This window comes from Scyliorhinus torazame, chromosome 18 (genome assembly GCF_047496885.1).
Source record: "Scyliorhinus torazame isolate Kashiwa2021f chromosome 18, sScyTor2.1, whole genome shotgun sequence".
NCBI lineage: Eukaryota > Metazoa > Chordata > Chondrichthyes > Carcharhiniformes > Scyliorhinidae > Scyliorhinus > Scyliorhinus torazame.
In genome coordinates, this window is record NC_092724.1 from 49,870,542 (window position 1) to 50,014,720 (window position 144,179).

Consider the following 144,179-nt stretch of genomic DNA (forward strand, 5'->3'; position numbering starts at 1 on the left):
TTTTTTTCCAATTAAGGGGCAATTTAGCGTGGCCACTCCACCTAACCTGCACATCTTTAGTTTGTAGGGGTGAAACCAACGCAGACATGAAGAGAATGTGCAAACTCCAAACGGACAGTGACCCAGGGCCGGGTTTCAAACCCGGGTCCTCTGCACTGTAGGCTGCAGTGCTAACCACTGAGCCACATGCCACGCGTGAGGGCATACAATGAGGCTTGGGAGAGGGAGGAACTCCCTCCTACACTATCGCAGTCATCCATCTCCCTGTTTCTGAAAAAAGATAAGGATCCGGAGCAGTGTGAATTGTACCGTCGAATATCGTTGTTAAATGTGGAAGCTAAGTTGTGGGTGAAAATGTTGGCTTTGTGAATTGAGGACTGTGTCCCGGGGGTGATAGGCGAGGACCAAATGGGGTTTGTGAAAGGGTGTTGGCTTTGTGAATTGAGGACTGTGTCCCGGGGGTGATAGGCGAGGACCAAATGGGGTTTGTGAAAGGGAGACAGCTGTCGGCAAATGTAAGGAGATTGCTTAATGTGATTATGATGCCCCCAGAGGGGCAGGAAGTGGAAGTGGCAGTGGCGATGGACGCGGAGAAGGCTTTTGACCGAGTGGAGTGGAAGTATCTGCGGGAGGTGCTGGGGGCGGTTCAGGTTCGGGCAGGAGTTTGTGGACTGTGTCCAGTTGCTTTATAGGGTGCCGGTCGTAAGTGTGCGGACGAACTGGGTGAGCTTTGGATATTTCGGGCTGCACCATAGGACGAAGCAGGGATGCGCGCACTCCCCTTTGCTTTTTGCCCTGGCTATACAGTAATTGGCAATGGCGCTTAACGTGTTGAGGGACTGGAGAGGGTTTATGCGGGGGGGGGGGGGGGGGGCAGTGAGCACAGGGTTTCGCTGTACACGGACGACCTGTTGTTATATATATCGGACCTATTGGGGGGCATTGGCAGCATTATGGTGGAAGACTTTGATCGGTTCTCTGGGTACACGTTTTACGTGGGGAAGAGCGATGTGTTCCCGATTGCGACCAGGAGCAAGGAGAGGAGGTTGGGGGAGCTGCCGTTCAAGGTGGTGGGGGCGTGCTTTAGATACTTGGGCATTCAGGTGGCACGTGGTTGGGCACAGCTACATAAGTTAAATTTGACTCAGCTGGAGGAGCAAATGAAGGGGGGTTTGAAGAGGTGGGATGTGCTGCTACTGTCATTGGCGGGACAGGTGCAGAGAATGAAGATGACGGTGCTGCCAAGGTTCCTGTTCATATTTCAGAACCTCTGGATCTTTGTCCCAGTCATTCTTTAAGGTTAATGCACTGATCTCGGGGTTTGTATGGGCGGGAGCAAGGAGGGGGTGGGGTTGGTGTTGCCAATTATAATGAATTACTACTGGGCGGCAAATATCGTTATGGTCAAGAAATGGATAGTGGGGGATGGGGTGGATGGAGCAGTCAAAAGCGGGGAGTGGGTAAGTGACCTGGTGAAATACCTGAGGTTGGAGAAGGTGAAGTTCATCTTGAGGGGGGTCAGTCAATGGGTTCGTTCGGTGGTGGAAGCCATTCATTGACTTCCTTAAAGAGGATTGAAGTGTCAGCAGAGGAGGAGGGGGGCTTCACAACGCCTGGGTCCCAGGTTCGATTCTGGCTTGGGGCACTGTATTTGTGGAGTCTGCACATTCTCCCCGTGTCTGCATGGGTTTCCTCTGGTGCTCTGGTTTCCTCCCAAAAGACGTGCTGTTACGTAATTTGGACATTCTGAATTCTCCCTCTGTGAACTCGAACAGGCGCCGGAATGTGGCAACGAGGGGCTTTTCACAGTAACTTCATTGCAGTGTTAACGTAAGCCTACTTGTGACAATAAAGATTATTATTATTCAGAGGGTTAAAATGGGGAAGGGAGGATGGGAGGAGGGGGTAAGGCAGTGGGGGGAGAGGGTTTTTTATTTATTTATTTATTTTATTCATTCATGGGATGTTGGCGTCGCTTGCTAGCCAGCATTTATTGCCCATCCCTAATTGCCCTTGAGGGGGCAGTTAAGAGTCAACCATATTGTATAATTTCACTTCTGCTTCATTTGTTCTGTTTGTTGTTTGTTTATGCACATGCCTGAATAAAAAAAAAAGATATAGGTTGGCAGAATGAGAGGATTTCTGAAGATTTGAAGCCATACCACATTATGAAAGACGAGCTAAGCTGGCATCATCCTATGGGGCGCAAGATTAATTGTCCCTGTGCAGGGCAGGAATTGCTCCTTGCAGAGAATCATTGTGCCCATCCGTGAGTGTAAAAAATGACGATCCTTTCCAGAAGCTATGTTTGGTGGCCCGGCAATAATGTTGATATTGAAAGATTAGTGAAACACTGGGCTCAGTGCCAGTTACAACAGAAGTTACCTGCTGTAGTCCCTTTGCACCCTTGGGAATGGCCAAATGCGAGTCCACATAGATTATGTAAGACAATTCTTTGGCAAGATGTTTCTACTATTGGTAGATGCCCACTCCAGATGGCTGGAAGTATTTGAGATGAGTTCCACAACAGCAGTTGCCACAGTCGAGAAGCTTCCCCAGTGCTTTAAGCTCCATGGCTTACCTGAAGTACCTGTGACAGATAACACAGCTTTTACAAGCACCGAATTTCAAAGTTTTGTGTCTTCCAATGGGATGAAGAATGTTAGAACTATACCGTGCCATCCGTTATCTAATGGACTCGCTGAGCGAACAGTCCAGACTTTAGCTCTGTTCCTCGTAGCGCACAGGACCATCCCTCATCAACCACAGATATATCTCCAGCAGAACCATTGATGGGTTGACATTTAAGGACCAGGCTAAAACTGGTACTCCCCAATTTAGAGGGGCAGGTAGAGGCAAGACAGTGCATCCAAAAGAGGAACCATGATTCAACTAAAGATTCAAGATCGTTTGAAATAGATGACCCGGTCTAAGTGAGAAATTTCAGGAGTGGCTCAAGCTGCGTTCCAGGAATCGTTGTGGCTAAGTCAAGACTGTTAGCTTATGAAGTAAGTGTACAGGACAGGATTGTGAGAAAACATGTGGCCCATCTGCATGGGAGGGAGTCGTTTCAAGAGCAAATGATTCATTGTTGGCATCTGGAGGTATTGTCGGCTGTCGAGAAGTGAAATTTCCAATCAACCTGTGACAGGAAAAAGCATTGTTCCGACTGAAACAGAGGAGGTTGAAGCCTCAGGGCGCGATTCTCCGGAAAAATTTCTAAGTGTGGTAGCGAGCAGGAATTGCCGCGAGCTCCCCGGCGCTTGGCCCATGAGGCCGGCAATGCAATTCAATGTTAATTGGTCCATTAAACGAGCTTCATGGGCTTCTCACTGCAAATGAAGGCCCGCCAGCTGATTCGCCGGGACCACACTCGCCAGCCCCTGCTAACAAGGTCGAGCAACACTTAGATTACACTTGCTCATCCAACCCCAGCTAGCTAACAACAATGGCGCCGAGGAGACCAGCCCCAAGATTGGGGGACGCTGACCTGGGGAGGCTGCTGGATGTGGTGGAGGCCAGAAGGGATGTCCTGTTCCTCCGTGGGTCCCTGACGGTGAGCCACAAGACAGCCAGTGCTGCCTGGGATGAGGTGGCGGCAGCCGTAAGTTCCAATAGTATGATCAAGAGGACTGGCCAGCAGCGAAGGAAGAAGGTCAACGACCTACACTGGGCAGCACAAGTGAGTAGACACCAAACTGCACCCCCCACAAGACCCCCATGGGAGCATCCAGCCCCTAACTCTCCAAGCGCCACCAGCCCTCGCTTCCCTCTCACCCTCTCTACCCCTCCTTCACACCCCTCCCCATTCACTGTGAACCATGGGTGTGCCTAACGATGCCCTCTCCGTGTCTCCTCAGGAAAAGCTCTCCCACAATCGGCGGGAGAGGGTCCAGACCAGCAGAGGGGTGCCAGACATAAGAGTCCACAACTCCTTCAAGGAGCGGGCCCTCGAAACGACTGATGTGGCCGAGGACAGATCAGTCAGCCATGCGAAGACTGGCGGACGCTGCAGATGTGAGCAGCCACTGGGCTCCACCAGGAGGAACTGTCAAACATGAGTTGTTATTGCCTTACTGACTGACCCATCCTTCCCACTGCCCACATGTCCACACTCCCGCAAGTGCTCCAGCCGATGGTGCCAGCCCATCCCGGGCAGCACCCTCTCCTGACTCCAAGGAGAACACCTCTAAGGAGAGCTCCGAGGATGCCACCATGGTCGTGGCACAGCTGTCATCCCCACCCCCACCAGAGCAGATACACACACCTTGGTGGAAAACGTTAGTGGTCAGGCTTCTGGGGCACAATCTGGTGGGCACCACACTGCTGATTATGTACATCAGGCGGAGGCAGGAACCCCCAGGCGAGACAGCAGTCAGAGGCCTTCTGGATCCCAGAATCCAGCTGGGCCACAGCCTGATACTGAGCTTTTGGAAGTGGGTACCCGGAGCTGATGGAGACAATAGGGAGCAGCCGGACGTTCAGAAGCAGATGTCAGCGTGCTCTAGCAGATCTATAGCAGCTTAGAGGAGTCCCAGAGGCTATGTGCGCAGGAGATGGTGCCAGCAATGAGAGGAACCGAGGCCAACATTGCTAGAGTGGCAACCGCCTGGTGCACAACATCGGCATCGTGAGTGATGGTGTCCAAGGTGTTGCGCAGTCGGTGATGGCTATGGCTGAGGGTCTCGGCAGAATGTCCGCCTCAATGGGGGACGTCGGCCAGCACCAAGCTCATCTTGATGATGTTCTGTGGGACATGTCCTGCTCTTAAATGGGCATTACCGAGGCACTGCAGATCATCTCCCAATGACTGAGGAGCATCGGCGAGCATGTCGACACTATGGTACAGACATTGGGGAAACACCAGGGCTGGAACAGTCAGATGATGCAGGGGCAGCCATGGCTCGAACCAGCTGCCCCTCCGTCCCAAGGTGGACCCCATGGCCTTAAGGGCACCGATCAGGAGGAGGGGGCGCTGAGTGCCGGGCTGGACCGTCGCATGGATTGGCGACGGTGGGCACCAGCTCCCCGGGTTCTACCCCTCTGGGGTCTCGAAGTCAGCACAGGACAATGCGGCACAGCTGTGTATGTGCCGCCAAAAAGTGAGCCGGGCCCTTGGGCCACAGAGGATACCCACCAGGGGGATCGAAGGCAATGGGATGAGGTAAGCAGCTTGTTGCCTCCACCTCTGATGTGCATCCTGGGGAACCACCTAGACGTAGTGATAGAACTAGTTTGGCCAAGCACATTGAGGATCACTGAGGGCAGCGGGGTAGTGGTGAGGGGTTGGGGGTACGTAGGGGGTGGGAGGTGATGGATGGGAGGGGGGGGGGGCGCAGCTCCTTTGGTAGTAAACTATTGTACAGCACATTAAACACGTTTTTGCACAACCATTATGATGCCTCTGTCACTTTCTTCCACAATGTGGGCTGACCTCTGGACTCTTTGCCCATCTCTCCAGGCATCCCCAACCGCTCCCCTCCAACTCCCTCCCAATGGCACTCACCCACCCTCCGGCCGTTGACATGTCCCCGAAGCTGTGTCCCATTCCCTGGGTGTTTGGATGTTGCATGTGTGGTGTTACTTCCCGCAGTGTTCAAGCACAGTGTCCAGCCATCAGGGTGTGATTGGGATGCTAAGCAATGACTCCCACATGCTACATGGCCCGCCATCCACGGGAATCCACTTGGCATGTGTCAAATGCTCACTTAACCACGATTATCAATTCCCTATTTGCAATAGCCTTCAGCTGCGCAGCCAGAGGCCTCAGCAGTCGGTAGGGGTTATGGGTGATCGATGGAGCGGACGGGCAGGGACAAGGGTTGCATCCAGAATGGGTATACATGATCCAGGGTTGGCATGGTGATGCTGCGAGCGATTGGTCTCTGGTTGACCCCCACGTCTTCCCCCACTCCCCCATGGTGGCCCATCCCTGCGGAAGGTCCCCTAACCCCAGCCAAGGGTCCCCCACCCCTCCACCGAGCACCGGGGTGGCACGCCCAGCGCCCCCGGGCTCTGCCTGTGAGCCAAGGTGGCTACTCACCTTCCCAGCTCCCCGCAGAAGCCCTTCCGCCAGGTTCACGTTTTTCAAAAGGAGTACCAATCAGCGCCAGCGTGAGCACTTGCTGGGGAGGCAGCAGAATGATGGGAGGCCATTGGATACAGGGTTGCTCTCGCTGATTTTATGGAAATGGGGCTTAAGTGGTGATAATTGGTTTTTCGCCACGCTACAGCGAGATCCTGATTTTGCCTATGGGAGCGGGACTGTTTTCACCTGGCGCAGATCTCGGTTTTGGCCTCTCCCGCTATTCACCGGCCTCGTTACGCCTGAGCGGGAGCGCAACAAGGCCGGAGAATCCGGCCCTCAGTTCCAGAAGAGAGATCTGGTGCGACAGTGTATACAGAGAGTGCCTCAATGGAAGCACCCCAGTCCGGGGAGTTGCACCACTCTACAAGGAAGTGGAAGCCCCCAGTGAGACTGTTTTATTGATGCACTGATTAAAAATATTAATTATTGTAAATTATGGGAAGCTGTATAAGTTAACTATTATTCGGTGTATTGAGGAACTTATGAGAGAAGGGATGTAGTAGCTGGCTCCTTTAAAGGGCAATCCTCTGAAGGGTCATGTGACCCATTCGCCCAATTGCCAGTTAGTGCCCAGAATCACCAAGCAGAAAATGAACATTTGTTCAGTTTGATCCAGGCTGCACTACTTTGTACATAGCATGTTGTGGAAATAAATGTTTGTTGTTTATACCTGACCGCTGAAACCATCTTACAACAATTAGTAACTCAGCATTATCTTCTATCATGAATACTGATGTTTGTTATTCCCTGCATCTGTGTTATCACCCTTTCTGGAGATGGGTACCATGGAATCCTATTTCCGAAGCTAGTTTCCCCAAGCACTTTTTCACAGAAAGTTTATATCCGGCTCTCTCCATTATTCCCTTTTGAATCCAGTTCTAGTCTATCTATTATACCGATGTGTGATTCAGTTAGTCTTGTTCACTCATCTTTGAAAATTCATTCATTATACACAACATTCCACAACAAGCACCCTCTCTCCTAATTATAATTCTTTATGTTGCACCTCTTTTAACTTTACTTCTCTCTTGGGTCCCATTTCAATTTTTCCTCTCTCTAGTTAGTTGGTCTCAGCTGCCACTTGGAGAGTTCAGCAGGCTGAATCTCTCCCATGGTGAAATGCTACATCGTTTTTCACACTTCATTAAACTTTATCTTCAAGCACAGACAACTCCTTAGGTATTATTTTGCCCACTTTTATTCTGTTGTTGACTTATTATTCTTTCGCGTTAGTGCTTATTGATGCTGCTAGATTGCCTTTGAAGATCTGAAAAGACCTCTCAAGAATCAAACTCATCAGCCACTATGAGTGGGTATTATATTTTATTGTGTTACTGAGTTATCTTATTACTTGTGACCTCGGGGTCTCTGATTGAGTTGCTTGAAATGGGTAAGTGTTCAATTTCACAGTGCTAACATGTTTCATTTTGATATGCACAAAAGATCTATTAAAAAAAGAGTGCAAATGAGAATGCTTCAACACGCTTCATTATATATTATGGACAGTAGAGCACTAAGGATTTAACATTGTGACTTGACCACTGCTGTGGCCATTGAAATACCTTTTATGATATTGTAGCAGCACAGAATTGCAAAGCAATGTGCAACCAACTGAGCAAAAATTAAGCTGATACTTTAATATATGACTGAGGCCATGGGCAATGACGTGTTGTAACCTGTGTCATTTTTTACTGAAATTAAACCAGAAATTTCAGAAACACACACTGGCCTGGAATCTCTGCTTTGAGCAAACTGATTTCAAATTTGCAGGGATTTTGAGACGTTTTCTTTTATTTCTCAAGTTTCTACTCAAACCCATTTTCATTTTGAATGGCAAGCTTGATAACTTGGTGTAGTTTGAGAGTTAAAAATAGGTTTATCACAATAAACAATCACAGTGTCTAGTCCACCACCTATGAGTAACCAGACTTTAAATAATTGAAAATTACTACAGAAAAATGCAGAACCACTTAATTGTTAGTTGATTAGCAAATGAAAATAACTTATTGTGGTGATATGTTCGTGAATAGTATTGTACATAGTTAGCAATGCGACCTCCAACAGTTGATGGCATCAGACCTTGATCACGTGATGTAGGACACTCGCCAGTTAGTAGTAGGATAATAGGACAGTCGCACTTAGAGGAATTCAAGTAACTTTGGCTGTACATAAATCTGTTGGTTATCTTTCCACGTGATTGACAATAAATCATAATTTTAGTTAAACACATATACGTTCTGTGTTAATAGTTAAAAAGAAAAAGGGCATCTTACGTGTACTTGGGATGATCAACTTTGTCGGCAAATTTATTCCTAACCTGGCCTCCAAAGAGTCCCATCCTTGTCAATGGTGGCACCACAGAACACAACATGGTACTAGGAGTGCAGAACACTTAAAGGTAACAACAGAAGAGATGAAGTGAAGTAGGCTGAAGAAGGAAGAAAGAAGAAATTTCTCCGCCAACCTGGTGAACTACAGCTATTTGCGACTCAACAACAAACGATGGTGAAGTTTGAGATGGAGATTTAAAGGCACCTCACGACCTTCAAGTCTCAGGTAATGTAGATGAAAACTGGCGAGTTTTCAAACGACAGTTTTGGCTCTATGTCTTAGCCCTTGGCCTCCAGGCGCAACCTGATGAGAGGCGCATTGCGTTGCTGCTCACAGTAGCAGGTCCTCAAGCAATCAAAATCTACAATACCTTCACTTTTGATAGCAAAGAGGAAAGCAGGAGCTACGATGAGGTGATAAATTATTTCGATAGGCACTGCTATCCGAAAAAAACCCGTAATATTTAAAAGATACCTATTTCGTCCACGTACCAAAAAAGTCGAATCATAGGGCAGCACGGTAGCATTGTGGATAGCACAATTGCTTCACAGCTCCAGGGTCCCAGGTTCGATTCCGGCTTGGGTCACTGTCTGTGCGGAGTCTGCACATCCTCCCCGTGTGTGCGTGGGTTTTCTCTGGGTGCTCCGGTTTCCTCCCACAGTCCAAAGATGTGCAGGTTAGGTGGTTTGGCCATGATAAATTGCCCTTAGTGTCCAAAATTGCCCTTAGTGTTGGGTGGGGTTACTGGGTTATGGGGATAGGGTGGAGGTGTGGACCTTGGGTAGGGTGCTCTTTCCAAGAGCCGGTGCAGACTCGATGGGCCAAATGGCCTCCTTCTGCATTGTAAATTCTATGATAATTTGACAGTTTTGCGACAGATTTGATGTTGAAGGCCCAGTCTTACAATTTTGATCATCTGCAGTCAACGATGATCCATGACCAAATAGTCTTTGGCACATCAAATGATAGACTCCGTGAGAGATTGTTGCGGGAAGACAACCGCACATTAGAAAATGCTTTCAAAATCTCCCAGGCTAGTGAGTTGGCTGCATAGCAGATCAGTAGGCTCAGCTTAAAAAATGTTAGCGCCAATCTCGAAGAAGACGCAGGCGCCATAAGCACTGTGACGCAGTCAAAAAAGAAATGTGCTCTCAGTGTGGGTGGCCATTTTAAAGCACTGTGACGCAGTCAAAAAAAAAAATCTTATGCGTACTTGGGGTGATCAACTTTGTCGGCAAATTTATTCCTAACCTGGCCTCCAAAGAGTCCCACCTGTGAGACTCGATAAAGAAGGATGTGGGCTGGATTCTCCGCTTTTGAGGCAATGTCTGGAGGAAGTGTCTAGTTTTATGATGAAAAAGTTGGTGGCGCCCCCACACTGATGCTCCGCCCGATGGGGGGCTAGCAGCTGCGCCACGTAAAACCCCCGGTGTTCCCAAGAGAAACGGCCAGAGAATTTCTGGGTCTGCGGCTGCGCATGCGCACGGTGACGACCTGCAGCGGTTGCGCCATACAATATTGCGCTGGCTAAGCGTGGACCCGGCCTGCCAGATAGTGTCCCCCCTGCAACCCCCCCGCCGAAGCTCCCTCCCCCCCCCCCCCCCCCCCCGGCCAGTGGAACGGCTCCCCCCCACCCCCCGACTGGACACAGTCCGCAGCCACCACGCGAGGTTGATGAAAACTCAGACCATGCGTGTCCCACGATGTCGGGAAGTCAGCCCATCGGGGGCGGAGTATCAGGGGAGGGCCTTCAGGTGACGTCCTGAGGCCGTCCCAGCGGTGTGCGGCGTAGTCACCGATGATGTGGTTTTGGAGGGGGCGCCACCCCGATTTTGGTGTCAAAAGGGATTCTCTGCCTGATCACCGATTATGATTTCTGGTCACTCATGCACCTTTTGCCATCAAACACCACACAATTAGGGTAAGGAAGGATCGGAAAAATCCACCTCGAGCGGGAGCCACCAAATGTATGACTACTCACTCCATGGCCGCCACTGGGAGTCCGTGAGATGCTTTTTAAACAAGCACAGAAGATTGTGGAAACTTGATTCTTACTGAATGCAATTTGCACTTAGAATTCTGTGATATTTTGGGCTGGCTACACTGATTTCCAACAAATTGCACTGGGAAAACCAGCTTGACAAAAAGAATCTTTAGGCAAGGAGATATATAGGGCAAGGAGATATATAGGAGAGGGTTGACGTAGATGGTATGGCTGATTTATATATGGATTTTCCAAAGGCGTTTGACGAAATACTACACAGCAGACTTGTAATCAAAATTACAGCCCACTGATAACAGGGACAATGGCAGTGTGTACACAAAATTTGCGAAGGGACAGAAAGTAGAGTGGGTAAGTATACAGTTGTGTTCCCCAGGGGTAAGTATGGGAATCAATCCTCTTTTTAATATATGTTAATGACCTGAGACTTGATATAGATCTGTCATGACACCGGTGTGCCGTTGTGCGGTCAATTCCAGCTCCACTTGACCCGGAGTCACAGAACAGGTGAAATTTGATTTTGTATTAATACCCATGGCTTTGGTTGAGTTAAATTGACCAGTCACCAGGTTTGTGAAATTTAAACACAAGTAACCTTTTATTATTCATAGTAATTATCGGGCAGCACGGTGGAGCAGTGGTTAGCACTGCTGCCTCACGGCGCCGAGGTCCCAGGTTCAATCCCTGCCCTTGGTCACTGTGCGTGTGGAGTTTGCACATTCTCCCCGTGTCTGCATGAGTCTCAACCCAAAACACAAAGGTAGCACTGTTGCTTCACAGCGCCAGGGACTTGGGTTCAATTCCGGCTTGGGTCACTGTCTGTGCGGAGTCTGCACGTTCTCCCCGTGTCTGTGTGGGGTTCCTTCGGGTGCTCCGTTTCCTCCCACAAGTCCCGAAAGACGTGCTTGTTAGGTGAACTGGACATTCTGAATTCTCCCTGTGTGCCCGAACAGGTACCGGAGTGTGGCGATTAGGTGATTTCCACAGTAACTTCATTGCAATGTTAATATAAGCCTACTTGCGACACTAATAAAGATTATTATGTGCAGCGTAGGTGGATTGTAAGTAAACTGCCCCTTAATTGGAAAAAATAAATAGTAATTATAATTAAATGGGCAAAAAATCCAACTATCTATCTATTATCAGATTCCCAACCAACCCCCTTCTACCTCTCCCCACTCTCTACACCCACACACTGAACACAGAAGGGAAAGAGTGGTGGAAAGGGATGAGAAATAATAATAAAATAAAAGGATAAGGATCTTTGATGCATGGAGGTCTTCCAGTTTGTTTCTTTTTTTAGGTTAGGGCTGCAGTTGCAAATTTTCTTCCCGCCTGCTTGTAATGATCTTAACGCTTGTAATGATCTTAACAGCAGACTCACAGAGACAATAGGCAACCGTCAACAGAGTGGGAAAAAACACACCTCCTCTTCCTTCGAGGGTCTAGAGGCTCTGGCAGGTTCTCTCTAAAAAAAACAGCAGGAACCAATTGCTGACTGTTGTCAGGCAGACGCTGACCCTGGCCAACCCATTGGTTGCCAGTTAACAAATTGAAACGATTCCTTCCAGTCTGCTGGGCGCCAAAAGGTCTGATCCTCCCTTCCCAAATACAAAACTTGAGAACACAGTGTTCCAGTAGGCAAGCTGTTTGAGACTTTGAGTCCTCTACTTCCTTTGCTTGACTGAAAGGTATACATCAATTATCGATCCACAGACCAAAAAGAAAAAGATAAAATTTTTAAAAGGAAACAAAGTAAATAACAGGAAGGACTCTTACAGAGGGGATACCTTCAAAGTTTTCAGATGGAACAAAACTCAGAAGTGCAGGAAAGGAGGATGGTAACAGACTTCAGAAGGACATAACTGGTGACATGGGCTGAGAATAGTTGATGCATTTGAACACAGATAAGTGCAAAAAGTGATTTATTTTAACATGAAAAAAGAGGGGAGTCAATATGAACAAAAGATTACAATTTTAAAGGGAAGCAGCAACAGAGATCTGGGGTTGAATGTACGTAAATCGTTGAAGGTGGCAGGAGAAGTTGACAAGGTTGTTCAAAAAACATCTGGGATCCTTGGATTTATTAATAGAAGAATAGAGAATAAAAACTAGAAAGTTATGCTGAACCTTTATAAACAACTGGTTTGGTCTCAGCTGGCATATTGTTTTCAATGCTGGGCTCCACATTTTTAGGAGGATTTCAAAGCCTTACTGGTGGTGTGTTACAGTTCACTCAGGGAGCCCGAGTTGCTGCTGCAGTCTGGAACTATGGATAGCAATGGGGAGAGGCTCCAACATTCATTCCATCACATGCCTGGCCAAGAATTGTTACCCCTCTTACTACCTGCCATTGGCATATGTTGGGGGGATATTCAGATTGATACTCAACCTGTTTGGCTAATTTTCCGAGGCCATCAAGTCCTGGGGTGGGACTTGATTCACAGCATCTGGCTCAGAGGCAGGAGAGATACCCACTGTACCACCAAGATCTCCAGGGCTTAGAGGGGGTGCAAAATTTACTAGAATGGTACCAGGGGTGTGGGACTTCAGATATGTGAAGAGTTTTGAGACGCTAATGTTCTTTCTCGAAGTTTAAGAGGAAATTTGACAGAGGTTTTCAAAATCATAAACAGATGTGTCTGATGTGTTGGGTAAGCTGGGTCTGCGAGGACTGCGTTTACTGTAAGAGAGAGAGACAGGCTTCCAACACTTGAGGAAATGCAACTCTATTTTATTAAACTCTTAACTACTAAACATGCTTGAACTATGGGTTGACACTATGCTGACTTGACTGGAGACCTGAGGCTAACCTGACCAGACTATCTTACTGCCACATGGTGGATGTTCTAGTTGTTGCTCACAGGCTCTGACTGTCTCAGAGGCTGCATCTCAAGAGAGCGGGAAATCTAGTGTCCCCTGGTTATATAGTGGCTGTGGCCTGTCTGGTGATTGGCTGCTGTGTTCTGTATGTTCATTGGTCATCCTTTGTGTCACTCACTGTCTGTCTGTGCACCATCATATACTTGTGTGTATATTATGACATCGCCCCCTTTCAAAAAATGTGTGTATGTGTCAATAAATAGTGGTTGTGTGCATGAGCCTGACTATGTACAAAGTATGTGAGCGTATTTACATGAGTAGGAGCTGAACTATATACAAAATACGTGAACGTATTTACATGGGAAGGTGTCTAGTGCAGATAGAGTGCATACAACAAATTAGCAAGAAACAATATGTACAGATATGTAAACGAAGCACAAGGCACATTCAGTCTATAAGTTCAGTCTCTGTGGCGGGCGACGAATTCTGGTTGACCGCCTCAAGGGTGGGTCAGGGGCCGCCTGCAATGGAACGGGCGGAGCTGCGTCCAACGTAGATGATGGCAAAAGAAACGTCAGATCGGTGACTTCTTGGAAGGGTGTGTCCTGAGGAATCAGCAGGCGAGGCGGGACATCACGTTCAGGTGGCGGGCGTGGATGCAGCCGCAGTGCCCGCCTATTACAGCGAAGAAAAGAGCCATCATGCATGCGAACGAGAAATGATCTGGGGGCCACTTGCTTGACCACCACAGCTGTGGCAGACCAGCCACCGTCAGGTAGCTGAACATGAACTCGGTCAGTAGGGACCAGAGCAGGGAGATCTGTGGCGTGGGCATCATACGCCGACTTGCATTGGGCCCAAGACAGTTGCATTCTTTGCAGGACCGGAAAATTGTCAAGGTCCGGGACATGGATAGCTGGCACCATCGTCCGTAGTGTGCGGTTCATTAGCAGCTGTGCTGGGGACAGGCCAGCAGACAAAGGAGTTGCCCTGTAAGCTAGCAGTGCCAGGTGAAAATCTGAACCCGAATCAGAAGCTTCTACAACAGTCGTTTTACAATGTGTACCCCCTTTTCTGCTTTCCCATTTGACTGGGGGTAGTGGGGGCTTGAAGTGACGTGCGTGAAATTGTGCCGTCGGGCAAAATCCGTCCACTCCTGACTGAAGAAACACGGGCCATTATCTGTGATGACCGTAAGTGGAATGCCATGACGGGCAAAGGTCTCTTTGCACGCCCTGATGACTGTTGCTGATGTGAGGTCATGCAGTCTGACCACCTCGGGGTAATTTGAAAAATAGTCCACGAGGAGGACGTAGTCCCGGTCTTTTGCGTGGAAGAGACCAATGCCAACCTTGGTCCATGGGGACGACACCAGTTCATTCGGCTGCAAAGTCTCTTTCGGCTGAGCCGGCTGGAACCATTGGCACATTGGGGCAATTTAGGACAGTGTTGGCGATGTCGTCATTGATGCCAGGCCAATATACTGCCTCTCGGGCTCGCCGGCGACACTTTTCCACCCCCAGGTGACCCTTGTGGAGTTGGCCGAGGACGCGCTCTCGCATACTTTGTGGTATTACTATCCTGTCCAGTTTCATTAGGTATGCCATTGACCACTGCCAGGTCGTCTTTTATATTGTAGAACTGTGGGCACTGGCCTTTCTGCCAACCATCTGTGAGATGGCGTATGACCCGTTGGAGTAAAGGATCCCTGGCCGTCTCTTGACGAATCTGCACGACCCTTTCGTCAGTAGCCGGAAAGTTGGATGCGCAGAACTCAACATGGGCGTCGATCAGTCAGACGAAGTCCGACTGCTCGCACGGCGTGGTGATAGAGCGAGAGAGTGCATCGGCCACAATGAGCTCGTTGCCCGGGGTGTAGACCAGGTTGAAATCATAGCGTCGGATTTTGAGGAGGATACGCAATAGGCGTGGCGTCATATCGTTGAAGTCCTTCTGTATGATGTGAACCAGTGGCCTATGGTCCGTTTCGACCGTAAACTTGGGGAGTCTATACATGTAATCATGGAATTTGTCAATCCCCGTGAGGAGGCCCAGGCACTCTTTCACAATTTGAGCATATCGCTGCTCAGTAGGGGTCATGGCTCTAGATGCATATGTGACTGGGGCCCAGGAGGAGGATTCGTCGCGTTGGAGGAGTACTGCCCCAATGCCAGCCTGGCACGCATCGGTGGAGATCTTCGTCTCCTTGGCAGGGTCGAAAAATGCCAGGACCGGAGCCTTGGTGAGTTTCGCCCTGAGCTCACGCCACTCTCGCTCATGAGCGGGGAGCTACTTGAAGTCAGTGGTTTTTTTTTTACAAGATTGTGGAGAGCTGTGGTGTGAGATGCGAGGTTGGGGATAAACTTCCCAAGGAAGTTGACCATCCCTAGGAAGCGGAGGACCGCCTTTGTCCTCCGGTGTCTTCATTGCATTGATCGCCGACACCTTATCTGCGTCTGGCTGCATACCGAACTGCGAAATATGGTCGCCGAGGAAGTTTATTTCTGCTTGACCGAATGAGCACTTGGTTCTGTTGAGTCGGAGGCCATGCTTGTGGATCCTATGGAACACCCGCTTGAGGCGATCGATGTGTTCCTGAGGAGTTATGGACCAGACAATGATGTCATCGACATACACTCATACCTCCTCGATGCCCTCCGTCATTTGCTCCATTATTCGGTGGAACACCTCCGAGGCGGAGATGATGCCAAAGGGCATCCATCCGGTTGTAACAGTAACGACCAAATGGGGTGTTAAAAGTACAGAGCTTTCGGCTGGATGCGTCTAGCTGTATCTGCCAAAACCCCTTGGAGGCATCCAGCTTCGTAAATAACTTGGCGTGAGCCATTTCGCTAGTGAGATCTTCTCGCTTAGGGATGGGGTAGTGTTCCCTCATGATGTTACGATTCAAATCTTTGGGGTCGATACAAATGCGAAGTTCCCCTGACGGTTTTTTGACACAAACCATGGAGCTAACCCAGTCCGTGGGTTCCGTGACCTTAGAAATAAGGCCCTGGTCCTGGAGGTCTTGCAGCTGCTGCTTGAGGCAGTCCTTAAGGGACCCGACGCGGTGCATGAACCACGGGTGTGGCATTCAGTTTCAGAAGTATCTTGTATGTGTCGGGGAGTGTGGCCACACCCTAGAAGACGCTGTGGTATCGTGCTATGATGTCATCGAATTGGGTTTGAAAGTTGGCATCTGGCGAGGCTGATGCCTCAGCGGGAGACATGGAGTGAGCCCGCTGCACAAGATTCAGGATTTTGCAGGCCTGAGCACCGAGCAAGGAAGCTTTGTTGGACGCTACTATTTCGAAATGCAGGGTGGCTCTTGAGGAACGATGAGAAACCACAAGCTGGCATGCGCCACTGGCAGCAATGGCACTGCCATTGTAGTCGATGAGCTGGCAGGCCAATGGAAGAATGCTCGGCTTGACGTGGATGGTATCCAGGTCAGACTTCGAAATGAGTTTCGCTGAAGCGCCAGTGTCCAGCCTGAAGCGTATGCGAGATTCGTTGACCGTAAAGGTGGCACACCACTCGTCGTCCGGATCACAGGGAGTGGGTTAGCCCTTTTTTTGGAAAGCATCGTATGCTTGGTGATGGTGCCCACCTGGAATGGGGATGTGAGATCCTCGGTGTCGGGATCTGGAACCATTCGGAGTCGGAGTCTGCTGCGACTGAGATCGCTGTGTGGTGGGCAGTTGAGCAGATCTGCACAGGGCTGCGTAGTGGCCAAGCTTGCCACACTGGAAACAGCGTCTAGATTTCGCGGGACATTGCCGCTTTAAGTGGGCGGAGCCATAGTTGTTGCACGTCATGACGCCGACGTCAGGACGTTCCGTGCACCACCGCGCATGCGCAGTGCGGTCGAAAGATGTGCGCACATGCGCAGTTCGATCCTCGGCCTCGTCGTCCCCTCGGTCATTGTGCGCATGCGCAGGAGCCCGGGAAAAGCGCGCAAAATGGCTGCCCTCATCCAGACTCAGGCCCTGGAGCTGTTTTACGCCCTGCACCCGCTCCACATCGTTGGGGGCCTTGCCGTGCCGTCTCTGCCGCCTTTGATATGGGAGTACCGGTCATTAGCGTGCTCATGTAGGACGCAGCTTTCGATGGCGATTGTGAGGGTGAGCTGCTTAACTTTGAGGAGTTGCTGGCGAAGGGGATCGGAATGGACCCCGAAAACCATCTGGTCGCGGATCATGGAGTCAGAAGTGGAACCGTAGTTGCAGAATTGCGCGAGGATATGGAGATGGGTTAAGAAGGAATGAAAAGGTTCATCCTTACCCTGAAGCCTCTGCTGGAACACATAGCGTTCAAAGCACACGTTGACTTCGATGCCACAGTGGCTGTCGATCTTCAGCAGGACTGTTTTGAACTTTGTCTTGTCCTCACCTTCAGCAACGCTGAGGGAGTTAAAAATGTGGATAGCGTGATCCCCGACTGTAGAGAGGAAAAGCCAATCTTTCTGCTATCCGATGCGGCCTCGAGGTCGATGGCTTCAAGATACAGCTGAAACTTCTGCTTAAAAATCTTCCAGTTCACACCAAGGTTGCCGGCGATGCGGAGCGGCGGGGGAGAGCGGACGCTGTCCATGTGACCAGATGGCTGATCGCTGGTCAAAGGCAGACTGTCTCAAGGTTGGTCCGTCAAACTCAAACATAACTCACTGGTACCATGATGTGTTGGGTAAGCTGGGTCTGCGAGGTCTGCGTTTACTGTAGCAGCGAGAGAGACAGGCTTCCAACACTTGAGGAAATGCAACTCTATTTTATTGAACTCTTAACTGCTAAACATGCTTGAACTGTGGGTTGACACTATGCTGAGTTGACTGGAGACATGAGGCTAACCTGACCAGACTATCTTACTGCCACATGGTGGATGTTCTAGTTGTTGCTCACAGGTTCTGATTGTCTCAGAGGCTGCATCCCAAGAGAGCGGGAAAACTAGTGCCCCCTGGTTATATAGTGGCCGTGTCCTGTCTGGTGATTGGCTGCTGTGTTCTGTATGTTCATTGGTCATCCTTTGTGTCACTCACTGTCTGTCTGTGCACCATCATATAATTGTGTGTATATTAAGACAGTGTCCAGTGGCAGAAGTGTTGGTAACCAGAGGATATGGATTTAAGGCAATACACAAAAGAACCAGAAATAACAACAGAATAGTTTTTTACATAGCATGATGCTGTGATCTGATACACGACCTGAAAGGCTGACTGAAACAGATTCATAGAAAATAGAAGCAGTAGGAGACCATTCGGCCCTTTGAGTCTGCTCTGCCATTCATTATGATCATGGCTGATCATCGAGATCAAAACCCTGATCCCACCTTCACCCCATATCCCTTGATCCCTTCAGCCCCAAGAGTTATATCTAATTTCTTCTTGAAATTACACGTTTTAATCTCAACTACTTTTTGTGGTAGTGAATTCCTCAGATTCACCACTCTCTGGGTGAAGAGATTTCTCCTCACCTCAGTCTTAAAAGCTTATCCTCAAACTATAACCCCTAGTTCTGGATGCCCCGTCATAATATCCACGCATTTGTATAATGAAGTGCAGGCAGGCAGTGATTGACACACAGGATGACCAGTAAGCGCACAGCACAGTAAAGCCAATCACCAGACAGGACACCACCACTATAAAGCCAGAGGGCACTAGGTTTCCCGCTCTCTCTGGACAGTCAGAGTCCACGAGCTAGCACAGTGCAAACACCATGCGGTAGCTAGTAAGTCTGGTCAGGCTAGAACAAGGTCTCCAGTCAGTTCAGTATAGTGTCGACCCACAATTAAATATGTATGTTAGTTCTATCGTTCAATAAAACCGTGTTGGATCTTCTACAGTGTTAGAGGTCTGTTTCTCGCATCGCTGCATCAAGTGCAGTCCACACCGAACCGACCTGCCAATACATCAGCCCGCACTATCGGGAGCATTCTTTCTGAATCTAACCTGTCTAATCCTGTTAGAATTTTAAAAGTAGATCCCCCCCCACACTCTTCGAAACTCCAATGAATTTATAATCCTAACCGATTTAGTCTCTCCTCATATGACAGACTCGCCATCCAAAGAATCAGCCTGGTAAATCTTCACTGCGGGGGCTTCCGGTGACGGCGGGCGGGAGGCGGCCGCACAATGGAGGGCTCCCGTTCGGGAACGGCATTTTCGGGGATTTAAGCCCGGTCCCAGGGTCCACGGAGGCGGCAGAAGCAGGGAGAAGGCACGGAGGAGGCACAGTGAAGAAACAGGAGGGGAAAAAACCCCAAAGAAAAATGTCGAGGGTGGGCAAAGAAACGGCCGGAAAAAAAACCGCTGAAGGTCCATCGGGGAGTGGAAAGGTCACCGCGGGGTCACCAAGGAAAATGGAGGCTGGAGCACCAGGGAAGGCCGCACTGCTTACGGCTGAAGAAATAACTAAGGTGATGGCTGCGGAATTTGAAAAGCAGTTGGCGCAGATTGCGAAATGCATGGAGACGGTGAGGAAGGAGATGAGGAAGGTTTTGAGTGTGCTGGTGGAGGACGCGGTTTCCCCGGTGAGGACGGAGGTGGCGAGCGCAGTGGCGGAGGTGCGAGAGCAAGGGGAGGCGCTGAAGGAAGTGGAAGAGACGTTAATGCAGCACGATGATCAACTTGCCTCGATGGGGAAAGAGATGCGGAAGGTGATGGACACTAACAAGGATCTGCGAGGAAAAATGGAAGACCTGGAAAATAGATCCAGGTGACAGGATTTGAGGATTGTGGGGCTGCCCGAAGGAGTTGAAGGACCAAAGCCGACTGAGTATTTTGCCGCGATGCTGGCAAAACTATTGGGGGAGGGGGAGGATCCCTCCCGATATGAACTGGATTGGGCTCATCGGTCGTGGAGGCCTGTACCAAAGGTGAGTGAGCCGCCAAGGGCAGTGACTCTGTGCTTCCGTAGGTACAGTGTGAAGGAGAAGGTCCTGAGCTGAGCCAAGCAGAAGCGGGTGGTGCAGTGGGCTGGAGCTGGTATACGTGTATACCAGGACTTTACGGTGGACCATAAGACCATAAAACATAGGAGCGGAAGTAAGGCCATTCGGCCCATCGAGTCCACTCCACCATTCAATCATGGCTGATTTCAACTCCATTTACCCACTCTCTCTCCATAGCCCTTAATTCATCGAGAAATCAAGAATTTATCAACTTCTGTCTTAAAGACACTCAATGTCCCGGCCTCCACCGCCCTCTGTGGCAATGAATTCCACAGACCCACCACTCTGAGCTGGCAAGGAGGCGGGTTGCCTTCAACCGGGTGAAGAGGGCACTGTACATTAGCAAGGTGCGGTGCGGCATTGTATATCCAGCGAAGCTGAGGGTGACTTACAAGCTCAGGGACTTTTATTTTGGAACGGTGGAAGCAGCGGAGGAGTTTGCGAAAGCAGAAGGACTGTGGCAGAACTGACAAATTGAGGAATGGCCATGTGCCGATGTAACCTCATGACTGTATTTTCTTCTTTTTTGTATCACAGCGCGCAGGTGTAGAGACTAAAGGAGCCAATGTGGTATATATTTGGACAAGGGAAGGGACGGGACTTTCACTCGAAATGAGGGTTCTTTGGGGTGTAGGTGGATATGCGGGGTTTGTGTGCTAAAAGGGGATCTTTGGGCTTTCCTAGGGCTGGGCAAGTGGGAAAGGGACCCGGGCGGGGGCCTACACGCTGGCCGGTTTAAGCCGGCCAGTGAACGGGAGTGACGTGGGGGGAGGGGCTGCTGCCATCGGAGCCTGGCAGAACAGGGTCCGAGTGGTCTAGCCGGGGTGGAAAGTTGGGGGGAAGGAACCGAGGTTGGGAGGAGGAGGTTTACAAGAGGCAGTGGACGGGAGGAGCTGGAGACCTAGGGTGGGGGGGGGGGGGGGGAGGGGGGGGGGGGAGCTGTGTAAGATTAAGGGTGACTACGGGTAATCCCTGATTCCTTTTTGTCATTTGTTTATGTAAACATGCGGGTTGAGGTTTGGGGGTTGGTAGGTAGATGGGATCGTTGTTATTATGGGGACTGACATATCTTGCTGATTATTGTTTATTGTTGATGGATGTAAATGTGGGAGAAAATGTGAAAAAGGAGAATAAAAAAAAAATCTTCACTGCACTCCCTCCATAGCAAGAACATCCTTCCTTAGATAATTCAATAGAAACTTTCCAAATGGTTTTGAATAAATACTTCAGGGTAAAACAGTTACGGGGCTATGGGGAGAGAGCCAGCGAGTAGGACTCATTGAATAGTGCTCTTAAAGAGCTGACACAGGAACAATGAGCTAAATGGCCTCTTTCTCTGCAATATCATTGTAATTGCAAGTCAGTTGGTAACCAGAACAAGACCACCAGTTAGCTTCAGGCCTTTGCAGGGGCGAGAGGACAAGATTGGTCACGGGTAGCAATATGTAATTTAGAAACATCATAGAATTTACAGTGCAGAAGGAGGCCATTCAGCCCATCAAATCTGCATCAGCTTAGAAAGAGCACCCTACTTAAGCCCACAACTCCACCCTATCTCCGTAACCCAGTAACCCCACCTAACCTTTTTGGACATTAAGGGCAATTTAGCATGGCCAGTCCACCTAACTTGTGCACCTTTGGACTGTGGGAGGAAAGCGGAGCACCCGGAGGAAACCCACGCAAACACGGGGAGAACGTGCAGACTCCACACAGACAGTGACCTGAGGCCGGAATTGAACCTGGATCCCTGGAGCTGTGAAGCAATAATGATAACCACTGTGCTACCGTGCCACCCTCAAATTTAATTTGATAAATTTCCTTCATTTCTTTAAATTAGTCATGTTAGTTTGCTAAATCAATTGGTTGCGTCCCCCTATAAAGGACGCGTTTGTTTTTAGGTTTTTGCTAGTGTCACACGGGAGGGTTTAAACTAGTAGGGCAGGGGGGTGGGCACGGGAGCAATAGGTCAGAAGGTGAGAGCATTGAGGGAGAACTAGGGAATAGGGACAGTGTGGCTCTGAGGCAGAGCAGACGGGGAGAAGTTGCTGAACACAGCGGGTCTGGTGGCCTGAAGTGCATATGTTTTAATGCAAGGAGCATTACGGGTAAGGCAGATGAACTTAGAGCTTGGATTAGTACTTGGAATTATGATGTTGTTGCCATTACAGAGACCTGGTTGAGGGAAGGGCAGGATTGGCAGCTAAACGTTCCAGGATTTAGATGTTTCAGGCGGGATAGAGGGGGATGTAAAAGGGGAGGTGGAGTTGCGCTACTTGTTCGGGAGAATATCACAGCTGTACTGCGAGAGGACACCTCAGAGGGCAGTGAGGCTATATGGGTAGAGATCAGGAATAAGAAGGGTGCAGTCACAATGTTGGGGGTATACTACAGGCCTCCCAACAGCCAGCGGGAGATAGAGGAGCAGATAGGTAGACAGATTTTGGAAAAGAGTAAAAACAACAGGGTTGTGGTGATGGGAGACTTCAACTTCCCCAATATTGACTGGGACTCACTTAGTGCCAGGGGCTTAGACGGGGCGGAGTTTGTAAGGAGCATCCAGGAGGGCTTCTTAAAACAATATGTAGACAGTCCAACTAGGGAAGGGGCGGTACTGGACCTGGTATTGGGGAATGAGCCCGGCCAGGTGGTAGATGTTTCAGTAGGGGAGCATTTAGGTAACAGTGACCACAATTCAGTAAGTTTTAAAGTACTGGTGGACAAGGATAAGAGTGGTCCGAGGATGAATGTGCTAAATTGGGGGAAGGCTAATTATAACAATATTAGGCGGGAACTGAAGAACATAGATTGGGGGCAGATGTTTGAGGGCAAATCAACATCTGACATGTGGGAGGCTTTCAAGTGGCAGTTGAAAGGAATACAGGACCGGCATGTTCCTGTGAGGAAGAAAGATAAATACGGAAATTTTCGGGAACCTTGGATGACGAGTGATATTGTAGGCCTTGTCAAAAAGAAAAAGGAGGCATTTGTCAGGGCTAAAAGGCTGGGAACAGACGAAGCCTGCGTGGAATATAAGGAAAGTAGGAAGGAACTTAAGCAAGGAGTCAGGAGGGCTAGAAGGGGTCACGAAAAGTCATTGGCAAATAGGGTTAAGGAAAATCCCAAGGCTTTTTACACGTACATAAAAAGCAAGAGGGTAGCCAGGGAAAGTGTTGGCCCACTGAAGGATAGGCAAGGGAATCTATGTGTGGAGCCAGAGGAAATGGGCGAGGTACTAAATGAATACTTTGCATCAGTATTCACCAAAGAGAAGGAATTGGTAGATGTTGAGTCTGGAGAAGGGGGTGTAGATAGCCTGGGTCACATTGTGATCCAAAAAGACGAAGTGTTGGGTGTCTTAAAAAATATTAAGGTAGATAAGTCCCCAGGGCCTGATGGGATCTACCCCAGAATACTGAAGGAGGCTGGAGAGGAAATTGCTGAGGCCTTGACAGAAATCTTTGGATCCTCGCTGTCTTCAGGGGATGTCCCGGAGGACTGGAGAATAGCCAATGTTGTTCCTCTGTTTAAGAAGGGTAGCAAGGATAATCCCGGGAACTACAGGCCGGTGAGCCTTACTTCAGTGGTAGGGAAATTACTGGAGAGAATTCTTCGAGACAGGATCTACTCCCATTTGGAAGCAAATGGATGTATTAGTGAGAGGCAGCAGGTTTTGTGAAGGGGAGGTCGTGTCTCACTAACTTGATAGAGTTTTTCGAGGAGGTCACTAAGATGATTGATGCAGGTAGGGCAGTAGATGTTGTCTATATGGACTTCAGTAAGGCCTTTGACAAGGTCCCTCATGGTAGACTAGTACAAAAGGTGAAGTCACACGGGATCTGGGGTGAGCTGGCAAGGTGGATACAGAATTGGCTAGGCCATAGAAGGCAGAGAGTAGAAATGGAGGGATGCTTTTCTAATTGGAGGGCTGTGACCAGTGGTGTTCCACAGGGATCAGTGCTGGGACCTTTGCTCTTTGTTGTATATATAAATGATTTGGATGAAAATGTAACTGGTCTGATTAGTAAGTTTGCAGACGACACAAAGGTTGGTGGAATTGCGGATAGCGATGAGGACTGTCGGAGGATACAGCAGGATTTAGATTGTCTGGAGACTTGGGCGGAGAGATGGCAGATGGAGTTTAATCCGAACAAATGTGAGGTAATGCATTTTGGAAGGTCTAATGCAGGTAGGGAATATACAGTGAATGGTAGAACCCTCAAGAGTATTGAAAGTCAAAGAGATCTAGGAGTACAGGTCCACAGGTCATTGAAAGGGGCAACACAGGTGGAGAAGGTAGTCAAGAAGGCATACGGCATGCTTGCCTTCATTGGCCGGGGCATTGAGTATAAGAATTGGCAAGTCATGTTACAGCTGTATAGAACCTTAGTTAGGCCACACTTGGAGTATAGTGTTCAATTCTGGTCGCCACACTACCAGAAGGATGTGGAGGCTTTAGAGAGGGTGCAGAAGAGATTTACCAGAATGTTGCCTGGTATGGAGGGCATTAGCTATGAGGAGCGATTGAATAAACTCGGTTTGTTCTCACTGGAACGAAGGAGGTTGAGGGGAGAACTGATAGAGGTATACAAAATTATGAGGGGCATAGACAGAGTGGATAGTCAGAGGCTTTTCCCCAGGGTAGAGGGGTCAATTACTAGGGGGCATAGGTTTAAGGTGAGAGCGGCAAGGTTTAGAGTAGATGTACGAGGCAAGTTTTTTTACGCAGAGGGTAGTGGGTGCCTGGAACTCGCTACCGGAGGAGGTAGTGGAAGCAGGGACGATAGGGACATTTAAGGAGCATCTTGACAAATATATGAATAGGATGGGAATAGAAGGATACGGACCCAGGAAGTGTAGAAGATTGTAGTTTAGTCGGGCAGCATGGTCGGCACGGGCTTGGAGGGCCGAAGGGCCTGTTCCTGTGCTGTACATTTCTTTGTTTGTTCTTTGTTTGTTTTCTGTTTTACTGGGGCAAACATTTACCGGAACTGAAGAAAATCATCCATCTAGAAAAAAGAGAAATTGTCATTTCAGGCCGAACCTTTCGTTAGAATGGAGGTCGAATGATTAAACCCTGTCTAAACCTACTAGCTTACATCTTAAACATTCTCTTCGTGTTTTTCATTCGTAGACGCTGAGTGGTCAGCTCAGCACCCATTCCTTGCTTTGCTTTTTAGGATTTTCGTTTGTTTTTGCTTAAGCTTTGCTCTTTCGACCAATTTTTTATATTTTAATTACTTACAGTTTATTTTTTTAAAATCTCACTGCCACTGATTGGAGATGGAATTGCTTAAGGTTTCCAACACTACAGCAAGGCCACACTGACGGACCTTTCCTGGTCTCCCTGCATGAGGGAGCTGGGCTTGTTACCCCGGCAACGGCGTCGGTACAGCAGCGAAAAGGTTCACTTCCGGTCCGGCAGTTGGTTTCCGGTCCCGGAGTGAGAGAGGGCCTTTGATAATGTGACACCTGGAGCTCAGCAGGGGCCTTGGAGGAAGGAGGGAGGGAAAAGATGAAGAAATTATTTAACGACCTAAAGCGGGATATAAAGTTTAAAACTGCGGGGCCGGGTCATGCCCTGACCGAGGAGACCAGGTGAGAGGGTGATTGTGGGGACCTGGCGAGGAAGTTGGGGGGTGGTGGCAGGAGCAGGAGGCCGAGGCCGAGGGGAGCCACAGGTGGGAGCTTTGATTCCAGTTAAACTGGCTTCCCCCTCCCTCTGGAATCAGCCTTTCTCAATCTGATCAGTCGCTCTACTCTCCTTAGCCCAATAACAACCCCGGGCTGTCAGTCTGCACTGCACCCTCGCCGTAATGTGGGCGTAACGCGAGGCTGTGTGATCTTTGCCTACTTCTCAACCCACTGGAGCCACAGAGAGAAAATATCTTGAAATCACATTTGCGCCTCAGCCCTCTCTCTCTCTCTCTATGCTGATACTTGTTAGGCTGTGGTTACTGTTTGCTCTCTGGTGCTGGGTTCTTGTTATCGGCTGTTTAGGACGGCCTGGTGAAGGTTGAGGTTTTCCAGAAAGAGTGTTGAGGGAAGACCTCTCTCTTTCACCCCGCCCCCCCCCGGTTTAACCCATGCCTGACAAAATGTTGGCATGTGGAGCATGAATATTTTTCCACTTTTAAAAAAAAAATATTTTCCCACTTAAAAAAAAAAGTATCCACAAACCTTGCCAAAGCTTTAATATTTGACCAAGCTTTTTTCAATGCTTCCAGTTTTGGTGTGGTGCTAACTACTCTTGTGAAGTGCCTTGACATGGTTTACAAGTTAAAGGTGTTTTGTCAATGCGAGTTGTTTATAGTGTTTTCTCAGTGACGGCAGCCAATTGTACCAGGATTTCTTTATTCCTGTTCTCCAATCCCCTTGAAATAAAGCCATGATGTGGAGATGCTGACGTTAGACTGGGGTGGGCACAGTAAGAAATCTTACAACACCAGGTTAAAGTTCAATAGGTTTGTTTTGAATCACTAGCTTTCGGAGCGCAGTTCCTTCCTTGGGTGAAATCACCAGATTCACCTGGTGTTGTCAGACTTCTTACTTGAAATAAAGACCATCATACAATTTTGTCTGTCCAATTGCTTGCTGCACCTGCATTCCTTGTATGAGCAGAACCAAGTTTCTTTGAAAATCAATACTTACAAGTTTCTCACCTTTTTAAAATATATTCTGCTTTTCTATTCTTATGACCAAAGTGAATAACTTCACACTTCCCAACATGATACTCCATCTGCCATCTTGTTGCCCAATCATTTAACCTGTCTATATCTCTTTGCAACCTCTGTCTTCCCCACAGCTTGCCTTACCAGTCAGCTTTGTATCATCAGAAAACTTGTATACATTATACGCTATTTCTTCATGCTCTGTTTATTTGCGCATTCTGTTTTTTGTCTGTTAACTAATCCCCCCAAGCTCCATGAGCACTTATCTTGCCTTATCTTACCTTTTGTGCAGCACATGAATACATACCCATAGGAAATCCAGATGTACTAAATCCACCTGTTCTCCTTTATTATCCTACTCCAATAACTCCAAATTTGTCAAAAAGGATTTCCATAATTGCCGGTGGCGGCCATGGAGTGAGTGGTCGCATATTTGGTGGCTCCTGCTTGAGGTGGATTTTTTTCAATTCTCCCCACCCGATTCATATGGTGTTTGATGGCAAGGGGTGCATGAATGCCCATGGAATGTAATAGTTCTCTGCTGGGACTGGTATATGGTTCATTGAACGAGGAGTGCCAGGAGGAAGAGACAGCAATTGGAGCAGGAAGATTTTCAAGAAAGTGCTGCCCGTTCAGTGGTTGATGGGGAAGCTGGTGGAATTCCTGAATGGATTTCAGCAGCAGAGGAAGGAGGACTCCGAGGACTTGGTCAAGGTGGTGGAACCGCATAGGGTGGCGATCAAATGGGTGGAACAGAGGGAGGAGGCTCAGGGCCTGGTGATCCAAAAGGTGGAGTTGATGATTGTGGAGCATGAGGATAAGTTGACCTCGCTGGAGGGAAAGATGGGGGATGGTGTTGAGCAGCCAGAAAAGGCTGAGGGAGAAGCTGGAGGACCTAGAGAATCGCTCCAGGAGCTCCTTCCTCAGGTGAATTCACCTGAGGTAGGAGCTGTGCTCCGAAAGCTAGTGATTCTAGCTCAATCTGTGGATTGTGAGGATGCCGAAAGCATTGAAGGTGTAGACGCTGTATGGCGAGCACGCTGGAGAAATTGATGGGGGAGGGGCCTTTGATCGGCCCCTCGAGGTGGATCGAGCACTGAGGAGGAGGCCGCAGGTGGGAGAGCTACCGAGGGCAATGGTGGTGAGGCTGCATCGGTCCTTGGATAAGGAGAAAATCCTGAGGCAGAATAAGAAGTGTTTCTGGGAGGTGAGTGAGCTGTGGATTTACCAGGACCTGGGTACAGAGCTGACCAAGTGGAGGGCCAGTTTTAACCAGATAAAGACTGCCCTCTACAAGAAGGGGGTGAAGTTTGAATTTTTTACCCTGGCTGTTTGTCGGTGACGCACCAAAAGCAAGAATTTTATTTTGTTTCGCCGGAGGAGGCGATGGTCTTTGAGAGGCCATGAACTGGGAGGACATTGTACTTTGGAGAGGAGTTCTGAGTAAATTGTGGGGCACATTGAATGTATTGGGGCAGGGTATGACAGCGGAGCAGTGATGGCGAGTGTGCCTTCTCTTTTCTTTGTTTGCTGGTGGTGGAAGAGATGGGGAAGCGGTGGATTGGCAGGATGAGGGATCTCAGGGGCCTTGGGTGGGGGCCACCATGCTAGCTGGCTGGGCTAATTAACGGGAGTGAAGTGGGGGGTTGTCAGGAGGGTGTGGTGGAGGGGAGAATGGGCTTGTTATTTGTTTGGGTGTTGGGGAGGATTGCTGACATGGGTATGGTTGGGGTGGTGCAGCTGGGAAGGGAAAGATGGTGGTGGACATCTTGGGGCGGGCTTGGGAGAGTGCGGGACATGGCCCCAGGAGAGCTGGCTAAAAAAGGAGTATGGCTGATCGGGGCAGAGCCTCTCCGACCAGGCTGGTTACTCAGAATGTACAAGAGTTGAGTGGGCCGGTTAAGCGGTTGTGTATTTTCGCGCACTTGAGGAGTTTGAGGACGGACATTGTCTTTTTGCAGGAGACGCACCTAAAAGTGGGAGAACAGACGAGGCTGAGGAAGGGATGGGTGGGGCAGGTGTTCCTCTTGGTGTTGGACATGAAGGCGAGGGTGGGGTGGCAGTGCTGATTAATAAGGAAGTGGCATTTGAGGTGGGGAGCACTGCGGCTGATCTGAGAGGTAGATATGTGATGGTCAGTGGGAAGCTGGAGGGGATGCTGGTTGTCCTGGTGAATGTTTATGCCCCAAATTGGGATGACGTGGACTTTGAGGCAGATGTTAGGGAACGTCCTGGATCTGGGCATGCCCCGGCTGATAATGTGGAGCGATTTTTAACACAGTTCTGCATCTGAGGATGGTCTGGTCGAGTCCTAAGTCATCGCTGGTGACTAGGGAGCTGAAGGGGCTCCTGGATTGTATGGGCGGGGGGACTCCACAACAGCGCCTTTACTTCCTCAGGAAGCATTGATTTCTTCAAGGTGAATTTGGGGATGGTGTGGGATGCTGAGGGGAGATGGGCGAGGTGGGGGGCGAAGTTAGTAAGGCGGGGGATGTTTTGGGGTATTGGGATTGGGCGATAGAGGGGCCTGTATTTTCTGTTCATGTTGATGTTTGGCCTTCTGAGATTTTCCCTGCCCTATCCCAACAACCTCTTAAACCTATTCTATACATCCCTGGACACGAAGGAGCAATTTAGCATAGCCAATCCACCTTACCTGCACATGTTTGGACTGTGGGCTGAAACCGGAGTACCCGGAGGGAACCGATGCAGACACGGGGAGAATGTACAAACTCCACACAGACCGTCGCCCAAGGCCGGAATTGAACCTGGGTCCCTGTCGCTGTGAGGCAGCAGTGCTAACCACTGTGCTGCCATGCCACCCGTATTGTCTGCTAAAACTCGCTTACATTTAGTTCACTAACATAACCACAGAGTAGTGGAAAGCCTTTTTTTTTTAGATGTACCACTGTTCTTTTGAAGGTCCAACAAGATTTGAGAATTTGGTGAAAAGGTTTGATTTTCTGGCAAAAAGAGTGAATAAATGAAAAAACATATTGAATTAAAATGTTATTAATTGATCCAAAATGGCATTTAATTAGTGGGATCCAAAATGGCATTTAATTAGTGGGATACAGATATAGATTTGTGCTTGATTGCTTAAATATCATTTTTTATGGCTCATTAAATAATAATGGGCTGTGATATGAACAGTCACAACATGTATGAAGTATGTAATTACTGGAAAATATTCTTCTGTCACAGGACTGTGTTAACAGTACTTTTAATCAGAATTGTGCTTCGTATTTGAATTAAAGTTGCCATAATCCCCGAGAACCATAGGCTGATCTCCCCTTTTGAAAGAGAGCCGAGTAGTGATGATTTAACCAGGTCACCACACCTCAACGGAAATAGTTCAGAAGGTGGAGCCTTCATGGATAACCTCAGCCAGTATAGGAAATGAAAATCGCTTATTGTCACAAGTAGGCTTCAAATGAAGTTACTGTGAAAAGCCCCTAGTCGCCACATTCCGGCGCCTGTTCGGGGAGGCTGTTACGGGAATCGAACCATGCTGCGGGCCTGCCTGGGTCTGCTTTCACAGCCAGCGATTTAGCCCTGTGCTAAACATTGAACCCACGTTGTTAGCAATGCTCTGCATTGTGAACAAGCCTTCCAAACAACAAGCTTACTGCCCCCCCCCCCCCCCATTCCCCCCTCTTGAATACATTCTATGTAACTATGTAATATGTCCTTGTTAAGGTGGTAAGCTGGAGATTTCTGCTGTAGTTTTATTATGCTGAAGAATGTGAAATATTTAAAAAAACTAAGTTAGTGGGGACTGGTTACTTGGGCAGTAATGAAATCCTAGTTCGTTTTTCCTGAAACCACTCCTCCCTATTCCCTTTTTAAGATCCTACTTAAAAGAGACCTCTTTTTAAACATATTTTTTTAGAGTACCCAACTCTTTTTTTCACAATTAAGGGGCAATTTCGTGTTGCCAATCCACCGACCCTGCACCTCTTTTTTGGTTGTGCGAGTGAGACCAACGCACACATCGGGAAAATGTGCAAACTCCACACGGACAGTGACCCGGGGCTGGGATCGAACCAGGTCCTCTGCGCTGTGAGGTAGCAGGGCTAACCACTGCACCACTGTGCTGCCCTAAAGCGACCTCGTTAACCAAGCTTTTTGTCACCCTTCCTAATATCTCCTTTGGCACAGTATCAATTTTTGTTTGAAAATGCTTTTGTGGGACTTCCGGTAGCGGCTATGAAGGAGTAAGTCGCCCATTTGGTGGCTCCCGCTCTGGTCGTACTTTTGGACCTTTTCCCCTGATTTTCTAATGGACTTGAATTGTAAAACGGATGTTAGTGGCAATTCTCTACTGAATTCCCACTTCGGTGCGTGGAGAAAAGGACTAGAAGTGTTCGTAAGTGCAGAAACAAAAAGATAGAGAAGACGTGGGCTGTAGTTACAAGAGGAAACAGCATGGCGGAGGGTTGGACCTCTGGCTTGTCGACCCAGCAGTCTATGGAGCAGCTGATGCAAGTCATTCAGGAAGGCTTTGCTACGCAGAAACGGGGCTGCTTGGACCCGATAAAAGAGTCGATTGAGCGGTTGAAGCTTAGACTAGACGCCCAGGATCGGGCGATCCAGAAGGTGGAGAAGGCGCTGGCTGAGCAGGAGGAGCATCAGACTGTGGTGGAGCTGGAGGTGGGGATGCTGAGGGACCAGCAGAAGAAGCTTCTGGAGAAGGTGGAGGACTGAGTGAATAGGTCCCGCCGGCAGAAACTAAGAATAGTCGGGCTCCCGGAGGGGTCTGAAGGAACAGACGCTGGGGCATACATCGCAGACATGTTTGAGAAGCTGCTGGGGGAGGGGGCATTCGCCCGGCCCTTGGAGGTGGATAGGGCTCACAGCGCACTCGCGAGGAAGCCGCGAATGGGATACTCCCCGAGGGCAATGGTGGTGAGATTCCACAGGTTCTCGGATAAGGAGCTTATTCTACAGTGGGCCAAGCAGACACGGAGCTGTAAGTGGGACAATAGCATCCTGCGGGTTTACCAAGACCTGAGTGTGGAGGTGGCCACGAGGCGAGCAGGCTTCAACCAGATCAGGGCGATCCTTTTCAAGAAAAAGGTGAAGTTTGGACTGTTGTACCCAGCCCGTCTCTGGGTCACGCGTGAGGATATGCACTTCTACTTCGAGTCGCCTGAGGACGCGTTGGACTTTGCGAAAAAGAAAGGGCTGGTGATGGATTGAGAACTTTTGAACTTGGCTGCAACGTTCATGTTTTTGTTTTTTCTTTTGTTTCTCTCTTTTCGTAAAAAGTTTCTCATTTGCGTTTTATGGAAGGTGTTTGTGATGCCGTTTGCATTGATTTGGAACCAACTGTAGAGCTGAGTGAGTTAAGGTTTTCATTTGCACTATTGGGGGATGGGGGGGATGCTTGTTTTGATCTTGGTGTGTTTCTGTTGGGCAACTGTGTGGGGATTGTTTGATGTTGGAGTTTGTATGAGCGGGGGGGAGTGGGAGGGAACAACAGGTGTATGAGCGGGGGGGGAGTGGGAGGGAACAACAGGTGGGAGACTATCTGGTGCCGGGGATGGGGGCCACCAAGCTAGCTGGGTGAGCTAGCTCTCGCAAGCGCAGTGGGGGGTGTGCATATATTTGGTTTAGGAAAGGGGTTGGGTTACAGGATATTGTTGCGGGGGGGGGGGGGTGAATGTTCTGCTGACGAGGGAGGGACTTGGGCTAAGGGACAGAGAGGAGGTTGGGGGCGGGGGCTGCCTGGGGATGGACCGGTGGAGGTGCGGAACACGGGATGGAGGTGGGCCTAAAAACCGGGATGGCTGATCCGGGTGGGGGGGGGGGTGCAATGAGCCCCCTAACTAGGCTGATCACCTGGAATGTTCGAGGGTTAAATGGGCTGGTCAAAAGGACACGTGTGTTCGCGCATCTTAGGGGATTGAAGGCGGACGCAGTAATGTTGCAGGAGACGCACCTTAAGGTAACGGACCAGGTCAGACTGAGGAAAGGCTGGGTCAGCCAGGTGTTTCACTCGGGACAAGATTCAAAGACGAGAGGGGTCGCAATCCTGATCAATCAATGGGTGGTGTTTGAGGCGGGAAGAATAGTCTCGGACGTGGGAGGTCGGTACATTATGGGTCAGGGAAGCTAGAGGGGGTGCAGATGGTATTAGTTAATATATATGCGCCAAACTGGGACGATGTGGAGTTTATTAGGAGGATGCTGGGAAAGATACCGGACCTGGACTCACACAGGTTGGTCATGGAAGGGGACTTCAATACAGTTATGGACCCTGGCTTAGATCGGTCAAGCTCGAAAACAGACCGGGTGCCAGCAATGACAAAGGAACTAAGAGGGTTCATGGAGCTAATGAGGGGGTGTGGGGGGTAGGGTGGGGTGGGGGTGCGTGGATGGATCCATGGAGATTTGGGCAGCCAAGGGCGAAGGAGTTCTCCTTCTACTCGCACGTGCATAAAGTGTACTCCCGGATTGATTTCTTTATTTTGAGCAGGGCCTTTCTGGCTGTGGTAGTGGACACGGGGTATTCGGCGATTGCAATCTTAGACCATGCACCACACTGGGTTGACCTGCAGGTTAACAAAGACGTTAACCAGCGCCCGCATTGGAGGGTTAATGTGGGACTTCTGGCGGATGAAGGGGCGTGTGTGTGTGTGAGCGGTTGAGGAAATGCATTCAGAGCTACCTGCAGGTCAATGACACGGGGGGAATTTCAGCACCGGTGGTTTGGGAAGCACTGAAGGCGGTGGTCAGGGGAGCTGATCTCGATCCGGGCTCATAGGGAGAAGGGTGACAGGGCAGAGACGGACCGACTGGGAAAGGAGATATTACAGATTGATAGGAGGTATGCGGAGACCCCAGAGGCAGGGCTTTTAAGGGAACGGCGGAGGTTACAGGTGGCATTTAGCTTGCTGACCACAGGGAGGGCGGTGGAGCACCTGAGAAAGGCGAGGGGGGCGATTTACGAACATGGAGAGAAGGCCAGCAGAATGCTTGCACAGCAGCTTAGGAAGAGGGAGGGAGATAGGGAAAGTAAAGGACGGTGAAGGGAACGTGGTTGGTGATTCGGTAGGGTTGAATAAGGCATTTAGGGATTTCTACAGCAGGCTGTACAGGTTGGAACCCCCTACGGGGCCGGAGGGGATGAGGCACTTCTTGGAGGGGCTGAATTTCCCAACGGTGGATGGGGAGCGGGTAGGAAGGCTGGGAGCCCCAATTGGGCTGGAAGAGACAGTGGAGGGCTTGAAGGCCTTGCAGGCAGGTAAGGCCCTGGGTCCGGATGGGTACCCAGTGGAGTTTTATAAAAAGTTCTCTGTGATATTGGGGCTAGTGTTGAGGATGTTCAATGAGGCAAGGGAAAGATGGGTGCAGACCCCGACGATGTCACAGGCAACAATTCCGCTGATTCTTAAGCGGGACAAGAACCCGGAGATGTGTGGGTCCTACAGGCCGATCTCCCTGTTGAATGTAGATGCCAAGTTGCTGGCCAAAATCTTGTCCTCCAGGAGCGAGGATTGTGTTCCGGACGTTATTGGGGAGGACCAGACGGGGTTTGTTAGGGGCAGGCAGCTGGTGGCCAATGTAAGAAGGCTGTTAAATGTGATCATGATGCCCCCGGAAGGTAGGGAGGTGGAGGTAGTGATCGCAATGGATGCAGAAAAGGCTTTTGATCGGGTAGAATGGGATTATCTGTGGGAGGTACTGGGACGGTTCGGATTTGGGCGGGGCTTTTGTTGACTGGGTCAGGTTATTGTATCAGGCTCCTGTGGCAAGTGTATGGACAAACAGGACAACTTCGGACTATTTTAGACTGCAACGGGGGACGAGACAGGGATACCCTTTCTCCCCACTGTTGTTTGCACTGGCTATAGAGCCGTTGGCAATTGCTCCGAGAGCCTCGAAGCTCTGGAGGGGACTGGTCCGGGGGGGTGGGGTTGGAGCACAGGGTTTCGCTCTACGCGGATGATCTGCTTCTGTACGTTTTGGACCCGGTAGAGGGGATGGAAGAAATCATGAAGATTCTAGGGGAATTTGGCCGGTTTTTGGGGTAAAAGCTAAATATGGAAAAGAGTGAGATGTTTGTGGTTTAGGCGAGGGGACAGGAGGGGCGACTGGGAGAGCTGCCGTTTAGGTCAGTAGGGGGAAGTTTTAGGTACCTGGGCATCCAAGTGGCACGGGACTGGGACTGGCTGCATAAATTGAATCTGGCCCGGCTAGTGGACCAAATGAAGAACGATATTCGGAGATGGGACACGCTTCCGTTGTCTCTGGCCAGCAGGGTGCAAACGGTGAAAATGACGGTCCTCCCTGTTATGGGTCCGGGTTTACAGAACCCCAAAGTGTTGCATGGAGTTCAACCGACCCACAACTTTTAATTGATTGTGGTGTGGGAAGCACACGGTGTACTCTCCAGGTGTGATACAGCAATTATGGACAAATGGTTTTTAAAACAAAACAATGTTTATTCTATGAATTCAAGTTAACCTTTTAAAAACAAACATTGAATATCTTAACACCCATTACTTCAAAGATATCCCCAAAAGACTACAACACTAAATAATCCTTCAAACTGCTCCTTTAAACATCCAAAAGACTTCTAACCTTCAAAAACAGATATCAGGTTACATTCAATATATTTATACTATTTGGATTTGTAGACATCAACAGACTAGCTCTGTGGTTCTTTCTGCAGCTCTCAGCAAAACACACAGACACTCCCAGCTGCCTTCTCAAACTGAAACTCAGAAAAGCAGAAGTGAGCTCAGCTCCCCCCACCCTCTGACATCACTTCAGTAATATGATCAGCTCCTTTTCTTAAAGGTACGTTGCTTAAACATCCATATCTTAAAGGTACTCTCACATGACCCCTCCCCTCTAGAAAAAAAATAAACCATCAACTTCAAGATGGTTTCATTTTTCACTTTTGCACCATCAATGAAGAAATGCACACAGTAAAAATACTTTACCGGTTCAAAAAAACAACACACGCAAACAGGTTTAATAATATAGTCCATTTTTTTTTTTTCTTTCTTTCTTCCTCTAATCGAAATCCTTTTCGATTGACAGTCTCTTTGAATAAGAAAGTCTCTGCACGATCCATCCATTCCTCTACGCCTCGGCATTCCTCTTTAAAGTTAGGTACTTCAGTTCAATCTGATCAGAGTCCCTTGCAAATCTCCAATACAGGAGCATCGGTTACCACCGATTTCAGGCAGTCAAATCCATGTTGAAATTCCGCTGTCCATTGAAATTTTTTTAAACGTTTCTTCAGCAAGTCTATCAGTGGAGCAATCACGCTACAAAACTCTTGCACAAATGTTCGATCAAATCCACTCATGCCAAGAAATCAAATTATTTCCCGTCGTGCCGAGGGTAACGGAAACTCCCCAATAACTTTCGTTTTCACATCCCGTGGGACCAATTGACCCTGTCCGATTGTATGGCCAAGGAAAGTGACTTGGGCTTTTCCAAATTCACTTTTGGCTAGGTTTATCACCAAACCTGCCTCCTGAAGACGATCGAATAACTCCATAAGATGTTTTTTAAAAAATATATATATTTATTCAAATTTTCAACAAACCCCCCCCCCCCAAACAAGAAGAAAAAAAACCAAAAACACAACCATCAGAAATTATACATTGGATTTCCCCCATATACATTAACCCCCCATATAACATTTAAAAGCACAAATAGGGAAAAAACCCACCTTCACCCAAACGCCACCCCAAAAGAACCCCACCCCCTCCCCTAGGCCGCTGCTGCTGATGACCTTTTCCTCACGCCCCGCGAGATAGTCTAGGAACGGTTGCCACCGCCTGGAGAACCCTTGCACAGATCCTCGCAAGGCAAACTTTATCCTCTCCAGCTTGATGAACCCTGCCATGTCATTGATTCAAGCTTCCACACTAGGGGGCTTCGCATCTTTCTATAGGAGCAAAATCCTCCGCCGGGCTACCAGGGACGCAAAGGCCAGAATACCGGCCTCTTTCGCCTCCTGTACTCCCGGCTCGTCTGATACCCCAAATAATGCCAATCCCCAGCTCGGCTTGACCCGGGCGTTCACCACCTTAGACATAGTCCTACCAAAACCCATCCAGTGCCGGGCACGACTAGAACATATGGACGTGATTTGCTGGGCTCCCCGAGCACCTCCCACATCTGTCCTCCACCCCAAAGAACCTACTCAACCTCGCCCCTGTCATATGTGCCCTGTGAGTAACTTTAAACTGTATTAGGCTGAGCCTGGCGCAAGAGGAGGAAGAATTAACCCTACTCAGGGCATCAGCCCACAGACCCTCATCTATCTCCTCCCCAAGCTCCTCCTCCCACTTGCCCTTTAACTCCTCCACCGAGGCCTCCTCCTCTTCCTGCAGCTCCTGGTAAATCGCCAAAACCTTGCCTTCTCCAACCCATATACCCGAAATCACCCTGTCCTAAATCCTACGTGCTGGAAGCAGCGGGAATTCCCTCACCTACCGCCTCAAAAATGCCCTCGCTTGCATGTACCTGAAAGCGTTTCCCGGGGGTAGCCCAAACTTCTCCTCCAGCGCCCCTAGGCTCGCAAACATCCCATCGATAAACAGGTCCCCCATTCTTCTCATCCCTGCCCGATGCCAGCTCCGGAACCCCCCATCCATCCTTCCCAGGACGAACCGATGGTTCTCCCGAATCGGGGACCAAACCGAGGCTCCCATCTCGCCCCTGTGTCGCCTCCACTTCCCCCAGATCTTCAGTGTCGCCGCCACCACCGGACTCGTCGTGTACCTTGTCGGCGAGAGCGGCAGCGATGCTGTCACCAGCACCCTCAGGCTCATGCCCACACAGGACGCCATCTCTAGCCTCTTCCACGCCATCCCCTCTCCCTCCATTACCCACTTACGGATCATCGCCACGTTGGCTGCCCAATAATTGCCACATAGCGGCAGCGCCAGCCCCCCTGTCCCTGCTACGCTCCAGAAACACCATCTTCACCCTCGGGGTCTTATTCGCCCGCACAAATCCCATGATGCTCCTGTTTACCCGTTTGAAAAAGGCCTTGGGGATCAAAATGGGAAGGCACTGGAACACAAAGAGAAACCTCGGAAGGACCGTCATTTTGATCGACTGCACCCTACCCGCTAGAGAGAGTGGCAGCATATCCCATCTTTTAAAATCCTCCTCCATCTGCTCCACCAACCGCGTCAAATTGAGCTTGTGCCGGGCCCCCCAACTCCTAGCTACTTGAATCCCCAGGTACCGAAAGCTCCTTTCCGCCCTCTTCAGTGGTAGCTCGTCTATCCCCCTTCCCTGGTCCCGTGAATGCACCACAAAGAGCTCACTCTTCCCTACGTTGAGTTTATACCCCGAAAAGTCCCCAAACTCCCGAAGGATCCGCATGGCCTCCGCCATCCCCTCCACTGGATCCGCAACATACAACAACCGGTCATCGGCATACAACGGCACCCGGTGTTCCTCTTTCTCCTCCTCTTCTCCCCCCCCCCCCCCCCCCCCCCCCCCCCCCCCCCCCCCCCCCCCCCCCCCGACAAATCCCCTCCATTTCCTGGACTCCCTCAGTGCCATGGCCAGCTGCTCAATTGCCAGTGCAAACAACAAGGGGGATAAGGGACACCCCTGCCTCGTCCCCCGGTACAGCCGAAAGTACTCTGACCTCTGCCGGTTCGTAGCCACACTCGCCACCAGGGCTCTACATAGCAGCCTGACCCAACTGATGAACCCCTCCCCGAACTCAAACCTCCGCAACACTTCCCAAAAATACTCCCACTCCACCCGATCAAAGGCCTTCTCCGCGTCCATAGCTGCCACTACCTCCGCTTCCCCCTCCACCGAGGGCATCATAATCACATTGAGGAGCCTCCGCACATTTGTATTTAGCTGCTTACCCTTCACAAATCCCATCTGGTCCTCATGAATCACCCCCGGGACACAGTCCTCAATTCTCGTAGCCAGCACCTTCGCCAGCAACTTAGCGTCAACATTGAGGAGCAAGATCGGTCTATACGACCCACGTTGCAATGGATCCTTGTCCTGCTTCAAGATCAAAGAAATCAACGCCCTGGACATTGTCGGGGGCAAGGTTCCCCCCCCCCCCCCTTAGCTGATCCAGGAATCGTCGCATCCCCTCCTCCCCCGCTGGGGGCTCAGACCTGTACAGATCCCCATAGAAGTCCTGAAATACCTCTTTATTCTCACTGCACTCCGCACCGTATTCCCCCCTCTTTCCTTGACTCCACCAATCTCCCCTCGCTGCCTCCCTCTTACGAAGCTGATGTGCCAGCATCCGACTCGCCTTCTCCCCATACGCCGCCTCCTGCGCTTTCCTCCACTGTGCCTCTGCTTTCACCGTGGTCAACAGGTCGAATTCCGTCTGGAGGTTCCTTCGCTCCCGAAGTAGCCCCTCAGGGGGCCTCTGCATACCTCCTGTCCACCCTTAAAATCTCCCCCACCAACTTCTCCCTCTCCCTCCCCTCTTCTCCCTGTGGGCCCTAATGGAGATTAGCTCTCCCCTGACCACCGCCTTCAACGCCTCCAAAACTAACCCCACCTGCACCTCCCCGTTGTGGTTGGCCTCCAAATATCTTTCAATGCACCCCCGCACCCACCCGCACACCACCTCATCCGCCAACAGTCCCACATCGAGGCGCCACACCGGGCACTGGTCCCTCTCCTCCCCCAACTCCAGCTCCACCCAATGCAGGGCATGGTCCGAGATGGCTATGGCCGAATATTCCATTCCCTCCACTTTCAGGATTAGCACCCTACTCAAAATGAAAAAGTCTATCCGGGAGTAGGCTCTATGGACGTGGGAAAAGAAGGAAAATTCCCTGGCCAGCGGCCTGGCAAACCTCCATGGATCCACTCCCCCCATCTGGTCCATAACCCCTGGGCACCTTGGCCGCAGCCGGCCTCTTACCCGTCGTGGACCTAGAACAGTCCAGTGCTGGGTCCAGCACCATGTTGAAGTGCCCCCCCCACCCCCAAAATTATCAAGCTTCCTACCTCCAGATCCGGAATCCGACCCAGCATGCGTTTCATAAATCCGGCATCATCCCAATTCGGGGCATACACGTTAACCAGTACCACCCGCACCCCCTGCAACCTACCACTCGCCATCACATATCGACCTCCATTATCCACTACAATATTCAGTGCCCCTCGAACGACACCCGCTTCCCCACCAGTATTGCAACCCCTCTGTTCTTCGCATTCAACCCTGAATGAAAGACCTGCCCTACCCATCCCTTTCTCAGCCTAACCTGATCTGCCACCTTCAGATGTGTCTCCTGGAGCATAAACACGTGTGCCATCAGTGCCTTTAAGTGCGCCATCACCCGGGCCCTCTTGATCGGCCCGTTCTGGTCCCTCACATTCCAAGTTATCAGCCGGATTGGGGGGCTACTCGGCCCCCCCCCCCCCCCAAGCCGACTGGCCATCTCCTTTTCTAGGCCAGCCATGTGCCCGTGCCTCCCGCACCCTCCAGTCCCCCAGGCGGCAGACTCCTGCCCCGGCTACCTCTCCTACATCCAGCACCCCTTTGGCCAATGCAGCAACAACCTAGTTCCCCCGCCCCCCCCTCTCCCCCCGCTAGATCATCATCTAGCCATTTTGCGTCCCCCATGACACTCCCGTAAGTCAGCTGACTTCTGACCCCGGCCTCTCGCCATTCCATCGACCCCCCCCAGTGTGAGAATCCCCCCACCCCTTGGCAGTCAGTGTGCGCTCCTCTCCAGCACCGCCCTCCCCCCGGCCCCGCCCCCATCCTTCCCTCACGTGGAAAAAAGCCTGCGTTTTCCTGAGCCGGTCCCGCCCCTCTGGCGCAGCTCCTTTTTGCGGCCTTACCCCAACTCCCAATCCCCGGGCCTCCACCCCCCCTCTTCCTCCGCGGGGCCCTGCCCCTCCAACACCGGCGCCCACAGCCCCCACATCACATCCATTCACCCATTCCCCACCCAGCACCAAAACAAAAAGAACATTCCCCAAACGCACTAAACACGGTAAACATCCCCCCACGACAAACCCTCAGTTTGAGTCCAACCTTTCAGTCTGGATAAAGTTCCATGCCTCATCAGGCGTTTCAAAATAGCGGCACTGATCTTGGAACGTGACCCACAATCGCGCTGGCTGCAGCATCCCGAACTTCACCCCCTTCCGATGGAGCACCGCCTTAGCCCGGTTAAAACCAGCCCTCTTCTTAGCCACCTCCGACTCCAGTCCTGGTAAATTCGGATCTCCGTGTTCTCCCACCTGCTGCTCCGCTCTTTTTTGGCCCCTCTCAGGACACACTCTCTGTCCATAAAGTGGTGGAACCTCACCACTACAGCCCTTGGCGGCTTGTTGGCTTTGGGTCTCCTTGCCAGGACCCGATGAGCCCCATCCAGCTCCAGGGGCCTCGGGAAAGCTCCCGCGCCCATCAGCGAATTGAGCATCGTGCTCATATATGCCCTGGCATCGGGCCCCTCCACTCCTTCAGGGAAACCCAGAATCCGAAGATTCTTCCTCCTCGACCTATTCTCCAGGTCCTCAAATTCTTCTGCCCACCTCTTGTGCAGTGCCTCGTGCGCCTCCACCTTCACTGCCAGGTCCAAGATCTCGTCCTCGTTCTCCGAGGCTTTTTGCCGCACCTCCCGGATCGCCACCCCTTGGGCCTTCTGGGTCTGCACAAGCTTCTCAATTGCCGCCTTCATTGGCGCCAGCATTTCTGTCCTCAGCTCCTCAAAGCAGCGTTTAAGAAACTCCTGTTGCTCCTGCGACCACTGCGCCCACGCTGCTTGGTCTACACCCGCCGCCATCTTGCTTTTCCTCCCTCGCACTTTCCGTTGCACCAGGATCACTTTTTTAACCGCTCCACTCCTGGACCAATCCATATACTGTCGGGGGGACCTTGCTGTCACCTTCCCACACTGGAAGCCGTCGAACAATTGCCGTTGGGGCCCGTCTGAAGAGCCCAAAAGTCCGTTCCCGGCGGGAGCTGCCGAACGTGCGACCTACCTAGGCGTAGCCGCACCGGAGGTCGTCCTCCACAAGATGTTTTAAGTGTTCTTTCCATGTCTGGCTGAAAACTACCAGATCGTCGATATATACTACACAATTGGGTAATCCTGAAACGACTGTACGAGTTAACCATTGAAATGTGGCTGGGGTGTTTTTCATGCCAAATGGCATAACTTTGAATTGGTATATACCATCTGGAGTCACAAAAGCTGAAATCTCCTTTGCCCTTTCGGATAAAGGTACCTGCCAGTAACCTTTAAGTAAATCCAATTTGGAAATAACAGCGGATTGTCCCACTTTCTCAATGCAATCCTCCAAATGTGGGATAGGATAAGAGTCCGTTCTTGTAACTGCACTCACCTTTCTATCGTCCACACACAACCGTTGGGTACCGTCTGGTTTAGGTACCATCACTATGGGTGAGCTCCATTGGCTGCAACCCACTTCAATTATGCCATTTTTAAGCATACTCTCAATCTCTTTGTTAACCTGTGCCAATTTTAAAGGGTTAAGTCTACATGGATGTTGTTTGATTTGGAACAGCATTTCCCACATCTACATCATGTATAGCCATTTTAGTACTTCCCAATTTATCTCCACAAACTTGCCCATGTGATATCAATAACTCTTTCAGGTCAGTTCGTTTTTTTCTCTGGAAGATAACTCAACAATTTATTCCAATTTTTAAGAACATCCTCATTTTCCAATTTAATTTGAGGTATGTCAAATTCACAGTCATCTGGATTTGGGTCGTCACTTTGAGTTAGAATCATTAAAACCTCCTTTTTCTCTCCTTCCCTTTCAAAGTACCTTTTAAGCATATTCACATGACACACTCGGCGAGTCTTCCTTTTATCTGGTGTTTTTAACCACATAATTCACCTCACTTAATTTCCTTTCAATTTGATAAGGTCCACAAAACGTAGCTTTTAAACGTTCACCTGCCACTGGTAACAATACGAAAACGTTATCTCCACTGGCAAAACTGAACTTTGGATTTCTTGTCCACTACCCGTTTCATCACATTTTGTGCAACTTTCAAATGTTGTCTAGCCAATTCACCTCTATTTAATCGTTTCCTAAAATTTGACACGTAATCCAATAGTGTAACTTCCGATTCCTCACCCATCAATTTTTCTTTAATCAATTTAAGTGGTCCTCTTACCTCATGACCAAAAATTAGTTCAAAGGACTAAATTTGGTTGACTCATTAGGTGCATCCCTAATTGCAAACAGTACGAATGGAATTCCTTTATCCCAATCCTCTGGATAATCTTGACAATACCCCCTCAACATTGTCTTTAATGTCTGATGCCACCTTTCTAACACTCCCTGCGATTCTGGATGATACGCAGTTGATTTAAATTGTTTTATTCCTAAACTATCCATAACTTCTCTAATAACTTTGAGGTAAAATTTGATCCTTGATCTGATTGAATTTCTGTGGGTAGTCCATATCTAGTAAAGAATTTAAGTAACTCCTCCACAATCGTTTTAGCTGTAATATTACGTACTGGAATGGCCTCTGGAAACGGAGTAGACACATCCATTATAGTCAAAAGATATTGATTCCCACTTTTTGTTTTTGGAAGCGGTCCTACACAATCAATCAGGACCCTTGTAAAAGGTTCCTCAAATGCCGGAATGGGTATTAAGGGTGCTGGTTTTATCACTGCTTGAGGTTTCCCTGTCACTTGACATGTGTGACATGATTGACAAAATTTACCTACATCTTTATGTAGTCCAGGCTAATCAAAATGTTTCTGGATTTTAGCTTGAGTTTTCCTTATCCCCAAATGACCTCCCACTGGTGCCTCATGTGCCACTCGCAACACCTCCTTTCTATACCCTACCGGCAATACTACTTGATGAACTTCTGCCCACTTTTCATCCGCCTGCATATGTACAGGTCTCCATTTTCTCATCCAGACATCACTTTTACGGTAATAACACTCTAGTATACTCTCAGAATCCTCTTCCGTATATGCTTTCTGATATATCCGTTTTATTTCTACATCTTTCTATTGTAACTCCGCCAATTTTCCTGAACTAAAAATATCCGCCTCATCCTCCACCTGTTCTTGTTCTTTTTCAACCATCTGATCAAAAATCGTTTCTGATAATTGCACTTCCACTTCATCTTTACTCTTTGATTTCTCCTCTTGTCTTAACCTGTGACTTTGCGACCTTGTTACTACCCAATCTGGAAAAATCCCAGGATATTCGTCTTTCAACGCTTCAGTTGTCTGATTTTCCAGTGGTTTATCAACCACAGTAGGCATCACTCCCACCTGCGATCCAGCTATGTCATTACCCAAGATATACTGTATTCCTGGACAAGATAGTTTCTCTATTACTCCTACTACCACTTCACCACTCTTCACTGAACTTTCCAACCTTGCCTTGTTTAATGGAACACTACCCCTCTCACCTTGAATCCACATATTACCACCTTTTCTGGCAACATTCTTCCCAAACTACATAATTCCTCATCTCTTACCATTAAAGATTGACTAGCTCCTGGATCTCTTAAAATTGAGACTTCTTTACCTGCTCCTCCTGATACACATGAGTAAACCTTACCCACACAAGTAAATTCTTTAAAGAGATCTGGCACCTTCTTATCAATTACTTCTTGATCAGGCTGTACATCCTTTGCACCTCCTTCGCTTCACTTGGGCTTTCCTTTACCACTTTAACAAACCCCACTGTCTTATCCGGTTTTACCACATCAGCCTTCCCAGTGCTTTTCTTCAACCACCAACACTGTGACTTTACATGGCCTAGTTTATTACAGTGAAAACATTTGAAACTTTTCATTTCTTTTCCACCCTCCTGGATTTCTTTTTTAATCTGTGGTACACTCCTTATTATCTCCCATCAGATCGTCTTTACCTTTACCACAGGTTGAAACTGATGTCGGAAACCAAGCTTTGATTTATGAACTAATTCATAAACATCTGCCATTTCTGCTACCGATCTCGCAGTTTTAACCCTCTGCTCTTCCACATGAGTTCTCACTACATCAGGAATTGAATTTTTAAACTCCTCCAAAGGTATAATTTCTCTGAGAGCTTAATACGTTTGGTCTATTTTCAAAGCCCTTAACCACCTATCAAAATTACTCTGTTTGAGCCTTTCAAACTCCATGTATGTTTGACCAAATTCTTTCCTTCAATTTCTAAACCGTTGCCTGTTGGCTTCAGGCACTAGTTCATATGCACCTAAGATGGATTTTCTAACCTCATACGTCCCAGATACCTCCTCCGGTAGTGATGCAAAGACTTCACTAGCTCTACCTACCAGCTTTGTTTGAATCAGTAATACCCACTTGTCCTGTGGGCATTTTATTTGTTTAGCTACCTTCTCAAATGAAATGAAAAAGGCCTCCACCTCCTTCTCGTCAAACCTTGGCAATGCTTGGACATATTTAAATAGATCCCCACCAAGCTTTCGACTTTGACGCTCTTTATCACTATCATCCAACTGTACATTTCCCTTTACATCTGCCAATTTTAACTGACTGTCATGTTTCATGGACATTTTCTGAAGTTCAAACTCTCTCTCTTTATCTTTTTCCCTGATCTGTATCTCCCTTTCTCTTTCTTTTTGTTCTGCTAGGGATATTCTTTCTTTTCTCATTTCTTCTCCTTTTCTTTTTCCTCTCTCTCTCTGTCTCTCTCTCTGTCTCTTTTTCCTCTCTACCTCTTTCGTATTCAAGCTGCTTTAATTCTTTCTCGTGTTCCATTTGTTTAATTTGCAACTGAATTTTTGCCATTTCCAATGAATCAAACGGTATCTCAGGCAACTCAACCACTGCCATAATTACCTCACCTTTTCGTATTTTGTCAGTTAATGTTAACTGCAATATTTTTGCCAAATCTAACAGCCTGCTTTTAGTCTCTGTCTGTAAGGTACTGCATGTAACATTCTCCACCCCCAAAAACTTCTGAGCCTCTGAAAGAGCCATTGTCCACAACACACTCCCCACTTAAACTAAAATACCACACCTGAAAAGCAAACACAATATGCTCACCTCTCACTGTCTTTAAGTTCACTAAGCCAATCCAAAAGGTAGACTTTTATCCGGACGAGCCCCCAATCGTTATGGGTCCGGGTTTACAGAACCCCAAAGTGTTTCATGGAGTTCAACCAACCCACAACGTTTAATAGATTGTGGTGTGGGAAGCGCATGGCGTACTCTCCAGGTGTGATAGAGCAATTATGGGCAAATGGTTTTTAAAACAAAACAATGTTTATTCTATGAATTCAAGTTAACCTTTTAAAAACAAACATTGAATATCTTAACACCCATTACTTCAAAGATAACCCCAAAAGACTACAACACTAAATAATCCTTCAAACTGCTCCTTTAAACATCCAAAAGACTTCGAACCTTCAAAAACAGATATGAGGTTACATTCCATATATTTATACTCTTTGAATTTGCAGACATCAATAGACCAGCTCTGTGGTTCTTTCTGCAGCTCTCAGCAAAACACACAGACACTCCCAGCTGCCTTCTCAAACTGAAACTCAGAAAAGCAGAAGTGAGCTCAGCTCCCCCCACCCTCTGACATCACTTCAGTAATATGATCGGCTCCATTTCTTAAAGGTACATTGCTTAAACATCCATTTCTTAAAGGTACTCTCACATGACATCCCGAGATTCCTCTTTGTATTTCAGTGACTCCCCATCTTTATTCCGTGGTCCTTTTTAAGCGGGTCAACAGAGTGATCACGGGCTTCGTCTGGGCAGGCAAGACACACGGGTAAGGAAGGTAATGCTTGAGCGGAGTCTGGGAGAGTGCGAGCTGGTGCTGCCAAATTTTAGCAACTATTACTGGGTGGCTAATATACATGATCAGGAAGTAGGTGGGAGGGGGGGGAGGGGAGGCATGGATGCATATGGAGGCGGCTTCTTGTAAGGGCACCAGTCTGGGGGCGTTGGTAACTGCGCCTCTGCCGCTCCCGCCGGCACAGTGCTCCACCAGCCCTGTGGTAGTTGCGGCCCTGAGATTTTGGGGCCAGTGGAGGCGGCATGTGGGAGTATGGATGGGGGGTTCCGATTATGGCAGAGAGCGGGGATTGAGAGGATGGGGAATGTGTTCATAGAGGGGAGCTTTCCGAGTGTGAGGCCCTTGGAGGAAAAGTTTGGGCTGGCGAGGGGAAACAAATTCAGGTATCTGCGAGACTTCCTTCGTAAACAGGTGTCAACCTTCCCGCTCCTACCACTGAGGGAGATTCAGGACAGGGAAATTTCCAGAGGGTGGCTAGAGGAAGGGAGCATCTCGGACATCTATAAGGAGCTTATGGGGTCGGAGGAGGCGCAGACCGAGGAGCTGAAGGGCAAGTGGGAGGAAGAGCTGGGAGGTGAGATAGAGGATGGTCTGTGGGCAGACGCGTTTGAGTAGAGTCAACACGTCCGCAACATGTGCCAGGCTCAGCCTGATACAATTTAAGGTTGTTCACCGGGCTCACATGACAGTGGCCCGGGTGAGCAGATTCTTTGGGGTGGAAGACAGGTGCTCGAAATGTGCGGGAGGACCGGCGAACCATGTCCACATGTTTTGGACATGTCCAAAGCTTATGGGAGTTTGGGAAGGGTTTGCAGATGTCATGTCCACTGTGTTAAAAACAAGGATGGCGCTGAGTCCAGAGGTGGCGATTTTCGGGGTGTCGGAAGATCCGGGAATCCAGGAGGAGAAAGAGGCAGATGTTCTGGCCTTTGCTTCCCTAGTAGCCCGGGACAGATACTATAGCCCCCGAAGTCGGAGACCTGACTATCGGACATGGTTAGCTTTCTTTGTATGGAGAAAATTAAGTTCGCCCTGAGAGGTTTAGGTCGACTTGTTTGTGGAAAATTAATCGTCAGCAGACGGAGGGGAGTGGGGGGGGGGGGGGGGGGGGGGGTGGTGTGAGTAGTTTAGGGTAGAGTAGGGAGGTAATAAGGGTGGGACCTGTACGAAAGGTAAATGGCTTTTGCACTATGCTTATGGTTTCATGTATATTGTTTATTTTGTTGTTACTATACCAAAAATACCTCTATAAAATGTTTATATAAAAAAAAGAAAATGCTTTTGTGAAACAGTCGATAATTTTCTATGTGAAGTTGTTATTTGAATTGTATCCAAGCGTATTCCTGGGAATAGGTGAGAAAAAATAATCATATCAGTGGTTGAGCTCAACCAGTGGGAACACTCTTATAATTTCAGTGCTGATTGTTGTACACCTTTTTGTTGCCGAGGTTGTTTTGTTTATTTTAATCCCTTTTTAATGACCATTTCTCTGACCACGACATTTGCATAAATGATAAATATTCCCATAAATTCAAGTGATATGAGGGTGCTTGTCAACCAGTTACACCAAACAGCCTTGAAAAGTGGTTTTGACATCACATTGTTGCAATATAGTGTAATTTGGGTGGGAAATCCTGAATTAAGACCACCGTTGAGATCTACCCTGACACCCTGACAATGCTGTGAATTGTCCCTGCTGCAGTTACGAAAGAATTTGCAGGGGGTAGCATGTGGCGCAGTGCGCAGCACTGGGACTGTGGCGCTGAGGACTCTGGTTCGAATCCCGGCCCTGGGTCACCATCCGTGTGGCCTTTGCACATTCTCCCCGTGTCTGCGTGGGTTTCACCGCCATAACCCAAAGATGTGCAGGTTAGGTGGATTGGCCATGCTAAATTACCCCTAAAATTGGAAAAAAAATAATTGGGTACTCTAAATTTATAAATAAAAGGAAAGAATTTGCATTTTATTGCACCTTTCACGGTGTAAAGATGTCGGAGTGTCTCACAGTCATTTAGTTACATCTGAAGTGGCACTATTATTATGTAACTGGGGCAAAGCAAAGATTTGACGCCTATGAACATCACAGAAAATTTCAAAAAGTTTTACTGTTGTTGAAGAGCTAAATGAATGAACGATTGGCTTCCTGAAAGTTCAATCCTCATTCAGATGCCAGTTAGTTCAGCAAACAGGATAAACAGAGCTTCATTTTCATTGGGTGGGAGATACAGAAGGATAATTTGGACCTACAGCTGTCAGCAGATGCTGATTATTCAGTTGGCCTGGGTTTCAGCACTTTTTTTTGTCACATCTTTAGCTGTGATTGTGATGTGATTATCGAAGTGATCTGTTTCATCGTTTATCGGAGTGTATATCCCATAGATTTTCCTTCTATTTGACTGTAAGTGAATCTCTAGTCACACTTAAGTCATAACTTCACGATGGAGTTTAATATCATCTTGTAAATGCCGCAGCTGGAAGTCACTGAAGGTGTCCAAATGTGAGATGCTAACTAATGTTTATAAAATTGCATTAGAGAAAATAACGAGTGCATTATGCTGCAACTTAGTTTTTAATGTTGGGTTTTTCTGTACTCTCCTTGCTAAAGTACAATTTCATGCTCTGTTGTCTGCCAAGGCCTCTGACTGACCATTAACCATACCAACCTTCCAGTGAGTTTCACCAGGCTGGTTAGCTACAGTAGACATCACAGTCAAACTTTCTGATCTCACATGAGACCTCATATACGTACACACGGGTTGCTGCATAGTGATATCTGAGTCCTGACTACTCTTGTTATTCCCAAACCCTAATACAGGGGGCACTGATGTGTTGCCATATTGTCGCTGTAACCTAGATCAGCCTGCTCAAGAATGGAGGCTGGGACTTTTCTTGTCCAACTAAATCAGTTTACACTATTGTTTAATTTGTCCATTCGGCAGCAGTGTGACTGTCCATTCAGAGAGGTTGTTACCACGTTTTGACATGCTTTGATCAGATATGGTCAACCTGCGATCCTTGAACCCTGTTAATCCATTCCTTGATGCCCAGACAACTCTTATTTCTTATTCACTGACCTGTCTGGTTTTGAATTTTAAGACTACTTGGAAAATGCCATTTCAGAATCAATCCTAGATCAGAATTCTTGTTAGTATCAACCACGTGCACCTTAATGGGAGGATAGTTCCAAACATTATGAACCCCCGAACCCCCTAGACCCCATAGTATGCAACTGCATGGCCTGTAGACACCTATGGGGTTATATTGTGGTATTTTAGATTTCGGGGAACTGCTACTCTAACTTTACTAATGAAAGAGCCTTTCTGTGAGGTTGCATGTGTAACCAGTCTACTTCCGCCTTTAGTTTTGCGGCAAAATCTCTAATCTCTGTAAATTGTGGTTAAAATTGGCTTTGTATCAAGTGATTTGTAATGAAAATGCGGAATGTGGTGTATTTTACCCCATGCACATCCTGTGATTATCTGGGAAAAGAAAATCCAGGAAATGGGAGCATGCTTCATCCAGTGAGTGGTATCAAAATATTTCATTCATTCCCAGAGCTACTGGTGCTCCAAGGATCAAGAACAAATAAATTACTTGAACCTTAAACCTGCCCTGTTCCTGGCACATGTTAAGAAACCTTAAGCAAGCACCATGTAATCGGTGTTTAATACTTCTGTCCTTATTACATTTTGTTTACTTTGCTCTCTTTACTTTTAAATAACTTAATGTTTCTTCAAATGTTCTTTTTGGGTTGATTTTTTTTGTGCTTACTAAACTGGTTCAGTTGAAAGTGCATATGTAATTAAACCAAATAGCTCAGAATGTCCACTGTTCAATCCTAGTCTCACTTGAGTTCGCTGATTTCCTCTGGATGGCAGTAGTGATGCCATGCTGCCTCCTGGTGTCCAGTCAGCAAGAAAATAATTTGGGGTTCCCATTCCTGATTTTTTATCTTCCGCTCTCATGCCTGCATTTTCTTTCTGTTTATGCTTGCACTTTACCAGTTTGTAAATCCGGATTGTAATCCAAGAGAATGTAGGCTTCAACAGGAGTCTTGGGATCTTCCTGGTCTATGTACCTTGTTATCACCTGGATTGCATAGCTTCTGCCTTATTAATACTGATGGAATTGACGCTGGCAGACCATTTTCTTACTGGTAGATCATTTTCTTATTTGAGTATGTGGCATAAAAAAGTGATATCATGATCCGTGTGATGGTCTCAGCTAATGGGAATAGAGGATGATAGCAAAATATAATGTGCTATCATTTTTGTAGAGAAATAATGCCTACCTGGGAGCAAGGGAGTGATCTCAGCAAAACAGGCTTCAGATGTCATAAACACTCAACTTTGAAATCTCTTGCATGTATTCAATTTAAAAAAAAATACAGGACATGGTTTAAGGTGCAAGGTTCATGGAGAGGTGTGTGCTTTTTTCCCCCAAACTTTTATTTTCATCAAGATGAAGGGTGTTGATGTTTCAGATGGAGTGTTTCCTATATCAGACACCCAATGAAATAATTAAGCACTTCCAGGTCAAGTATAGAACAGCCCGATGCTGCTGCCCCAACAAAGTGCCTCATATCTGGGAAGGAGCACACTGTAACAGTGTGTCGTCTTTCACTTTTCGATGTCAGCCATCTTGTTGCTTTCAGAATGGATTCTGACTGCTGAAAATAATTTCCTTGAAGCTCTCTCATCCCATGGACTTTGCCCTAAGTCTGTATTGGATTTGAACTCATCTTGTGGAGTATTTAACCTACTGCACTGCCCAGTTATACACACCTGTATTTTTTTCTTTTCCCTGAAAGAATCTTGCTCCTTAAGAGTTACAAAATTACCTTTCCATGTGTAAATTGGGCAGCATAAGAATGAGGAGCCAAAAGAGCAAATGTTCGATTAATTGAATAATGCTGCAGGCTGCTGATAACAGTGGGTAAATCTACGACGGTCAGTGAAGAGCTTCATCACATGTTTTTTTTTTTAATGAGAAAGTACTGATATGCATTGGCAGATGGATATAATACAAATCAAAAGAGATTATTTTGTTGCTGTGGAGCATTGATCAACCTTGATTTGGTCTTCAGGGTGCAGGTGTATCCATGTCATAGAGTCATAGATGTTTACAGCATGGAAACAGGCCCTTCGGCCCAGCTTGTCCATGCCGTCCAGTTTCTATCACGAAGCTGTGAAGTACTTGCTGGCATAGAGGTGTATAACAAAATGTATTCTGTGCATGAGTATTTTAACTCATGAGAAAAGTTCAAATCGTGTTCCTTCTGAGAAGTGACTCTGAGGTGACCTACTCGGCAAAATTAATCCAGGAAAGTTGTTCACTATGTTGTAGGATTAAATAACCGGGGCACAAGTTTACCAAATAGCAAAATAGAAGTAAGAAGGCGAGCTTTTTAAAAAAAAAAAAAAAGTTTTCCCCAATTAAGGTGCAATTCTAGCGTGGCCAATCCACTTAGCGTGCACATCTTTGGGTAGTGGGGATAAGACCCATGCAGACACTGGGAGAATGTGCAAACTCCACATGGGCAGTGACCCGAGGCTGGGATCGAACCTAGGTCCTCGGTGCCGTGAGGCAGCAGTGCTAACCACTTTGCCACCCCTGTAAGAAGGCAAGCTGAGTAGGACTTTTTTACCAGTTGAAAAGCCGTAAAAACTAGGTAATAAACAGAAGGGTACTGGCAGCCCCAAAAGGAAATGAGATTCTCTTCGAAAGATCGATGGACACCAATCCCACAGTGTTATGGGCCATTCATGGGCACTACTTTCCCTGTTGGCCAGTCCAGTTGTCAGAGAAGGCAATTAAAATAGACAGATTCAAGAGGCATGTGAAGATCATGGGTGAGGTTAACCTTGAAGAAAGAGTAGGATTATTGGGTTTAATGACCTTTTCCTGTTCCTAAGAATTTAAAAAAAAAATGTCATGAGATGTGGACATTGCTGACTGTAGCCACTTCCCGACTTAAAATGGAGACCCGCAAAGGCTGAACGGAAATTCAGCCAACACAGGCAAAAACTAGCAGGTGCAAGTTTACTGTGTATTAGACTCTGCAGAAACCCAGACAGCATCGATACAAGCAGCCATCTGCATAATAATGTAGCAGCCATCTACATAGCAATGAGCGATCCCCGGGAACAGTCAAAACATTTTAAGGCAAACAAGGCCAAGCCAGACTCCTCGGCGCCAGCAGGAGCCAACACAAAAGAGGTTAACGGACACTTAAAGACCGCCCAACGATCACGGAACAGCTCCAATATTGGAGAAATCGAACCAAGCGATTGGAACTAAGTCCAATCACTTGAAACCACGTACGGGGTCCACCCCGAAGGGCAGGAAGCCCCTGGGGACTATAAAGTAGAGCCCCCAAGTTCAAATCGTCCTTCTTGACAGGGTCACTCAGCAGCGCGAAGCAACCCCTGAGAGTGAACTGTCCAGTGGCCTCCAAGAAAGTAAGTCTCAAGTCAACGCTCGCTACGAGATAGGCGCTCCTAGCTACCAGTCCATACCAGCCTTTGAATCCCGCAGACTCAGAACCCGAACGAAAGGACATTTGTTCCCCTGACCTGGTGGGCCAGTCCGAAGCTAAGTATAGGCCTGTTAGTTATAGAAATAGCCTAGAAAGTAGAGTTTATGCATGAGTAGCGATTTACTGTGTATAATAAATGTGCTTTGATTTGAATCTTACTAATTGGTGTGTTGAGTTATTGATCATTACTTGAACCTCGTGGCGGTATCATAAAAATACCTGGCGACTCTAGTGCAAAGGTTAAACAAACAGAGCAAATTACGATTTAAGAGCCAACCAAAAGTTAGCAACATATTACTGGCGACATCCTGACTGGACCCGATCTAGAAGTGGCTTAACCACTCCGGGAGAACCCAAAATTTGAATTAGAAATCCAATTGGGAACAGAAAAACCACAAGTGTTCAAGCAGTTCTGATCAATCCTCATAATTCGGAGGTGTGTTAATGCATGTGTAACTAACAGGGCGATAAGGTAAACTGATAGATTTTTGTTGCGACAAAACTGTCGGGAGTTTGTATTCCGGAAAATAGCGAAAGCCGTACCCGTAATTACAGCACCGCCTTCATACCCCTTGTTCCAAATTTCAGGAGAAGTATTCAGAGAGGAAAGATGGCAATGCAACGCCTCATGAACCCCGAAGAATTCGTGGTCGCAGCGACCAGCAGCAGCAGAGTAGGACAATGTCCCGTTTGGGAAGAGGAAATCAGAAAGTACCTCAAAGGAAAGGGATTTGGAGCGAATTCTGTGACAATGAGGAAACAGGTCCTGGGAGTATAGGACATACTTGGTGGGAGAACCTGAGTGAAATCCATAAGAAAAGCTTAGGAAAAGCTCGCAAGCCGATGGCAATCGCGTCCTGTTTGGCACAATTGCGAGGCACAGAGGAGGTCGTTCGGACGCTCCGCAGATGGATAGAGGAGGCACATCGAATGAGTACGGTCGATGTGAGCGAGATAGAGAAAGAGAACCTAGAATTAAGAAGGAAGTTAGCAGCAAAGGACAGAGAGGTGGATGATGCCAAGTGGGCACACCAGTCTTGTCTGGCGCACCTAAGCAGCTTCCAGACACAGTACGAAAAGGCCTATCAGGACCCACGCAACGTGCAGTCCTGGTAAGAGAGGAAACAGAGAAACAGGTAGAGGCATTGCAAAGGCAGTGTAGCGACCTGAAAGCAGCATTAAGAGCACTCCATACTACCACCACGGAGCACAGACAGAGCTCACTTGATCACGCAAAGTGCCGGAAGCAGATTGCAGAACTGCAGGCTTTGCTTTCCGTTCAGAAAGGATTCCAGAGCACCTTTGGATCCCAGTTAGATACAGAAGACGGCCCTGATTGGGAAGAATTAAATGAGACCGTGTATAGATATGTTCAGGGAACATGTGCGCAAGGAAAGCCCCAGAAGAGAAAAGCGCCCCAACCCCCCCACATCACAGATAGTTCAGGCACCACTGAATCCAGTAACCACCCACCGCACAGTCACGTTGGACGGAGATACAGAATTTCTTTATACCACCCGCTTAACCGTGACCCAATTACGGGACGCGTGCGAGAAAATCACACCGTTCCTCCCCACCTCCGACCCCCACCACTTTGCCAGAGTAAAGCAGCAGGCAACCATGTACGGCCTGGACGAGCATGAGCACGTGAAGCTCACAGTTTTGAGTTTAGACCGTTCAGCTGTAGCAGCCCTTCCTGACCCACAGAATATAGGAGGAGGCACCCTTGAGGAAATGCACGCAGCGATCCTAGATTGCGATCGGCTACAACAGAGGTGACCCCGTAGAAAGCCTGAATAAGTGCAGGCAGAAAAAGACGGAACACCCCACAGCATTTGCTGGAAGCCTGTGGATACATTTCACAGCAGTTTTCGGGAATTTAGAACGTGCCCATTTGTTCCAAGACGGTATGGCCAAATGGACCAGCGCCCTTATCTCCCATGCCACAGAGGCAGGACAAAAAACCTGTACGAATTATGACCCCTCCGAGGAAGCCCACAATGAGAAACGGGTTTTAAAAAGATTGTCCCGCGCCTGGGAGCAGTCTGTACAAAACAAATCCGCAGTTGGGAAACCCGAGGAACAGCAGGCAGAAGCAGACATCCAAGCGGTGAAAACGCACCAGAACCCCGCATGGGTGAATGAAGGCAGGAACAGCCCCCGACAAAAGCCACCGAAGTGTTACAACTGTGGACATTTAGGACACTTTGCACGAGGATGCAATACCCCATGAAAGCCACAGAGAGCCCAGCAGGCAGACACTCTGAATAAGAATAGGACAGAGCCCATACATAGTGTGAGCACCCGTTCAGACCAGACGGACCTGAACGGAACGGACTAACGGTGTTCGGGCTCCCCCAGTTGGGTCTGCGACACCCTTTGGGATAGGTCCGGCCGACCAGTAGTTGCAGCAAAGATACGGGGACAGCCCATCGAGTTTCTCTGGGACACAGGAGGGTTCCACACCACAATCAGTTCCTCCACCATGTTTCAAAAGGACACATGGCCCACTACAGCCACCACCACCCTCAGCAGCTTTACAGGCCACTCACAGCAGGGACACATCACAGCCCCTGTACCCATTAAAATCGGCAACATCACCACCAGGCACCCCATAGTTTTAGTCGATCTACCCCACACAAGCAGAACACATTTTAGGCATAGATTTTATGAATTCCCACAATCTGTCCTTTGATCCCGTCAACCAATGTGTTTGGAGAATGGCAAAATCCGCAAGAGCCCCCGCAACGCTCACAATAGGGGAATATGCAAACAAGATTAGCGCAGTCGGCGAATTTTGGTTTGAACCGAACATAATTAGCACAGACAAGCAGGTTAGGGCAGTTCTGCAGAAGCACAGGACAGCATTCGCAACCCACAAACACGACTGTGGCCGGATGACTGGTTCTGTTCAAATCACAGGACCTAACCCAAGAGGCAGAGGGAGAAATCACAAAAGTGATCGACGGCTTATTAGAGCAGGGCGTACACAGATCAGTAGCCTCCACTAATAATGCCCCGATTTGTCCAGTGAGAAAGCCCAATGGATCATGGCGACTGACCATCGATTACCGGGAACTCTACAAAGTCACCCCCGCAGCAGCCCCCACGGTAGCCACAAGTCCCGAGACTATGCTCAAACAGGGACTCCATTCTCAATACTTTCGGGTTTTGGACGTCAGTAATGGATTCTGGTCCATTCCATTGGCAAAAGCGTGCCAATACAAATTTGCCTTCACTTTTAAAAATCAGCAGTACACGTGGACATGCCTTCCACAATGATTCCACAACTCCCCCTCCATTTTCCACCGACAGCTGGCAAATGGATTATCGAAATTCTCTCGCCCCGAATGTCTGATCCCGTATGTGGACGACCTATTACTGCAGACAGACACCAAGGCAGAGCACATTGAGCTTCTGGCCGAACTCCTGGAACTCCTACAGAAAATTGGATGTAAAGTTAACCCCAAGAAGGCCCAGATTCGGGAAACCAAGGTGATATATTTGGATACAATTATCACACATGGTAAATGCGAGATCGAGCATAAAATGATTGACTCGATTGCCAAATTACCCCTTCCCCAGAACGTTTCAGCCCTCCGGTCGTTTTTAGGACTGGTTGGCTACTGCCGAAACCACATTGACGGTTTCGCCAGCAAAGCAGCACCCCTCTCAGACCTCCTAAAGAAAGGAGCCCACTGGGAATGGCTTCCGCAGCATACGGATGCTGTGGACTCGTTGAAAAGAGCACTCATTGCAGCCCCCGCACTACAAGTTCCAGACCCGCTCCCCCCCCTATGCGATAGAGGTAGCAAGCACAGACCACACCCTTTCGGCCGTGCTCCTCCAGGAACGGCACGAACAGTTAAGGCCCGTGGCTTACGCCTCCAGAGTTTTAGATGCTGTGGAGCAGGGATTTTCAGCCTGTGAAAGGCACCTGCTCGCAGTTTTTTGGGCAGTACAATATTTTTCGTACATAACCGGACTGAACCCCATCACAATCCTGACGGAACACACCCCCACCCAACTTTTACTGGACGGACGACTTGTCAGTCAGATTAGAGCAGCCAGATGGACCCTTCTTTTGCAGGGACGGGACATCACTATTAAAAGGACCAAGACCCACACTTTCTTAGCAGATAACCTACAGTATCCAGGCACCCCCCATGAATGTGGAATCATCTCACCACACCACAACACAGGCCCCTTTATTGCAAAGACACCCCCCAGAAAGATAGGTAGTCCAATCCAGAGCCCCAAGCACACAGACACGTGCGAGCCCATAAGAATATATGTGGGTGGGTCTTCCACAATATTAGAAGGGAAGATCATAACAGGATGCGGCATTTATGTCGAGGATGCGCAGGGACGCGCCCTAGAAGAAATAGCAATAAAACATCCAGGACACTTAGGCGCGCAGGCGGCAGAGCTAGCAGCCGTGGCGTACATTGTAGAACACCCAGATTCCTTCCCCAGCCCAGCAGACATATACTCGTACAGCCTCTATGTCTGCAACAGCCTTACAGAATTCCTACCCCTGTGGAAAGCAAGAGGATTTGTTTCCGCAGACGGAAAACCCCTCCCTTCAGCCCCATTGCTCCGCCACATTTTAGAAAAAGCACAGAACAGGACATTCGGAATTGTTAAAGGTCGCAGTCACCATCGTTCTCCCCCCCCCCCCCCGCCCCCGGAAATGTAAAAGCCGACGCACTGGCAAAAGCAGGTTCTAGGCACGGATATTTTTGGACACCCACCAAGAGCGCACCAGTGAATGCAGTTCAGGTCTTGCAGACTAATATCGAGGATTTAGTACAGGACCAGAAGCTGGGCAGCAATCTCAGGGAGATTTTAAAAGGACAATTTCCTGCCCCCTATGATAGATTCAAAAATGCACTAACCACACATGACAGTGTGGTGTTAAAAGACACCCTTTATGTGGTTCCTGAACAGGACAGGAATCAGCTCATTTGTTTATTCCATGATAGTCATGGACATCAGGGAATTGATCCCACTACTGCCCACCTCCGGCAGCTCTGTTGGTGGCCAAGTTTAAAAGAAGACGTAATGCACTACGTTGAGAATTGCCTTATCTGTGCCCAGAACAATCCAGACAGATATGCCAAGAAAGCTCAATTAGTCACACCCGCCCCGTTAATGGCCCCTGGACTAACCTCAAGATTGCTTTTATAGGACCATTGCCCCCTTGCAGGAATGGTTATAAGTATGTACTCGTTGTGATAGACACGTTTACAAAATGGGTAGAGGCATTCCCATCCAGAACGAACACGGCAAAGACCACAGCCAAGATCTTAACCCACCACATCTTTACAAGATGGGGACTCCCCCGCAGCATTGAATCCGACCACGGTTCCCATTTTACGGGACGTGTCATGATGAACGTCCTCACGATATTTGGCATTACCCAAAAATTCCACATCGCATGCCACCCCCAGTCAAGTGGTATCGTGGAGCGCATGAATCGGACCCTAAAATCTACCCTCCGAAAAATGGTCCAGCAAAGCAACAGCACTTGGGATTCAGTCCTCCCTTTTGCGCTGATGTTTTTGCGAAATACGGTTTCAACTTCCACAGGTTACACCCCACACACTCTCATGACCGGACGCCCCATAAAAGGCACAGAATTTTTATTGGGATTAGATTTGACCAGCCCCAAGGTGACGGCCCTCACACACGCGAAAGCAGTAGAACAACTGTTGGAGAATGTTAAAACGACTCAGCTAGCAGCCGCGGTACGATTAGGCACGCAAAAGAAACAGAGCAAGGCCTGTTTCGATAAGACAGTACATGCGACTGAGTTCAGTGTAGGACAGCAAGTCATGCTCTCCATGTACAACCCCAGCACATTCCTGTCACCTAAATATTCGGGTCCGTACTCCATTGCGGACAAAGTAAACCCCTCTGTGTACAAAATAAAGTTCCCCAACGGAAAGACTGCGTGGTTCCATATCAATCAGCTTAAGGCATATGGACCACAGTCGAACCACACACACCACGTCATGCTCGACGCAGCAGACCATGCACCGCCCACATAACCAACGTAACCCTACCCTCCCCCAACACACCCACCACATCCACAGACTCGCCCTCGACTCCACCCCCGAACTATACACTCCGCCCCGGAATGCCCACAGACTGCAGCAGCAGCAACTGTGACTCAGACAATAGTACTATCCCCATACATTAGGCCCCACACCCAGCGAATTTGAGCACGATTCGAGTGATCCCTTCATGATCACTTTCCTAAACAAACCCCACCACCGACCATTGACCTACAATGACGACCCCGACTCCATTCCAACAGAATTGGACACATCCTTTTGGCACCGGGACAATTCATTCAGGCTCGTCCGGAATGACGAGATGGATCCCAAATCACATCAAGCAGCCCATACGCACCTCATTTCAGCAATTTTCGTTCAAAAAGTTTTGTTTTCTTTTCATCCCTATGCTATTTACATCCTCAAACGTTTGGATGGTAAATCGCACAGCCTGCGAGACGGCTCACACTGTTCAGTATTTGTTAAGTGTGTCTTGTCCGGAATATTCGGTTTAAAAAAAAAATGAGGGAGTCACACATGGTGACAAATTGTAAAGGGAGAATTTGCACTGAAGGACAGACATACTAACAGACGAGATATTAAACCAAGATAGTAACAGACACTATGCTTGATCCCACAGAATCCCAGAAGCTCCAGGAAAAGTGACGAAACAAAGAGAAGAGAAAGAAGAAGAACCATGAGGACATCCTCCGTGTTGCTCATCACCCTAATGAACATTTGGTTGCGCGCGAACGTGAACCCCCTGATCCCAACCCTCCCCAGCCGTTAATGATTCACTTCCCCATAGCACCCAGAGCCCAGTCACAAGAGACACCACACCATCTTGGTGTGACAGGTTTATAACTTGGTACTCCCTGTCCTACTTAATAGAATCCCTATTAGTGTTGGCGATACTCTGCAGCATCGTGCAGACTATTTGTCTGAGGAAATGGCGAAGGAGAGCCTACCGCGATCGCACCCCGGTATATAGGATAAGATCCCCTATTTTTGGTTATGACCAGACCCCCGACCCCCGCGATCTATAATAAAGGACATTCGTTTGCGTTCTTTTTTGTGAATAAAGAAATGTGTTTCATGAGCGATTGTACAATCTTGAGCTTGACTGCCAAGCCAGGAAAAATGTGAATAATGCTGCTATGATTTTGTTTGTATTGTTTAAGAAGTTAATATGATTGAATGTGTGAGTGAGTGTAGTTTATTAAGGACAGTTAGAGGTACCGTTTTTCTTATTTTGTAATGCATGAACCTGTTTTGACATAGCGCCACTTAGCATTGTCAGTTAAGAATTTTCTTGCATAGTTATGGTCAGTGTAGAGGCCATAGAAGAGTGCTCGCCGGGTCAGGGAATGAAGACAACACAGTTATGTGATCCTTCATGATTCGCGTTAGGATCACAAGGAGGGAGTGTAGCCACCTGCGTTGGCCACTTCCCGAATTAAAATGGAGAACCGCAAAGGCTGAAGGGAAATTCAGCCAACACTGGCAAAAACTAGCAGGTGCAAGTTTACTGTGTATTAGACTCTGCAGAAACCCAGACAGCATCGCTACAAGCAGCCATCTGCATAGTAATGTAGTAGCCATCTACATAGCAATGAGCGATCCCCGGGAACAATCATAACATTTTAAGGTAAACAAGGCCAAGCCAGACTCCTCGGCGCCAGCAGGAACCAACACAAAAGAGGTTAACGGACACTTAAAGACCGCCCAACAATCCGTATTGGAGAAATCGATCCAAACGATGGGAACGCAGTCCAGATTTGGAACCAGGTACGGGGTCCGCCCCGACGGGCGGGAAGCCCCTGGGGACTATAAAGTATGGCCCCCAAGTTCAAATCGTCCTTCTTGACAGGGTCACTCAGCAACGCGAAGCAACCCCTGAGAGTGAACTGTCCAGCGGCCTCCAAGAAAGTAAGTCTCAAGTCAACGCTCGCTACGAGATAGGCGCTCCTAGCTACCAGTCCATACCAGCTTTTGAATCCCGCAGACTCTGAACCCGAACGAAAGGACATTTGTTCCCCATACCTGGTGGGCCAGTCTGTAGCTAAGTATAGGCCTGTTAGTTCTAGAAATAGCCTAGAAAGTAGAGTTTATGCAAGAGTAGCGATTTACTGTGTATAATAAATGTGCTTTGATTTGAATCTTACTAATTAGTGTGTTGAGTTATTGATCATTACTTGAACCTCATGGCGGTATCATAAAGATACCTGGCGACTTGAGAGCAAAGGTTAAACAAACAGCAAATTACGATTTAAGAGCCAACCAAAAGTTAGCAACATGACAAGGGCTGCATGTAAATCCCCACCCTTAATTGCCCTAGAACAGGTGGTGGTGAGCCACCTTTTAATTTGCTGCAGTCTATCTGGTGCAGGTACACTAGCAGAGAGTTCAAGGACTTTGAATCAGTGACAGTGATTTAGCAAAGCAGATAATGGTAATTATAGCTCCAAGTCAGGATGGTTTGTGGTTTGTCAGGGAACGTTCAGGTACCGCTGTTCATGATGCCTAGTTTAGGACATTGAACATCCCTTGTCATATATATTTTATTCTGCTGCTACAACTGATGTAGAACTCATTATATGCAGCATTCACTAAAATAATGGCTGTTTGTTGGCATAAAAATGCAGGCACAGGGCTTCAAAAATTTGTGGCTCTACACTGACACACATTCTGTTACTGTGATCTTCTCCAGAAAATCCACAGAAACCAAACCCAAGGGGCCAGAGAAGCCTCGTCGACCACCGGCTGAAGAAGCTCAAATGGCAGCAGCTGCAGCTCTATCAAGGATGGAAATTAAGCAGCACAGGCATCAAAATGCATCTGGACCAAGCAGCTTACGGAGTGAGGGTAGGTAGACAAGGAAGAGGACCAGTATGTGCTGAGTTGATGAAATTGGGCCGGTGACATGTCCGCACAGCTGGGTTGCAAGCATTTAAAAAGCGAGCAGTAAGATTAGATATTCGTGCACTGACAAATTGCAGTTGTGATTGGTGAACACTTATATAGAGTTGTACTTCACTAGGATAAAACACTGAAGGTGGGAACAGTGAGGGAAGTATGAGTGGTAGTATGTGCTCTGCGTTTTATCCCTATTCTCCCTTCCCCCACACCACTCCACTGGCACCTGTGCTGAGCAGATTTGCGTGACCATACGGTGGATCTAATTCTATATAATAGCTCAGCACACTATTGGTAAGAGCACGTCTGTATAAATTACTGTTGATACGTCCAACATAATCTGTGGGTCACTTATGACCCACCTCCTCTCCGTGTTCAAACTCCCTAGCTGTGTATCAGGGATCTTTGATATGGTGTTAAAGCTAGACTGAGGGATGGGAAAAGAACAAAAAAGTATTTTAAAATGCTAGATTAAAATAGAAATAAGGTCGGGCTGTGATAATGACCCGTGAGCAGATCACTTGTTTGACATTCTGTGCTCTTGGCAGTCATCCCAAGCAATGAGTTGATAAATTTGGTAACCGATCAAAGGAGCTTGATTAGCACACGGTAAAGCAGTAATAAATAAGCATGAACAGGATGCTGGTGCCCAAAAGGTGTGCAAATCCCCATGCTGAAGCTATAGACTGCTCTGGTCAGAGTGTATCTGGAGTAAGGCATTGAGTTCTGGTCACTCCAGTGTGAGGGAGCCTTCTTGGCCCAAGATCTTGTGTTAAGAAATGTATGTCTTTTATTCTGATAAGCCAATAATTGAATGAATGACCTACCTTACCAATAGCATTGTCATGCTCTTGCCTTCCTCATCATCAAAAGATGTGGTTCTCAAGCTCTCTTGCTTGCTTGACTCCTTTTTAAATAAATTCGGAATCACAACTTCAGAGGGTTGTGAGTCTTTGGAACTCCTTGCCACAGAGAGCTGTGGGACAGTGTCCTTGTGTATATTTAAGGATGAGATAGATAGATTCTTGATAGTAAAGGAATCAAGGGTTATGGGCAGAAAAGTGGACATGAGGAATGCTGGATCAACTATGATCCTATTGTCTTATAACCTCACCTCAATGTAAATTATAACACTGTATGATACTCCATAGTATGATAATGCTTCAACAATGCATTAAGGAAACAGCAATTCCAGGTAGTAATGAAATGGATGTGCCTTCTTCCCACTGCAAACTCTGCCTATCTTGCTCAGTGAGCAGTTACACATTTAATTTCATGGTCTCCTGGAAAGTCTTTACGGACCCTAGTTTAAGCACCAATAGGTTAAAGTGAATTGAACCATAAAATTCTTAGAGAGCAGAAGGAGGCCATTCGCCCATCGAGTCTGCACCGATCCTCTGAAAGAGCACCCTCCCTCGGCCCACTCCCCGTCTTATTCCCGTAACCTCATATCCCCACCTAGCCAGCACACCCCTGGTCACTCAAGTGTGAGGGAGCTATCTTGGCCCAAGAAGCTGCGGTAAGTAATGTATATCTTTTTTTCTGATAAGCTAATAATTGTCTGAATGACCAACCTTACCTAAGGGGCAATTTAGCATGGCCAATCCACCTGACCAACACATCTTTGGACTGTGGGAGGAAACCAGAGCACTACGCAGACACGGAGAAAGTGCAGACTCCACACAGTCACCCAAGACTGAAGTTGAACCCTGCACCCTGGCGCTGTGAGGCAGTAGTGCTAACCACTTTTCCCCTGCCGCTGTGAAGTGGGTTTAGATTTGGTAATGACTGAAACTTTAAACGTGTAAGACTTGCTGGGTTACTTGAGGGATTTAAGAAACAATTCTGCCACCAAGTGGTCACTGCAAACAGTGGATTTCAGAATCAGACAGCAGTGGAACTTGGTAAAGGCAGAGGGAGCCCTTACAATTTAATATGCTACAAGAGGAATTATTCAATGAATAGGCTTAGCTTGTGATCAGTCTGTCTGCAAGAAGACCACCATATCATCACTGTGCACAATACCTCTGGTATAAGAGTTGACTTATTTCAAATTGGACACTGGGTTTAAATTATGAAATTGTTATCTAAATTGTCTTCATTATTTTTAATATAGTAAAGGAACTGACAGCAGAGGCTGCATTCCCTGAAGCACAAACTCTTAACAGTCAGGTAAATATTGCACTAATATTTTACATTAGAAATAGTCTTTCTTAACTTACTTAAAAATGTACGTGGTTACCTTTGACATGGTTTGTAATCTCAGTATTTGTTCACTATCTACTGGAGTTTGTTTCACCCTAAATTTAAAACTCTTCCAATGGCTCAATTGGGAATATCATCTGAACAATACAGACCGAAATTCACTTTTTTTTTTTGGCAATGCCAAACTGTCTTATTTGTGTGCCACAGTGCTGGGACCTGACCCTGATTGTACTGAAGTTAGTAATTCTGTACTGGACAGTGGCAACATTGTGCAATATGCTATTGTACCAGCATAAGGCATATATAGCTATCAGTTACAGACCTCCAAAACACAACCACTGTCAATTCTTGATTGAAACTACATGAGTTTTTTTTTTAGAAAATAGTGATAAATTCCCATTTTGTATTGTTATTTATGTTGCTTAATTCAAATTATTTGATTATTTTAAGCACAAAGTGCCTTTAGGCTTAAATCCCATTCAGGCTAACATAAAATTCTGCTTTGTCTGTAATGGCCTTACTGAACAAAGTACAAACTTCGTAACGGCCAGCAGACATTCTTCTCCATCCTACCTCAAATAAAAACTTTGGCAGTCTCAATAGTCCTTCTAGCCGTGTTCCCGGGTCCCATGTTAATTTCAGTGATGTTTTAATTTCTGAATAAAGGAATATATGTGCTCTTGATGTTAATATACAACAATTCCAAGGTGCTTCACAGGAACATGATCTAACAAAATGTGATTCCACCCCACAAAATGAAATTAGGCCACCTCACCAAAGGTCTGGTCAAAGAGTTAGATTTTAAGAAGCATCGTAAAAGAGGACAGCGAGACAAAGGGGTTTTGGGGAGTGAGTTTCAAAACTTTGGATGCTGAAGGAAGAGCTGCCAGTGGTGATGTGATAGAAATTGGAGGCACTCAAGAGACTGGATTTGGGGGAGCACAGAAACCTTAGAGAGTTGTAGGTCTGAAGGAGATTACAGGCCATGGAGGGTTTAGAAAAACAGGATGAGAATTTTAAAATCAAATTGTTGCGTAACTAGGGGTCATTGCAGATCAACGAGCACTGGGGGATGGGTGAATGGGACTTGATGCAGTTAAGACCCAGGCAGCAGAACTTTGAATACCCTCCAGTTTTCCGAGGAGGATACGATATGGGAGGCTGGCCAAAGGTGTGTTAGAACAGCAAAGCCTAAAGATAACAAAGGCATGGAAGAGGGTTTCAGTAGCCCATGTGCTGAGGCAAGATCAGATTCAGTTGATATTATGAAGGTAGAAATAGATGTCCTTAGTACAGATATGTAGTCAGAAGCTGATCTCATGGTCAAATATGACACCAACATTGTTAACAGTCTGGGTCAGCTTCAGATCGTTTATTGCCACAGAGATTGATGGTGTCAGTGGCTGGTTGGGGAATGGAGTTTATGGCACAGAAGACATAAATCCTCCCAATATTTAACTGGAAGAAATTTCTGCTTGTCCAATACTGAATGGCTAATGAACAATCTCACAGTTTAGAGACAGTGGAGTGGTCAAGAGAATTGGTGATGAACTATAACTATAAAATTCTTCATTGTCATCTTAGGGTCCAAGCAGTGCTGTGAAGGAAGATCACACCAGCTTCTCTGTTACTGGCGTGTACTTTATCTGCCCTTTAACAAATGCCTCGATCTCCAAAAGTGCAAGAGATTCACACATTAAGGAGGCCATTCTTATGGTAGGTTTAAGTTGCAATCATGAAAATAAGCTGGTATTTCATAATCATTTAACGTTTGGAAAGAGATGGAGTTCAGTTTTAAAAACAAATCTGTCCGTGTTCTCATGGCTTCAGTGTACCACTCCGTTGTGGTAAAAGAACAAAACAGCTATGAATCTTTTTTTAAAATTTGTTTTTAAAAAATTCCAATTCAGGGGCAATTTAGTATGGTCAATCCACCTACCTTGCACATGTTTGAGTTGGGGAGGGGGGCTTCCAACAGCAAAGCCAGCATCTAATTGCCCCTGAACGGAGTGGCTAGGCCATTTCAGAGGGCAGTTAGAGTCAACTACATTGCTATGGATCTGGAGTCACGCATAGGTCAAACCAGATAAGGATGGTAAATTTCCTTCCCTAAAGGAGATTAGTGGACCATAAGACATAGGAGCATAATTAGGCCACATGGCCCATCGAGTCTGCTCCGCCATTCAGTCATGGCTGATATTTTCTCATCCCCATTCTCCTGCCTTTTCCCCATAACCCCTGATCCCCTTATTAATCAAGAACCTACCTATCTCTGTCTTAAAGACACCCAGTGAAATGTCCTCCACAGCCTTCTGCGGGAAAGAGTTCGAAAGATTCACCACCCTCTGGCTGAAGAAATTCCTCCTCATCTCTGTTTTAAAGGATTGTCCCTTTAATCTGAGATGGTGTCCTCTGATTCTAGTTTTTCCTACAAGTGGAAACATCCTCTCCACGTCCACTCTATCCAGGCCTCGCAGTATCTTGTAAGATTCAATAAGATCCCCTCTCATCCTTCTAAACTCAAACGAGTACAGACCCAGAGTCCTCAAACGTTCCTCATACAACAAGTTCTTCATTCCTGGGACCATTCTTGTGCACCTCCTCTGGACCCTTTCCAAGGCCAGCACATCCTTCCTTAGATATGGGGCCCAAAACTGCTCACAATACTCCAAATGGGGTCTGACCAGAGCCTTATACAGCCTCAGAAGTACATCCCTGGTCTTGTATTCTCACCCTCTTGACATGAATGCGAACATTGCATTTGCCTTCTTAACTGCCGACTGAACCTGCACATTAGCCTTAAGAGAATCGTGAACAAGGACTCCCAAGTCCCTTTGTGCTTCTGCTTTCCAAAGCATTTCCCCATTTAGAAAATAGTCCATGCCTAGATTCCTCCTTCCAAAGTGCAGAACCTCACACTTTTCCACATTGTATTTCATTTGCCACTTCATTGCCCACTCTCCTAGCTTGTCCAAGTCCTTCTGCAGCCTCCTTGCTTCCTCAATACTACCTGTCCCTCTACAGATCTTTGTACCATCTGCAAACTTAGCAACAGTGACTTCAGTACCTTCTTCCAGATCATTCATGTATATTGTAAAAAGCTGTGGTCCCAGCACAGACCCCTGAGGCACACCACTCGTCACCGGCTGCCACCCTGAAAAAGACCCCTTTATCCCCACTGGGCCTTCTGCCAGTCAGCCAATCCTCTATCCATGCCAGGATCTTGCCCTGAACTCCATGAGCTCTTAACTTATTTAACAGTCTCCTATGCGGCACCTTGTCAAAGGCCTTCTGGAAATCTAAATATATCACGTCCACTGGTTCTCCTTTGTCTAACTTGTTACCACTTCAAAGAACTCATAACAGATTTGTCAGACACGACCTCCCTTTGACAAAGCCGTGCTGACTCAGTCCTATTTTACCAAGTGCTTCGCGATCTCATCTTTAATAACAAACTCTAAAATCTTACCAATGACCGACGTCAGGCTAACCGGCCTATAATTTCCCATCTTCTGACTCCCTCCCTTCTTAAATAGTGGTGTTACATTAGCCACCTTCCATTCCTCTGGGACCCTTACTGCCTCCAGTGATTCCTGAAAGATCATCACTAATGCCTCCACAATTTCCTCCGCTATCTCTTTTAGAACCCTGGGGTGAAGATGATCCGGATCAGGTGACTTATCCATCTTCAGACCTTTCAGTTTCCCCAGAACCTTCTCCTTAGTAATGGTCACTGCACTCACCTCTGCCCCTTGGTTCTCCTGGAGCTTGGGCATCCCACTGGTGTCTTCCACCATGAAGACTGATGCAAAGTAACTATTCAGTTCGTCTGTCATTTCTTTGTTTCCTATTATTACTTCTCCAGCCACATTTTCTGGTGGTCCAATTTCTATTTTTGCCTCTCTCTTACCTTTTTATATATTGAAAAAATCTCTTCCTATCTTCCTTTATATTACTAGCTAGCTTGCACTCGTACTTCATCTTCTCCCCTCTTACTGCTTTTTTAGTTGACCTCTGCTCGTTTTTAAAGGCTTCCCAATCCTCTGGTTTCCCACTAATCCTCAGTTTGTATGCTTTTTCTTTAGCCTTTTTGCTGTCCTTGTCATCCCTCGTCAGCCATGGATGCCTTGTCCTCCCCTTAACATGTTTCCTCCTCCTTAGCATGAATTTCTGTTGTGCCTCTGAAGAGATCTACCATGGGAATTAGTGAAGTCTTGCGACACTAAAACTGAGTAGAAATTTGAGTTAAACTTCTCGGATGCAAACGAGAATCTTTATTGCCTCTATTTTATTACAATTAGGAGAAACTAAATAAAGTCCAGCTAGCAAAGGACTTAAAGAGAAGTAACTTATAAACAATTTAACTTTCAAAATAATACAGAAATGGTTTCTTGCTTACGGCAAAACAGCCTGCATTTACTTCAAGAGTTAGAATAGAAAAGTGAAAATATGAAAATAGAGATAGCGAATAGTTAGGTCAAAGTATAGAATGATCCCGGAATAAAGATGGCCATACGGACCATCATGTTCAAAGAGAATTTTATCAGTCTGCTACACCTCTATGCCGTCCTAATTGGTTTGGGTGAGAATCAAATACATTTGATTCGCTGGTTAACTGTCAATCCTTAAGTTCTGAATGTTTCATGTTTGAATATTTGTGCATGTTATGGAATGCGATTCTGTGCTTTTATCAAGACTGGTTTCTACTGGTTTTCTGCTGACTTTGCTTTATCCACATTCTGGACAATGGTGCCTTCATATTGCTATGGTGCTTACTTGGCCTTGATCTGATTACTGGTGCAGCTTATTTCTTAATGTCAACTGATTTTGAAAATATTCATTGCTTCGTGAAAATGTTGTTTTTATCTCCAATTAGTTTATGCATGTCAGGCTTTTGTGCCTCTGTTGAAGCTATGTGTTTTGTCATGACCTGAAGTTATGAGTGCTGAAATCCTTATTTTACAATGGGTATTAAAACTGGGTCTTAATATTTACATCAAAATAGCCTTTTTACCTATCCGATCTATCAGGAAATAGTTGATTACTATCAGTCTGCCCTTTGATATAGCGATAGATCAAGTGAGATATATCACAATAAGATAAAACAAAATAGTAAATGCGATAGGATAGGTAAAAGCGCAAAGAAGAACTCATTCATATTGTCATTGCAGTTTTAAACAATAGAGCGGGCAAGCTTTGCATTACAAGCATTATCGTAAAGATTATTATAATTCTTAAAGAATCATTATTATAAAACAATAATTAATCAATTAATCGAATTTGGTTTTACTGATTCAGTATTAATCTATTAGCAATATGTTAATAATACAGTCAAATAGGGCAGCACGGTGGCGCAGTGGGTTAGCCCTGCTGCCTCGCGGCGCCGAGGTCCCAGGTTCGATCCCGGCTCTGGGTCACTGTCCGTGCGGAATTTGCACATTCTCCCCGTGTTTGCGTGGGTTTCACCCCCACAACCCAAAGATGTGCAGGGTAGGTGGATTGGCCACGCTAAATTGCCCTTTAATTGGAAGAAATGAATTGGGTACTCTAAATGTATTTATTTTTTTAAAATAAAAATAATACAGTCAAATAATTGATTGATCAGTAACATTTCAACAATAATATTGCAGTTCTATTTCATCTAATGATGGTGCAGTGGGGTTAGTGTGAATCATTCTGACTGTTGGGCCCTTGCATTTAGTGAGGAATTGTTTAATGCACTTAGATACACTGGTATGTTATGTAAATGATGAATCCTGCTACACAGGAGAAAAAGATTATTTTTACTGTGGACATTCCAGTGGGTTCTAACCACCCGCAAAGTTTCCCCCAGATAGTGGTATCTGAGGGTGAGTCAAGTTTCTTGACTTCCTTTTGAATGTGTGCTGCCAGATCTTTAACTTCCTTTGAGTTATCTGGAATAAAAGTGCAACACTACGCAGGTGCCACCTTTTTCGGCCAGCACATAGTCAAGTGCCATTCGATTTTGTAATGCCACGGTTCGAATTGCTCGCATTTCGTCAGAAATATTATCTAGGGCAATGGCGGTGTAATCGGGTACGTTTTGTATGATGGTTGTTATTTTATTTAATTCATTGGCAACCCGTCTCCCAATAAAAAGGAATAAGTTTTGCATAAATTGCATCTCGTAAGGTTATAGCACGTTTATTTCTTTGAGTGGCTGCTCCTGAAACATAAGGGAGATGAGGAAGATTGATGGATGGCAGATACCATGTATATGTTGTGTATGCCTGTTATTGTTGAGGACTGTTCAGTTCTTTGTAATGGATTTTGCATACATTCATAAGCTGTGTTAACATCCAAATAATTAGTACAAACACTATTGCCCATTTTCATCCCTTTAGAGTGATTACTAGTGAGGCATATTGATCCTTTTTCTTTAATATTAGTTGGAAGGCTAATATATTTAGGATTTTTGTTAGGGTTATATTTAAGTTGGTGCCATCCTGAAAAGGTGTTTAGTGGATAGCCTGCAGATTTCCATAAGTTAATAAATTTCTTTAGATAAATCTTGTACCTTCCTTTTTCATATGAATATGCTCCAGAACGGACCACTACAGAGCGAGGGACACTCTGATAGATGTACCATTCTGCTGTTTCTGAAGCATTAAAGGGGATTGTTAAGAAGGGAATATCTTCTCCTGAGTTAGTAGGGGTTGCAATGCATACCCAACAATTAGAAATGTTGAAATTTTTAGCATATATCTTAGATGTGTAAAGGAATGTGTTCTCATTCAGTTCTGATACAACATTTACAAAGCCAATCATACAATTGAAAATAAATATTACAGCAAACATTTTTACAGATCTTAATACTTATACGCGTGCTTCACATGTGATGCATGGATCCAACTTTTCTTTCCTTAGTATTGTTTAAAACATTGATATACTGATTAAAAATGGATATACTGATTACATAATTCAGTAATAAACAAATAATAATAATTTCATGTATACAAATAAAATAATTATACAGTAAAATAACTGAAGTTGAGTATAAGATTTGGTAATAAATGGTAAAATGATTATCAAAATTGATTATGTAATTTAGTAATTATTAATAATAATTCACTAATAAATGAATAATAATGCAGTAAATAGTTCAACAGAAACTTTCCATTTTGATGTTATTGGCAAGTGGTGCATATGAATTAATATGAACCATGTGGATTGGTGGGGCACTATCGGTAGGCATGCATTAGCCAAAGTTTCTGATAAGCAACATTAGTACGTAAATGATAAATCCAAATATGCAAAATAGGAAAAGTCCCTTAATGATGTTAATTCCTGTGCCACCCAACCAATTGGAAAGCCAACCTCAAAGAGTGTTATCAAAGGGCTGGTCAAGTTTTTTTTTAAACTTTGTATTGGATGTGAATTGCCAAGTCTTTGACATCTTCTGGATTATACACAAAAGCCTGTTGAAAGGGTTAGTTTTCCTGCAGAGACCTTCATGTAAGGGCACCAGTTTGGGGGCGTTGGTAACTGCGCCTCTGCTGTTCCCGCCGGCATGGTACTCCACCAGTCCAGTGGTGGTGGCGGCCCTGAGAGTTTGGGGCCAGTGGAGGTGGCATGTGGGAGCAGTGGGAGCATCGGTCTGGGCCCCAATCTGTGATAATCACCGGTTTGCCCCGGGGAGTATGGATGGGGGGTTCCAGTTATGGCGAAGAGCGGGGATTGAGAAGATGGGGGATATGTTCATAGAGGGGAGCTTTCAGAGTATGAGGGCGTTGGAGGATAAGTTTGGATTGGCGAGGGGAAAAGAATTCAGATATCTGCAGGTGCGGAACTTACTTCGTAAGCAGGTGTCAACCTTCCCGCTCCTACCGCTAAGGGCGATTCAGGACGGGGTAGTTTCCAGAGGGTGGGTAGAAGAAGGGAGCATCTCAGACATTTATAAGGAGCTTATGGGGTCGGTGGAGACGCAGACCGAGGAGCTGAAGGGCAAGTGGGAGGAGGAGCTGGGAGGTGAGATAGAGGATGGTCTATGGGCAGGCGCATTGAGTACAGTCAACGCGTCCGCAACATGTGCCAGGCTCAGCCTGATACAATTTAAGGTTGTTAACCGGGCTCACATGACAGTGGCCCGGATGAGCAGATTCTTTGGGGTGGAAGACAGGTGCTCGAAATGTGCGGGAGGACAGGCGAACCATGTCCACATGTTTTGGACATGTCCAAAGCTTAGGGGATTTTGGCAGGGGTTTGCGGACGTCATGTCCACGGTGTTAAAAACAAGGGTGGTGCTGAGTCCAGAGATAGCGGTTTTCGGGGTGTCAGAAGACCCAGGAGGATAAAGAGGCAGACGTTCTGGCCTTTGCTTCCCTGGTAGCCCGGAGACAGATACTATTAACATGGAGGGACTCAAAGTCCCCGAAGTTGGAGACCTAGCTATCGGTCATGGCTAGCTTTCGGCTTCACCCGGAGGTGGCAACCGTTCGTCGACTTCTTTGTGGGAAATTAATTGTCAGCGGGGGGTGGGGGGGGGGGGGGGGGGGAGTAGTTTAGATTAGAGTAGGGGGTCAGCAGATGGGGGGGGGGGGGGGGAGTAGTTTAGATTAGAGTAGGGGGTCAATAAGGAAGGGATCAGTACGAGAGGTAAATGGCTTTTGCACTATGTTTATGATTTCATGTATATTGTTTATTTTGTTGTTACTATACCAAAAATACCTCAATAAAATGTTTATTGGAAAAATAAATTCTTGCAGAGACAAAAAGGGGCATGTAGCTTGGAATGATGCCATTCGCATCTTTCTCAAATGTTTTTTAATATATATATGTCACTCAAATGGACGGAGTAAAAGTTTGATTGCTGCCAAATTCCCGTTATCAATTATCTTAGAACGGTGTGTTCTCTCCATGGATTTGCTTTTAATCAGAGTTACTTTTCTTAAAAACAGCTTCCACATTGTCTGAAGTTTTAATTTACAAGCTAATTTTAAACATTTATTTTAAAATATCAAACACAATAACCTATTGAATATATGACTGAACCAATCTTGCGCTAAATGAACTTGATTTTCTATAGATAAATTTGTCGGCTCTGTTAAAGAAAGCACAGCTAACAAGATGTTAATTTATAATAATTAATAAAGCAACATTCAAAATAATGACAGTTTTCTGAAGTTAACAGTTCTTGGCAACTTTTTAGCGATATGTGACTTGGGATGTATACCTGTAGCCAGGAGGCGGGCCTTCATCGTAGGAGTCCAGTTTGTAATCATGAAATCTGAAATTCGCAAAATGGCCATCTTCAACACGAGAAAGGATCTCGCATCCTTTCTGGAACTCCTCCTCGGAGTGAGTACAGAGGTTGGATTTGTCGTTAACTGAGGAGGAGAAGCAACGATTGATGTGCTATTATTAGCAGTTGCGGTTTCGGATTGGGACTGAGGTCTGAGTAGGATCAAGTTTAAAGCTGCAGACAGTTCTGGTTTTAAACCAGTGACAAAATGGGTTTCAGCTGATAGATCTTTTAAATGGTTTAAAACCCAGGCTGTTGTCTTTATCACTTCAACTCCAAGCTGTTTGGTGCTTAATGGGTTAAGTTGTATTACACTTTGTTTGCCACTAGGCTCGTTGCTCAACCGATCAGGCTTTTCTTGCTTAAATATCTCAGTCTATTAAAGCTGCCATGAGAGGCTTTCGGATTGGGGCCAGCAGCATGTCGTGGTCAGTCTCAGTGTAAGATAACTGTTTGTTCTGGGGTAAAAGTGTCCTTGAACCCGGAACGGACAGATAGTTCATTTGGCCAGACTCCCCTGTGGAACTTCGATCAGTGTATTCATTGTTTTCATGTCAGTAGCAGCTTGCAATAATGTAGGATTTGATATAGATATCACTGGTACATCTTGGGCCTTAGTTAAAATCATTTCAACTCTTCCCAATGGTGGCACTGTTTGCTTTGGAGAGTTCAGCTGAGTTGTTAAAGACAAATTTGAAGGTTTCTGAGCTGTTAATTTGTATGTCAGTAATTTGTTATGACATTTCATGGTGTCCATGTCACTTTCCAAAATATATTTTTCCTCAAGTAACTGGCAATTTTGACTTTTAAGACCATCATTTTCTGAAATTAACTGTTGAAGTTTGGATTCTGAGTCAGTATTTTTACATTGTAATTCACCAATTTGAAATGATTGTTTTTAAAAAAGAAATAAGTTTATTCAAAGTTTTTCAATAATTTTTACAAAACACTCCAAGAAGGAAAGAAAATATACAAAAGAAAAGTAAGAAGGGCAATACGCCAACAAACAAAGCAACTTGATCCTCTAACCCTTAAACGATTTAACAAATAAAGAACAGAATGGGGCAAACGCCCCTTACATCAACCAAAACAAGACCCCCCCCCAGGTTGCTGCTGCTTTGACCTCCACCTAACGTTCCGCGAGAAAGTCAGGGAATGGTTGCCACCGCCTGGAGAACCCCTGCACAGACCCTCACAAGGCAAACTTTATCTTCTCCAACCTGAGAAACCCCACCATGTCATTGATCCAAGCCTCCACGCTTTGTGGCTTCGCGTCCCTCCACATGAGTAAGATCCTTCTCCGGGCTACCAAAGAGGCAAAGGCCAGAACTCCAGCCTCTTTCGACTCCTGCACTCCCGGCTCGTCTGACACCCCAAGTATTGCTATCCCTCAGCTTGGCTTTACCTGAGTAGCCAAGACCTTGAACATAGCCTTTACTAAGCCCCTCCAAAACCCCGCAAGCGCCGGACACGCCCAGAACATATGGGCGTGGTTTGCTGGGCTCCCCGAACACCCCACACACCTATCCTCTACCCAAAAAAACTTACACATCCTCACCCCTGTCATATGCGCTCTGTGCACCACTTTAAACTGGATCAGGCCGAGCCTGGCACAAGACGAGGAGGAATTAACCCTGCCCAGGGCGTCAGCCGACAGGCCTTCCTCCAGCTCCTCACCCAGCTCCTCCTCCCACTTGCCCTTCAGCTCCCCCACCGAGGCTTCCTCCGCCTCCTGCAGCTCCTGGTTTATCGCAGAGACCTTACTCTCTCCGACCCCCACGCCTGAAATCACCCTGTCCTGTATCCTCCGGGCAGGCAGCAGCGGGAATTCCCCTACCTGCCTGCTCACAAACGCCCTAACCTGCATATACCTGAAGGCATTTCCCGGGGGTAACCCAAATTTCTCCTCCAGCGCCCTCAGATTATTTGAAATGATTGTTGCTGAACTTTAAAGGTTTCATTTTCCAATAATGTTTTAATCTGATCACATTGTTCAAGTTTAGATTTTGCATCTCATAATTCTTCAACAACTGCTGCTAGTTGGTCTTTAGTGGATTTAAGGTCATGATCGAATTTAGTTTTTGCGATTGTCTCTTGATGTTTGTGGAGCTGTGCCATTACTGCAAAAGACCATTTCATACGTTTTCCTCTATTTAAGCGTGTGGTTTTTCCCCATGCCGCCTTGATGTTATCAAGGGACCTTTGGGGATGTCATATTTTGATTCAATTTTTGTAGCTGCTTCAGACTGTCCAAATTGTCTATAAATCAAAGATCTAAGATCACCCAATATATCGTCAACAGAAAATATTCATTGCTTTGTGAAAATTGTTTTTATCTCCAATTAGTTTATGCATGTGTCAGGCTTTTGTGCCTCTGTTGAAGCTATGTGTTTTGTCATGACCTGAAGTTATGAGTGCTGAAATCCTTATTTAAAAATGGGTATTAAAGAGAAAACGGGGAAGACTGGAGGGCCGCAGAGGCGGAACGAGATGACAACGGCAGCGAACTCCGCCTGGGAGAAGCAAGGGGCGACAACACCACGAACAGATGCCGACTTATGTGTGTAAATAATTTTGCCAAGTGTACAGAGCTGCTGCTGTTGAGCGGGGGCATAATACCGTCGGATGGCTTCTCAGGGAAAATTAAAACATCAGCAGCAGCAGCGACCCATAGGGGAGTGGGGGTGAGTGCTCCGTTGGGAGGATGTGGAAAGACTGAGGCGCGTGGGGTCAGGTCTAGTCAATTCCTATTGTATATTCTCTTTTTGCACTATGTTAATGTTCACTCTATTTTGCTGTGTTAGGATTATTACTATTTATTATGAAAAACTTTGCAAAACTTTAATTAAAAAAATATATATTTTTTTTTAAATGGGTATTAAAACTGGGTCTTAATATTTACATTAAAATAGCCTTTTTACCTATCAGATCTATCAGGAAATAGTTGATTACTATCAGCCTCCCTAATAACCTCCAAAAAAACCCTGCCATTGCTGTTCCACTGCCTTCCCAGCTAGGCTCCTTCTCCAATCAACATTCAATGATAGTTTCATGGTCACTATTACTGAAACTAGCTTTATAATCCCAGATTTAGTTATCCAATTAAATTCCACCGGCTGCCGTGGTGGGATTTTAACCCATGTCCCCTCTGGCCTCTGCGTTACTCATCCAGTGACATTACCAATACACCATCATCTCCCCGAGCAAGGCAAATAACGTGGGCAAATTTAAAAACACACAATCAACCTTTAATCGCAGAGGAGGGGAGATAAATAGAAAATCAGCATTACACAGAGCATACCTTTGTATTGTTAATCACATCTGATCTGTCCAAGAATCATAGGTTCAACGCCCTCCTTCTGTGCTATATCCTATGTCGACTCTTTCAAACTTAGCTTTTTAAAATTGCAACTGAAATTAATTAGGGATCAGCTTTGTGTATTTAAGAGACTCCTTGTGTGACTGATGTGTGCTGACCTCATAATAGCTGATCACATTCAATGATGCTGTTTGAACCAATTGTTTAATTGGTGCCTGGTCAACAGCAGACGATAAGACTGAAATTCGTCCCCGTCAAGTGATGTGAGGGCAGATTTGGGTGGGTGGTGTTTAAATAGCAAGAATCCCAAAACAAGAGGAGGAATGATCAGTGTATTTGAGGCTGGCCAGGTAAATATTAAATTTGAACCATGAACCTGCCAAATATTTAAAGAAATTCGACCGTAATCTTAATTAAAAAAAAAAAAAAATTCCACAAATAACATTTATTGTTCATCGGGGTTCACTTGCTTGCCTGGATTCTGGTGTAAGCTAAGCTGTGATTTCTTGACGCCATTATCCTTGCTGGCTTCTGCTCCCAAACCTTTGAATTCAAAGTCTTTGTTTCCAAATCCTTCCAGGTCTTGGTCCTTCTGACCTCTGCAACCTCCTCCAGCCCGATAAACCAGTCTTTACCTTTAATCTTCAACTTTAGTCTTCTGTGCAAACACTTTATTTCTCCTAGGCATGATTTTGGCTCTTGGGACAATTTTTCCAAAGAGAGGATTTTTAAAAATATGTTTATAAATGAGTAATGCTAAATGCTAGAGGAGATTTCCCTGGGTTTGTGTCAAGATGTGCTGCAAATTGGGTGGGCTAGGAAACTCGCTGCCACAGCAAAAGGGGCTAAACAACAAGCCTCAGCACCGTGGGCTGGCAAAGGACAAATCAATCTGGGATCCCACTTGTGACGAGTACACCATGTTTGCTGCTGGAAGTGCAGAGGTAGATATGTGTCCATTATATTTATGTTTTTTAATACATTTGTTTGATGAGAGTAGAACCTGGCTTGGCTTTAATGTCCTTGGCAATTGGATATTGTGGCTGCATTTGCTATTGAGATGTGTCCATGAATATAATGGGCCAGTTCGGTGATGCACCATAATAATAATATAATAATATAATAATCGCTTATTGTCACAAGTAGGTTTCAATTCAGTTACTGTGAAAACCCCCTAGTCGCCACATTCCGGCGCCTGTTCGGGGAGGCCGGTACGGGAATTGAACCCGCGCTGCTGGCATTGTTCTGCATTACAAGCCAGCTGTTTAGCCCACTGTGCTAAATCAGCCCCTGAAGGTGACTAACAACTCAAAAGATCAATTTCAGAAGGCAAAAATTTGTGGTTGGTGTTGGGCAGCTGGAAATATTACATTTTTAATCGGTTTCATTAAATGAAAGGAGCTTAAATGGTTCTGCATATATTGTATGGTGAGCTGCATCTCCACGCCATCTTTCCAATCTGGCTATCAGCCATCTCCTCTCACCCTTGTGTCCATACCCCTTGCTCTTTACTAGTGAAATGTTTTGAATATTAAAAATGTAAGTTATTGCACATTCTTTCTCAATGGATCATATGTTTCCAATCCAGAAATTTGCTGCTGATCCTGCGCGAGCCTCTATAATGATGATTCACACGTTTAATAAAGATAAAGAGAGAATAAAGATTGCTTGTGAAACTCTTGGCAAGTAAGTAAAGGACAATTGTTGCTTCCATTTGATTAATTTCAAACTACAGGAATGCCTAAATATAATTGTTCGTTCAATCTTTCCTGATGGGTATAATCTCTCAATTCAGTATCATTCCTGTAAATCTTTTTGCGTCTATGTCCTTTTTGTAATATGAAGACTAATATTGTTTACATTAAAGTTCTTTATTAATTTTCACCTCTGAGCTAAGTTCATCATCTCCAGCTGTTGCAGAACAGAGTTGCTTTATACCTTCACTGATAACTTTATTCCTCTGATGTTTGACTGTTGCTTTGTGAACAGTTCTGTACTTCTCTGGATTCCTTGCCTTTTCCTGTTGTGATGTGACTCTCAGTAGCACTGTCAAACCTTGCTCATTTTGGCTGAAATTTGTAGTTTATACTCTGACATTGTCAAAAAAAGTGCTTTCAGCTTCTATATTTTGTATTTTTCCTGTTTTTTATATAAAATAGGCATAAGTAAATTAGTTTCTCTGCATTCAATTAGCTATGTAAAATTTATTTAAAATTACAGATACATTGATAACATATGCAATAATCCGAATGAAGAGAAATACAGAAAAATCAAGTTACAAAATAAAGTCTTCCAGGTAAAAGCCGTAATAAGTTTTCTTCTTTCTCTTGTCAACCCATTTGGATTGGAGCATTAGTCTGAGCCACTTGTGTGTCATGTTTGTTGGCTGATAGCTTTCATAAAAGAGTGGATGGAATTGAAACAAAATCTTACAAAAACTGCTGAGAGTCCAGATCCTCATTCAATAAAAATGGAGTTTAACAGATTCAGGTAATCAGTAATCCTAATCAAGACCCATTTTCGAAGGTATGTAGGAAGTTAACAAAAGCACTTAGCCTTGAGAAAATCTGGATAATAATGTTTTGAAGGTGATGTTCGGGTATTCAATTCCACACCAGGTACAGCACCGTTGAAGTTTCTTCAACTCCCATGTCCTAGACTCAAGGCATTCACTCCTCTCAACAATTTCCCAGTGTTAGGGTACTGGACCAGACACAAACTTTTGTTAGAATATCAGACGAGAATCCCAAACAATTTTTCGATTTATAAAGCTGAGGAAAGGATACTTCATCCCAGGCGTCCCAATTGGTATCTTTTGTAAGGGCCACGAAGAATCCAGCACGAGTTTTAAGGATACAAAGTAATAACATTTATTTACAATAACATCTATATATAACAGCAGCAGCAACTTCCCTTGCTGCACACTCCTTCCTGCTGGTTCAAACTGGCCAGCTTTACTTACACATGGAGTTTACTAATGGTTTCTCCGCCCCCCTCATTGGGGAAGCTCATATTCCCACAGGATTGTGGGATTGTCATTAGTCCCCAGCCAATGGTAAGCCGGCAGTATCATTTATTCTGTTAAAACAAACTTTAATTTAAACTCCGAATTAACCACATTAACATCAAAGAAAATAGCGTTACAATTCTCAGTTTAACAGTTCTTAAATAAAAGGGAAAAACCCGAACTTATTATCTACACCTGCCACTAATTCCAATTAAGTGACTGAATGCAGTAAAAATGCCACTTTAGTTAACAAACAGGTTACTTGCTTATCTGTGGAGATCTTCGGAGAGAGTTTCTTTCAAGAGCAGATCTAGCTCATTTCTACTCAACCTACCAGCATTTGACAAAACTGCTGTTCAGTTTAATGAATGGACACTCGCTTGGGTTCCATCAGTGCCCTCAGCTCCTGACCCCATTCCAGCCTTGGTCCAATTGTGGGCGAAAGAGTTGAAATCAAGCGGAGGTCCTCAGGGTAGTGTCCTAGGCCCAGCCATCTTCAACTGTTTCATCAGTGACCTTCCCTCCATCATAAGGTCAAAAGTGGTGATGTTCACTGATGAATGCATAATGTTCAGCACCATTCGCAACCCCTCTGCTACTGAAGCAATTCATGTCCATTTGCAGGAAGACCCGGACACCATTATGCCTGGAGTTGATATGTAGCAAGTAACATACACACCACCCATGTGTCGGGCAACATCATCTCCACAAAAGAGAATCTCCCTATGACATTCAATGGCATTACCATCACTGAATCCTCCACCATCAACATCCTGGTGATTACATTGATCTGAAACCTAATGGGACCAGCCATATAAATATTGTGACGAGAAGAACAGGGCAGAGGCTGAGAATTCTGTGAAGAGTAACTCACCACTTGACTTCCCAAAGCCTCTCCATCATCCATAAGTCAGGAGTGTGATGGAATAATCTCCACTTACCTGGATACGTGGAGTTCCAACAGCACGCAAAACGTTCAACACTATTCTGGACAAAGCAGCTGACACCCATCCACCACCTTAAACATTTACTCTCTCCCATCACGGATGAGCGGTGGCCAGAGTGTGTACCATTTACAAGATGCACTGCGGCAACCATCTACAAGATGCATTGCAGCAACTTGCCAAGGCTGAACAGCACCTCCCAAACCCAGGACTGCTACCACCCAGAAGGACCAGGTCAGCAGACAGATGGGAACTCCACCACCTACAAGTTCCCATCCTGACTTGGAACTGTATTGTCTTTCCTTCACAGTTGCTGGGTCAAAATCACGGGATTCCTTTCCTAACAGCACTGTTGTTGTACTTGCAACACATGGACTGCAGCGATTCATGAAGGCATGTCACCACCACATTCTCAAGGACATTTAGGAATAGGCAACAAATGCTGGTTTTGCCAATGACCCACACATCACGTGAAATAAAAGCATGAATATTTATTCAAAGGATGCTTTAATACTGGCCTCTAAATTAAATATCTCTCTATGCTGGAATGAATGTTCACATTTCAGCTGTTACAAGCATTTGCACAGATGAGAACCAATTTAATCCATTCATCGCATCATCTAGAAAGCTACAGCATCACCATTACAGCAACCAACTACTTCTCGAGTAACACCAGGGTTGTTCCATTTCCCTACTGGGAACTTTCTCTATCAAGCTTTTTGAGTGAAGTCCATCCCACCATTTGTCTTTTAAATGTTGTTCCTGCATCCCCTTTTATCCTACAATTATTTAACTTGGAGACAGCTTGGATGGATTAGCAGTCAGATGTTTTGATTAGGTGTACATTGAAGTATTCGCTCTCTCATTCCACCTCCCTTCTTTTCTTGCCCTCAAGGAAAGGATATCTGAACTGGAAGGAACACACGAATTTTTACAGTCAATTGGGTTTGAAAGGAAAACTTTGCAAGTAGCAGGACAAGGTAACCATGGATCTTCAGTACTCTCAAATAGATCGTTGCTGCACCTGATCAGTTGTGTATCTACGTGTGTGTGTAAGTGGATTGTTGCCTACTTGTAACAATCTCGACCGTGTTTCAATCATGGGCTGAATTATCATCTAATGGCCAGATGTGACTTTGAAGTAAGACAGTGACAAAACAGTTCTCCCATCACCACAGACCCCACCCCCAACCTTTTCATCAGTGCACAGGCTAATTTCCTGGGTTAGTGCCTTCAGCTTCACTTTAGGGTTGGTCCAAAGTTCTAGCTCCACTGGGAGGGAATAGAGTTGCTCTGGCGTGGACACCTTCTGTTAGTACAGCATTGCAGAGAAGGAGAAACCATTGAAGTGAGATTTCAGAGTGGTAAAGAAATCTACCTTTTATGGTGTAATATAACAAACCTTTTATTTTTTCTTTGTATAGAAAATGAAGAAGATTTTTACGTGTTAAATGAGGAATTTCTCACCACATTTGAAGAGCTTAGACAGTACAAGGATGAGCTCTTGAGCGCTGAGCCTGTTAGAGCACAACTAGATCGGCGGATCCAGGTTTTTCGACCTTCGCCCCAGGCAGCAAAATTCGAGTTGCCCAGCGAGTTCTACAATCTGACAGCTGATGAAATTAAACGGGAGCAGCTGATGAGGTATGGCTTGATTCACATATGGTTATTTTTTAAAAAAAATTATTTTTATTAAGGTTTTCATAAAATATCAATCACAAAATGAAAAAAGAACCCAACAGGGTTAAGTACAAAACACAGTCTAGAAAAGCAACCCTCCATACCCCCCTCGCCCCTGTACATAAATAATAAATTAACATTAACACCCCGACTTTTGTAAGGGCCACGAAGAATCCAGCACGAGTTTAAGGATACAAAGTAATAACATTTATTTACAATAACATATATATATATATATATCAGCAGCTGGTTCCAAACTGGCCAGCTTTACTTATACATGGAGTTTACTAATGGTTTCTCCGCCCCCCCCCTCATTGGGGAGGCTCATACTCCCACAGGATTGTGGAATTGTCATTAGTCCCCAGCCAATGGTAAGCCGGCAGGTTATGACATCCCCCTCTTTCACCACCACCCCCCCCCCCCCCCCCCCCCCAAGTCCAAGGAATCCACCGAAGACCCTGGCGAAGGAGGGTGTCGGATTCGTTTTGCCGCAGGCCGGACACCATTTGCCCGCGGCGCTGGATCGGGCAATGTGTAACGAGACGGAGACCGGCGCTTCCGTGATGAACGGCGTAACGGTTGCACATCCACGGCCCGTGGACCCGAGGATTCCCCCTCTGATGCGTCCTGTGTCTCCATCTCTGAGTCAGAGTCTGCTGCCTCCGTCATGTCAGCGTCTCTATCTCCATTTGGTTCTGTAACGACCTGCGCAGGCTTTGAGTGAGGCACCAGAGGAAGATTGTGAGGACTACCTTCCATTGTCTCTGGTCTCTGCGGCTGTAGAAATGAACTCCGGGGGCGGGGAATCTTTGGAGGGGATAGTCCTCTGGACCGAACGTGGTCTACATGTTTGCACTGGAGACGACCCTGGGCTTGCACCTGGTAAGATATACGCCAGGATCCCACTGGGCGCCACCAGCAAAATTCCGAACGAACACTGGATCACCGGGCGCAAACTGCCGAAAAAATCCCTGTCCCTACCGTTCTTGTGTGCGGCGTACTTTTGCGCCAATGTCCGGGAAAACCATACTAAGGCGGGTGCGAAGTCTCCGGCCCATTAGGAGTTCTGTGGGAGCTACCCCAGTCACCGCATGGGGGGTGGTCCTATACGTAAACAAAAAGCGAGCCAGCCTCGTGTCCATTGATCTGGAAGACTGCTTCTTTAGGCCTCTTTTGAATGTCTGCACTGCGCGCTCTGCCAACCCATTTGAAGCCGGGTGGTAAGGGGCAGTGCGGATATGGTGTATGCCGTTCATCTTTATGAACCTCGCAAACTCCTCACTCGTGAATGGAGGACCATTATCCGTGACCAGCACCTCTGGGAGGCCATGCGTACTAAAAGACAAACGCATCTTTTCAATTGTTGCGCAGGACGTTGTCCCCTGCATCTTATGCACCTCTAGCCATTTAGACTGGGCATCGATTAATAGAAGGAACATGGATCCTTGAAAAGGGCCTGCGAAATCTGCATGCAAGCGCGCCAAAGGCCGACCTGGCCATTCCCAGTGATGGCGGGAGCTTCTCATGCTCCTGGCAAATGGAGCAGTTTTGGGCCACCTTCTCAATGTCGGTGTCGAGGCCTGGCCACCAGACATAACTCCGGGCCAACATTTTCATTTTGGTCACACCTGGATGCCCATTGTGCAAGTCTCTTAGTATCAGCTCCTGGCCTTTTTCCGGGACAATCACACAAGTCCCCCACAAGAGGATGCCGTCTTCCACGCTGAATTCTGACAGCTTGGAGGAAAATGCCCGCATCTCGCCTGGGAGCTGTCTATGCTGCCCACTATACAGGACTATGTGATGAACCTTTGACAGGACTGGCTCCGTCTGGGTCCACTCACGGATCTGTGATGCCGTGACAGGCAAGGTGTCCATAAAATTTAGGGTTCCAACCACCTCACCGGTCGTGGGGGTCGACATGGGGCCGGTCGATAATGGCAATCGGCTCAGTGCGTCGGCATTTGCTATCTGCGTTCCTGGTTTGTGCTCCAGAGAATACTCGTATGCAGCGAGCAACAAAGCCCAGCGCTGGATCCGTTCGGAAGCAATGGGCGGTATTGGCTTATCCTCTCGGAAGAGTCCCAACAGAGGCTTATGATCAGTCACGATAGTGAAATGGCGGCCTTACACGTACTGGTGGAAGTGTTTCACCGCAAAAACCACTGCCAGGCTCTCCTTCTCGATCTGCGCATACTTTTTCTCCGCTGCAGTCAATGTGCGGGATGCGAAAGCTATCGGTCGCTCGGCCCCGTTCTCCATCTTGTGGGACAGGACGGCCTCAATACCATACGGGGATGCATCACATGTGACGAGCAAAGGCTTTCCAGGATCATAGTGGGTTAGTAACCCAGACGACGACAATTGTTGCTTTACCCGCCGGAAAGCGGTTTCTTGCGGCTGACCCCAAACCCAGGTTTGATTTTTCTTTAGCAGAAGGTGCAACGGGGCCAGCGTAGTTGCCAGATTGGGGAGGAACTTCCCGTAATAGTTTACGAGACCGAGAAAAGAACTAAGATGCGAAGTGTCAGTTGGGGCGGGGGCCTGTTGAATCGCGCGCACCTTCTCTGCGACGGGGTGCAAACCTTCGCGGTCCACCCGATAACCTAGGTAGACTATTTCCTTTGCCTGAAATACGCACTTTGTGCGACGTAAACGGACTCCAGCCTCCGAAAAGCGTCTAAGAACAGCCTCCAGATTTTCCAAATGTTCCTGCTCAGACGTCACTGTAATCAAAACGTCATCTAAATAGACAGCGACACGTGGTAAACCTGTCAAAATGCCCTCCATAACACGTTGAAAAATAGCGCAGGCAGAGGATACTCCAAAGGGCAAGCGTGTATATTCATACAGGCCCCGGTGTGTATTAATCGTTACATATGGTCGGGAGGCAAGGTCCAGCTCCGACTGTAGGTAGGCGTGACTCATATCTAATTTTGTGAACGAGAGTCCGCCTGCAAGCTTCGCGTAGAGATCCTCTATGCGAGGCATTGGCTTTCGGTCGAGTCGGGAAGCCGTATTCACTGCAAGTTTATAGTCGCCACACAAGCGAACTGTGGCATCTGGCTTCATTACAGGTACAATTGGTGCTGCCCAGTCAGCAAAACGGATGGGCCTGATAATACCCAAACTCTCCAAACGAGTGAGCTCCCCTTCTACCTTCTCGAGCAAGGCGTAAGGCACCGGGCGTGCCCGGAAATAGCGCGGCGTGGCTCCTGGTTCGACTTTGATACGGGCTACGGCCCCTTTTATCTTCCCCAAACCAAGCTGGAATATGTCTGGGTATCGTCCTAGCACCTCAGTCAACCCTCCAGAAACTGTTTGGAGGATGTGCTGCCATTGCAACCGCAAATGGCGCAACCAGTCCCGACCCAACAGGCTGGGCCCCTGGCCGCGCACCACGATAAGTGGGAAACGCCCCTCCTGGCGTCCATAAACAACAGGGGTCATTGTAGTTCCTGCCATGTCCAGTGGTTCCCCCGTGTAGGTGGCCAACCTGGCCTGTGAGTCGGTTAATGTAAGGGTCTGTATAGCCTGCTTGATGCGGTCGAATGTCCTCTGGGCGATCATGGAGACCGCTGCGCCAGTGTCCAACTCCATCTCAAGCGGGTGACTATTGACCCGTACTGTCACCTTAATGGGGGCCACACGGGGAGCTGTCACACAATGCAGCTGCAGGCAGTCGCCCTCTGTCTCCATGTCCTCAGGAGTAGTCGCCGCAGGTTCATCCACATGGAAGGTACGGCCCCTGGGCTGGTCCCAGTTTCGGTCGGAACGACGGCGCCTCTGGCGCCCCCAGGACCGGCGTCCGCGACGGGGTCGGCGCCTACAAGTCTGACACGGACATGGCTCCTCACCCATTGGTTCTGGAGAAGGCTCCCTTCGGGGAGGAATGTCCGGCGGCCACTGGCGTCGGTCCGGACGTCGCCTCGCCCAAGGTACCGCAGGAGTGCGGGGGGCGTTTTCGGACGGAAGGGGTTGCGCCCCAAGGCATGCACTTCCATTCCCTGGAACTCCTGCACTCCTCGTTCTGCGCTCTATCGGGACAATACTATTTGAATGGCCTGTTGAAAAGTCAATGTTGGCTCAGCTAACAACTTTCTCTGGGTGGCCGCATTGTTAATACCGCAAACCAAACGGTCGCGTAACATTTCTGACAAGGTCTCACCAGAGTCACGGTACTCCGCAATCCTGCGTAGCCTGGATAGAAAGTCGGCAAGGGATTCTCCAGTGGTCCTCTCAGTGGTATTAAACCGGTAACGCTGGACTATTGTAGATGGGGTCGGGTTAAAATGTTGCCCCACTATATTCACAAGTTCATCAAACGTTTTGGTGTCCGGCGCAGCTGGGTACGTAGGGCTCCTAATCACCCCAAACGTATGGGGGCCGCAGGCGGTGAGCAATATGACCACCTGGTGCTCGTTTTTGGTGATATTGTTTGCCCGGAAATAGTAACGCATCCGTTGTGCGTACTGGTTCCAGCTTTCCAGCGCAGCATCAAAAACATCCAAATGTCCGTACAGAGGCATGGTATAATAGAAAACAACTTCCAACCTGTATCCAACAAAAATCCAGGGAGGTGACTTCAGCAGTGTAGACAGCTATTCCCTTCAACCCTCATCGCCAGTTTTGTAAGGGCCACGAAGAATCCAGCACGAGTTTAAGGACACAAAGTAATAACATTTATTTACAATAACATGTATACATATATATATATATATATATATATATATAACAGCAGCAGCAACTTCCCTTGCTGCACACTCCTTCCTGCTGGTTCCAAACTGGCCAGCTTTATTTATACCTGGAGTTTACTAATGGTTTCTCCGCCCCTCTCATTGGGGAAGCTCATACTCCCACAGGATTGTGAGATTGTCATTAGTCCCCAGCCAATGGTAAGCAGGCAGGTTATAACACCGACTTAACACAACAGATATATACACTCCCTCAGACCCTTCAGTGTAAATAACAAAAAAATGTAAATCCCCCCCCCCCCCCCCCCCCCCCGAGTTGCTGCTGCCATTGACCAATGTCTACCGTTCTGCCAGGAAGTCTAAGAACGGTTGCCATCGCCTAAAGAACCCGTGTACCGACCCTCTCAAGGCGAATTTCACCCCCTCCAATTTAATGAACCCCGCCATATCGCTGATCCAGGATTCCACGCGGCCTCGCATCCATCCACTGAAGAAGAATCCTTCGCCGGGCTACCAGGGACGCAAAGGCCAGAATACCGGCCTCTTTCGCCTCCTGCACTCCCGGCTCCTCTGCCACCCCAAATATTGCAAGCCCCCAGCCCGGTTTAACCCTGGATCCTACCACCCTCGACACCGTCCTCGCTACTCCCTTCCAAAATTCCTCCAGCGCTGGGCATGCCCAGAACATATGGATGTGATTTGCTGGGCTCCCTGAGCACCTGACACACCTGTCCTCACCCCCAAAAAACCGGCTCATCCTTGTCCTGGTCATGTGTGCCCTGTGCAGCACCGTAAAACTGTATGAGGCTGAGCCACGCGCATGAAGAGGAAGCGTTCACCCTCCCTAGGGCATCTGCCCACGTCCCTTCCTCGATCTCATCTCTCAACTCCTCCTCCCACTTACCTTTCACCGCCACCACCGAGGCCTCCTCCTCCTCCTGCATCACCTGGAATTCCACCACCTGCCATCTGGCAAATGCCCTTACCTGTAAGTACCTGAAGGTGTTCCCCGGGAGGAGCCCGTACTTCTCCTCCAGCTCACCAAGGCTCGCGAACTTCCCGTCCACAAACAGGTCCCCCAACTTTTGCATCCCTGCCCTGTGCCACCCCGAAAACCCTCCACCTGTTCTCCCTGGGGCGAACCGGTGGTTCCCCCGTATTGGGGTCCACACCGAGGCCCCAACTTCCTCCCTATGCCTCCTCCACTGCCCCCAAATTCTGAGGGCAGCCGCCATCACCGGGCTCGTGGTATACCTCCTTGAAGGGAGCGGCAGCGGCGCCGTTGCCAGCGCCCCCAGACTCGTACCCACACAAGACGCCGTCTCCAACCTCTTCCATGCATCCCCCTCCCCCTCCATCACCCACTTGCGCACCATCGTCGCTTTGGCAGCCCAGTAGTACCCACAGAGGTTGGGCAGCGCCAGTCCCCCCCTACTCTCTACTCTGCTCCAGGAACACCCTTCTCACCCTCTGAGTCCCTCGTGCCCACACAAACCCCATTATACTCCTATTAGCCCGCTTTAAAAAAGCCTTCGGGATAAACATGGGGAGGCACTGGAACAGGAACAAAAACCTTGGGAGTACCGTCATTTTGATTGACTGCACCCTACCCGCCAAGGACAGCGGCAACGCGTCCCACCTCTTGAACTCCTCCTCCATTTCCTCCACCAGCCTTGTAAAATTAAGCCTATGCAGGGCCCCCAAGCTCCTGGCCACCTGGACCCCCAAATACCTGAAGCTCCTCTCTGCCCTTTTTAGTGGGAGCTCACCAATCCCCCTCTCCTGGTCCCCTGGGTGAACCACAAACAGCTCGCTCTACCCCATGTTGAGCTTGTACCCTGAAAAGTCCCCGAATTCCCTAAGAATCCTCATTACCTCCGGCATTCCCCCCCACCGGGTCCGCCACATACAGCAGCAGGTCGTCCGCATAAAGCGACACCCTATGCTCCTCCCCACCCCGCACCAACCCCCTCCAGTTCCTTGACTCCCTCAGTGCCATAGTCAGGGGTTCAGTCGCCAGTGCGAAGAGCAGGGGGGATAAGGGGACACTCCTGCCTCGTCCCTCGGTGCAACCGAAAGTACTCGGACCTCCTCTTTGTGGCCACATTCTCCATCGGGACCTCATACAACAGCCTAACCCACCTGACAAACTCCTCCCCAAACCCAAGCCTCTTCAGCACCTCCCACAGGTACCCCCACTCTACCCTATCGAAGGCTTTCTCAGTGTCCATCGCCACCACTATCTCCATCTCCCCCTCCCTCGCCGGCATCATGATAACGTTCAAAAGCCTCCACACATTCGCGTTCAACTGCCTTCCCTTCACAAACCCAGTCTGGTCTTCATGGATGGTCTGCGGCACACAATCCTCAATTCTTGTGGCTAAGACCTTCACCAGCACCTTGGCATCTACATTTAGCAAGGAAATCGGTCTGTAAGACCCACACTGCAGGGGATCCTTGTCCCGCTTCAGGATCAAGGAGATCAGTGCCCGGGACATCGTCGGGGGCAAAGCCCCCACCACCCTTGCCTCATTGAAGGTCCTGATTAGCAACGGGCCCAACAGGTCCAGATATTTTTTATAGAATTCGACCGGGAAACCGTCCGGCCCCGGTGCCTTCCCTGCCTGCATGCTTCCTATCCCTTTGGTCAGCTCCTCCAGCCCAATCGGGGCCCCAAATCCCGCCACCAGTCCCTCTTCCACTGTTGGAAACCTCAATTGGTCCAGGAAGTGGCCCATCCCTCCCTCCTCCCGTGGGGGCTCGGATTGGTACAATTCCTCGTAAAAGCCCCTGAAGACCCCATTGATGCCAACCCCACTCTGCACCACACTCCCTCCCCTGTCCTTAACTCCCCCGATCTCCCTAGCTGCGTCCCGCTTCCGAAACTGATGCGCCAGCAACCAGCTTGCCTTTTCCCCATACTCTTAAATCGCCCCCTGGGCCTTCCTCCACTGCACCTCCGCCTTCCTGGTGGTCACCAGGTCGAATTTGGCCTGGAGGCTGCGCCTCTTCCTCAACAATGCTTCCACGGGCACCTCCGCATACCTCCTGTCTACCCTCACCATCTCCCCCCCGCTCCCTCCGCTTCTTGTGGGCCCTAATGGAGATCAGCTCTCCCCTCACCACCGCCTTCAGTGCCTCCCGTACCATCCCCACTCGGACCTCCCCGTTGTCGTTGGTCTCCAAGTACCTCTCTATACTTCCTCGGACCCGCTTGCTCAGCTCCTCGTCCGCCAACAGCCCCACCTCTAAGTGCCACAACGGGCGCTGGTCCCTCTCCTCCCCCATTTCCAAGTCCACCCAATGCGGGGCATGGTCCGAAATGGCTATCGCCGAATACTCCGTTATCCTCTACTCTCGCTATCAGCGCCCTACTCAAAATGAAAAAGTCGATTCGGGAATAAGCCTTGTGGACATGCGAGAAGAATGAAAATTCCCTAGCCCCCGGCCTTGCAAATCCCCAAGGGTCCACCCCTCCCATCTGGTCCATAAATCCCCTCAACACTCTAGCCGCCGCCGGCTTCCTACCCGTCCTAGACCTGGAGCGACCCAGTGCCGGATCCAGCACCGTGTTAAAGTCTCCCCCCATTATCAGGCCCCCCACTTCCAAGTCTGGGATCCGACCCAACATACGCCGCATAAAACCCGCATCGTCCCAATTCGGGGCATACACATTGACCAGTACCACCCTCTCTCCCTGCAACTTACCACTTAACATTATGTACCTACCGCCATTATCTGCCACAATGCTCGACGCCTCGAATGACACCTTCTTTCCCACCAAGATCGCCACCCCTCGATTTTTGGCATCCAGCCCCGAGTGAAACACCTGACCTACCCACCCTTTCCTCAATCTTACCTGATCTGCCACCTTCAGATGTGTCTCCTGGAGCATAACCACATCCGCCTTGAGCCCCTTCAGGTGCACGAACACGCGGGCCCGCATAACCGGCCCATTCAGTCCCCTTACATTCCAGGTTATCAGCCGGATCAGGGGGCTACCCGCCCCCCTCCCCCGCCGACTAGCCATGACCCCTCCTCGGCCAGCCACGTGCCCACACCCGGCCCGTTCCCCACAGCGGCATACCCCCGCCTCGACCCCCCCCCCCCCCCACTCGCTCCATCTCCCCCTTGACAATAGCAGCAGCAACTCGATTCACCCAACCCATCCTAGCTGATTTCCTCCCCCCATTGCACTTCCGCAAGCCAGCTGACCCCGGCCACTGCCGCCTCTCCTTCGACTCCTCCCATTGTGTGACACACCCTCTTCTCCCGTTCCCCATCCATAGGCTCTCCCCTTCCATTCTCAGCGCGGGAAACAACCCTCGCTTCCCGGCCCCGGCCCTGCCCCCTCCAGTCTTCAGCGCGGGAAAAAGCCACGCTTTCCACCTACCCGGCCCCGCCACCTCTGACGCAGCTCCTTTTACAGGCCCAGTCCCCTCACCCCCGACTCGGGCCGCCCCCTCCCCCGCGGAGCCCCATCTCACCGCCGGCCACCACCCCTGTTCCGTTTACCTACCCCCCTCCAAGAGCCCCCCCGACCAACCCAACCAAAACAGTGCCCAACCACCCTCACCGACCCGAAAGAGAAAAACACAGAGAAAAATAAACCAGGAGCAAAGCAAGGCCCCCCCCCCCCCCTCAAATTTTTTTTTAACATATCAACCGCAGTCCCCAATCGCCCATCCTGACCCTCAATCTGTTTCCAACTTCTCGGCCTGAACAAAGGCCCATGCCTCCTCCGGACACTCAAAATAATGGTGCCGGTCCTTGTCGGTGACCCACAGTCGCGCCGGCTGCAACATGCCAAACTTCACCCCCTTCCTGTGCAGCACCGCATTTGCTCGATTGTACCCGGCCCTCCTCTTCGCCACCTCCGCACTCCAGTCCTGGTATATTCGAACCTCCGCGTTCTCCCACCTGCTGCTCCTCTCCTTGGCCCACCTGAGCACACACTCCCGATCGACGAACTGATGGAATCTCACCAGCGCCGCCCGCGGAGGCTGGTTAGCCTTGGGCCTCCTCGCCAGCACTCTATGGGCCCCTTCCAGCTCCAGGGGTCCCTGGAAGGACCCTGCTCCCATCAGCGAGTTCAACATGGTGACCACATAGGCCCCCACGTCCGGCCCCTCCAGCCCCTCCGGGAGGGCCAGAATCTGCAGATTCGTCCGCCTCGACCGATTCTCCATCTCCTCGAACCGCTCCTGCCATTTCTTGTGGAGCGCCTCGTGCGCCTCCACCTTTACCGTCAGGCCTAAGATCTCGTCCTCGTTGTCGGAGATCTTTTGTCGAGCCTCGCGGATCGCCACCCCCTGGGCCGTCTGTGTCTCCAGCAGCTTATCAATAGAAGCCTTCATCGGCTCTAGCAGATCCGCTTTAATCTCTCAGAAGCAGCGCTGGATACCCTCCTGCTGCTCCTCCACCCACTGCATCTAAGCTGCCTGTTCTCTGCCCGCCGCCATTTTGTTCTTCTTCCCTCGCACCTTCGGGTCCACCACGACCTTTTTAGTCGCCCCGCTCCTAGTAGAAGCCATATACTATCGGCGAGCTGTTATAATCTCCTTCCCACACCGGGAAACATCGAAAAAGTGCCGTTGGGGGCCCTGAAAAGAGCTCAAAAGTCCGTTTTTGCGTGAGCCACCGAATGTGCGGCTTAGCTCCACATAGTCGCAACCGGAGGTCTCCTGCTGGTTGGTTATGATCCCTAGTTTGATCATTGGAAGTACAGTGTGTTTTTAAAATTGGAAATGTCTGCATGAAGAAGACCTGAACTCATCCTGTCACTGTACCAACCCTAGCCGTCTTGTTACTGCACCTCTATCTGAACTCTGCACTTTCTTAGTACTACATTGTCAGACTAGATTACACATTCAAATTTTTGCATGGGCCTTGAACCCACCTCCTTCTGACTTGGAAATGGACCAAGCTGGCACTGATTATTTTGGCAAAAATGGTTTGCTTAAATAAGAATCATTTATTAATAATCTTTTCTAGTGTCACAAGTAGGCTTACATTAACACTGCAATAAAGTTACTGTGAAAATCCACTAGTTGTCACTCTCACCATTGTGCCTGTTCGAGTACACTTGAGGGAGAATTCAGAATGTCCAATTCACCGAACAAGCATGTCTTTCAGGACTTGTGGGAGGAAACCGGAGCACCCGGAGGAAACCCACGCCCACACAGGGAGAACGTGCAGACTCCGCACAGACGGTGACCCAAGCCAGGAATTGAACCCGGGTCCCCGGCGCTGAGAAGCAACTGTGCTAGCCAATGTGCTGCCATGCCAAGCTTTATGAATGCTTGGTTTTATTTGTTGTACGTGTTCCAGTTCCAGTGGAAGGTCTGCTATCACTATTTCCACTGTCCTGCATTGCAGAGCAGTGAAAATAGGTTTACGTTTACTTTCACACAGTGAGTTATAGATTTCTTCTTTTTTTTAATAAATTTAAAATGCCCAATTATTTTTTTTCAATTATGGGGCAATTTAGTGTGGCCAATTACCAACCCTGCACATCTTTTTGCGTTGTGGGGGTGAACCCCACGTAGACACCAGGAGAATGTGCAAACTCCACACGGACAGAGACCCGGGGCCAGGATCTAACCTGGATCTTCGGTGCCGTGACACAGCAGTGCTAACCACTGTACCACCCGAAAAGTTATAGATTTCTGCCTTGCATCCGACAAGGCTTAACTGCTCCCATGTACAAATTAGTGGCAGTTTCTTCACTGCCACAGTGATCTCTCTGACTTAATCCTGATCAAGCTACTTTGTATTGTGTTAGTATTGTGCCAGCTCCTGACGCACAGCTCCTGACACGCAGGTCTTCTTGTGGCTAGCCTTAGCAAATCTGGCAAGTTTTTTGACACTATCCCTTTTTTATTTTTTTAAAAATAAATTTTGAGTACCCGATTATTATTTTTTTTCTAATTAAGGGGGCAATTTAGCATGGCCAATCCACCTACCCTGCACATCTTTTGGGTTGTGTGGGTGAAACCCACGCAAACACAGGGAGAATGTGTAAACTCCACACACAGTGATCCAGGGCTGGGATTCGAACCAGGTTCCTCAGCGCCGTAGGCAGCAGTGCTAACCACTTTGCCACATGCCACCCTCTTTGACACTATTCCAAGCTGTGTCTGTCTGTGTCAGGACTCTTGGCATTTCGCAGCATTGTAACAAAAACATTTTAAAAGAAACTTTTAAGATTTCACGTACGCGAGGAGATTTCATGTATGTGGAAGGCGAGGAGGGATTTCTTTTTTAATTGCCTTTTTTCTCTGGTGTTGGTGCCAAATGCTGCTCTCTGAGAAACAATTAACAGACTATTTGAATAATTGGCAAAGACCAAGATTTTATTGAAGTTATTGTCTGATTATTTTACAGCAGAATTAATAACATTACCAAATTCTGGTTGTGACGCTATTCTCCCAAATTATAAATTAAATGTGCCAGTGTTTCTTTGTTGTGGTTGCTGAGGGATGCATGAGAGCAGGCAATGTTGCCAAAAAATGGTGATTTTCAAAAGCTGTCCCAGGCCATGTCTGAGTGGGAGGATCATGTTTCACTGAAGCAAAGGCAATTTAGTGTGGCCAATACACCTAGCTTGCACACCTTTTTGGGTTGTGGGGGTGAGACCCACGCAGACACTGGGAGAATGTGCGAACTCCAAATGGACAGTGAACCGGGCTGGGATTGCACCCTGGTCCTCGGTGCCTTGAGGCAGCAGTGCTAACTCTGCCACCCTGCTTATTGACTTTCATTTTTGACAATTTGCAGAGCCTAAGCTCTGCATACAGCAGTTGCTGATCGGGTTTCGGAAATCAGATCTGAGATTCATAGGTGCCAGTCCAATGTTGCCATATTGGCACAGTTGTTGTACCTCTAAAGCACTGTGATAATTCATTTCTCTGACTTTGTTGTACTATTTTGTGTAACTTTCCAAAGGAATTGTTTCTCCCATTTGATAATGAAGATGTGTTTGTGAAGCAGAGGCACTGAGTTCTGCATGGATTTTCTCCTATATATCTGCTTCTGAAAATGTCTCCTGTGATACAGCTTCATGATCACTGGCAGCCCTCCAGTAGCTATACATTCTTCTCACCATCAAAATCATGTTAACCGATTGTTTTCCTTTGTTGGATGTAAACTTACTTCCATGTTTGCTTATAAAACAGCGACAATACTTCTTTTGGTGACTCATTGGTTGTAAAGCACTCTGGGGTGATCTGAAGAAATGCAAGGCACTACACAAGAACAGAATTAGCTTTTCTATTTAATGTTATCATAATTGAATCAAATACTTTCCTTGTCTTATCACCAAAGTTATTTTTAATGCCCAGAATGAATTGTTGGCAAATGATGGGATGGGGAATTCGTAGACGACCGGTATCTGATCTGTCTGGTCTCACATGTAAAAGATGCAGAGACATTTCAAGAATTAGATGCTATCGGACATTAGGGGGACAGGGAGGTGGTGAGTGTATTGTTTATTGTTTACCATGTATGGGATGACTGTGGATTCTCTTTTGGTCTGTCTTGTTTTGTATTTGCGATGTAGGGGTGATGTTTGGGCTTGTATGTTGAAGGGGATGCTGGTTGGGGGATTGTTATTGTATTTGTTCTTGGTGGTTATCTTTTGTTGGGTGTATATTTGCTGAAAGTGGAAAATGAGATGAACAAAACTAAAGAAAAAGAAGGCTGCAAGGTGATCTACAGAGATCTTTAAAATTAAAATCTCTAATAGGCTAGCTGTAAGGAAGATGCTTTTACTTCTGCAGGAGTCCATAAAGGGTCGTGCATAAAAGATCATCACGATTAAGAATTCAGCAGAAAAGTCTTTAAGAATGATGAGAATGTAGAACTTGCTCCTGGATTGAGTTATCATAGTATGAACTTTCAGTCAATATTTCTAAAATTTTGAAGACACAATCTGTTCAAATGGTCATTGCTTTTGAGCCCCAGACAACCGAGTCTCGAGCAAACACCCAATTAAATATGGACATTCGCAGCCATCTGGAGACTTCACGTATCCCTCTGTTTAAGGATAGGCTGTCAACAAAAGAGCTGTCGCCTTCCAACTAGCTCATCTTTCTGTTTCAACATGGACAAACAACACATCAGAAGAAAATGCAATGTGTATTAGATTAATGCGAATTGATCCCCATCGACCTTCTGTTGTATTATGATAGTTTCACTTCCAAACTAGACTTGCTGAATTTCAAAGTGTCAAACAACAACACAGGATGTGTAATCATCACACCACTCCTTTTTGGGGGGTAAAGGAGTTTGAACTTGTGCAAGTCACATGGTGAGGAGACCATTTTTGTAGTCCACCTTAAATATTCAGCAAGCATCTGAGACAGAGATTCATCTGGCAGCCATTGAACCCACTCAAAGTCAACTAAGCACCGAGGTAATAAACCGCCATACCTTGAAGCTGGGAGAAGGAGTCTCCCACACGGGCTCCAACTTCGAGTTCACCTGAGAACCAACTTTCTGGAAATTCGACTACAAGTGGTTTACTGAAAAACCAACCCGGTAGAAGAACTTCACTTCATCTAAACTACAGTCTGCCCCATCACCAGTATCTTATCTTTGTGTGAATGATGTGTGACGTCATATTTTTAAACCTCCATGGCAAGCCTGTGGTAAATAACCTTCCTTATTTTTAAATTCACAAAAAGCTTGTCGCTGGAATTATTTAAATTGGGACAATCACTCAAGTAAGAAAAAACACTTCCTCAAATGCAAGGCAAAGTGAGAAAACACAATTTGTCCATTTCTGTGTAATAAAGGCAAATGGCAGAGGCATTAAAGGGATAGCTAGACAACACCGTGAGGGAGGAAAGAATAGAAAGGTATATTGATGGGTGAGATGAAGTAAGATGAGAGTGGGAAGTGGCTAATGTGGACCACAAACACCTGCATAGACCTGATGGGCTGAATCATCTGGGTGATATGAAGCTATTTGTTTTGAAGGAATGCAAACAACTAAATGTAACAAGAATACCAGTGCTTTGTCCTTTGTTGTGTTCTAATGTGCATCGGTAAATGCAAGTATTTTATATACAAACAATTTATTGTGCTACAGATTCCTAATTTCTTTCTCCTCCCTAACGAAAAGCCTATTGGCACCATCCCTACTGGCTTCGAACCAGAATTGAACCTGTTCATTATGTCAGTGCTGCAGCGGGTGCTGCATTGTTTGTCCAGATCTTTGTTGTATTAATTAAAGTAATGTGGCAATGGGGCGTGTGTTGGCAGATCAGAAGCTTTGGATAGGATGACCAAACTGAGAACGAAAGCCATGCGGGAGAGAGACGAGCAGAGGGAGTTGAAGAAATATAACTACACACTCTTGCGTGTAAGATTTCCAGATGGATACATTTTACAAGGTAATCTTGCTTTTTGGAAAATCTGCAGCCAGTCTGATCATTTGAGTCTTTAAACCCCCAAAGCATGTCCCTTCACCCATTTCTTGATTTTAATCTAATAATCCCTTCAATTCTTTAAAATCTTGGTGGAATTATGTATTCAACTAAGTAATTTTATTCTATAAAAGATTAACAAGCGAATCTCTAACTGATATTAGAATTATCACAGTAAATAGATATGCAGTAGATAGCCTCTGGAATGGTTAGAAAAAATGTAAAGTCATAATTTTTATACCATTCTTTTGTGTGCTATGTTTGATACACAGACCTTTTCTGACTGCAGGACCTCGTGTTCCATACGTTTCGTAAAGATTTCTAATGTGTCAACTCTCAAGATGCTAGCAAGAGGAATTAAAACTAAATTAGATCAAATGAAGAGGCTTCTATTGTCACCAAAAAGAGTAGCAAGATTGGGAGGATTTTCGAATTTGGTAAAGAAATTGATTAGGAAAGAAAAAAAGTATTAGAGTAGCACTGGAAAGAGACATGAAAACAGATTGCAACATTTCCAAAGGTATGGGAAAAGGATGAGATTAATGAAAGGAAATCTGGGCCCATTAGAAGCGGAGGCAGATACCGTGAAATGGTAATGAGAAATAAGGAAATGACAGAGACATTAAGACCATAAGACATAGGAGTTGAATCAGCCCACTCGACCCATCGCGTCTGCACCGCAATTTAATATTGGCTGATATTTTTCTGATCCCCGTTCTCCTGCCTTCTCCCCATAACCCCTAATCCCCTTATTGATCAAGAACTGTTTTATTTGTCTTCATGGTAGAAGACACAAAACATTTCAAATAATAGAGAATCGATTGGTCTAGTGAGAACGGGGAACTTGAATAAATCAGTATAAGTAAAGAAATAGTACTGGAGAAATTAATGGAGCTAAGTAGCACAAAATTCCTTGGACATGTTGGCCTCGGGCTTTAAAATAGGTAGCTGCAGAGATAGTGGGTGTATGGATTTAATCTTCCAGTATTCTTCGGAATCTAGAGCAAATCTTAAGGATTGAAGGTAGCAAACAAGCCTGTTTTTAAAGGAAAGCGAAAGAGAGAAAATGTGGAACTATAGGGCTGTTAGCCTAACATCAATAGTAGGCAAGTGCTAAGAATCTATTATTAAGGAATTAGCAACAGAGCACTTAGAAAATCATAGTATGATTGAGCTGAATCAACATGGATTTATGAAGCGGGAGAGGAGCCGGAGATTTAAAATCGGGAGAGGAGCCGGAGATTTAAAAGCGGGAGAGGAGCCACAGAGTTAAAAGCGCGGGAGAGGAGTCGGAGATTTAAAAGCGCGGGAGAGGAGCCGGAGATTTAAAAGCGGGAGAGGAGCCGGAGATTTAAAAGCGGGAGAGGAGCCGGAGATTTAAAAGCGGGAGAGGAGCCGGAGATTTAAAAGCGGGAGAGGAGCCGGAGATTTAAAAGTGGGAGAGGAGCCGGAGATTTAAAAGCGTGGGAGAGGAGCAGGAGATTTAAAAGCGGGAGAGGAGCCGGAGATTTAAAAGCGCGGGAGAGGAGCCGGAGATTTAAAAGCGGGAGAGGAGCCGGAGATTTAAAAGCGGGAGAGGAGCAGGAGATTTAAAAGCGGGAGAGGAGCCGGAGATTTAAAAGCGCGGGAGAGGAGCCGGAGATTTAAAAGCGCGGGAGAGGAGCCACTTCCTCTAACCTAAGGGGTTGAGTGAATATCAGGTAAACTGTTTCTTTCTTTCTTTCTTTCTTTTTTTTTTCTTGTTTTATCCGCAAGTTATCTAGAGGGGATGGGAGGGAAGGCAGTGCAATGTTCCTCCTGCAGAATGTTTGAGGCGAGGGACACTGTTGATTTTCACCTGTGGGAAGTGCACCCATCTCCAGCTCCTCAAAAGCCGCGTTAGGGAACTGGAGCTGGATGAACTTCGGATCATTCGGGAGGCAGAGGTGGTCATGGATAGAAGCTTCAAGGATGTAGTTAGTCTGAAGAATGAAGATAGATGGGTGACGGCGTGAGGGGCTGGGAGGAAGCAGTTAGTACAGGGATCCCCTGTGGTCGTTCCCCTTAGTAACGAGTATACCGCTTTGGATACTGTTGGGGGGGATGACTTGGGGGCTTGTAAGCCATGGGGTACAGGTCTCTGGCACAGAGTCTGTCCCTGTTGCTCCGAAGGGAAGGGGGGGAGAGGAGTAGAGCATTAGTCATTGGGGACTCCACAGCTAGGGGGACAGATAGGAGATTCTGTGGGAATGAGACTCGCGGTTGGTGTGTTGCCTCCCAGGTGCCAGGGTCCGTGATGTCTCGGATCGTGTTTTCGGGATCCTTAAGGGGGAGGGGGAGCAGCCCCACGTCGTAGTCCACATAGGCACCAATGACATGGGTAGGAAAAAGGGATGGGGATGTAAAGCAGGAGCGAGGGTGGAATCTTAGAGCTGGAACAAACAGAGTTATTAACTCTGGGTTGTTACCCATGCCACGTGCTAGCGAGACGAGGAATAGGGAGAGAGAACAGTTGAACACGTGGCTACAGGGATGGTGCAGGAGGGAGGGATTCAGATACCTGGATAATTGGGACTCATTCTGGGGTAGGTGGGACCTCTACAAACGGGATGGCCTACACCTGAACGAGAGGGGTACCAATATCCTGAGGGGGAAATTTGCTAATGCTCTACGGGAGGGTTTAAACTAATTCAGCAGGGGGATGGGAACCTGAATTGTAGCTCCAGTGTACAGGAGGTTGAGAGTAGTGAGGTCATGAGTAAGGTTTCAAGGTCGCAGGAGTGTACCGGCAGGCAGGAAGGTGGTTTGAAGTGTGTCTACTTCAACGCCAGGAGCATCCGGAATAAGGTGGGTGAACCTGCGGCATGGGTTGGTACCTGGGACTTCGATGTTGATGCCATTTCGGAGAGATGGATAGAGCAGGGACAGGAATGTTTGTTGCAGGTTCTGGGGTTTAGATGATTCAGTAAGCTCGGGGAAGGTGGTAAAAGAGGGGGAGGTGTGGCATTGTTAGTCCAGGATAGTATTACGGTGGCAGAAAGGACGTTTGATGAGGACTCATCTACTGAGGTAGTATGGGCTGAGGTTAGAAACAGGAAAGGAGAGGTCACCCTGTTGGGGGTGTTCTATAGGCCTCCGAAAAGTTCCAGAGATGTAGAGGAAAGGATTGCAAAGATGATTCTGGATAGGAACGAAAGTAACAGGGTAGTTGTTATGGGGGACTTTAACTTTCCAAATATTGACTGGAAACGCTAGTTCGAGTGCTTTAGATGGGTCAGTTTTTGTCCAATGTGTGCAGGAGGGTTTCCTGACACAGTATGTAGATAGGCCAACAAGAGGCGAGGCCGCATTGGATTTGGTACTGGGTAATGAACCAGGCCAGGTGTTCGATTTGGAGGTAGGTGAGCGCTTCGGTGATAGTGACCACAATTCGGTTATGTTTACTTCAGCGATGGAAAGGGATAGGTATATACCGCAGGGCAAGAGTTATAGCTGGGGGAAAGGCAATTATGATGCGATTAGGCAGGACTTAGTATGCATAGGATGGGGAAGGAAACTTCAGGGGATGGGCACGATTGAAATGTGGAGCTTGTTCAAGGAACAGCTACTGCGTGTCCTTGATAAGTATGTACCTGTCAGACAGGGAGGAGGTGGTTGAGCGAGGGAACCATGGTTTACTAAAGTAGTTGAATCACTTGTCAAGAGGAAGGAGGAGGCTTATGTAAAGATGAGACGTAAAGGTTCAGTTAGGGCGCTTGAGAGTTTCAAGTTAGCCAGGAAGGACCTAAAGAGAGAGCTAAGAAGAGCCAGGAGGGGACATGAGAAGTCCCTGGCAGGTAGGATGAAGGAAAACCCTAAAGCTTTCTATAGGTACGTCAGGAATAAAAGAATGACTAGGGTAAGAGTAGGGCCAGTCAAGGACAGTAGTGGGAAGTTGTGCGTCGAGTCCGAGGAGATAGGAGAGGCGTTAAATGAACATTTTTCGTCAGTATTCACACAGGAAAAAGGACAATGCTGTCGAGGAGAATACTGAGATACAGGCTAATAGACGAGAAAGATTGAGGTTCATAAGGAGGAGGTGTTAGCAATTCTGGAAAGTGTGAAAATAGAAAAGTCCCCTGGACCGGATGGGATTTATCCTAGGATTCTCTGGGAAGCTAGGGAGGAGATTGCAGAGCCTTTGGCTTTGATCTTTATGTCGTCATTGTCTATAGGAATAGTGCCAGAAGACTGGAGGATAGCAAATGTTGTCCCCTTGTTCAATAAGGGGAGTAGAGACAACCCCGGTAACTATAGACCAGTGAGCCTTACTTCTGTTGTGGGCAAAGTCTTGGAAAGGATTATAAGAGATAGGATTTGTAATCATCTAGAAAGGATTAATTTGATTAGGGATAGTCAACACGGTTTTGTGAAGGGTAGGTCGTGCCTCACAAACCTTATTGAGTTCCTTGAGAAGGTGACCAAACAGATGGACGAGGGTAAAGCAGTTGACGTGGTGTATATGGATTTCAATGAAGCGTTTGATAAGGTTCCCCCACGGTAGGCTATTGCCGAAAATACGGTGGCATGGGATTGAGGGTGATTTAGCGGTTTGGATCAGAAATTGGCTAGCTGTAAGAAGACCGAGGGTGGTGGTTGATGGGAAATGTTCAGCGTGGAGTTCACTTACTAGTGGTGTACCACAAGGATCTGTTTTGGGGCCACTGCTGTTTGTTATTTTATATAAATGACCTGGAGGAGGGCGTAGAAGGATGGGTGAGTAAATTTGCGGATGACACTAAAGTCGGTGGAGTTGTGAACAGTGCGGAAGGATGTTGCAGGTTACAAAGGGACATAGATAAGCTGCAGAGCTGGGCTGAGAAGTGGCAAATGGAGTTCAATGAAGAAAAGTGTGAGGTGATTCATTTTGGAAGGAGTAACAGGAATACAGAGTACTGGGTTAATGGTAAGATTCTTGGCAGTGTGGATGAGCAGAGAGATCTCGGTGTCCATGTACATAGATCCCTGAAAGTTGCCACCCAGGTTGATAGGGTTGTTAAGAAGGCATACGATGTGTTAGCTTTTATTGGCAGAGGGATTGAATTTCGGAGTCATGAGGCCATGTTGCAGCTGTACAAAACTCTGGTGCGGCCGCATTTGGAGTATTGCGTGCAGTTCTGGTCGCCGCATTATAGGAAGGATGTGGAAGCATTGGAAAGGGTGTAGAGGAGATTTACCAGGATGTTGCCTGGTATGGAGGGAAGATCTTTTGAGGAAAGGCTGAGGGACTTGAGGCTGTTTTCGTTAGAAGAAGGTTAAGAGGTGACTTAATAGAGGCATACAAGTTGATCGGAGGATTAGATAGGGTGGACAGTGAGAGCCTTTTTCCTCGGATGGTGATGGCTAGCACGAGGGGACATAGCTTTAAATTGAGGGGAGATAGGGACAGATGTCAGAGGTAGGTTCTTTACTCAGAGTGTAGTAAGGCCATGGTTTGCCCTGCCTGCAACAGTCGTGGACTCGCCAACATTAAGGGCATTTAAATGGTCATTGGATAAACATATGAATGATAATGGAATAGTGTAGATGGGCTTTAGATTGGTTTCACAGGTCGGCGCAACATCGAGGGCCGAAGTGTAATGTTCTATTGTCTATTATGAAGGGGCAAATAATGTTTGACAAATCTGTTAAGTTTTTTGAGGATGTGACTCGTAGGATAAATATGGTGCGATGTATTTGGATTTTCAGAACATCTACAAGGTTTCAGATAAGGTTTCTACAGAGTTATGATTTGTGAGACTAGGGATCATATTAGCATAGATTGAAGATTGGTCTACTTTCCATCATCAGCAAAGTGGTGGAAGGAGTCATCAACAGTGCTAACAAGCAGCACTTACTCAGTTGCTCACGGACGCTCAGTATGGGTTCCGGCAGGGTCACTCATCTCCTCACCTCATTACAGCCTTGGTCCAAACATGGACAAAAGAGCTGAATGCCAGAGGTGAGGTGAGAATGACTGCCCTTGACATCAAGGCAGCATTTGACCAAGTATGGCATCAAGTAACCCTAGCTAAACTGGAGTCAATGGGAATCAGGGGGAAAACTCACTGCTGGTTGGAGTCAAACCTGGCAGAAAGGAAGATGGTTGTGGTGATTGCAGATCATAAGAACTAGGAGCAGGAGTAGGCCATCTGGCCCCTCGAGCCTGCTCCACCATTCAATGAGATCATGGCTGATCTTTTGTGGACTCAGCTCCACTTTCCGGCCCGAACACCATAACCCTTAATCCCTTTATTCTTCAAAAAACTATCTATCTTTATCTTAAAAACATTTAATGAAGGAGCCTCTACTGCTTCACTGGGCAAGGAATTCCATAGATTCACAACCCTTTGGGTGAAGAAGTTCCTCCTAAACTCAGTCCTAAATCTACTTCCCCTTATTTTGAGGCTATGCCCCCTAGTTCTGCTTTCACCCGCCAGTGGAAACAATCTGCCCGCATCATCTCAATCATCTCAACTCCAGGACAACACCGTAGGAGTGCCTCAGGGTGGTGTCCTCGGCCCAACCACCTTCAGCTGCTTCATCAATGACCTCCCTTCCATCATAAGGTCAGAGATGGGGATGTTTGTGCTTGACTGCACAATGTTCAGCACTATTCGTAACTCCTCAGATAATGAAGCAGTCCATATCCAAATGCAGCAAGACCTGGACAATATGCAAGCTGAGCTGACAAGTGGCAAGTTACATTCACGCCACATTCAATGGCATTTCCATCGCTGAATCCCCCACAATTAACATCCTGGGTGTTACCATTGATCAGAAACAAACTGGACCAACCACATTATTACTGTGGCTACCAGGGCCGATCAAAGGTTAGGAGTCCTATAGAGAGTAGCTCTCCTTCTGACCCCCAAAGCCTGTCCACCATCTACAAGGCACAAGTCAGGAGTGTAATGGAATACTTTCCACTTGCCTGGATGAGTGCGGCTCCAACAACACTCAAGAAGCTTGACACCATCTAGGGCAAAGGAGTCCGCTTTGATTGCTCCCCCTTCCACAAACATTCAAACCCTCACCACCGATGAAGTGGCTGCCGTGTGTAACAACGACAAGATGCACTGCAGTAACTCACCAAGGTTCCTTAGCAGCACCTTCCAAACCCATGGCCATTATTATCTAGAAGGACAAGAGCAGCAGATACCTGGGAACCCCACCACCTGGAGGTTCCCTTCCAAATCACTCCCCACCCTGATTTGGAAATATATCACTATTCCTTCACTGTCGCTGGGGCAACATCCTGGAACTCCCTCCCTAATAGCGCAGTGGGTGTACCTACACCCCAAGGACTGCAACAGTTGAAGAAGGCAACTCATCACCACCTTCTGAAGGGCTCACATCCTGGAAATTAATTTTTTTTTAAACTAGGCAGCCGGTCCTGGGCGAGAAATCATGCGCCCTGTTGCTTCTCCTGTTTCCAGGCCCCGTATTCTCCATACCGTATTTTGATTATTCCGGGTGAATGAAGGAGAGAGGGAGGAATGATATGAGTCCGGAGAGAGTAATGTTGGTTATTACACAAGGAAAATCTTTTTCGTACAGGGGCCATGGGATTTTTAATCTTCAGCTGGAGCTGCAGGAGAGGCAAATGGCTGCTTGTTTTAGCAGCACCACTGTCCATGCAGCGCTGAAGGTGGCTGGCCTTTAACCTGGGAGTGCTCTAGCCCTGGAGAGAGAGGGGCTTTGATGCCAGAGGCCTGGCACAGGTGGCCTCACTAATCCTGTCCTACCTTTAACGTCAACTGGAGCCATTGCAAGATAGAAATCCCTGCCAGCCCCACCCTGGGACTGGCCGAATCGGGACACATTATCACAACTTGGTAATGTTTATTTATTTTTTCTTAAATTTAAAGTGCCCAATTCATTTCTTTTTCCAATTAAGGGGCAATTTAACCTGGCCAATCCACCTACCATGCACATCTTTGGGTTGTGGTGGTGATACCCACACAGACACGGGAGAATGTGCAAACTCCACACGGACAGTGACCCAGGGCTGGGATCAAACTTGGGTCCTCAGCGCCATAAGATAGCAGTGCTAACCACTGCGCCACCGTGCAGTCACTGCTCGGTAATGTTTCTGATGATTGATATCACCTGGTCCGATTCCTACCTGTTCTTCCACTGCTCTCTCCATCGCTCTTCACTGGTCTGTGACTGCTTGTTTTCCCCTCAAACCCCAGTGGTTCCTGGGGCCCTCATCCTCCCCGACATGTGACTATTAACCCTTCATGTGGTGCTGTATACGTGACATCGTCAGTGCCATTCATTGAACACATTACTGCAACACATGACCTCCATTGCCACCACACCCCCTGCTGCCTAGCACATGACACTGTCACCACCAATCATCACAGTCCGAGAAGACGTGACTCCCATTGCTGTCTATGGCTATCCAACATGTGAACATGGGGTCACAGCTTTAGAATAAAGGGTTGGCTTCCTCAAAATGTTTGGAATTCTGGAGATCAGAGAGCTGTGAATGGCCAACCACTGAGTATATTCAAGGTGGAGACTGATGATTTTCATGTACTAAGGGAATGTGTGTCTCTGCGGATAGTCTGGGAAGATGTATCGGAGATAACTATGATCTTACTGAATGGTGGAACAGGCTTCAAGATCCAAATGTCATCTTTGCCTCTTATTTCTTATGGCCTCATATTCTCTTCACTACTCTATTGATATGTCGTCAGTTCCAATAACTTAAAAGCCCTTTGACGGGCTTATTTTTCATTCCTGCATCCTCTATGTGTAGGATATGTGCTGCACACCTTTCTTAAGGCTCTCGTCAGGATTTCAAATTTGTTTGGGCAAAGGAATTGAGTATTCTATCTTAATGTTGATGTGAACAATGTTAATAGTTAATAGTATTATTCTTGAATAAAATTATGCTTAACCCAACAGTTTGAAAAAAGGAGTGTGGGATTCCACTGAGGCCATCAATGTCTGATTTTGGGAGGAAGAATGTGGAGCGACAGTAACAAATAAAGGGAGAAACTCTTAAGGAGGTGCAGGAACAAAGGGACCTTTTATGCAAGTCAATTAAAGGTGGCAGGGAATGTTGAGAGAGCAGTTAATAAAGCATACAGGAGTAAGGAGGTCATGTTGAACGTGTGTAATATACGAGCTAGGCCTCATCTGGAGTACTGCATCCAGTTTTGGGTGCCATGCTTGAAGAAGGAAATTAAGGCATTGGAGAGAGTACAGAGGAGATTCACAAGAATGATTCTAGGGGTAAATCATGTCTCTGGCGGAGAGAAAGGAGATGTAGATGGTGGTGGCACTGGACGCAGAGAAGGTATTTGATTGGGTAGAGTGGGGTTATTTGATGGCGGATTTGGAATCTGGTCGAGGTTCGTGGCGTGGGCACGACTGTTATATAAGGAACCGATGGCGAGTGTTCGCACCAATAATATGAATTTGGGGTACTTTGCGCTGCACCGGGGTTTGAGGCAGGGGTGTCCTATGTCCCTTCTGTTGGTTTTAGAGCCTTTGGCAATCGGGCTAAGGAGCTTGGGGTTGTGGAAGGCGATAGTGAGGGGTGGGGTGGAGTTTGGTGGAGGAGCATCAGGTATCCTTATATGCTGATGATCTGTTACTGTATATTTTGGAGCCGAGCACATCGGTGGGGTTTGTAATGGGGCTGCTCCAAAGATTTGGGTTGTTCTTAGTGTATAAATTGAACCTAGGCAAGAGCGAGTACTTTATTGTCACCCGGCAGGGGTGGGGGGCTGCCCTTTTGTCGGGCGGCAACCCACTTTAGATACTTGGGGGTGCAGATGGCGTGGGTTTGGGATGGGCTCCGGAGGTATATTTTTACTAGTTTTGTGGGGAGGGTAATGGCTGATTTGGCAAGGTGGGACAACCTCTCTGTTGTTGGTGGACCGGGTGCAGGCAGTTGAAATGAATGTGCTACTGCGATTTTGTTCCTATTTCAGTGCCAGGTCTTGCAGAGAGGGTGTCAGGCGGGGGGTTATAGTATATACTGTACTATAACTGGGCCGCAAACGTGGAGAAGGAGCAGGGCTGGGTTAAGGAGAGGGTGACCCGATGAGTTAAGATGGAGGAGGGGTGGTGTAGGAGGTCGAGGTTGCGAGCGCCGCTTCTGATGGCACCGGGTAAATATTCGGGGAGGATGGATGCGAGGTTTCGGAGATGGGAGGGGGATTAAGGAAATGAAGAATTTGTTTCTTGGGGGACGATTCGCAAGCTTGGAGGTGTGAGAGAAGTATGGATCGGGACATGGAGAAGGATTTAGATACCTGCAGGTTGAGATTTTACAAGGAAGATCTTCCCAACTTTCCCGATAACGCCGGCTTCCTGGTTGCTGGAGGCGGTATTGCCAGCGGGCGGAAGGGGGGGCGCATGAAGAAGGGGGTTGTGTTGGCAATCTACAGGAGGATCCTGGAGGAGGATAGGTTGCCTATGGAGGGGGTTAAGATGAAGTGGGAAGAAGAGATGGGGGGGTGAGGTGCTGTGAAGGGTAAACGTCTCAATCTTGTGCGCGAGTCTGGAACTGATACAATTGAAAGTATTGTATAGGGTGCACCTCAAAATCAAAGATGAGTTGGTTGTTTGAGGGGGTTGTGGAGGATGTCTGTGAGCAATGTGGAGGAGGGGTCATGTTTTTTTAAAAATATTTGTTCATGGGATGTGGGCATCGCAGGCTGTGCCAACATTTATTGCGCATCTCTATTTGCCCCTGAGGGGGCAGTTAAGAGTCAACCACATTGCTGTGGATCTGGAGTCACATGTTGGCCAGATCTGCTAAGGATGGCAGATTTCCTTCCCTAAAGGACATTAGTGAACCAGATGCGTTTATAAGACAATCTACAATGGTTTCACGGTATTCATTCGACTTTTAATTCCAGATTTTTATTGAATTCAAATGTCACCATCTGCAGTGGCAGGACTTGAACCTGGGTCCCCAGAACATTACTCTGGGCCTCTGGTTAACTGGTCCAGTGACAATACCACTATGCCACTGCTTCCCCTGTGCATAAGTCTGGTCCTGCCCGAAGTAGGAAAGGTGGGAAGCATGGTAGCACAAGTGATTAGCACTGTGGCTTCACAGCGCCAGGGTCCCAGGTTCGATTCCCTGCTGGGTCACTATCTGTGCGGAATCTGCTCGTTCTTCCAGTATCTGCGTGGGTTTCCTCCGGGTGCTCCGGTTTCCTCCCACAGTCCAAAGACGTGCAGGTTAGGTGGATTGGCCATGATAAATTGCCCTTAGTGACCAAAAAAGGTTAGGAGGGGTTATTGGGTTACAGGGATAGGGTGGAAGTGAGGGCTTAAGTGGGTCGGTGCAGACTCGATGGGCTGAATGGCCTCATTCTGCACTGTATGTTCTATTGGCAGGAGGCATTTAGCACTATCTCGGGGGTTTTACATATGAATGTGGAGCCTGGCCCTCTAGAAGCCGTTTTCGGAGTGTTGGACCGGCCCGAGTTGGAGGCGGATGTGGGGGCACATGTTTTATTCTTCGCCTCACTGATCACTCGTGTAGGGGTCTTGTTGGGGTCGAGGTCAGCTTCTCCACCCTGTGCCTCGGCGTGGCGGGGAACCTGATGGAGTTTTTGACTCTGGAGAAGGTGAAGTTTGAATTGAGGGGGGTAAAGGAGAGATCCTACCATTCTTGGGTTTGTTTATGATGCACTTTTGGGAGTTGGTTGCTGTTGAATGCGAAGGGGAGAGGGAGTGGGGGTTTGTTTTCAATTTTGTTTTAGGTTTTATATTGTTGGGGTTGTTCTGTTTTTGTTTTCTTTCTTTGTATGATGAAAGTTATGGCGATAAATGATTCTAGGGATAAACAACTGTAGGATAGACCGGTGAGTATGGGTCTGTTTTCCTTGGAGAAGAGCATGCTGAGGGGAGACTTGATAGCGGTATTTAAGATTCTGAGGGGTATGTACAGGGTAACTAGTGAGGAATGTTCTCAGTCAAGAATACATTAAGAACTGGAGGGCACAAATACAAAATAATAGGCAAAAGGAGTAGAAGTGATGTGGGGAAAGTTTCTTTCACCCAGAGGGTGTTTGGAGTCTGGAACAAATTTCTCAAGAGGATGGTGGAGGCAGGTTAAATTGAGGGAATTGGATTGCTATGTGCAAGGTTATGTATGGGGATAAGGCAGGAGAGTGGGATTGGGGAGAATGCTCTTTCAGTGAGCTATTGCAGACTCGATAGGCCGAATAGTCTCCTTAACTCGAAAGATTCTGTGAACTAGAGCTCATTTATCCATATGTATCAGATTTTTTTTTTACTGCATGTAGAACAAAGTAAATTTAAATCTCCCCTTTTTTTTGGTGGTAAATTTATTGAGAGCATTCCTTCCTTCCAGGGACGTTCTATGCCCGAGAGAGGATTTTAGCTCTTCGGGAATTTGTCCACAGTGTCCTGGAAAAAGACTGGATTCCTTTCGAACTGGTGGCTCCTGGAGGACAGAAACTGAAAGATGAATCTGCAATGTTTATTGAAGTGGGATTGGTAAACTGCTTTACAATTTCCTTATTCAACTTTGTTTTTTCCTTTATACCAGTGGTTAGGATGTCTCCCTGTTTGTTCCTTCATTCCGTTGATGCTTATTGAAAACAATTTGACAGGAGGTGCTGCTAGATGATCTGTTCCTCCCGCACCTCTTATACTGCAGAACCATCTGTTCTTTTGGCATAACAAGATATTCAAATTTCCTGCTTTCTGCAGAAAGGAGACGATTGGTGCTACTCATTTTATTTCCTATTATGGGTCTTGTATGTGGAGAGGAGGAAATTGCAGGAATGCCAACATCTACATGATTGGTCCATGTGCTCTGGTTCCCTGGGCATAAAGCAAATAGTGAGCACAGGATTGACTGGCGAAATGAGAAATGCTATAAACGCTAGTTAATGTTTCAAGTAATGGCCCTTATGCTACTTTGCAGTTTTTATACTCTGATATTTTCTCTATGGATGCAGATGTGAATTTTCAGTATCTTTGTTTTGATTCATTATCATCTGATGTGTGGACAAGCTGAAAATTATGGAGGAAAGAGGGAGAGGACTAGTATTCAATCAATGTAGATAATCAAAAGGATTATCAGGGTTTGAAAATTGCAGTTATGAGGAGAGATTTGTTTAGGCTAGGGTTGTTTTCCTTAGAACAGAGAGGAGGCTGAGGGGTGACCTAATTCAGGTATGCAAAATTGAGGGGCCTAGGCAGGAAAGACTTGTTTCCCTGAGCTGAGGTGTCAGTTACTGGGGCATAGATTTAAGATAGAAGGATTACAGGGGACCGGAGGAAAAACTTTTTCACCCAAAGGTGGTGGGTGTTTGGAATTTACTGCCCGAATTGGTGGTTTCAGCTGAAATGCTCAATTCATTTAAAAGTTACCTGGATCTGCACCTGTCATGCTATAACCTGCACCCTATGGACCAGGTGCTGGGAAAGTGGGATTAAAACAAGCAGCTGGTTCCTTTTTCCCTCTCTTCCTTTTGGCCAGTGCAGACACGATGGGCTGCATGGCCTTTTTCGGCACCGTAACTTTTTTATGTTTCTATGGCGTACAGGTCTTCAAGCTAATATGGGCCAGGGTTTAGCGAACCCCATAGTGTATCATGGAGTTCACCTGACCCACAACGTTTAATTCGATTGTGGTATGGGGAGAACACGGCCCACTCTACTGGTGTGGGACAGCAGAAATGGAAAAGTATTTTTTAAAGCAAAACAATGTTTATTCTATGAACTCAAGTTAATCTTTTTAAAACATACAGTGAACATCTTAGCAACCATTAATTCAAATACAACCCCCAAAGAATACAACACTAAGTAATCCTTAAGCTGTCCTTTTAACATCCATAAGACTTTAAAAACCTTTGAACGGAATCAGGTTAAAGTCACTACTGAGAGCAGTTATTAGTTTTAAATCACCAAAGGATCGATTTACAGTTTTTAGATTACAGAGAGAGAGACAAATACCCCTTCTGGCTGTGACTGCAGCTATCCAGCTCTGAAAACGAAACTAAAACACACCCTGTAGCAAACAGCCTAAAACAAAAGTAAAAAGCTGACAGACAGCCCAGCTCCACCCACACTCTGACATCGCTGATAAACAACCATTTCTTAAAGGTACATTTCTTAAACACCCATTTCTTAAAGGTACTCTCACATGCCACCTCCCCCCAAGGAAAAAAAAAAACCCATCAACTTCAAGATGGTTTCATTTTGCACCGTTTCACTATCCTTTAAGAAATGCACACAGTAAATATACTTTTTTGTTTCAAAAAAACAACACGCAAACAGGTCCATTTTTTTTTTTTGTTCTTCCTCCTCCAACTGAAATCCTTCTCGATTGACAGTCTCTTTGGAACAAGAACGTCTCTGCACGATCCATCCATTTCTCTACGCCTCGGCATTTCTCTTTAAAGTCAGGTACTTTAGTCAATCTGATCAGAGTCCCTTGTAATTCTCCAACACAGGAGCATTGGTTATCACAGCTTTCAGGCAGTCAAATGCCTGTTGAAAGTCCGCTGTCCACTGAAATTTTTGACCTTTCTTCAGCAAGTCCATCAGTGGAGCAATCACGCTACAAAACATTTGCACACATGTTCGATCAAATCCACTCATGCCAAGAAATCACATTATTTCCCTTCGTCTTGAGGGTATCTGAAACTCCTCAAGGACTGTTGGTTTCACATCCCGTGTGACCATTTGACCCTTTCCAATTGTATGGCCAAGGACAGTGACTTTGGCTTTTCCAAATTCACCTTTGGCTAGGTTTATCCTGAAGTTGATCGAATAACTCACATCAGATGTTTCAAATGTTCTTTCCATGTCTGGCTGAAAATGACCAGAACGTCTATGTATAGCGCACAATTGGGTAATCCTGAAACAACTTTGTGAGTTAACCATTGAAGGGCGGCACAGTAGCACAAGTGGATAGCACTATGGCTTCACAGCGCCAGGGTCCCAGGTTCGATTCCCCGCTGGGTCACGGTCTGTACGGAGTCTGCACGTTCTCCCCGTGACTGCGTGCGTTTCCTCCGGGTGCTCCGGTTTCCTCCCACAGTCCAAAAGACGTGCTGGTTAGGTGGATTGGCCATGATAAATTGCCCATAGTGACCAAAAAGTTAGGAGGTGTTATTGGGTTACGGGGATAGGGTAGAAGTGAGGGCTTAAGTGGGTGCAGACTCGATGGGCCGAATGGACTCCTTCTGCACTGTATATTCTATGTTCTATGTGGCTGGGGCGTTTTTCATGCCAAATGGCATAACTTTGAATTGGTATATACCATCTGGAGTCACAAAAGCTGAAATCTCCTTCGCCCTTTCGGATAAAGGTACCTGCCAGTAACCTTTAAGTAAATCCAGTTTGGAAATAAAAGCTGATTGTCCCACTTTCTCAATGCAATCCTCCAAACGTTAGGTAGGATAAGAGTCCGTTCATGTAACTGTATTAACCTTTCTGTAATCCCCACACAACTGATGTGTACCATCTGGTTTAGGTACCATCACAATAGGCGAGCTCCATTAGCTGCAACCCACTTCAATTATGCCATTTTTAAGCATACGCTCAATCTCTTTGTCAACCTATGCCAATTTTAAAGGGTTAAGTCTATATGGATGTTGTTTGGTTGGAACAGCATTTCCCACATCTACAGCATGTGTAGCTATTTTAGTACTTCCCAATTTATCTCCACAAACTTGTCCACGTGATATCAATAACTCTTTCAGGTCAGTTCGTTTTTCCTCTGGAAGGTAACTCAACAATTTATTCCAATTTTTAAGAACATCCTCATTTTCCAATTTAATTTGAGGTATGTCAAATTCACAGTCATCTGGATTTGGTTCGTCACTTTGAGTTAGAATCATTAAAACCTCCTCCTTTTTCTCTCCTTCCCTTTCAAAGTACCTTTTAAGCATATTCACATGACACACTCGGTGAATCTTCTGTCTGGTGTTTTTACCATCTAATTCACCTCACTTAATTTCCTTTCAATCTGATACGGTCCACAAAACCTTGCTTTTAAAGGTTCACCTACCACTAGTAACAATACTAAAACTTTATCTCCACTGGCAAAATCACTACCCGTTTCATCATGTTGTGCACCTTTTAAATGCTGTCTAGCCAATTCACCTGCTCTATTTAATCATTCCCTAAAATTTCACACTTAATCCAATAATGTAATTTCCGATTTCTCACTCACCAATTTTTCCTTAATCAATTTAAGTGGTCCTTTTACCTCATGACCAAAAATTAGTTCAAAAGGACTAAATTTGGTTGACTCATTAGGTGCATCCCTAATTGCAAACTGTATGAATGGAATTCCTTTATCCCAATCCTCTGGATAATCTTGACAATAAGCCCTCAACATTGTCTTTAATGTCTGATACCACCTTTCTAACGCTCCCTGCGATTCTGGATGGTACGCAGTTGATTTAAATTGTTTTATTCCTAAGCTATCCATAACTTCTTTGAATAACCTGGAGGTAGAATTTGATCCTTGATCCGATTGTATTTCTGTGGGTAGTCCATATCTAGTAAAGAATTTAAGTAATTCCTCCATAATCTTTTTAGCTGTAATATTATGTACTGGAATGGCCTCTGGAAACCTAGTAGACACATCCATTATAGTCAAAAGATATTGATTCCCACTTTTCGTTTTGAGAAACGGTCCTACGCAATCAATTAGGACCCTTGTAAAAGGTTCCTCAAATGCTGGAATGGGTATTAAGGGCACTGGTTTTATCACTGCTTGAGGTTTCCCTATCACTTGACATGTGTGACATGATTGACAAAATCTAACTACATCTTTATGTCGTCCAGGCCAATAGAAATGTTTTTGTACTTTAGCTTGAGTTTTCCTTATTCCCAAATGACCTCCCACTGGTACCTCGTGCAACTCGCAACACCTCCTTTCTATACCCTACCGGCAATACTACTTGATGAACTTCTGCACACTTTTCATCCGCCTGCATATGTAAAGGTCTCCATTTTCACGGTAATAACACTCTGGTATACTCTCCGATTCCTTTCATGTATGCTGTCTGAAACATCCGTTTTATTTCTCCATCTTTCTATTGTAACTCCGCCAATTTTCCTGAACTAAAAATATTCGCCTCATCCTCCACCTGTTCTTGTCCTTTTTCAACCATCTGATCAAAAATCGTTTCTGACAATTGCACTTCCACTTCATCTTCACTCTGATTTCGCCTCTTGTCTTAAACTGTGACTTTGCGACCTTGTTATACATAATCCGGAAAGATCCCAGGATATTCATCCTTCAACACTTCTGTTGTCTGATTTTCCACTGGCCTATTCACCAGAGTAGGCATCACTCCCACCTGCGATCCAGCTGTATCATTACCCAAGATAAACTGTATTCCTGGACAAGATAGTTTCTCTATTACTCCTACTACCCCTTCACCACTCTTCTCTGGACTTTCCAACCTTACCTTATGTAATGGAACACTACTCCTTTCACCCTGAATTCCACATATTACCACCTTTTCTGGCAATATTCTTCCCAAACTATATAACTCTTCATCTCTTACTATTAAGAGATACTCACGTATCTCTTGCTCCTTCTGGTACACATGAGTAAACTTTACCCACACAAGTATATTCTTCAAAGAGATCTGGCACCTTCATATCAATCACTTCTTGATCAGGCTGTACAATCTTTTGCACCTCCTTCGCTTCACTTGGGCTTTCCTTTACCACTTTAACAAACCCCACTGCCTTATCCTGTTTTACCACATCAGCCCTCTCAGTTCTTTTCTTCAACCACCAACACTGTGACTTTACATGGCCTAATTTATTGCAGTGAAAACATTTGAAACTTTTCATGTCTCTTCCACCCTCCTGGATTTCTTTTTCAATCTGAGGTACACTCCTTATTATCTCCCATCAGATCACCTTGACCGTTACCACTTGAGTATTTCTCATGTTCCCAGTTTCTATCCCTCACCGGCTGAAACTGGTGTCGGAAACCAAGCTTTGATTTATGAACTAATTCATAAACATCTGCCATTTCTGCTACCAATCTCGCAGTTTTAACCCTCTGTTCTTCTACATGAGTTCTCACTACATCAGGAATTGAATTTATAAACTCTTTCAAAAGTATAATTTCTCTGAGAGCTTCATACGTTTGGTCTATTTTCAAAGCCCTTATCCACCTATCAAAATTACTCTGTTTGAGCCTTTCAAACTCCATGTATGTTTGACCAAATTCTTTCCTTCAATTTCTAAACCTTTGTAAGCTTCAGGCACTAGTTCATATGCACCTAAGATGGATTTTTTCACCTCCTCATACATCCCAGATACCTCCTCCTCCTCCGGCAGTGATGCAAACATTTCACTAGCCCTACCTATCAGCTTTGTTTGAATCAGTAATACCCACATATCCTGTGGCCATTTCATTTGTTTAGCCACCTTCTCAAATGAAATAAAAATGGCTTCTACCTTCTTCTCATCAAACCTTGGCAATGCTTGGACATATTTAAATAGATCCCCACCAAGTCTTTGACTTTCATGCTCTTTCTCACTATCCTCATCACTATCATCCAACTGTACGTCTGCCAATTTTAATTGACTGTCATGTTTCCTGGCCATTTTCTGAAGTTCAAACTCTCTCTCTTTATCTTTTTCCCTGATCTGTTTCTCCCTTTCTCTTTCTTTTCTCCTTTTCTTTTTCCTCTTTCGTATTCAAGCTGCTTCCATTTGTTACTGAATTTTTGCCATTTCCAATAAGTCAAACTGTATCTCAGGCAACTTTAAATGCTTAACGACGGCCATAATTACCTCATCTTTTCACATTTTGTAAGGTATGTTTTTGCCAAATCTAACAGTCTGCTTTTAGTCTCTGTCCGTAAGGTACTGCGTGTGACTGTCTCCACCCCCAAAAACTTCTGAGCCTCAAAGAGCCATTGTCCACAACACATTCCCTACTTCAACTAGAATACCACACCAGAAAAGCAACCACAATATGCTCATCCCTCACTGTCTTTAAGTTCACTAAGCCAATCCAATAGATAGACTTTTATCCCGGACGATCCCCCAATTTATTTTGGCCCAGGATTTAGAGAACCCCAAAGTGTATCATGAAGTTCACCTGACCCACAACTTTTACTAGATTGTGGTATGGGGAGCACATGGCCCCCTCTACAGGTGTTGTACAGCAGAAATGGAAAAGTATTTTTTAAAGCAAAACAATGTTTATTCTGTGAACTCAAGTTAACCTTTTTAAAACATAGTGAACATCTTAGCAACCATTAATTCAAATACAACCCACAAAGAATACAATACTAAGTAATCCTTAAGCTGTCCTTTTAACATCCATAAGACTTTAAAAAATATTTAAACAGAAGTATATCAGGTTAAAGTCACTACTGAGAGCAGTTATTAGTTTTGAATCACCAAAGATTGATTTACAATTTTTAGATTACAGAGACTAATACCCATTCTGGCTGTGACTGCAGCTATCCAGCTCTGAAAACGAAACTAAAACACACCCTGCAGCAAACAGCCTAAAACGAAAGTAAAAAGCTGACAGACAACCCAGGTCCACCCACACTCTGACATCACAGATAATCACCAATTTCGTAAAGGTACTTTCACATGACAAAGCCCAGTGGCCCATTTTAAACCTGCAGCTCTGACATTTTGCTTTTTGTTTGCAGGTTCCTGCTGCTTTGCTCACCTTGACATGGGACGCAGAGGTCCTATCCGATCTTGAGGCTGCAGGCCAAAGTCATACCAGCATGCTCAAACAAGAACTGCTGTCTAATGTCCAGACACTTGTATAAGTAAAAATACACTGCCATACATCATTTGAATATTGTATGTAAATTTATTTTGTATAATATATATGGAATCATGTTAATACTGTATCACAGGGAGAAGAATCAAGAATTTTTCTGGAACTGTTTGAAGTGGCACGGTTCAAGGCAGGTGTGTACGTTGTGATATTAATATGCCATACTATGCAGCAGCCTTTAGATGTAACTTCTTGAATGTAATTTCCACTTTTGGCCTGTCCTATTTACGGAGGTACTTGCCAAAGGGAAGAAAAATGAAGTGGGTCTGAACCCAAGGTTTTGAGTGTAACCACAATGAGTAGTGAGGCTGATGTTTAATGGAGCAATTCTTAGGAAGTTCAGCATGTTGAGTTTGAACTGAGTGGAGGAGCATTCCTTCCAAAAATACAAGAACCTGGTTGCAAAGAAGGCAGCATGAAAAGATTTGAGCATTGATAAACCGCGGATATCGAATTTGGTTTTGAGCAGGATTTGATGCTGCAATTTGACAACGTATTCCTGAGGTCAAGATTTTGTCTGTAAATTATTCCACTCGCTCCGTTTCTTTTGCACTGTTTGTAGTAAACCTGTTTTGGTGAATAACAGTTTTACTGTTATTCACCAAAATGTCCTGAGCTTAGTACCTAGGGTCAGGTACTGCTGCTGAGTTATCACTGCCTCTTTACCTTCTGACTTCCAGGCCTGGATTCAGATGATTGTTTGTAATATTGTCCGGATCTCATGATTGGATTGTAGCTGATACTTGCTGAGGTCTTCTATATTCTGTAGTGTATGCAGCTTGATAAAATAAGTATGTTGTCAACTGCCAAGAGTTGGTGTTTTTTACTTTGTCATATAGTTTCAGAAAAGAACATCTGAGACTCAATTGACTACAAATACAAAATTTAAATTATCATTGGCAGTGGCGATGTCACTCAGGTGGGATAATAGAAGCCCTATGGTTTTCCATTTTTTATAAGCAGGTCTGTGAGCCTTCAGTAAAAATTGAAGCAGTTTAGTGACAGCATATGTGAGCCCGAGTAGAGTCAGTGGAAAGTTATGTTTTCACAACCTTCTTAGCGTTGATTCAAAATGTTTCCATTTGGAATTGGATTGGACTCTAGTCATTTACCTGCGAGCTGGTCGATGTATTCCTTGTGTTTCCTATTCTCATCAGGTTTGTAGAATTCTTTGGCTATTATTCTGAGGGTGAAATATGATGCTGCAATTTGACAACGTATTCCTGAGGTCAAGATTTTGTCTGTAAATTATTCCACTCGCTCCGTTTCTTTTGCACTGTTTGTAGTAAACCTGTTTTGATACAGTATTAATATGTACCCGACAGCACACTATCTCTACGATATTGCAACAAATTCATTATTATTGGGCTAGCAATGCAGTATGTCTAACACTTAACATTTATTATGTAAATTGGATTTCTAAAAAAGGTTTAAGTTATAATTTTATTATATGACACTAATGTATAGTTGATCAGTCAGGAGTGTGATGTGTCCTCCAGGTGTATAGTTCATAAATTAAACCAACATATTTGATTTATATGGCACCAGATCATTTCAAAGCATTTGCTAGTTGAATTGCTTCTAAAAGTATGGTGCCTATTGTGGAACTAAACCATACAAACCAGGAAAGTCACGGATGCCACCATCTTTCCTGAGTTTACTGATTTTTTTAAAGGGGTCAATGTGGTACAGATGCAGCCATTTGCCTCAGCATCCTTGTCTGAGACTGGAGCAAGGTATGCGTGTGTTCCTACAACTGATTACGTTATGTGAGTTGCGTGAGGGCAGGATTGGCTGTGCTCTTAACCTCCCTGTTGAATTCTTTATCAAAACTCATAGATCTTGTGTAAATTGACACGTGGGTAGCCCAGTGGTCCTCTATTGATACTGAACAAATATTGGGAATGGGGAACTTTCCTTTGTGCAAATGGTTGTAGGTTCAAGCATCACACTACAAGAACATAATCTAGGCTGCCCCATCGGTACAATAGAATGAAAATTATCATAGTTTTGGAGGCGTTTCTTAAAACATTGAATCGAGGCCGTTATTGCTGAGGTGCATATAAAAACCTTATTAGCACTTCCAAAGAGATGCAGGGGGCATTCTCTGTATTTTACTCTACATTTATCTTTCACCAAAAGCAGATAAATTGATGATCACCTTGTATACAAATTGGTTCCTGCGTCTACCTGCAAAATTGTGACGACACCAACAGTAAGAATTACTGTGAAATGCCTGAAGAGGATGTAAAAGGAGAACTATAAATGCAAATCCTCCTTTGTAACACTTGATTTTGCAACATGAAATGAAGCATTATTTTAAAAATATGTTTTTGAACTAAAAAAAAACTTGTAAATGTGCTCAATCTTAATAGTTTAATATACAAATTATAACCTCAATTCAAGATTACACCATATCCAGTTGGAGAACAGAATTTTGAAAGTGTGATTCCAACAGTGGCACTTTTATTTTATAAGATGCATGGCCTGCGTAGACGTTATCAAACATCTGGGGCAACATTGCGCTTCTTTGATCTGATTATGCTCGAGTGTTTTAATTGCTTCAGATGCAGACCATACTGTTAATGGAGCCATTAAAGTCAAGGACCTACCTCCATCTATGCATTGAATGCAAGCTGAGCTGTTATACTTGGATCAGTATTTGTTTTGTATCTCTAGTAACAATGAACCTTTAGATGTCATTTAATGGCACTTCAGTAGGCATTAAGTCATATTAACAGAAGAGCTTACTCCGTAACTGCATGTTTTTACACTATTTATCCTATTTGTGCAGAATGACCTTGTGTTCAAAACTAAGCTGAGATTTGATTAAAGCAATAAATTTTGATTACAGGCCAACTGTAAATCACCTGAAGGGAATAACCTCTTGTTAAAACTATTTTGGTTCCAGTCAAGAAGCTTTCCCACGTTTTAAACTTGTAAAGCACCTTGGCCACTTCCTTTAGAAAGGAATACACACTGGCAAAAGCCGTGGAGTAATCTGTTTCAAGCTTAAGGCCTAATGCAGCACCATTCAGTTAGTTCAGTGCTTAGTTTCTTCTTTCTCCAGTGCTGCTTCTACCTGGGGTACAGTTCTCCAGGGTTTTGTTTGTGAACGGTACCAACTTGCGGAATGACATAATTGAGCCCATTGTTTTTCTTTGCCACTGGTGTTTTCGCTTAGGACAAATTTTATTTCAATTTTAGCTTGGGCACAGATGCTAATTATTTGTAACATTGCAGCCAAGTCATGTATTTATATTTGTATAATAACTACTGACCCAGACAATAATTAGTCTTTAGAAAGTTGGAAATTAAATTGTATCATCAAACTGAGCATTGTTAATATGCATTCATGATTTGATTTCCCCACACAAAATATTGAATGTGCTGTATATACAAGTTATTCTACATTTAAAATGGGGTCCCTACTCCCAGAAATATGTTGTCGGTTTATGATTTTGTTACTGATACAGAAACAGAAATCATTGCCTATTCCTCAATGACTCACCACCTGAGAAATTGTGTTGTAGAAAGATCTTATTTTCCAAGGAGCTAGTTAATCACTTTTGTAAATTATCCCTGTAACTTACAAAGCTACTGCTGCGTAGTACAGGCGTGGGATATTAAATGTATGAAAACTGCCATTGTCCTGTTCTTTAGTTTTCATAATTCACCTGTTGGACAAACTAATTACTCAACAATTTGGCCATTAACATAGTTCCACATTATTGGGTTAACTGCATCTTACAGATTTATTGTTCATTAAAATTTGGCTGGAGTGTAAATCTTTATCATTGAACGTTTATCCCAAGTGTTCTTTACCTTGCAGCTAAGGGGCAATACAAGAATAACATTTGCATCTTAATCTAATCTGTTCCAAGTTGAGCTCTTGAGTACTGAGATGAATCTGCTGGTTGATATTACTCATTGAAGGCTGGTGGTATTGAAGAATATACAAAAACTTACACATCGCAGGACCACTTTAATGTCCAAACAAACAGGAATGGACCACCCTAGTTGAGGAACATTAATAATATTTAATCTTGGTGTCACAAGTATCCTTACATTAACACTGCAATGAAATACTGAAACTCTGGCGCCTGTTCGGGTTCACGGAGGGATAATTCAGAATGTCCAATTCACCAAACAAGCACGATCACATTCTTGTGGCCAGCCATCAACAGGTTTGGGATAAGAATGGCCACTTAGACAATCATTTGGATAACTGTCCAATCTGGAATCATAGTGTGAAAAGTATGGCAATGTCTAGCTAGCTATGTTATTCCAATCACACCATTACTAATAGGCTGTTGATATTAATCCTCTGACTGAATAATCTAAATCAATTTGACTACCTGGTTTTCATATCCTTCCTTGAGCCGGTGGAATACATTAAATGCTCACCTGGTCTCATAGAAAATAACAGGAATAGGCCATTTGAGCCTGTTCTGCCATTCAACTCAGTAACCTATTCCCACTTTCTCCCCAGATCCTTTGATCCCAGAATTTTATTTAACTCCTCCTTGAAAACATACAATGTTTTGGACTTGACTACTTCATGGTAGTCAATTCCACAGGCTCACCACTCTCTGGGTAAAGAAATTTATCATGGTTTTAAATGGTTTACCCTGTATTCTTAGCATGTGACCTCTGGCACAACCATTGGGAACACTTCCTGCATCTATTCTGTCTAGCCCTGTCAGAATTTTACAGGTTTCTGAGATCCGATCCCCCTCCCATCTCATAACTTCTGGTGAATATAATTCTAACCAATTCTTAGGTCAGTTCTGCCATCCCAGGAATCAGCCTGGTAAGACTTTGCTGCACTCCCTCCACAGCAAGAACATTCTTGAGACCAAAGCTGCACAGTACTCCAGGGGTGGTCGCACCGAAACATCCCTGCTCCTGTACTTATGAAAGCCAACATACCATTTTCTGCCTCCTGCACAAGTATGCTTACTTTCAGTGGCTGGTTTAAGAGGATACCCAGATAGTGTTGAACATTCCCTTCTCTCAATTTAGGCATTCAGATAATCTGCCTTCTGCTACATTTACCCACATCCTGCATCTGCCAGCTCACTGAAACTTCCCTGTATCCTCCGAACCAGCTTTGTGTCATCTGCAAATGTACATTTAGTTCTCATCTAAATCATAAATATATTGTGAATAGCTGAAGTTTTAGCACGGATCCCTGCAGTACCCAACTATTCACTGCCTGCCATTTGGAAAAATATTTAATTATTCATGTTTCCTGTCTGCTGCCCTTACTCTATACCCCCCACCATTTTTACACACTAATCTTGTATGTGGGACTTCGTCAAAAGCTTTCTGAAAGTCTAAATACACCACACCCACTGACTCCCTCTCAAGTCTACAAGTCACATCCTCAAAGAATTCCAGTAAGATTTATTAAGGATGATTTGCCATTAGTAAATACATGCGGACTCGGTCTGATCTTGCCAATTTTCCAAGTGCTCTACTATTACATGTTTATAATGGACTCTTAGCATTTTCCCCACTACTGAAGTCCGGCTGACTGGACTCGAATTCCCTATTTTCTCTTTGTCTTTAAATGGTGAGGTTACATTAGCTATGCTCCAATCTGTAGGAATTGTTTCAGAGGCTCTCTTGGAAGATGTATTTGTAGGGGCACTTAAGTACTCAGATGTAGGTTATCAGCCTTCAATTCCCGCAAACACCATTTTCCTAATACAGATATCCTTCAGCACCTCCCCCCTCACTAAGCCCATTGTTCCAGTACTTTGTTTGGTCAGCCATTTTTGTTTGTTCTCTATTATAAATTTGCCTAGTTCAGATGAAAGGACCTATACTCATCTTCAATCTTTTTCTCTTCACATACCTACAAGCTTTTATGTTCTGCACAAGCTTACTTTCATACATTTTCCCCTTCAAATCAATCCCTTCCTTTGAATTCTGAACTGTTCCTAATCCTCAGGTTTTTTTTCTGGCCAACTTGTATGACGCTTCCTGCGATCTAATACAATCTCTAATTTCCCTTAAGTTGTTTCGGCCACCTTTTTGGTTTTACTTTTACACCAGATTGGAATGAACAATTGCTGCAGTTCACCCAAGTGCTCTCTGAATGTTTGTCCATCCATCATCATATGTAACGTTCCCCGTTCCATCATAGCCAACTTGTGCCTCACACTATCATGGTTTCCTTTATTTAGATTTCGGGCCCTAGTCTCAGAATCAACTAACTACATCACTCTCTGTCTTAATGAAAAATTCTATTGTATTGTTACTCAACCCCAATGAGTTTTGTACAATTAGATTACCAATTATTTGTTTCTCGAATGGTCTGTTCTCCAGAAAATCATCCCATGTACACTCCAGGAATTTATTCTCTTACGGTATGGTAACTATTGATTTGTTCAAATCAACTTCAAGACATCCATAAGTTCTTTTATTGCTCTGGTCTCTCCTGCTTAAACCATTCCCAACCTCACCACTATAGTTTGTGTTTGGGGGGGGGGGGGGGGTCTATATACAATAACCACTAACATTATTTGACCCTGGGTGTTTTCAGATCTACCCATACAAATTCCACTTATTGATGGATGGTCTGATCCTTTTCAGCATAAAGTGTAACACCAAGGGTGGGAGCAGTTTGGCCCAGCTTCAGTCTCCACAGAAACCACGATAGATGCACTGGTTGGGAACAGTTTGGAACACTTAAAGATGGTTTGTTTTCAGCTCATCTAGCACTGGTAATTGGTGAGACAGTGAAGAGGTTGGGAGTGGTGATGTGAGATAGAGCTGGTATCACCAATGTACATGTAGAAACATTGAGAACAAGTGATCTAAGATAGATCCTAGGGTGTCATGAACACCTGAGGAAGAGGAGCCATTGTAAATTATTCTTAGACATGTTCTATCCTGATCTAATTATAGCTATCCTGATCTAATTATAGCTATCAGCCAGTTGGGAGGGCCGCAGAGATGTTAGGAGGATAGTGTGATCATGGAGGCTACAACCAGATTAAGGATGATTAATTGCCTAAATCACTACTTTTTGTTTACTGTATATATTACTCAAGAGCACAGACCCTCACTGATTACCATCACACCTCAGTTTACTACCAGTTTTAGAACCAAATTTGCAATACTTTCTCAGTTGACACCATTGTAATCATCCTATTACCTTCAAAAAGCCTTCCCTCCCCTCAAATATCCTGCACATTTCATAGCTGAAAAGCCCAATATGCACAGTAACAGAGGGAAACTTAACAGTCTAATACCTCATTTAGCTTTAAGTCATGAAATCAAAATTGGATTATTTCTAAGCATATACAATGTGAGATTAGGAGGAAACTAGGTTGTAAATACAGATTAGATTTAAAAAAAACAAATACCACAGAATTGAACAACGAATGACCCAAATTCCATCCAACATTTTCACTCAATCTCAACATTGGTCCCTCATGTTAAAAAGCTTCCCTCAAACTGATTCAACAAGACAATCATTTCACTTGTGAACAGGTGTTGATTTTAATATAATCTGGACACAATGCACACCTGAACACAAATTGGAAGCATATGCTTATTTTTGTTAAGAGAATGACATCTCACGAAACCACACAAGATTACTCTCTTGAGCTTCAATCCCAGCAACAATTGATGGCCTGAGTTCATCTTCAGAGAGCAGTACCCCAGTAACCTTTAACACAAGCTTGTTGAAAAGAAAACCCACAAAACCACTTGCGCTGTTACTTGAAAGGAAAACTACACTGCAACCAACTTCAAAATGAATACAGCAGATGAACATGGGTTATGTAATTTAATTACGCACACTGTTGTGAGTGCTGGGAGAGGTGAGGGCAAGAGGGGAAAAAATCAACATCTATTCGTGAGAATATAAGTAGTTAAATACAAAGGTGTTCCAAAAACAGGCTATTATCTATAAAGAATTACAAACTAGGTTCTCATGGCTGATAGCCGTATTGAATGGCACTGTCAAATGAATGGATTGCATTACCATAAAATCCGGCAGGTTTGAAAATAAATCTACATGCAACAAGTCAGTGTAGCAAGGTTTAAAGTGTTTGTGAAATGTCATTATACCAACATCTTTCACATTGTACAGTAACAGGTGTGTTTATGAATGCCAAGATTTTACTTATATTAATTTATCAAATTACAAACCGATTGCAAAAGTGCCATTTTATTTATTTTTTTTACAGAACTTCAAGTATTTTAAGTCAAAGTTTATGAAATGATACAGAAAAAGGTTTTTAAAAAAAGTTTCTAAAAGTAGCCTACGTACATACAGCTATTAGTATATATATATCTTAAATCAATTCAGGTACTGTTGGATGGTTCGACAGCAGCATTTTCACAGGGTTCAATGTCCATCATCTGATCAGTGGTCAGGTCTGAGCTCTGCTCTGTGGACTGAGCATCACCAGCTGCTAAACCACAACACAATTCTGCAGGCTGTGCCTTGCTCTTGGCCAGTCCAGAGCTAGACTTGATAGGCAGTTCCTCACTCTTTACCAACACAGAGCATAAATCTGTAGACTCACCCTTAATCTCTGTTGAGGAGAGGGGGAGGGGGGGCAGAAAGAGGGGGGAAAACTCAGTAAGTAGAAGCCATCTAAAATTCTCAGTTGTTTAATAGATATTCTCGAATGGTGGTGTAGCCTTCATTGAAGGTGTCAAGATAATATTTATACCAAAAAAATCAATCCAGTCCCTTTCTGGGGAAAGAAACAATGTCCTCAGATCACCCATCAGCATTCAAATCATCACACTGATCATTTTAGAAAAAAAGTCTTCACACAAAATAAACCAACCATGGTCCTGGTAATAATCACCTGCAACTGGGATGGGCAATTAAAGAGTCATGGGTATACTAAAGATAATCAAATCCCACCATGGCAAAATTCAAATTCAGCCAAATAAACCTGGAATAAACAGCTACGGGCAGTAGTGGTGCCACGCTACCAGATGGTCAAAAAAAAATCTGATTCACAAACATTGGGGAGGAAATCTGCTCTTTACCCGGTCTGGTCCATGTGACTCCCAACCCACAACAATGTGCTTGACTCTTCCCCAAAATGGTCCAACAAGCCAATTGTACTCAAGGGGGTGTCTCATTCTAGGCAATGGACAACTAAACTAGATCTTGCCAGCAGTACACATTTTTCATTAAACAAAAGATTTTTTTTGAAACCCAGTGACCAGTTTTGTCCCAATTGAAAAACAAGTGTCGATAAAGTAGTCAACACAGGGACTTGGCAGCAAATAAGAATGGATGAAAATTAAAAAAAAACCCACTTAAGATTGGCTACGAATAGAACAAGTAGATAAAGCAACTGCAAGAGATGGGAGTACTTCAAAGAATTATTCCCAGTGGAAGACACTGCTACAGATAATAAAGAAATGGATATGGGGCCAGAATGACAACACCACGCACACAGGTCTGTCCATAACTAAAAGGCTCAGGTCTCACATTTTCCCCATATGGGTAGCACAGCAGTGTAATGATATGCTGAGGATGTTTTTATAGTAAAATTAAAAAGCAAATACGTACCGTTATCATTTGGAACAGGCTTATCTGTGAGTATTTCAACGATTACGCAATCAGCATCATCATCCTCTTCTGTGTCTGCCTGAAAGCCATCCGTCTCAGTTACTTCAGCCTAGAAACCAGAAGTGCATTACAAAGATGAATCTGTTCTTTCAATATCACTTGGCAAAAACGAGAGATCACAGGCTGTTGTGGCTACAAAGCAAGCCTTAAATTGAGCTCCTCTAACCAAATCATGGCAAGCAGGAAATAAATTCAGCAAGGTCACAAACAATGACATGTAACTTTCTAACTCAAACCACTGGCAAACACTTGGTGACACAACAGGTGTTCATTTTAAACTATAGAAAGCAGCACACAGACACAAGTAGTTAACATTAGGAACTGTTCCATAAGCCTTACTTTATGCTACAAGCATTAGTCACCCCTTTCCTTTTGATGCAACATCACAATGGGTGACAGTATTTCTGGCATAGTAGGGTGTGTGGTTTAAGGACAGATAGTGTCCACTTGATACAAGAAAAACAGAATTTCCACGGTCGTAATTAGAAGCGGATTCAGTTGGAATTTATGCCTTCTATGCGCAAGGACTGTCAGTGGAAGAGGTCGTAAAAAAGTCCGTTGCCACAAGCCCAAATCCTCCATTTCCAACCAATACAGTTTTCCTACGGAGTTTTGACAAGACAATGAAGTGGAACAAAAACCAAGGGCATAATTTTGCCTCACAGAAATCACACCTGAAATATAAATAACAAAATGATGGAAAAACCGTGGAGCTAGACGAGAGGATTTCTAAATTGGGACAATCCTGGTAGGATGGCAGTAAAAATGTATTAATACACTATCAACAAAAGCTGTTTTTAAAAAAAAATAAAAACAATAGCAATCCAGTTCTTTTCCAAAGTAGAAATTTTCACCAATAAGAATTTAACCTGATCTCACTTCCAAGTAACACAGGTTTGATCCCGGCTCTGGGTCACTGCCATGTGGAGTTTGCACATTCTCCCAGTGTTTGCGTGGGTTTTGCCCCCACAACCCAAAGATGTACAGGATAGGTGGATTGGCCATGCTAAATTGCCCTTAATTGGAAAAAATTAATTGGGTACTCTTAAATTTATTTTAAAAAATACTTCAGGTGATGGCAGTCTGGAGTACATACCTGGAAGATGGTTCTTTCAGTTCAACTGAAAATTTCTATCTTAAAATGTCGAAGTTTTCACTACAGGTTCTGGATGACAAAGCCATCAGATGCAACTGGAATCTGAAGGCCGTTTACACCAGCTGCCATTAAAACATATGGGATGAAAATGGAAAAGGCTGAATGCAGTTCTTGGTGGGTCGATTTTCTCAATGCATAGGAGTTTTGTGTTGTCAATCTCAGAAATGGGAAAGGATGGCCAGTCTTGGTATGTGGACTATGGCACACAGGTAACAATCGTGCTCAGACGATAAGACTTACCCATAACACTAGCCCATGACCTTTGAGTTTTCCTGCTAATTGCAGACTGTTGCAGGCCTTGGAGGAAGGTCCAAAAATTAAGCTGAACGTTTGGGTGCCGAGGCATCAAAAGCAATGTTTTAGAAGCTTTTGAATATACGTTTACTAAGAAGCTGACTACTGTGCCCAAATGCAACTGGGAAATGGTTTCATGTTTAAGTCACTTTTAGTTATTTAAAAATCAGGTTCCTCCCAGGAGGATTTACACTATATGTCATAAACAAGTTTTTAAACCACGTCAAATAGCACCCAATATCAACTAATATTTTTCACTACACTTAAAAGTTACATTTTAAAATGTTAACCCAATACAATTGATCTTGGCATTCACCAATAAAGAGCTTGAGCAGAAATTTGGTCCTCTTCATCATGGGTAAAGTCAGAAAAATGTGATTAGTTTCCACTTGTATGCTGGCACCATCTAATTCTACCTTTCTAAAATTGCTGAAGGGGAGAACACAAAAAAAAAGTGCACACAAAGCACTCTACCCAATCAACTTTAATTAGTAGACATTTTCTGCTAGGCTGCACCAGAGGTCATCAATGAGGAGCCTTGTTCTGTGACCCCATGGCTCCAGCCTCATCACCACAGAATTTACAGTGCAGTAGGAGGCCATTCAGCCTATCGAGTCTGCACCAGCCCTTGGAAAGAGCACCCCACTTGAGTCCATGCCTCCACCCTCACTCAGTAACCCCTTGGACAAGGGGCAATTTAGCACAACCAATCGACGTAATCTGCACGTCTTTGGACTGTGGGAGGAAAGCGGAGCACCCAGAGGAAACCCACGCATTCACGAGGAGAAAGTGCAAACTCCATACAGCCAGTCACCCAAGGCCAGAATTTAACTCGGGACCCTGGAGCTGTGAGGCAGCAGTGCTAACCCGTGCCACCCAACCCAAAGGCAAACATGATACCACTGCACAGTGGGTATCCATAAGACATAGGAGCGTAAGTAAGGCCATTCAGCCCATCGAGTCCACTCCACCATTCAATCATGGCTGATTTCAACTCCATTTACCCGCTCTCTCTCCATAGCCCTTAATTCCTCGAGAATTCAAGAATTTATCAACTTCTGTCTTAAAGACACTCAACGCCCCGGCCTCCACCGCCCTCTGTGGCAATGAATTCCACAGACCCACCACTCTCTGGCTGAAGAAATTTCTCCTCATCTCGGTTCTAAAGTGACTCCCTTTTATTCTAAGGCTGTGCCCCCGGGTCCTGGTCTCCCCTGCTAATGGGAACAACTTCCCTACATCTTCATTATCTTGTAAGTTTCTATTAGATCTCCCCTCAACCTCCTAAACTCCAATGAATATAATCCCAGGATCCTCAGACGTTCATCGTAGGTTAGGCCTACCATTCCTGGGATCATCCGTGTGAATCTCTGCTGGATCCGCTCCAGTGCCAGTATGTCCTTCCTGAGGTGTGGGGCCCGAAATTGCTCACAGTATTCTAAATGTGGCCCAACTAGTGCTTTATAAAGCTTCAGAAGTACATCCCTGCTTTTATATTCCAAGCCTCTTGAGATAAATGACAACATCGCATTTGCAACTGGCAGCATGATCTCAAGATTGGCTCACATTCTAGTTTCAAGGTTACAGTTTCCAGTGGTCATCCAACAGTACTATCAATAGGCGATTACATACGTTTGAAGTTTAACTGGTGCGCGAGTCATATCAGCTCTATTTAAGAAAGGGGTCTGGCTTCCGGGTGCGGCGATGACCAGCTAAGTCGCACGTTTCGGCAGCTCCCGGTGGAACGGACTTTTGGGCTCTTAATAGGAGCCCCAACGGCAATTTAAACGGCCAAAAACACTCTGCGGTAAATCCCCCCGGACACGCATGGATAAGGGAGAGGATAGCAGCTGGATTGCGGAGGATCCTCTTGAGCAGCGGCAAGGAAGGCAAGCTCAAAGCAAGATGGCGTCGGAAGGTGGCCGTTTGTTATGGGGCCCGGACCAACAAGAGTTCCTGCGGCGCTGTGTGGAAGAGCTGAAAAAGGAGTTGAAGGAGCTGTTGGCCCCAATATTACAGGCGATTGAAGGGCTAAAGGAGGAGCAGAAGGCCCAAGAGCAGGAGCTTCAGGTCATGAAGGCAAAGGCTGCTGAAAATGAAGATGAAATACAGGGCCTGGTGGTGAAGACAGAGACGTACGAGGCACAGCACAAAAGGTGTGTGGAAAGGCTGGAAGTACTGGACAATAATTCGAGGAGGAAGAATTTAAGGGTTCTGGGTCTTCCCGAAGGCGCAGAAGGGGCGGACGTCGGGACATATGTGAGCACGATGCTTCACTCGCTAATGGGATCGGAGGCCCCGACGGGCCCTTTGGAGGTGGAGGGAGCTTATCGAGTTTTGGCGCGAAGACAGAGGGCTGGAGAAATACCTCGAGCCAGTGGTGAGGTTTCACCGCTACAATGACAGAGAGACGGTCCTCAGACGGGTGAAGAAAACTCGGAGCTGTAGGTGGGAGAACGCGGTGATCCGCGTATACCAGGATTGGAGTGCGGAGGTGGTGAGAAGGAGGGCAAGTTTTAATCGGGCTAAGGCGGTGCTTCACAAAAAGATCCAGTTTGGAATGTTACAACTGGCGAGATTGTGGGTCACACACCAAGGGAAGCACCACTACTTTGAGACGGCAGAAGAGGAGTGGACATTCATTATGGACGAGAAGCTGGAATAGTCTGGCGAGAGAAAGAACTTTTGGGACAAAGTGGTGGGGTGATTATGTGGGGCGAGGAAAGGGGGGGGGGGGGGAGATGATTTTTCAATTTGTTAATCTTGCGATCCTGTAACTTTTCTCTCTCCCCCATGTTTGGGGGGGGGGGGTATGAGGAACTGTGGGCGCCGGTCATTAGGGGCGGGGCCGAGTGGGAAACGCGGGCTTTGTTCCCGCGCTATGGTAATTATGGCGGGAACAGGGACGCAGGAAGGAGGGGGCCTCGCACAGTGGGGGCCGAGGACAAGGGGGAAAGCAGAGGTCAGCCAGAGTTCGCTGACTTCTGGGAGCAACATGGGGGGTGCAACTACGCTAGAAAGGGATCTAGCGGAGGGGGGGGGGGGGGGAGGGTTTAACTGGGTTGCTGCTGCTAAGGAGAAGGGGGAGCTGTTATGGGATGGGGTGGTCGAGGCGGGAGGGCGCCGTCGGGGGGGATACACGGGTACGTGGGAACCGGGTGAGGAGTTGGGTTAAAAAAGGGGATGGCTAGTCGACAAGGGGGGGGGGGGGGGGGTCTAAGAGCCCCCCAACCCGGCTGATCACGTGGAACGTGAGAGGGCTGAACGGGCCGATTAAAAGGGCACGGGTACTCGCACACCTAAAGAAATTAAAGGCAGATGTGGTTATGTTGCAGAAGACGCACTTGAAACTTATAGACCAGGTCAGACTACGTAAAGGATGGGTGGGGCAGGTGTTTCATTCGGGTTTGGATGCGAAGAACAGGGGGGTGGCTATCTTAGTGGGGAAACGGGTACTGTTTGAGGCAAAGACCATAGTGGCGGATATTGGGGGTAGACATGTGATGGCAAGTGGCAGATTGCAAGGGGAGGCAGTGGTTCTGGTGAACGTATATGCCCCGAACTGGGTTGATGCAAATTTTATGAGGCGTATGTTGGGACGTATCCCGGACCTGGAGGCGGGAAAGTTGGTAATGGGGGGAGACTTCAATACGGTGCTTGATCCAGGGCTGGACCGATCGAGGTCCAGGACCGGGAGGAGGCCGGCAGCGGCCAGGGTGCTCAAGGACTTCATGGAGCAGATGGGAGGAGTAGACCCCTGGAGATTTATTAGGCCTAGGAGTAAGGAGTTCTCATTTTTCTCCCATGTCCACAAAGTATACTCACGGATAGACTTTTTTGTCTTGGGAAGAGCACTGATTCCGAAGGTGACAGGGACGGAATATACGGCCATAGCTATTTCAGACCACGCTCCACATGGGGTAGACCTGGAGGTAGGAGAGGAAAAAGAACAGCACCCACTCTGGAGAATGGATATGGGCTTATTGGCGGATGAAGGGGTATGTTTAAGGGTGAGGGGGTGCATCGAAAGGTACTTGGAGCTTAATGACAATGTAGAGGTTCAGGTGGGAGTGGTCTGGGAGGCGTTGAAGGCGGTGATGAGAGGGGAACTGATATCCATAAGGGCACATAAAGGGAAGCAAGAGGGTAAAGAAAGGGAGCGATTGCTGAAAGAACTTTTGAGGGTGGACAGGCAATATGCAGAGGCACCGGAGGAGGGACTGCACAGGGAAAGACAAAGGCTACATGTGGAATTTGACCTGCTGACCACGGGTAAGGCAGAGGCACAGTGGAGGAGGGCACAGGGTGTACAGTATGAGTATGGAGAGAAGGCGAGTTGGCTACTGGCCCACCAATTGAGGAAGAGGGGAGCAGCGAGGGAGATAGGTGGGGTGAGAGATGAGGAGGGAGAGATGGAACGGGGAGCGGAGAGAGTGAACGGGGTGTTCAAGGCATTTTATGAGAGGTTATATAAGGCTCAGCCCCCGGAAGGGAAGGAGGGAATGATGTGTTTCTTGGATCAGCTGGAATTCCCTAAGGTGGAGGAGCAGGAGAGGGCGGGACTGGGAGCACAGATTGAGATGGAGGTGGTGATAAAAGGAATTGGGAGCATGCAGGCAGGGAAGGCCCCGGGACCGGACGGATTCCCGGTGGAATTTTATAGGAAGTATATGGACTTACTGGCCCCGCTTTTGACGAGAACCTTTAATGAGGCTAGGGAAAGGGGGGCAGCTGCCCCCGACTATGTCGGAGGCAACGATATCGCTCCTTTTGAAGAAGGAAAAAGACCCGCTGCAGTGTGGGTCCTACAGGCCCATTTCCCTTTTAAATGTAGATGCCAAGCTCCTGGCCAAGGTGATGGCGACGAGGATAGAGGACTGTGTCCCAGGGGTGGTCCACGAGGATCAAACTGGGTTCGTTAAGGGGAGACAGCTGAACACTAACATACGGAGGTTGCTAGGGGTAATGATGATGCCCCCACCAGAGGGGGAGGCGGAGATAGTGGTGGCGATGGACGCCGAGAAAGCATTCGACAGTGGAGTGGGATTATCTGTGGGAGGTGCTGAGGAGATTTGGTTTTGGCGAAGGGTATATCGGATGGGTACAGCTGCTGGAAAGGGCCCCGGTGGCGAGCGTGGTCACGAACAGACAGAGGTCTGATTACTTCCGTCTTCATAGAGGGACGAGGCAGGGGTGTCCCCTGTCTCCGTTACTGTTTGCATTGGCGATTGAGCCCCTGGCCATAGCAGAGGGGCTCCAGGAAGTGGAGGGGAGTGCTCAGGGGAAGAGAAGAACACCGGGTATCCTTGTATGCAGATGATTTATTGCTGTATGTTGCGGACTCAGTGGAGGGGATGCCTGAGATAATGCAGACACTCAGGGAGTTTGGGGAATTTTCGGGGTACAAATTGAATATGGGCAAGAGTGAGTTGTTTGTGGTGCATCGGGGGAGCAGAGCAGGGGAATAGATGACTTTCCGCTGAGGAAGGTAACAAGAGATTTCCGGTACTTAGGGATTCAGATAGCCAGGAGTTGGGGAACCTTACACCGGCTTAATTTAACAAGATTGGTGAAACAGATGGAGGAGGATTTTAAGAGATGGGACATGGTGCCCCTGTCACTGGTGGGTAGGGTGCAAAATGGTAGTCCTCCCGAGATTCCTCTTTGTGTTTCAGTGCCTTCCGGTGATGGTCACGAAGGCTTTTTTCAAGAGAATTGAGAAAAGTGTCATGAGTTGTGTGTGGGCCGGGAAGACCCCGAGAGTGAGGAGGGAGTTCTTGCAGCGTAGCAGGGATGGGGGGGGGGGCTGGCACTACCGAGCCTAAGTGAATACTACTGGGCCGCCAATATCTCAATGGTGTGTAAGTGGATGGGAGAAGGGGAGGGAGCGGCGTGGAAGAGATTGGAGATGGCGTTCTGCAAGGGAACCAGCCTACAAGCAATGGTGACGGCGCCGTTGCCGTTCTCCCCGAAGAAATACACCACAAGTCCAGTGGTGGTGGCAACACTAAAAATTTGGGGGCAGGAGACGACATAGGGAAAGGACAGGAGCCTCGGTGCGGTCCCCGATAAGAAATAACCATAGGTTTGTCCCGGGGAGAATGGATGGGGGATTTGGAGCATGGCAAAGAGCTAGGGTTGTGCAACTGAGAGATCTGTTCGTAGACGGGACGTTTGCGAGTCTGGGAGCGCTGACGGAAAAATATGGGTTGCCCCAAGGGAATGCATTTCGGTACATGCAACTGAGGGCTTTTGCGAGGCAACAGGTGAGGGAATTCCCGCAGCTCCCGACGCAGGAGGTTCAGGGTAGAGTGATCTCAGGGAGATGGGTGGGGGATGGTAGGGTGTCGGATATATACAGGGAAATGAGGGACGAGGGGGAGATCATGGTGGATGAGATGAAGGGGAAATGGGAAGAAGAGCTGGGGGAAGAGATTGAGTAGGGGCTGTGGGCTGATGCCCTACGTAGGATAAACTAGTCGTCCTCGTGCGCCAGGCTAAGCCTAATACAATTCAAGGTTTTACACAGGGCGCATATGACTGGAGCACGGCTCAGTAAATTTTTCGGGGTAGAGGATAGGTGTGGGAGATGCTCGAGAAGCCCAGCAAACCACACCCACATGTTTTGGTCATGTCCAGCACTACAGGGGTTCTGGGTGGGGGTGGCAAAGGTGCTTTCGAAGGTGGTGGGGGTCCGGGTCGAGCCAGGCTGGGGGTTGGCTATATTCGGGGTTGCAGAAGAGCCGGGAGTGCAGGAGGCGAAAGTGGCTGAGGTCTTGGCCTTTGCGTCCCTAGTAGCCCGGCGAAGGATATTGCTTACGTGGAAGGAAGCCAAACCCCCGGGCGTGGAGACCTGAATAAATGACATGGCAGGGTTTATAAAACTAGAACGGATAAAGTTCGCACTAAGGGGTTCAGCTCAAGGGTTCACCAGGTGGTGGCAACCGTTCATTGACTACCTCGCAGAACGATAAAGGAAATGGGAAGGTAACAGCAGCAACCCAGGGGGGAGGGGGGGGGGCGCGGGGGAAAGAGCTGAGTGGGTACGGTGGAATGGCTTTACCATTTGTATCACAGTTTGAAAATACTTCAGCAGTTTATAATCTATAAGGGCTATAATTGGTAGTAACAAGGACCAGGAAAGAAAGGCTAGAGAATTGGATATAATCTGATATCAAACACCTTCCAAAGGTTTGCAAGTCACAGCAGGAGAGTTAAAAGCCATGGCTTGCTCCTCTTGCTTCATTTGGGAAGCCAGGAACATTTCCTGTATGTGTGCATACAGCTCCTGGAAGCACGGGTTTCGAAGCCGGAGCAGCAGCTGGGGACACTGGGGAGCATCTGCGAGGCAGAGAGTGTCATGGATATCACGTGGAGGTAATTATACAGTAAGCTCAGACCCCACAGGTAGGAAGGGAATGGGTGACCAGCTGCCACAGCAAGAGAGTTAAGCAAGCAGTGCAGAAATATCCTGCGGCCATTCCCGTGCAAAACAGATATACCACTTTGGATACTGTTGAGGCGCACAACCTCTCAGGGGAAAGCAGCAACAGCCAAATACATTGCAGAGGGGAAGAGTAAAAAGTGTGGAGATGCAAGTTCTGGAGGATTCAATTGTAAGGAGACTAGATAGGCATTTTTGTGGCTGCAAATGAGAAGGTATGTTGCCTCCCTGATGCTAGGGTCAAGGATATTGGAGTGGTTACAGTCAGTGGTCGTGGTACAAAATGGTACAAATCATAGATTTATAAGAAAAAAGGGATGAGGTCCTAAAAGCAGAATATAGGGAGTTAGGAAGTCGGACCTCAAAATGTAGTGATCTCAGGCTTAAAACCAGTGCCACATGCAAGTCAGTAGAAATAGCACAATATAGTGGATGAATACGTGGCTGAAAAGATTGTGTGTGGGGGGGGGGGGGGGAGTTTCAGATTCCTGGGGCACTTGACTGGTTTTGAGTAAGGTGCGACCAGTACAAACTGGACAGGTGGCCGATCGATGGCTTACAAGGGAAAATTAGAGGTGTATTAGATTCAAGGAAGAAGCATACAAATTGGTCAAGAAAAGAAGAAAAACAACAGGTTTGTGGATTGGGAGCAGTTTAAAATCCATCAGAGGACCAATGGATTTATTGCGGAGGAGGAAGGATTACGAGAGTAAGCTTGCAGGGAACATAAAAACGGAGTAGAAGTTGCCATAGAGAAGTTGTGAAGAGAAAAGATTAGTGATAAAAATATAGGTCCCTTTGTCAGAAACAGGGACTGTATTGAATTCAATAAATGTGGACTATAGGCGACTTCAGTGGCTCAATGTAGGGGGGATGTGACGGAGGTGGCTCCTGTCAAGAGTACTGCACTTTTTGCCCTTTTCTCACAGTATCAGGTGGTATTTTGCCAGGGGAGGGTCCTGGGTCCGATTCCCGGCTTGAGTCACTGTCTGTGCGGAGACTGCACGTTGTCCCAGTGTCTATGTGGGTTTCCTCTGGGTGCTCCGGTTTCCTCCCACAAGTCCGGAAAGACATGCTTGTTCGGTGAATTGGACATTCTGATTTCTCCCTCAGGTGTACCCGAACAGGCGCCAAAGTGTGGCGACTGGGGGATTTTCAGTAACAAGCAAGCCTACTTGTGACATTAATAAAGATATTATAATGGGGAAGGAAGAAACGGCTGACCAAGTAAACACATACTTTGGTTCTCTCTTCACAAGCGAGATTTCAGAAATCTTGGGGAACACAGGTGTTAGAGAGGGAAGAACTGAATATTAGTAGAGAAATGGTGGTGTTGGGGAAATTGATGGGATTGAAGGCCTATAAATTCCCAGCGCCTGATATTCTACATCCCAGAGTACTTAAGGAAGTGGCTCCAGAAATAGTGGATGAATTGGTGGTGGTGGTGGTGATCTTCCAGGATTCTTTTAAAAAAGGATTTTCTTCTCGTTTTTAAAAATAAATTTAAAGTACCCAATTAATTTTTCCAATTAAGGGGCAATTTAGCGTAGCCAATCCACCTACACTGCACATCTTTGGGTTGTGGTGAGTGAGACCCACGTAGACACGGGGAGAATGTGCAAACTCCACACGGACAGTGACCCGGGATCGATCCAGAGTCCTCGGTGCTGAGGCAGCAGTGCCAACCACTGCGCCACCCGGTCTTCAAGATTCTAACACCCGTCTTCCAGGAATCCAACAACTCTGAACAGTTCTTCCAGATTGGAGGGGAGCTAATGTAACTCCGCTATTTAAAAAAGGTAGAGAGAAAACAGGAATTATGGACAATTAAGCCGGATGTTGGTGGTGGGAAAAGTCTGAGAAATCAAAGATTTTATAGCAGAGCACTAGAAAACAGTGGCAGGATTGGACAGAATCAGCATGGATTTACGAAAGGGAAGTCATGCTTGACAAATCTGGAATTCTTAGAGGATGTAACTAGTGGATTTGATGAGGGAAGGCCAGTGGGTGTGGGTTATTTGGACTTCTGAGGGTTTTGACAAAGGTCCACATAAGAGATTAGTGTGTAAAATGACAGCACATGGGGTTAAGGGGTAATGTATTGAGATGGATAGAAAACTGGTTGGATACAGGACACAAAGTAGGAATAAATGGGTCTTTTTCAAATTGGCAGGCAGTGACTAGTGGGGTACCACAGGGATCGGTATTGGGACCCCAACTATTCACAATATATATTGATTTAGGTGAGGGAAAAAAATGTAATGTCTCCAAATTTGCAGAAGCCACAAAGTTAGGTGGGAGGTTGAGTTGTGAGGAGGATGGAGAGGTGTTTCAATGTGATTTGGACAAGTTGAGTGTGGGCAAATGCAGTATAATTTGGATTAATGTGAGGTTATTCACTTTGGCAGCAAAAACGAGACGGCAGATTACCCGAATGGCCTTCTCGTATGAAAGGGAATGTGCAATGATGCTTGGGTTTCCTAATATACCAGTCGCTGAAGGTAAGCATGCAAGTACAGCACGTGACGACAAATGGTATGCTGGCCTTCATTGAGGGGTGGATTCGAGTACAAGAGCAGGGGTGTCTTTCTGCAATTATACAGGGCCTTGGTGAGGCCACATCTTGAATGCTGTGTGCAGTTTTGGCCTCCTTATCTGAGGAAGGATGTTCTTGCTCTAGAGGGAGTACAGAGAAGGTTTACAGAGACTGATTCCTGGGATGGCAGGATGGAGGCATGAGGAGAGATTGATTGTATTTGTTGGGAATTCAGAAGAACGGGGGGTTGGGTGCGGAAAGGAGAGAGAACTCATAGAATGTCTAATAGGACTAGACAGGGTAGATGCAAGAAGGATGTTTCCAATGGTGGAAGTGTCCATAACCAGGAGTAGACCATTTAGGACAGAGATTAAGATAAATGTCTTCACCCAGAGAGTGGTGAGCTTGTGGAATTCATTACCACAGGAAGTAGTTGAAGCCAAAACCTAGTTTTCAAGATGCAGTTAGAAAAAGAAAAAGCATTTGGGGTGAAGGGGGGGGGTCAAAGAATTTTTTTTGGGGGGGGGGTGAAAAGAGAAGAGGCGGGATTAGGCTATTGAGTTGGATGATCAGTGATGATCATAATGAATGGAGGAGGAGGTTTGAAGGGTCAAATGGTCTTCTGCTGCTATTCTTGATGTTTCTATGTTAATCAAATGAAGGAGGCAACAGGTTTTGGCTAATATGCTCACGACATTGTGTCAAATATCAAGGCCACCCACAGTGAGCGTCCCAAGTCTCAATTTTTCCCTCTTCCAATGAAGTTCTCAGCCAGTCTTCACTCACTCACTGGAGTTTCTGCATCTCTCAACCTAACGATTTGACTCATGAAGCAACAACACTCTCCAACTAGAATCCAATTTTGGATCTTTCTTTTCTCTCTCAAGTTGCCACGCACCTAATCTTTCATCTCTTCTTGGAGATGCTCCAATCTAGTTTCTTCTTTCCACAACTAGCACTGCAGGAAAAGAGGATATCCTGGGTAATGATGACTAGCTCATTCTCCTCATTCTCTAGCAATCATCAACTGTCAAAGTTCCAATGTGGCCTCCAATTCACCTCTGCAGCACTATTTCCTGGTTCCGTTCCTTACGCACCAATGACTTTCCGTTTGTCCACAATGACTTACAGTATTCCTTTGGTCCACTTCACCATGGATGACTTCGGAAAAATGGGATTCATTTAATTCTACCTTTCTGTCCCTTCTGTTGATCTACAAGCGTTGATGTAGAAACTGTTACACCATTCAAACGGACTAAAATGGCACCTGGTTTCATTTTGACAAAATCAAAGTTCCTATCAGCATCCAAGTGCTTCCGATTTAATTCCATTGACCCTCCTGGATGCCACTTTAGAAGGTTATGGAATGGACATATATTGCTCAACTTTGAGCTCGGCTTGAACCTAGATACAAGGCTGCAATCCCACTCCTGCTTGACTCATTGAAATCCTGGTCCGTGTATCAAATTGTTGTCTGTGTGTTTAACAGCTAGAGGTTGTTTGCCCAACATTACTATCTATCTCCAGCTTACCGGGCGACAAGGTAGCGCAGCGGTTATCACTGCTGCCTACGGCGTTGATGACCGGTGCCACTGTGTGGAGTTTTCACATTGTCCCCATGTACGCGAGTTTCACCCCCACAACACAAAGATGTGATTAGGTGGATTGGCCACACTAAATTGCTCCTTAATTGGAAAAAATAATTGGGTACTCTTAATTTATTTTAAAAATCTAGCTCCAGCTTTAACCACTCATTCCAACGCAAGCAAAATCAGTTTCCCGTCACCCGAGTGAGGTTTTCACATCCCTCCATGTCTTCATCCAACTCAATGTCCCTCCCTGCCCACCACCACATTGTTATCTATACACCTCACAGGTATGACCTTATTTTCCCACTTCAACAGTAGCTGGTGCTTGTTCAAACCTACTCCATCACCTGTCTCTTGGCTTCAAAAAACCTCAAAAATACTATTTTTCTGTGTTCTTGATCTATACTAACGTCCTCCATTATCCCTCACCATTAACGTCCACTGTTTTGTTCTCAAGATCAAGTACTTGAGTTTTCCAAGGAATGCGATATGTTTATTATTTGCCATAAAGTGCGGAGTACTGGGGAAAGAACAGAAAGCATACACGGGCCAACACTTAACTTAAACGTAATTCACTCGCGAGACAAAATCTTACCTGACCATCAGCATCTACAAACTTGTGCATGAACCTTTTGATCGACATACTTCCAGCAGCCTTCCTCTTGCCTGAACCAGTTACACATTGCCCTGTGTTCTTTCCCAAACTGGGAGCATTCTGTCCACTTCCTGCTGCAGTGGCACTCTCCTCCTTGGCTGTAGATTGGACTTGTGTGAGGTAATTCCACTGTCCAGGAACAGGAAGGTTTTCCATCCTAAATTTTTTCAGCACCTCTTCATGTACATACCAACACTTCAGTCTGAAAGTTGTTCTTTTCTCATATACTCCATTTTCTGAAATAAGTCGTTGCAATTTTGCCTTGGACGGAATGGTCAAGTACTCATCCACTGACAGAGTCTCTGGTCTAGAGGCATCAGAGCCGAGGGGACTTGTGGAATCGGTAGGAGGGAGTGCCTGGACGTTTGCAGAAGGTTTCTGTTTGTACCACTCCTGAAATTCCTTGATTATGGCCTTTCTGCCATTCACATTTCCATGAAGAAGTGGAAGCAGGCTTATTAATACTGTCGAGGAGAAAACACACATTTCGTAATTATCTACACGCACTCAAAACGCCACTGAATTCTGACAAGAACCACATGATCTAAATACGTTAAGTCAGTGTTGCACAATACAAGTTTTTTTTTAGCAGGGAAAAGTTTGGATCTTCTGTGTAAAACACACACCCAAAGATGAAAATGCTCAGCAGGCCATGGGTTATATATGTGGAGAGAAACAGTTAACATTTCAGGTCAAGATGATTTTCCATCAGGTCGTCTTGACCTGAACCATCAACTCAGGTTTCCCCACACAGATGCTGCCTGACCTGCTGCATTTTATCTTTTTATTTCAGATTCTCAACATCTGCCGTATTTTGCTGCTGTACCCGAAGTTGGATTTGAGCCTCAATAAATATTGGCCGGGAAAGAATACTGCCGTTTGAACCAAAGTCAGAAGGCTGCAGATTCAAACGGTGTGTGGTTTTCACTTAAATGAATAGCAAACCTAGACTGATAACTCGTGTAGACAGACAGTAGTGCGTTTTTGGAGATGCTGTCTTTTGGAGAAGCTGTTAAGCCAAGGTTTCACATGCGTGTTTAGCTGAACATATAAAGATCCTATTTGAAGAGCAGGGCCGTTTCTCTTGCCATCCTGGCCAAGTCTTACCCTTCAAAGAAACACCACTACAAACAGATCACCAAGTCATTTATATTTTAGTAGGCTGTGAGACTTTTTGCCTACAAAATAAATTAAACTTAAATACAAAGTTATTAAATAAATCCAAGTTTTGAACTTCCGGGTGCGGCTATGCAGAGCTAGGTCGCATGTTCGGTAGTGCAGCCGCTTAAAATGGCTAACTCCCGATTAGAATGGCCAAACCCCGATTTAAAATGGCGAACGGAAGAGGCTGATGGGAAAATCAGCCAACAGGACTCAAACAGACAGCTGCAGGTAAAACAGTGTATTTGCCTCTGGAGAAGCCAGACCAAACCGATGCAGCCATCAACATAACAACACCCCAGCCATCTGCATATAAAGTAGCAATCCCGGGAGCAATATGCTACAAATTAGTAACACAAAGCCGACCCAGACCTTTCGGCGCCAGCAGGAGCTGACACAAAGAAGGTAAATGACCACCCCTCGATCAAGGAATCGCTCCAGAATTGGAGAATATCGAACCAAGTGATTGGGACCAAGTCCAATCACTTGGAACAAGGTACAAGTTCGCCCCGAGAGGCGGGAAGCCCCTGGGGACGATAAGAATAGGGGCCAAGTTCAAATCGGCCCTTCTTCTCCCGGCTGCACCCTTCTTCACTCTCTCCAACAGCCAAAAGAAACGCAAGTCTTACTCCAACGATCGCTACCACATAGACACTCCTATCGACCTGTACCAGCTTTGAATCCCGCAGGCTCAGAACCCGTACGAAAGGCCATTTGTTTCCCTGACCTGGTGGGCCATTTCCAAAGTTAAGTATTGGCCTGCTAGTTGTAGGAAGTAGCTTAAAAGTAGAATTACTGTACAAGTATTGATTGCTGTATATAATAAATGAGCGTTGATTTAACTCTTACTAAGCGGTGTGTTGGATTGTTAATCATTACTCGGACTTGAACCACGTGGCGGTATCAGAAAGATACCTGGCGACTCAAGAGCAAAGGTGACAGAATAAGAGCAATTAAACTAAGGCTGAAACGAGCAACAGTAGCTCCCGCTTGGAATGGAGTTTTGGGCCCTTTTCAGGGCCCCCACGGCATTTTTCAACATTTCCCGGTGTGGGAAGAAGACTGCAACATTCCCTTAACAGTGTCCCCCAGGAATGGTATGTCTCTTGGTTACCAGACCCAGCAGAAACAGTAAAAGATTTGGCTGTAACTGCAGGATAGATAAAGCCTCTTCCAGCATGCAGGTGGGGGAAGGGCAAGCTTAAAGGCTGCAAGTTGACTTGAGGGCCTTTATTAAAGGTGAATTCTAGCAGCAGAGGGAACAACTGTGAAAAGATCTACCAAGGCCATTGAAGAAGCGGGGACGAGGCTTCCGGTGGCGGCCATGGAGGAGTAGGTTGCGCATTCGGCAGCTCCCGTCTGGAACACACTCAGACCTTTTTCAGGAGTTTCCACAGACTTTTTGGGGCAGATTGGTGAAGCGAACACTGCCAAAAGGATTCCCTCTCGAGACTTCCAGTTGCGGCTATGCGGAGCTAAGTCGCACATTCGGCGGCTCCTGCAAAAAACGACTTTTGGGTTCTTTTCAGGGCCCTCAAAGGCACTTTTTTGACGTTTCCCTTTGTGGGAAGGAGTTAATAACAGCTTTCCATCAGTATATGGCTTTAACTAGGAGCGGGGCGACAAAAAAGGTGGTGGTGGACCCGAAGAAGAGAGGGCAGAAGGACAAAATGGCGGCGGGCGGAGACCAGGCAGCGTGGAGGCAGTGGGCAGAGGAGCAACAGGAGGCGATCCAGCGCTGCCTCAGAGAGATTAAAACGGACCTGCTAGAGCCGATGAAGGCTTCTATTGATAAGCTGCTGGAGACACAGACGGCCCAGGGGGTGGCGATCCGAGAGGCTCGACAAAAGATCTCTGACAATGAGGACGAGATCTTAGGCCTGGCGGTAAAGATGGAGGCGCACGAGGCGCTCCACAAGAAATGGCAGGAGAGGTTCGAGGAGATGGAGTCGGTCGAGGCTGTTATTGAAAATATGGAAAGATGTGTCATTTGAAACATGGAAGTCTGGCAATATCTGGTCTGAGAGAAACATGAGAGAATACATGGAAAGATCCCACAAAGGGTTAACAGCAGCTGCCAGGGAAGGATGGTAAAATGCAGATATCCTTGGTCAAGCAGTCTTAGCAAACAAGACAAACAGGATTTTGAATGAAGCCAAAAACAATGGCTCACACCTTCATTGAAAGTAAGTAACTATCTTAGTAAGGATCTGGAAAAGAATGGACGAGGTTCAG

At 46.4% G+C, this 144,179-nt stretch overlaps 2 protein-coding genes and 1 long non-coding RNA gene across 7 annotated transcripts in view; 2 read left to right on the forward strand and 1 right to left on the reverse strand.

The window, feature by feature from the left end:
* The first annotated feature begins 25,627 nt into the window (after positions 1–25,627).
* On the forward strand, positions 25,628–117,505 carry ubxn6 (UBX domain protein 6). 2 transcript variants are annotated; one of them, XM_072482734.1, is made up of 12 exons: positions 25,669–25,784; positions 46,521–46,605; positions 61,940–62,094; positions 64,262–64,317; positions 65,935–66,066; positions 78,520–78,617; positions 79,152–79,227; positions 81,778–81,862; positions 82,307–82,526; positions 97,523–97,653; positions 110,039–110,184; positions 117,354–117,505. In XM_072482734.1, the coding sequence occupies exons 3-12, from the start codon at positions 62,007–62,009 to the stop codon at positions 117,477–117,479; spliced, it is 1,158 nt and encodes a 385-aa protein (XP_072338835.1). In that variant the 5' UTR covers positions 25,669–25,784; positions 46,521–46,605; positions 61,940–62,006; the 3' UTR covers positions 117,480–117,505. The 2 variants fall into 2 exon arrangements, with proteins under 2 accessions (XP_072338834.1, XP_072338835.1); XM_072482733.1 differs by lacking the exon at positions 46,521–46,605 and having other exon boundaries at positions 25,628–25,784.
* Positions 117,506–125,662: 8,157 nt separating this feature from the next.
* The window catches only part of chaf1a (chromatin assembly factor 1, subunit A (p150)), a 66,870-nt gene continuing 48,353 nt past the window's right edge, over positions 125,663–144,179 (reverse strand). For all 4 annotated transcript variants that reach the window (XM_072482732.1, XM_072482730.1, XM_072482729.1 and 1 more), the window contains exons 13-15: positions 140,724–141,247; positions 127,050–127,158; positions 125,663–126,048 (exon numbers count right to left, since the gene is read on the reverse strand). In XM_072482732.1, coding sequence (XP_072338833.1) covers positions 125,816–126,048; positions 127,050–127,158; positions 140,724–141,247 — 866 coding nt within the window. In that variant the 3' untranslated portion in view covers positions 125,663–125,815. The remainder of the gene's footprint in view (positions 126,049–127,049; positions 127,159–140,723; positions 141,248–144,179) is intronic.
* Positions 141,570–144,179, forward strand: part of LOC140395202 (uncharacterized) — a 13,761-nt gene continuing 11,151 nt past the window's right edge. The window contains exon 1 of the long non-coding RNA XR_011936126.1: positions 141,570–141,696. This is a non-coding gene — a long non-coding RNA (uncharacterized lncRNA). The remainder of the gene's footprint in view (positions 141,697–144,179) is intronic.

What these genes read in the sequence shown, in the direction of transcription:
- ubxn6 (XM_072482733.1), top strand. Translation starts at nt 25,702, where the DNA reads ATGAAGAAATTATTTAACGACCTAAAGCGGGATATAAAGTTTAAAACT. An exon ending in TTAAGGAGGCCATTCTTATG is followed by an intron (nt 66,067 to 78,519) that starts GTAGGTTTAAGT and finishes TTTCCAATCCAG; the next exon opens with AAATTTGCTGCTGATCCTGC. An exon ending in GCTTGTGAAACTCTTGGCAA is followed by an intron (nt 78,618 to 79,151) that starts GTAAGTAAAGGA and finishes TTAAAATTACAG; the next exon opens with ATACATTGATAACATATGCA.